General features: G+C 38.5%; 1 non-coding gene across 1 annotated transcript; it reads right to left on the reverse strand.

Moving 5' to 3' along the window:
• Positions 1 to 75,098: 75,098 nt before the first annotated feature.
• Positions 75,099 to 75,205, reverse strand: LOC132491457 (U6 spliceosomal RNA). The gene has a single exon (XR_009532678.1). It is a non-coding gene; the product is annotated as a U6 spliceosomal RNA (small nuclear RNA).
• Between the last annotated feature and the right edge of the window lie 68,974 nt (positions 75,206 to 144,179).

Raw genomic sequence — 144,179 nt, forward strand, 5'->3', positions numbered from 1 at the left:
CGTCTCTACAAATGACCCAATTTTGTTCCTTTTTAAGGCTGAGTAATATTCCATTGTATATATGTACAATATATTCTTTATCCATTCATCTGTCGATGGGCATTTAGGTTGCTTCCATGACCTGACTATTGTAAATAGTGCTGCAATGAACATTGGGGTGCATGTGTCTTTTTGAATTATGGTTTTCTCTGGGTATATGCCCAGTAGTGGGATTGCTGGGTCATATGGTAATTCCATTTTTAGTTTTTAGTTTTTTAAGGAACCTCCATACTGTTCTCCATAGTGGTGGTATCAATTTACATTCCTACCAACAGTGCAAGAGGGTTCCCTTTTCTCCACACCCTCTCCAGCATTTGTTGTTTGTATCTTTTCTGATGATGCCCATTCTAACTGATGTGAGGTGACACCTCATTGTAGTTTTGATTTGCATTTATCTAATAATTAGTGATGTTGAGTAGCTTTTCATGTGATTCTTGACCATCTGTATATCTTCTTTGGAGAAATGTCTATTTAGGTGTTCTGCCCATTTTTTGATTGGGTTGTTTGTTTTTTAAAAATTGAGATACATGAGCTGTTTATATATTTTGGAGATTGATCCCTTGTCCGTTGATTCCCTTGCAAATGTTTTCTCCCATTCTGAGGGTTGTCTTTTTGTCTTGTTTGTAGTTTCGTTTGCTTTGCAAAAGCTTCTAAGTTTCATTAGGTCCTGTTTGTTTATTTTTTATTTTATTTTATTTTTATTTTTTTGCGGTATGCGGGCCTCTCACTGTTGTGGCCTCCCCCGTTGCGGAGCACAGGCTCCGGACACGCAGCCTCCGGACACGCAGGCTCAGCGGCCATGGCTCACGGGCCCAGCTGCTCCACGGCATATGGGATCCTCCCAGACCGGGGCACGAACCCGTATCCCCTGCATCGGCAGGCGGACTCTCAACCACTTGCGCCACCAGGGAGGCCCTATTTTTGTTTTTATTTCCATTTCTCTAAGAGGTGGATCAAAAAAGGTCTTGCTGTGATTTATGTCAAAGAATGTTCTTCCTATATTTTCCTCTAAGAGTTTTATAGTGTCCAGTCTTACATTTAGGTCTCTAATCCATTTTGAATTTATTTTTGTGTATGGTGTTAGGGAGGGTTTTAATTTCATTCTTTTACATGTAGCTGTCTAGTTTTCCTGGCACCATGTATTGAAGAGACTGTTTTTTCTCCATTGTATGTCCTTGCCTCCTTTGTCATAGATTAGTTGACCTTAGGTGCATGGGCTTATCTCTGGGCTTTCTATCCTGTTCCATTGATCTATATTTCTGTTTTTGTGCCAGTACCATATTGTCTTGATTACTGTAGCTTTGTAGTATAGTCTGAAGTCAGGGAGTCTGATTCTTTCAGTTCTGTTTTTTTCCCTCAAGACTGCTTTGGCTGTTCAGTATCATTTGTGTCTCCATACAAAGTTTAAGATTTTTTGTTCCAGTTCTGTAAAAAATGCCATTGGTAATTTGATAGGGATTGCATTGAATCTGTAAATTGCTTTGTGTAGTATAGTCATTTTCACAATATTGATTCTTTCAATCTAAGAACATGGTATATCTCTCCATCTGTTGGTACCATCTTTAATTTCTTTCATCAGTGTCTTATATTTCTCTGCATACAGCTCTTTTGTCTCCTTGGTAGGTTTATTCCTAGGTATTTTATTCTTTTTTTTTTTGCAAAGGTAAATGGAAGTGTTTCCTTAATTTCTCTTTCAAATTTTTCATCATTAGTGTAAAGGAATGCAAGAGACTTCTATGGATTAATTTTGTATCCTTCAACTCTACCAAATTCATTAATGAGTTCTAGTAGTTTTCTGGTGGCACCTTTAGGTTAATGTGTACCATTTTTCTAGGTTCCATGTATATGCGTTAATCCTGAATCTTTAGGATTCTCTATGTATAAGATCGTGTCATCTGCAAACAGTGACAGTGTTACTTTTTCTTTTCCAATTTGTATTCCTTTTATTACTTTTCTTTCTCTGATTGCCGAGGCTAGGACTTCCAAAACTATGTTGAATAACAGTGGTGACAGTGGACGTCCCTGTCTTGTTCCTGATCACAGAGGAAATGCTTTCAGTTTTCCACCATTGAGAATGATGTGTGCTGTGGGTTTGTCATATATGGCCTTTATTATGTTGAGGTAGGTTTCCTCTATGCCCTCTTTCTGGGGAGTTATTATCATAAATGGGTGTTGAATTTTGTCAAAAGCTTTTTCTGCATCTATTGAGATGATCATATGCTTTTTACTCTTCAATTTGTTAATATGGTGTATCACATTGATTGATTTTCATATACCGAAGAATCCTTGCAAACCTGGGATAAATCCCACTTGATCATGGTGTATGATCCTTTCTATGTGTTATTGGATTCTGTTTACTAGTATTTTCTTGAGGATTTTTGCATCTATAGTCATCAGAGATATTGGTCTATAATTTTCTTTTTTTTGTATTATCTTTGTCTGGTTTTGGTATCAGGGTGATGGTGGCCTCATAGAATGAGTTTGGGAGTGTTCCTTCCTCTGCAATTTTTTGGAAGAGTTTGAGATGGATAGGTGTTAGCTCTTCTCTAAATGTTTGATAGAATTCACCAGTGAAGCCATCTGGTCCTGGACTTTTTTTGCTGGAAGATTTTCAATCACAGTTTCAATTTCATTACTTGTGATTGGTCTGTTCATATTTTCTATTTCTTCCTGGTTCAGTCTTGGAAGGTCATACCTTTCTAAGAATTTGTTCATTTCTTCCAGGTTGTCCATTTTATTGGCATAGAGTTGCCTGTAGTAGTGTCTTAGGATGCTTTGTATTTCTGTGGTGTCTGTTGCAACTTCGCCTTTTTCATTTCTAATTTTATTGATTTGAATCCTCTCCCTCTTTTTCTTGATGAATCTGGCTAGTGGTTTATCAATTTTGTTTATCTTCTCAAAGAACCAGCTTTTAGTTTTATTGATCTTTGTTATTTTTTTCTTTGTTTCTATTTCATTTATTTCTGCTCTGATCTTTATGATTTCTTTCCTTCTACCTACTTTGGGTATTGTTTGTTCTTCTCTACTTCCTTTAGGTGTAAGGTTGATTGTTTATTAGAGATTTTTCTTGTTTCTTAAGGTAGGCTTGTATTACTATAAACTTCCCTCTTAGAACTGCTCTTGCTGCATCCCATAGGTTTTGGATCATTGTGTTTTCATTGTAATTTGTCTTTGGGTATTTTTTGATTTCCCCTTTGTTTTCTTCTGTGATCTCTTGGTTATTTAGTAATGTATTGTTTAGACTTCATATGTTTGTGTTTTTTTTTTTTTTGTGGTACACGGGCCTCTCACTGTTGTGGCCTCTCCCCGTTGCGGAGCACAGGCTCCAGACGCGCAGGCCCAGGGGCCATGGCTCACGGGCCCAGCTGCTCTGCGGCATGTGGGATCCTCCTGGACCGGGGCACGAACCCGTGTCCCCTGCATCGGCAGGCAGACTCTCAATCACTGCGCCACCAGGGAAGCCCTGTTTGTGTTTTTTACATTTTTTTCCCTGTAATTGATTTCTAATCTCATAGTGCTGTGGTCAGAAAAGTTCTTTGATATGATTTCAATTTTCTTAAATTTACTGAGGTGTGATTTGTGACCCTAGATGTGATCTATCCTGGAGAATGTTCAGTGTGCACTTGAGAAGAAAGTTTAATCTGCTGTTTTTGGATGGAATGTCCTATAAATATCAATTAAATCTCGCTGATCTATTGTGTCATTAAAATCCTTTGTTTCCTTATTAATTTTCTGTTTGGATGATCTGTCCATTGGTGTAAATGAGGTGTTAAAGTCCCCCACTATTTTTGTGTTACTGTTGATTTCCTTTTTTATAACTGTTAGCAGTTGCCTTATGTGTTGAGGTGCTCTTATGTTGGTTGCAAATATATTTATAATTGTTATATCTTCTTCTTGGATTGATTCCTTGATCATTATGTAGTGTCTTTCCTTGTCTCTTGTAACATTCTTTATTTTAAAGTCTACTTTATCTGATATGAGTATTGCTACTCCAGCTTTCTTTTGATTTCCATTTGCATGGAATATCTTTTTCCATCCCCTCACTTTCAGTCTGTATGTGTCCCTAGGTCTGAAGTGGGTCTCTTGTAGGCAGCATATATATGGGTCTTGTTTTTGTACCCATTCAGTGATCCTGTGTTGTTTGGTTGAAGCATTTAATCCATTCATGTTTAAGGTAATTATTGATATGTATGTTCCTATTACCATTTTCTTAATTGTTATTCATTTGTTTTTGTAGGTCCTTTTCATCTCTTGTGTTTCCCACTTAGAGAAGTTCCTTTAGCGTTTGTTGTATTGCTGGTTTTGTGGTGCTGAATTCTCTTAGCTTTTGCTTGTCTGTAAAGGCTTTTATTTTTCCGTCGAATCTGCATGAGATCCTTACCAGGTAGAGTAATCTTTGTTGTAGGTTTTTCCCTTTCATCACTTGAAATATATCATGGCACTCCCTTCTGGCTTGTAGAGTTTCTGTTGAGAAATCAGCGTTAACCTTATGGGAGCTCTGCTGTATGTTATTTGTCATTTTTCCCTTATTGCTTTCAATAATTTTTCTTTGTCTTTAATTTTTGTCCATTTGATTACTATGTGTCTCGGTGTGTTTCTCCTTGGGTTTATCCTGCCTGGGACTCTCTGCACTTCCTTGATTTTGGTGGCTATTTCCTTTCCCATGTTAGGGAAGTTTTTGACTATAATCTCTTCAAATGTTTTCTCAGGTCCTTTCTCTCTCTCTTCTCCTTCTTGGACCCGTATAATGCAAATGTTGCTGCATTTTATTTGTCCCATAGGTCTCTTAGGCTGTTTTCATTTCTTTCCATTCTTTTTTTTTTTATTCTGTTCCTCATCAGTGAATTCCACCATTCTGTCTTCCAGGTCACTTATCCGTTCTTCTGCCTCAGTTATTCTGCTATTGATGCTTTCTAGCTTATTTTCGATTTCAGTTATTATATTGTTCATCTCTTTTTGTTTGTTCTTTAATTCTTCTAGGTTTTTGTCCTTTAATTCTTCTAGGTCTTTGTTAAACATCTCTTGCATCTTCTCAATCTTTGCCTCCATTCTTTATTTGAGGTCCTGGATCATCTTCACTATCATTATTCTAAGTTCTTTTTCTAGAAGGTTGCCCATCTCCACTTCATTTAGTTGTTTTTCTGAAGTTTTATCTTGTTCCTTCATCTGGTACATAGCTCTCTGACCTTTCACCTGTCTCTCTCTGTAAATATGGTTTTTGTTCCACAGGCTGCATGATTGTAGTTATTCTTGATTCTGCTGTCTGCCCTCTAGTGGATGAAGCTCTCTAAGAGGCTTGTGCAAGTTTCCTGATGGGAGGAACTGGTGGTGGGTAGAGCTGGCTGTTGCTCTGGTGGGCAAAGCTCAGTAAAACTTTAATCTGCTTGTCTGCTGATGGGTGGGGCTTGGTTCCCTCCCTGTTGGTTGTTTGACCTGAGGTGACCCAACACTGGAGCCTACCCACTAATGGAGGACTCTGGTAGGGCTCACACCAAGGAGTACTTCCCTGATCTTCTGCTGCCAGTGTCCTTGTCCTCATGGTGAGCCACAGGTACCCCCTGCCTCTCCAGTAAACCCTTCAACACTAGCAAGTAGGTCTGGTTCAGTCTCCTATGGTGTCACTGCTCCTTCCCCTGGGTCCTGATGTGCATACTACTTTGTGTGCATGCTCCAATAGTGGATTTTCTGTTTCCCCCAGTCTGTTGAAGTCCTGCTATTGATCTGATTTTGAATCCTAAGGTAGAAGTCGAGTGGTGACCCTAGACACGATCATGGCATAGTCATGGAGAGAGGAAGGAGTCTCCACTTCCCAAACCTATTAGCAATTGCTGCATGTTCTTCACTCGCTACGCTAAGGAGCAACCTTCCACTGCAAGGGATGGTGGGACATCCATGTTAGTCGGGAAGCATCTGGGAGAAATCCAGCATGAACACCCACAATTTCTGGCCATGCGAGCCTCTCCTCTAGTCGGACCCACAGGTTGCTGAACTGCTGGATCCGCTGCTTCCACTGCAGCTGCCTCTGCTTCTTCCAGAACTTTCATCGTGCCTTGCCTGGCAGGTCAGCATTTCGGGGTAGAGACACGTGGAGCAGTGATAGTGAGGGCCCTGCAGACCCAGCTTCTGGTACCAGAGTTGTTCTATATTGTTTTTCCCCCAATCCTTCTCTTTTTTTCTGTACCTCTTATGTGTTCATTCAGTAAACACTTACTGAGTGCTTTATTAGGGGATGATCCCCGTGTTAGGTATTGCAGATGTAAAGATGAAGAGACACAGTCCCTGGCTTTAACAAACTTCTAGAAGAGTCAGTTGGAACTGGAGAGGGGAGGCTCTTAGCCAATAGTCAGTAGATGAGAAAACCTTTTATTTGAGGTTTATATTAGGCAGTGTTTTGCCATCAGCCAGGCTCTGGAAGAGAAGGACCTTTCTTATGATTCCTTATTATATAATGGGGGTGGGGGAAGTTCCTTAACCATATTGAGCTTTAGATTTCTCATCTATTACATCAATAATTATCGTGGATTTATAAATTAGAGCCACCGTTATCTGAATAAACCTCTTGCTCTCTTCCATCTTTCTCAGTGTATCTAAAAATTTTGAAAACAACATAGATGGAGAATAAAGTAATGAATTCAACAAGGACAGAACTCTTGTCTCCTAGGGGCAGTGTTCATTCTTTGCCAAAATGCTCCAAGGACACTATTGGATAGTTCAATATTTTATGTAGTGTTATATTTGGATATGCTTATGTAGAAAAATGGCAGAACCTAAATCTTTGACACATCAAAGTGCTACAGAACCAGGTGTGGTCCTCAATGACACCTATTAGTATACACTTGGGCTCCAGAATTCTATCAGCGCATTTAACAGAACAATTTTGTGAGCAGACCACAGAATCTGCACTTCTTACTTGAGTCATATTACATGGAACCTCTCATGCCCTGGAGGAAAAATAGCCTTCATTGAATCAAACATCAAACGGAGGCTCTTAGTGGCTAATCCCATGGTTCTTCAGTGGTTACTTATCAAATCCATAGTCAGTGAATAATTTAAAACAGACTTCTTCATGCATTATTCAATAAAACCAAACCTGTAATACAGTGTGTGGATACCACATTTCCTGAAGGGAATTTGTTGTCTTTGATTATTTGTACATTTCCTTCCCCCAGATTCCCAAATATTCAGTTACAAGATTATCCACTGATCTGAATGACAGCTTTATTAATGTGCCAGTCCAATTGTATTGACATTGTTGTTTTCTGTGTTCACATATCTTCCAGATACCTCACATGATGGGCAGTTCATGAACATTCCTGTTGAATTTACAATGGTGTCCCAACTGGACCTGACACATGAGTGATTCTGATTATACCTCTCTATATTTAGGCAAAACTCTTGCTTCACTTTCCCTCTTAGGAAAGAGAATTTTAGTTGACGAATCTTCCAGCTTCAGTATTTTTAGTGGAGTACTTCTGAAATGGAAATTTTGATATCCAAAATACTTTTGGAAATAATGGCTAGGCAGTGAAGTATTTATCCTACTGATTGGATAGCATTCTGTAATATTGTAGGCTGACAAATTTACATTATTGTGCTTAAAGGTGGCTCTTTCTGGAAGCCAGTCCCAGGTTTGGGTGAGAGCTCCCCAATCCAATTGGGCAAATGTTCATGAAAGTTTGTTCTCTGCTTTACTCTTTTTGCCTTGACTTCTGTTGGAGCAAATCATTAAGTCATTTCTAATTCTATCTGTTGTTGGCCAAAAGGTAAGTACTTCACCTGGAGGGGCATCTCCAAGTCAAGCTCACACTCTCTCCTGTGTAAACAACAAACAAACAAAAAACAAACAAAAAGAGCTTTAGGTACCTAGGTCATTTCCAAACATGTTAATTTTGTTTCCTGAAAAAGTATACTGAAGAGGAAGGAAGAGTAGCTATATTAGTTTCTGGCTTCTAGAACAAATGACCACAAACTGGGTGTCTTAAAAGAGAAGAGATTTTTTCTCTCACAATTCTGGAGGCTAGAAGTTTGAAGTCAGGGTGTGAGCAGGGCCACATTCCCTCTAAAATTTCTAGTGAGGAATTCCCTGGTGGTTCAGTGGTTAAGACTCCATGCTTCCACTTCAGTGGTCACGGGTTTGATCCCTGGTCGGGGAAAAAAGATCCCACATGCTGTGTGGCACGGCCAAAAAACCCAAAGGAAACAAACAAACAAACAAACAAACAAAAGCAACCAAAAAAGGCTCTAGTGAAGATTCCTTCCTTGCCTGTTCCAGCTTCTGGCGGTTTCAGGCATTCCTTGACTTGTGGCTGCATTACCTCCAAACTCTGCCTCTGTCTTCACATGACCAGTTCCTCCTTCTTCCTGTATCTTCTCTTCTTTTTTGTGTGTATCTTACAAGGTCATTGAATTTTGGGCTCACTTGGATAATTCAGGATGATCTCATTTGAGGATCCTCTTAATTACGTCTACAGAGACCTTTTTCTTTTTTAACATCTTTATTGGAGTATAATTGCTTTACAATGTGGTGTTAGTTTCTGCTTTATATCAAAGTGAATCAGCTATACATATACATATATCCCCATATCTCCTCTCCTTTGCATCTCCCTCCCGCTCTCCCTATCCCACCCCTCTAGGTGGTCACAAAGCAATGAGCTGATATCCCTGTGCTATGCGGCTGCTTCTCACTAGCTAGCTCTTTTACAGTTGGTAATATATATAAATCCATGCCATTCTCTCACTTCGTACCAGCTTACCCTTCCCTCTTTCCATGTCCTCAAATCCATTCTGTACATCTGCGTCTTTATTCCTGTCCTGCCCCTAGGTTCTTCAGAACCATTTTTTTTTTTTTAGATTCCATATATATGTGTTAGCATACGGTATTTATTTTTCTCTTTCTAACTTACTTCACTCGGTATGACAGACTCATGTCCATCCACCTCACTACAAATAACTCAGTTTTGTTTCTTTTTATGGCTGAGTAATATTCCATGGTATATATGTGCTACATCTTCTTTATCCATTCATCTGTTGATGGACACTTAGGTTGCGTCCACATCCTGGCTATTGTAAATAGACCTGCAATGAAGATTGTGGTACATGAATCTTTTTGAATTATGGTTTTCTCAGGGTATATGCCCAGTAGTGGGATTGCTGGGTTGTATGGTAGTTCTATTTTTAGTTTTTTAAGGAATCTTCACACTGTTCTCCATAGTGGCTGTATCAATTTACATTCCCACCAACAGTGCAAGAGGGTTCCTTTTTCTCCACACCCTCTCCAACATTTATTGTTTGTAGATTTTTTGATGATGGCCATTCTGACTGGTGTGAGGTGATACCTCATAGTAGTTTTGACTTGCATTTCTCAAATGATTATTGAGGTTGAGCATTCTTTCATGTGTTTGTTGACAAACTGTGTATCTTCTTTGGAGAAATGTCTATTTAGGTCTTCTGCCTGTCTTTGGATTGAGTTTGTTTTATTGATATTGAGATGCATGAGCTGCTTATAAATTTTGGAGATTAATCCTTTGTCAGTTGCTTCATTTGCATTTATTTTCTCCCATTCTGAGGGTTGTCTTTTCATCATGTTTATGGTTTCCTTTGTTGTGCAAAAGGTTTTAAGTTTCATTATGTCCCATGTGTTTATTTTTGTTTTTATTTCCCTCTCTCTAGGAGGTGGGTTGAAAAAGATCTTGCTGTGATTTATGACATAGAGCGTTCTCCCCATGTTTTCCTCTAAGATTTTTATAGTGTTTTGCCTTACATTTAGGTCTTTAATCCATTTTGAGTTTATTTTGGTGTATGGTGTTAGGGAGTGCTCTAATTTCATTCTTTTACATGTAGCTGCCCAGTTTTCCCAGCACCACTTATTGAAGAGGCTGTCTTTTCTCCATTGTATATTCTTGCCTCCTTTATCAAAGATAAGGTGACCTATGTGCATGGGTTTATCTCTGGGCTTTCTATCCTGTTCCATTGCTCTATCTTTCTGTTTTTGTGCCAGTACCATACTGTCATGATAACTGTAGCTTTGTAGTGTAGTCTGAAGTCAGGGAGCCTGATTCCTCCAGATCTGTTTTTCTTTCTCAAGATTGCTTTGGCTATTCGGGGTCTTTTGTGTTTCCATACAAAGTCTGAAATATTTTGTTCTAATTCTGTGAAAAATGCCCTTGGTAGTTTGATAGGGATTACACTGACTCTGTAGATTGCTTTGGTAGTATAGTCATTTTCACAATGTTGATTCTTCCAATCCAAGAAAATGGTATATCTTTCCATCTGTTTGTATCATCTTCAATAGAGACATTTTTTCTAAATAAGATCACATTCACAGATTCTGGGAATTAGGATGTGAACATGTCTTTCCAGGGTCCGCTGTTCAAACCGCACTATAAGTCAAGGTTTTATTGCTAGCTATTTCACTTGGGATGTATATAAACCATTTAATAACCACCATTTGTTTCATCTTATCAGTCACATAACCTCTCAATTCACTGAAAAACCCTCTTATTTGACAGAATGAAGAAGTTTGTTTTCCTTTACAAGTACAGTTCAATATCAGTAATTTATCCTGGAGATATTTACACACACAGCTTGAAAATAGCAAAGCTACTTTTACCAACAGGTGCATATTGTTTTAGGCAGATGAGTTAATGAAATTGACCAGCCACTCCCCCAGGAGCTTTGTTAAAATTTGAGAAGCCTCGTATTTGCAATTCACTGGCAGTCACCACTAGATGGCAGTCTTGGCTCATTAGAGAGCATCAATCTTGCCTAATAGTTTCTCCAGGAAGTGATTGCACTGAGACCACCACTTCCTAAGGCAGTTTTTGCTTCCCTTTAAATACAACACAGTTAAAATACTAACATACATGTTAATAAATTTATTTTTTAAAATTAATTAATTAATTAATTTATGTTTTATTTTTGGCTTCATTGGGTCTTCATTGCAGCTAACGTGAGCTACTCCTCATTGTGGTGCACGGGCTTTTCATTACGGTGGCTTCTCTTGTCGTGGAGCACAGGCTCTAGGTGTACAGGCTCAGTAGTTATGGTGCACGGACTTAGTTGCTCCACAACATGTGGGGATCTTCCTGGGCCAGGGCTTGAACCCATATCCCCTGCATTGGCAGGCAGATTCTTAACCACTGCACCAATCAGGGAAGCCTGTGAATAAATTTATACTCCATAGAAAGAGAAATGAGACACTGAATTAAAAGAAAAATGCAAGGTGAATAGCAATCTCAGGCATTTGGAGAAATCATCTTCAAGTTTTCTTTATTTTGGGGCTAAAGCTGTAATCATAAATCCAGTTTGCTTTACACATACTCCCCGTTTTTTGGCGCCATGGTTCTCCACTTTGGCTGCACACTGGAGTCCTCTGGGGAGTTTGAAAAGTTACTGATGCCTAGGTGCTACATGAGAGATTCTGATTTGCCTGAGCTTTGGGAGCAAAGGCTGAAAAGATCCAGAGAGAGATATAAAAAGCAGCAAAGTTCATGGGGAGGCATAGGGAAATGTGTTCTGGAGTAAACATACATAGTGAGGTAGAGAAAAGATACAGTACTGAAAAGAAGAAGGCTGAGAAGGTAGAAGCCGACACAGGAGGAATAGCCATGTTACCCTAGCGACAGAGGTTCGATATCAGCTGTTGTTGAGTGGGACCATCTTGTGATTTGGAATTGACATTTCTCTTACTGTCCCAGGTGTCTATCTAATGAGTCCTCTAGACTTGAGACAACCGGTGAGACTCTGTTTCTTGCGACCACAAGAGCAGAGACACAGAAGAACTTCCACTGGGTAGGATGTGAACTCCCTGAGCTTTTCCCTATTTTGTCTCGTCCCTCGTATGTGGGTGCTCAGGGGACTTGAACAGAGTGGATCTGGCTCATCTTCCTCCTGTTGCTTAATGCTACCAGGTGACTGACTCATGGTCAGCTCAGGCACCAATAGATCCAGAACCACTAGAGCAGTGGTTCCCAGCTCTGCCCCTGCCTGCCCCAAATAGAGATTTCCTAAAAGTACTTTTGTGTTTCTTTTAAACATTAACTTTTATAAGTTTATGTCAAATAGAGCATCATAAGAGGAATCTCGTTGGAAGAGGAAACATAGATTGCTCAACTTCCCCTACTGCCCCCCACCCTTTCTGGGGAATTATATCATTTGTGTGACCACCAGTTGGGAACACAGTGCAGGAGATGAATAGTTCTCAGCCAAGGAAGGACAATGCTCCAGAGTCTCAGAAATGGAGGCTGGGTTTTTATTCATTCTTTGTCTAGAGCAAAGTAATAGGCACACTTTTCTTGGGCAAAGAGGAGAATCAGAGTATATGCCAGTCATTCTCAGCCTTGAATACATGATGAGATCCCTTAAAAAACAAAAACTGATGTCTGGTTCTAGTTACACAGATTTTGATTTAATGGGTGTGAGATGTGGCCTGGAAATCAGAATTTTAAAAAAGCCTCTGAGGTTATACTAATGTGCAGCCAAGATTGAGAACATTTGGTGTGCACACTCTTCCTAATCCACACAATGACAGCTACCATTCTCTTTTCTTCTTTTTTAAAAAAAATTAATTGACGTATAGTTGATTTACAATGCTGTGTTGGTTTCTGGCATACAACAAAGTGATTCATATATATATATATACATATTCTTTTCCATTATGGTTTGTTACAAGATATTGAATATAGTTACCTGAGCTATATAATAGGACCTTGTTGTTTATCTATTTTATATATAGTACTTTGTACCTGCTAATCCCAAACTCCTAATTTATTCCTCCCATCTCCCTTTCCCCTTTGGTAATGATAAGTTTGTTTTCTATGACTGTGAGTCTGTTACTGTTTTGTAAATATGTTCATTTGTATCATATTTTAGATTCCACATGTAAGTGATATTATATCATATTTGCCTTTGTCTGATTTATGTCACTTAATATGATAATCTCTAGTTCCATACACATAGCTGCAAATGACATTATTTCATTCTTTTTCATGGCTGAGCAGTATTCCATTGTATGTATGTACCACATCTTCTTTATCCATTCATCTGTAGATGGACATTTAGGTTGCATCTATGTCTTGGCTACTGTAAATAGTACAGGCATCATTTTCTACATCCAACCAACACTCACAGATAGGAATGCTATTTAGACAGAGGAATTTCTTTTACCTTATTTTCAAAATAGCCTTTAGAACAAAAATGCATTTAGAACATATACATATACATTATCCCTCAGATTATTTCCAGAATACACTTAGAGTTTATTTTTTCCTTCATTAATATTTCTTCCTAAAGTTAGAGGGAAGGTAGAGAAATATTTATTGATTTAATAAGTATTTATCTATCACCCACTCTGTGCCCAGCACTGTTCTAACAGCTACTCATGCTGTGTTTTTTTTACACCAGCCATGGTGTAATCTCATGCTCTGTTTTCCATGGTTAATGATAGATGGAAACCACTATACTCAGAACAGTCACACAAGGTCCAAAACAAAGAATCAGTAAAACACCTGAACTTCAGTATACCCTATGGTGGTCCACAGGGTGCTTGACAAGTGTGGGTTCACAGATTTAAGTTCTCTCTGAATAATACAAAACATTTTAAACAACAGTAAACACCCTCCCAAACCTAACCAATTAGCATTTTGATGTTCCATGGAACTGGAAGAGTGGTTTGGAAAAATGTTCTTAGCTTATTGCAGGTGTTTATCATCAAAATGGAATCACATTTCCAAGTTTTTATTTTGAAACCTGGCATTCAAAAAGATTTCAGAGATGTTTTCTGGTGTAGTTCATTGCTTCACGTTACCAAAATTCATTTCACTTCTGTAAACGTATTTTGTTATAAAGTGATTAGCCACAAAGTGTTTGTAAAATGGCCAAGCTTGTTAAGTCATCAAGAAAGCAAATACCAAGTTAAAAACTTAGTTAACTAAGTTAAATTGAACTCACAAGATATTGGGTTGGCAGTGCTATGTTGACGTTTAACCTTTATAGCATTAGGCCAATATTTCTTAATAATAATCATCATCATCATAATAAAATCCTTGTAGAGGTACTGTTGTAGTCTTCTGTGGGTAGGGTGTCAGTGAAGCCCTTGTCTATGAGTAGTTAGTTAATGATTTTAGTCTGGTCTGGGTCCAAACTCCTTTTTATACATGCTCAGGAGCTATCATCTACTAGCCCTAAGCAGAACCTTCTCTATTTTAGTTCACATTTAGTCACGTCAGGTTTACAGACCTGCCAGTCTAGAGGCTGATGCAAACATATGCAGACTTGCTGTTGCTTAAAAAGTCTCTCCAATTATTCATTTCATCTATATGTTGGCTGATTTGTGCCAAATTTTAAGTAGGAACTGACCCTTTAGTGGCAAGAAAGAATGCACTCTAGAAACAAACTCACAGACATAGAGAACAGAACTGTGGTTGCCAAGGGGGAGGGCGGGTGGGGGAGGGATGGAGTGGGAGTTTGGAGTTAGCAGATGCAAACTATTTTATATAAGATGGATAGACAACAAAGTCCTACTGTATAACACAGGGAACTATATTCAATATCCTGTGATAAACCATAATGGAAAAGAATATTAAAAATGTATATATATATATATATATATATATATATATATATATATATATATATATATATATATATAACTGAGTCACTTTGCTGTACAACAGAAATTAACACAACATTGTACATTAACTAGATTTCAATAAAAAAAGAAATAATTCATTCTAAAAGGAACTACTTACCCCTACCCCCATGCATTGTGAGCAATGTAGATTTTACTGATGCATTTGTAGAGGAAAAGGAGGAGGATTTTACACTTCAGGAAAATGTCCATAACATTTCATACATGTCCCTTCCTTGTGTCCTTTCTCTCAAGCCCCTCAAACCTCTGCCAATGGCTTGTCTTCCTGCCCTCACCTAGCTAGCACTAATCTTCCCAGCTTTACCCTGGGCATCCATATCTCTCTCTTTCATGTGAAGAGCAATTTAGTCTTAGCACCTCACAGCTAAACCCTCACTCTCACATCCTTATAGAGCAGGAGAGCAGTAAAAACAAAAGTTTCCTATCACCAGGGTTGCCAGATTCAGCAAATAATAATACTACCAATGTGGCATCGGACATGATTACACCAAAAACGTATTTTATATTTGTCTGAAATTCAAATTTACCTGGATGTTTTGTTTTACCTGGCAACCCTAACTGTAGCCTTCAGAGCTTTTCTGACCTTTCACCACTCAGTATTCTTCTGGAGTTAAAAGCTGACCAAATTAGGAGCTTGGGATTAACATACACACAGTACTATATATAAAATAGGTAACCAACAAGGACCTACTGCATAGCACAGGGAGTTCTACTCAATATTCTGTAATAACCTATATGGGAAAAGAACCTGAAGAAATGAATATATGTATATGAATAACTGAATCAATTTGCTGTATACCTGAAACTAACACAACATTGTAAATGAACTATACTCCAAGAAAATTAAAAAAAAAAAAAGGTGATGAGTGTCATAAAAATTTGCCCTGAGCTACAATTTTGCTTTTTGATAGTTCCAAGCTTAGTACACAGGAGTTACGGTTTTATATCTTTTTGGCCCCTCGTCAAACTCTGGTGAAAATCATCAATGTCCAGCCTGACCTGGCTCTTTTAAGAAATGGGAACATGCAGCAAAGAATATTCCCCTGTACATGGACTGAGACCCATCACTGCTAAGCCGCTGACACCAGTGGGACCCATCTTCCTGCTGTGCTTGACCACATCCTTCTGATTTTCGGTGTATGTTTGAATAGATCCAATGATAACAAACTGTTAAATGCAAAATTTAGTTAGATAACCCTGGGTGTCTTATCTATAGACATTCAAGATCTGGATGTTAGATATAAATTTTGAACTCATTTTTTCAGTGTTTAGAATTGGATATCTGGTAGAATGTAGAAAAAAAGTTTAAACATATCGTGGGGTTGCATCTGCATCTGGAATTATCTGTGGAATTGGAAATTGTAAGCATTAGACATGGCAACTTATTTCTCAGACTTTTGTTCAGACATTTGGCAGGGCAGCAAGAAAAAGCTTGAGTGTAAGTTTTTGTAAAACTTTCTAGCAAAAGAGGGCTTTTGGTTCAGGTCTCATTAACTGATACTCTGTAAAATTCTTATGAGGGCTTGACATAAACATATCCACAATTACTAAGTTAAATTATGTTATCAATTACTATTTTTAAGGTGTGGATATAAGAGGCACAGAAATTGGGATCTAGGCACACTCTGAATTTCTGCAAGGGTCCTATTGATTGGGTTTTGGAAGTAATGACATTTAAGTTGTTCAATTAGAAAGTCAATTTTAGTTAAAGGCAGTGGATATTTGACCAATGTGTAAAATCCCAGCAACAAGTAGATATTTAGATTCTTACCAAAATGAATCAAGAAATTGTCTTTCACAAATCAACACAAGGAATCCTTTTGTCTATATGCTGATAAGCTGTGATTAATCACAAAAGGAAATCAAAGTGTGCTTTCATAGCCATATGGCAGAACCATAACTTGGTCTCGGGGTAAAGGGCTGGCGGGCTGTTTCCCACAAGGCTGGTAGGATGGCATCATTGCCTTGGTAGATGTCATGTTTGGTCTGGCCTCTGTCTTAGAGGCTCTTAAATTGGATTTTGGCAGAACACTGAAAGCTGATCCATCTCTCATGAGCAGACTTGTTAAATAAGCTCATGAGACAGGGGAATAAAATCAGAATGTCTCTGCCTACAGCTCCAGCTGCATCTCCAGGCCTCTCCCCCATTGTTCCTTCTGCTCCAGTCATAGGAGTTTTCTTTTAGTTCTTGAATGTTCTATGCTCTTTATTTCCTATCAATTTATTTGTATGTGGTTCCCTTTTCCAAGGATGTTGATTTCTGCTATAAACACCCCCCATCTCTCTTTCTCTGTCTCTTTGTCTCTCTGTCTCTTTCTCTCTCTCTCTCTCTCTCTCTCTCACACACACACACACACACACACACACACACACACGAGCTTGGGTAACCTCTTCTCACCCTCTCAATTTTCAGGTTTAATCTTAAACTTACTTCCTTAGGGAAACCTTCATGGATACATTACCCCTGCCCCCTCACCCCTGTCCCAGGTTATGTTAGGTCCCCCTGTGCCATAACTCTTCTCATGCATGGCATTTATTGTCCTTATAATTGTTTATTCAGTGTCTACCTCTCCTGCTAAGTTGTAATGTCCACACGGGCAGACATGATCTAACACTGATGACAGCACTGTGACTACTGAATTCCTTGTGGTGCCTTTCCTCCAGAGTCCTTTATGCCCCTTGGCAGATTTGGGAACTCAGATCTCACTTCTGTGAGATGAATATGTTGGCCATCAGTGGGCATCTATCTCAATGATTCTCAAGAAAGATCAACATTTTGTTTCTTGTTCAAATGTGCTCATTGAACAATTTCTGCTCATGCCCAAGCAGAGAGAGGAAATAGCAGTTGGCATCAGGACTTAAGTTCCTGATTATCTGCCAAATTATAGACTCTGGGGGTGAATGGTATCTAACATAGGTGCCCCCTGTCTTGGGCTGGCTCAGGTCTGAGCAGCATGACACATGCCTGCTAACGTGATTGAGCATTGTTACACCATAAACCAACTGGCCATCTGATTATTTTCATTAAAATTTTTTTTTAATTTTATTTTTAATACAATTTTTAAAGGTTACACTTCATTTACATTTATTACCAAAAATTGACTGTATTCTCCGTGTTGTACAATATATCCTTGCAGCTTATTTTGTACCTAGTAGTTGATACCTCTTACTTCTCTACCCTTATATTGCCCCTCCCCCTCCCCTCTCTCCACTGGTAACCACTAGTTTGTTCTCTTTATCTGTGGGTCTGTTTCTTTTATTGTTAGAGTCAGTACTTTGTTGTATATTTTAGATTCCACATATAAGGGATATCATACAGTATCTGTCTTTCTCTGTTTGACTTATTTCACTTAGCATAATGCCCTCCAACTCCATCCATGTTGCAGCAAATGGCAAAATTTCATTCTTTTTTATGGCTGAGTAGTCTATTCATCTATTGATGGACACCTAGGTTGCTTCCATATCTTGGCAATTGAACATTGAGGTGTATGAATCTTCAAATTAGTGTTTTTGTTTTTTCAAATATATACCCAGGAGTGGAATTGCTGGGGCATATGGTAGTTCTATTTTTAGTTTTTTGAGAAGCCTCCATACTGTTTTCCAGAGTGGCTGCACCAATTTACATTCCCACCAGCAGTGTAGCAGTTTCTCCACATCCTCGACAATATTTGTTATTTGTAGACATTTTTGATGATAGCCATTCTGACAAGTATAAAGTGGTATCTCATTGTGGTTTTGATTTGCATTTCCCTGATGATTAGCGATGCTGGCCATCTGATTAGGAAGAAAAAAATTCTTAGGGGACCTTTTCAAAGACTTCCCTTTAACACCTGTATTTGTAAGTAACTTCCTTATAGCGCCTCTTCTTTCTAGGATGAGAAACCTTTGTTTTGAAAATCAAGTTAATATCAGAAGGTTTGTTTTGGTGAGGATGGAATAAGACAAAGCAGATCTCACAGACTTCATTCTGGCCTTGTGGGGAGCTAGAAGGAGCAATAGATGAAAGTAGACAAGTTCTGCCACTGATGGCCTGGTCTTGTCTGGGTCAGTTTCCTCTTCAACATGGTTTCTACAGTTCATTCTCCTTTGAAATTTTTCATTTAGTATAGTGGGAAGAGCATGTGCTGTGAAGGAGTCCAGGGTTCTTGAAATCCCAGCTCTACTGTTAATGTATATATGGCCATAGAAAAGTGACCTCAACATCTGAGCCTCAACATCTGAACCTCACTTCTGTAAAATGGGATAATGTTGGCACTCACTTAACAGTTGTTGTGAGGCTTAGATGAGATAAATAATCCATTTGAAGTCTTAAGCGTAGTTTCTTCATACGAGAAACACTCATTAAATTGTTATTCATATTTGTAAAATGGGATCAGTGGCGTCTTCTACTGGGGCTGTTATTGGGATCAGATAAGAAAGTACATGTAGATGCTAAGCTTCACGTCTGGCCATGTACCTTCCAATAAAAGTAAGTTCTCTTCTCTTCTCTTCCCACTTCCACTTCAGACAATGATATATTTTCCTGAAAACTAGAATGGGCCTCCTTCTTGCTTAAGATAGTTCCAAGAACACAAAATATTTTCTTCTTTTCAAAATTACTTTTTTTCCTTCCATCGAAACTGGTAAGTGATCATTATTGCCCAGATGTTTTAATGACCAGCCTGTAACCCATATCCTATGATTTTGCCTCATTTCTTCATCCTTTCCACTCTCGTATATTCCTTGTAGTGATTTTGGTCTTGAGTGATTCTGAGCTATTTTATTTGTGGGTCCCATCTACATTATTTAGATCTCTGAAATCCCAAAGACAGTGATGGCTATTCTGATTTTTGCCTGTCTCTTCAATCATCTAGTTAGGGGGGTGCTCCTCAATTTTTAAACACGCTACAGGGACTTCCCTGGTGGTGCAGTGGTTAAGAGTCCACCTGCCGGGCCTCCCTGGTGGCGCAAGTGGTTGAGAGTCCGCCTGCCGATGCAGGGGATACGGGTTCGTGCCCCGGTCTGGGAGGATCCCATATGCCGCGGAGCGGCTGGGCCCGTGAGCCATGGCCGCTGAGCCTGCGCGTCCGGAGCCTGCGCGTCCGGAGCCTGTGCTCCGCGACGGGGGGGGCCACAACAGTGAGAGGCCCGCATACCGCAAAAAAAAAAAAAAAAAAAAAAAAAAAAAAAAAAAAGAGTCCACCTGCCAATGTAGGGGACACCCAGTGCAGCGTTCGAGCCCTGGTCCGGGAAGATCCCACATGCTGAGGAGCAACTGATCCCGTGTGACGCAACTCCTGAGCCTGCGCTCTAGAGCCCGCAAGCCACAACTACTGAAGCCTGCATGCCTAGAGCCCGTGCTCCGCAACAAAAGAAGCCACTGCAGAGAGAAGCCCGTGCACCACAACGAAGAATAGCTCCTGCTCGCCACAACTAGAGAAAGCCCAGGCGCAGCAACGAAGAACCAACACAGCCAAAAAATAAAGAAAGAAACTAATTAAAAAAATAAACATGCTACATTTTGAAATTTCTTTGATTGCTTTAATAAAAAATGACACTGACAATTCATTTGGTTGTTAATTTGATTCCCTTTAAGCAGAATAAATTTGAATTCTGGGCCCCCTAGGGAAGTTCCAGATCAACCTCCTCCGTATGTTTCATTTATTGGAAAATGAAGATCTTTACAGTACAAAAGCTTCTTTAATTATCATGGGTCTTTTAATATAGGACTAACACTGATATTATTTACATCTGTATCTGTGACAGCAAAGATGTTACTTCCAAGTTTTTTATTTACTCAGGTATATTTGTTTTGATTGAATACTGTTTCTCCTAATCAGTTTTGGTCAATAAGTTTCATTACCAAAAGCCACTGCCAGTTTATAGTGTATTTTCCAAGAGAGGTTTTGTTTTCACTTTTTATAGAATTTGAGTTTTTATTTTCTAAAAGGAAGTTATAGGGTATTCCCTGGCAGTCCAGTGGTTAGGAGTCTGTGCTTCCACTGCAGGGGGCATGGGTTCGATCCCTGGTTAGGGATCTAAGGTCCCACATGCTGCATGGCGCGGCCAAAAAAAAAATTATAGTCATTCCTTCCCTTCTCCCACATTTGTTGTTGTGTTCATTCCTCTCTCTAAAGACTTTTAGGGTCATGACTCTGGCCTACAGGAATCCCACTAAGATTGACTGTGGTCCCATATGGATTCATTCTTTGATTCTGACACTGTGCTCCCTTCACTCAGAGCAGCTTCCTGTTGCAAATAGAAAGAAATCTGTCATCTTGGAATAGATTGTAGTCGACGGCTCTCTGAACGGCTTTCCTCTACTTCTTTGCTTATGTAAGTCTGTAGACATACTTGCTCTCCAGTAAAGTTCTGTTCTTCTCAACCACCTCATGACAATAATTTTTAAAAGATTAGATCACTGGCTTTTTCAAATTCCACCTTGGAAAGATTTTTTTCTAATATTATGCTGTTCCCCATCCAAAAATAAATGGATGCAGCATCAAGAGAAGTCTAAACAAAAGAACTATCTGCATTTTCATTTTATATGTTTTTCTTTAGGTAATTCAAGCTTCTATCAACAATTGAAAGGCTTATGAGATGTTCTTTTTTTTCAGCTTTTTTGAGTTATATTTGACAAATGAATCACAAGATATTTAAAGTATAAAATGTGATAATTTAATATATGTATACATCATGAAAAGATTGCCCCACTGAGTTAATTAACACATCTATTACCTTACATATTTCCTTTTTTTTTGGTGATAACATTTCAGTTCTATTCTCTTAGCAAATTTAAAACATACAATACAGTGCTATCAACTATAGTCACCATGTTATATATTAGATCCTCAGAACTTAGCATCTTATAATTGAAAGTTTTGTAACCTTTTACCAATCTCTCCCTATTTCTCCCATCCCTCAGTCCCTGGTAATCAGTTTTTTTTTCTTTTTCTTTTTAATTTTTGAATTTTATTTTATTTATTTATTTTATACAGCAGGTTCTTATTAGTCATCCATTTTATACACATCAGTGTATACATGTCAATCCCAATCTCCCAATTCATCACACCATCACCCCCAGCCCCCAGCTGCTTTCCCCCCTTGGTGTCCATACGTTTGTTCTCTACATCTGTGTCTCAATTTCTGCCCTGCAAACCGGTTCATCTGTACCATTTTTCTAGGTTCCACATATATGCATAATATACGATATTTGTTTTTCTCTTTCTGAGTTTTCTACTCTTTGTTTCTATGAGTTTGCCTCTTTTTTTTTTTCTGGCTGCACCACATGGCTTTGTGGGATTTTAGTTCCCCGACCAGGGATGGAACCTGGGCCCTCAGCAACTAGAGCATGGTGCCCTAACCTCTGGTTTGCCAGGAAAGTCCTTTGCTGCCCTTTCGTTAAAATAACCATTATCTTCACAGAAACATTTTGAAAAGTAATTTTAATAATATCATCAGTTTTTCTTACATCAAAGTAACGTGTATCTGGCAACAGAGAACAACAGTATTTCTGGAAAATTACAGTTATATAAAGGGATATTAGATTAATTTTATCTTTTTGTGTTTTATTTTATTATTTATTTATTGACATATAGTTGATTTACAATATTATATTAGTTGCAGATGTACAACATAGTGATTCAATATTTTTATAGATTATACTCCATTTAAAATTATTATATTTAAAATTATTATTATGATTATAATGGTTATATTTCCCTATACTGTACAATATATCCTTGTTGCTTATCTATTTTATGCATAATAGCTTGTGTGTCTTCATTCCATAACCCTATCTTCCTCTTCTCTCTTTCCCTCTCCTTACTGGTAACCACTAGTTTGTTCTCTGTATCTGTGAGTCTGTTTCTCTTTTGTTATACACATTCATTTGTTTTATTTTTGATTCCACATATAAGTGATAACATGGAGCATTTGCCTTTATCTGTCTGACTTATTTCACTAAGCATGAGTCTCCCTAGGTTCATCCATGTTTTTGCAATTGGCAGAATTTTACAGTTTAAAAAAAAGATACAGTTCCCTGTGCTATACAGTAGCTCCTTGTTGTTTATTTTACATATAGTAGTATATGCTTGTTAATTCCAAACTTCTAATTTATCCCTCTCCCCTCTTTCCCTTTTAGTAACCATAAGTTTGTTTTCTATGTCTGTGAGTCTATTTCTGTTTTGTTAATATGTTCACTTGTATTGTTTTTGCAGATGGCAGGATTTCGTTCTTTTTTTGTGGCTGGGTAGTATTTCATTGTATATATATACCACATCTTATTTATTTATTTATTCATCTGTTGATGGGCACTTAGGTTGCTTCCATATCTTAGTTATTGTAAATAATGCTGCTATGAATATTGGGGTACATGTATACTTTTGAATTAGTGCTTTTGTTTTCTTAGGATATATACCCAGCAGTGGAGTTCTGGATCATGTGGTAATTCTATTTTTAGTTTTTTGTTTATTTTTGGGGTATGCGGGCCTCTCACTGTTGTGGCCTCTCCTGTTGCGGAGCACAGGCTCCGGACGTGCAGGCTCAGCAGCCATGGCTCACGGGCCCAGCCGCTGCGTGGCATGTGGGATCTTCCCAGACTGGGGCACGAACCCGTGTCCCCTGCATCAGCAGGCGGACTCTCAACCACTGCGCCATGAGGGAAGCCCTATTTTTAGTTTTTTTGAAGAACTTTCATACTGTTTTCCATACTGACTACACAAATTTACATTCCCATCAAAAATATACAACAATTTACATGTTCTCTTTTCTCCACATCCTTGTCAACATTTCTTATTTGTAAGCTTTTTGATGATAGCCATTCTGACAGGTGTGATGTGATAATTCATTGTGGTTTTGAATTGAGTTCCTCTGATTAGTCATGTTGAGCATCTTTTCATGTACCTGTTAGCCATCTGCATGTCTTTTTGGAAAAATGTGTATACAGGTCGTCTGCCCATTTATTCATTGGGTTGTTTGTTTTTATGATATTGAGTTGTATGAGCTTTTTATATATTTGGAACCCTTATCAGTCATATCATTTGCAAATATTTTCTCCCATTCAGTAGGTTGTCTTATAGAAAAGATAGATATCAATTATATTTCACTAAAACTTTTTAAAAAAGTTTTCAAAAGTTTTCTTGTGAAGTTTTTATAAATTAAGGACATTAAACTTTTTTCTATCACTTGTATGACATTTATTACCTACGTCTTTTCAAACTATTAATTTCTCCTATTATGACATGCAAAAATTTAATTTTTCATTTAAGTATTCACATTTTCCTTTTGGATAAGGATAAGTTAATGTGGTTTAGTGAAAGCACAATGTAATGCATTTATTATATTATATTTATTAAAAATATTAAATTAAATGCATGTATATATATATATATATATAATAAGATATTGACTCATGCAATTATGGAGGCTGAGTAGTCCCATGATCTGCCATCTCAAGCTGGAGACTCAGGAAAGTTGATGGTATAATGCAAAGCCCTGAGAACCAGAGAGCCAATGGTATAGATTCCAGTCTGGTCCTGAAGGCCTGAGAACCAGAACTGCTGAGGGAAGAAAAAGATTCATGTCCTAGTTTAAGTAATCAGGAAGAGAAAGAGAATTCAAACTTCTTCTGCTTTTTGTTCTATCCAGGCCCTCAATGGATTAGATGATGCCCACCCATATTTTTTTTTGAACATAAAACAACTTTTAAATTTATTACTTTACATTTAAAAAACAAAGTATAGTATGCCATAAATAACATGAAAGGAAAATATAAAATTACAAAACACCCAAACACAAACAAAGATAGGGAAAGGAAAGTAAATTTCAAGTGGGGGAGCAGGTCGATGGTGTAGATCAGGAGCTGACAGCGATGGTGGCTGCAGAGCTGGCTCTGCCCATGGGGCTGGTGGATTTCTGAAAGAGCTCTGGGTCTCCTGCAAGAGCCTGAACAGGCTCTCCCTGTGGGAGAGGAGAGGGTGGTCATTGTGGTGGTGGTGAATTTTGACCTGGCTTTGAAGCTCCTGCAGGACCTGGTGCAGGCTCTCCCTCCTGTGGTAGTAAGTCATCATCTGGCTGTGGGTCTCCTGCAGGAGCCAGTGCCAGTTCTCCTTGCAGGGGTGATGCCCACCCATACTGGAGAAGGCCACCTGCTTGGCTCAGCTCACTAATTCAAATGTAATCTCTTCTGGAAACACCTTCATAGACACACCCAGAAAAAAATGTTTAGTGAGTTATCTAGGTCTCTCTTGGTCTAGTCAAGTTGACACATAAAATTAACCATCACAAGGTCCATTTCTTTGGCCTAAAATGCTTATAAATGTTGAGCATCAAACACAAGTATCTTGGACCAAGATATTTGGGAAATATTTTGGACACAGATATTTTCCTAATGTCATATATAAATTATGATATGCATATACCTTGATTAATAGATGCAGTTCAGTTCTCTATGTGTCAAGTAAAATAATTGAAATAAAGAAGAAAAATCACCAAAGGAATAAAGTCACTCTCAATTGAGACTACATTGTAAAGATTAAGACTATTCAATTTTGAAAAGTCAGAAGGGAGAATGATTAGGATGTGATAAACACAGATATTGATGTTTGAACACCCTTTACATTTTGAATACAGTCATTTTTGTATTGAGAATCTTAGGTAATCCTAATGGAACTGTACAGTAAAGCAGCGGTCCCCAACATTTTTGGCACCAAGGACTGGTTTCATGGAAAACAATTTTTCCATGGACCAGGGTTGGGGATGGTTTTGGGATGATTCAAGCACATTACATTTATTGTGCACTTTATTTCTATTATTATTACATTGTAATATATAATGAAATAATTATACAACTCACCATAATGCAGCATCAGTGGGAGCCCTGACCTTGTTTTCCTGCAACTAGATGGTCCCATCTGGGGGTGATGGGAGACAGTGACACCTGAAGTGTGTTGCTTATGTCTAGTCTACTCCATAAGATGCAGCTTTATTGTCACTTTCCACTCACTGATGGGGTTTTGATGTGAGTCTGCAAGCAATTGATTTATTATGGTCTCTGTGCAGTCAAACCTTTCTGCTAATGATAATCTGCATTTGCAGCCGCTCCCCAGGGCTAGCATCACCACCTCAGCTCCACCTCAAATCATCAGACATCAATTTCTCATAAGGAGTGCACAAACTAGATTCTTCACATGTGCAGTTCACAGTAGGGTTCAAGCTCCTATGAGAATCTAATGTTGCCACTGATCTGACAGGAGGCAGAGCTCAGGTGGTAATGTGAGTGATGGGGAGTGGCTGTATATACAGATGAAGTTTTGCTCACTCGCCTGCTCTTCACCTCCTGCTGTTCAGCCCTGTTCCTAACAGGGCACAGACGGGTACCATTGGGGACCCTTGCAATAAAGGATTAACTTAGCAGGTTGTCCACACCCTGTACATTCCAAAGAAAGGTTGACCTTTGCCTTGTCCTTGGATGGTAACTTCTAAGCCCTTGGAGTATCTTGCTTGATAAGAGAATCTTTGTTCCCCTGGAAGATGTATTAGCTCAACCTCTAGAGGGACTGGAGACTGAAGGTCAGCCCAGTGAGCAGTCAGACTGGACATGAAGGCTCAGGTGAGCTTCCCTGGTTGGTAATACTCTGTGCTTGTTGTCATACATTGCTGCTGGGAGAATTAAGCTGTCCACATAAATCTACTGCAAGAGGACAACTGGATGCTTATATCTAGTTTCTCCTGGAGTTTATCTTTCTCCAGTGCTGATTTTAATCGGAATCCTCTTGATATATAATAAACCATAATTGTGAGCATAACAGTTTTTTTGAATTGAGTCATTCTAATGAATCACTGAGGACCTCTGAACATAGGAATATACCTTGAAAACTCTAGCATGTCTTCATGAGTGGCCACATGTTCCATTTAAATGATGAAGGTGATCTTAGGGTTGGATAAATAGTTTGCAAGACCCTAAAGTTAAAATAAATAGAACAAGAGGCATACAAAACTGCATTCTGATCTTCAAGAAGTACCCTGAATTGATAGGAAATTCATCTTTAGGTAGAAGTCAATCAGTGGAAGGGGGCTTTAAATTATAAATTGTGAAATGCTTCTTTAATATCTGCTAAACTGGCCTTCAGTGAACATAACCCATGTTCTTTGACATAGGGCCTTGGGGAAAAAAACCCTGAAAAGTGAGAATAATAAAAGCTGTATTAGTAGAAGTTATTTAGGAACCAGAGAGTGAAAGGATCATGCTTTTGAGAAACTCTAAAGATCAATAAACATGATGATAAACCACCTGCTGTGTCAGTGAAAAGCCTTGACTGCAGGTAAGTGTAGCCTGTCGGGAGGTCTTGCTGATGGATGAGTGATGTCATCAAGCAGTGATGTCACAGTCACAGCTCAGGAGCAATATTGAAAGTGGATCAAGAGCCAGAGAAGCAGGGTCAGATAAAGGTCACCAAGAGGGGAGGATGCTGTCAAACAGCCCCAGAATAATGGTAGTGGTGGCTTAGAGGAATTCCTGAGTCCCCCAGGATTCTTCCAGGGAGTTGGGACTCAAGGGATTTGAACAACTAACTTCTTTGTTACATAGACATAGAGTACTCGACTCACTACTTACTATTTTAATGAGTAAAACCTTAGTTCACTAAATACTACTGTTATCTTTTTGAACCTGAAGGTTTGAAAGAGCTTTAAAAGTTTTCTAGTCAGTCTTCCAAAGTTACCCAAGCAGAACCCAGTGAGGATCCCAAGCTTGTCAACTAAAGTTTAGCCACGTAGTGTATTGGAAAGTTTCAGTCAAGCCCATGTGAAGAGGATGAAAAGATAAGCTATAGACTGGGAGAAGGCATTTGCAAACCGCTATCCAACAACGGCTTGTATCTTTGAGTTTTGAGAATATTAAAATTCTCAAAATTCAACTAAATCAAGTAAAAATAATCCAATTAGAAAATGGCAAAAGACATGAACATTTTAGTGAAGAAGACATACAGATAACAAATGAGCACATGAAAAGATATTCAACATTAGTAACCATCCAGAAACACAAATTAAAACCACAATGAGATACCAGTGCCTACTTATCAGAACGACAACACCAAATGCTGGTGAGGATGCAGAGAAACTGAACCATTCATATGGTGCTGGTGGGAATGGCAAATTGTATTGTGGGAATGTCAAACTTCTGAGAATTTTGGCAGTTTCTTATAAAACAAAACCTGTAATTACCATATGACTTAGAAATTACACTTTCAGGCATTTACTGCAGAGAAATGAAACCTTATATTCATATGAAAGTGCTTATAGTTTTATTTTTAATAACCTAAAACTGAAATCTGTCCACTTGTCCTTAACAGGTGAATGATTAAACAAAATGTGGTGCATCCATACCAAGGACTACTATTCAGTAACAAAAAGGAACAGACTGCTGATACCCATAACAACTTGGACAAATCTCCAGGAAATTATGCTGAGTGAAAAAAGCCAATCCCCCAAAGTTGCATACTGTATGATATCACTTACACAGGCAGACCTCAGCGATATTGTGGGTTTGGTTCCAGACCACAGCAATAAAGTGAATATCACAATAAAGTGAGTCACATGAATTTTTAGAAAGTTATGTGTACACTATAATGTAGCCTATTAAGTATGCAATAGTATTATATATAAAAATGTGCATACCTTAATTAAAAATATTGCTAAAAAATGCTAACCATCATCTGAGTCTTCAGCAAGTCATGGCAGTAATGTCAAAGACCACTGATCACAGATCACCATACCAAATATAATAATAACAAAAAAGTTTGAAATATTGTGAGAATTACCAAAATGTGATGCAGAGACACGAAGTGAGCAAATGCTGTCGGAAAAATGGTGCCGATAGACTTGCTTGACACAGGGTTGCCACAAAATTCAATTTGTAAAAAACAGTATCAGTGAAGCAAAACAAAGTGAGGCACATAAAATAAGGTATGCCTGTATAGTATTTTGAAATTAACAACATTTTAGAAATGGAAGACAGACTAGTGTTTGCCAGGGGCTGGGGATGTGAGGCGGAGGGCAGGGTAAGTGAGGTGAGTGTGGTTACATAAAGACAATATGAGAGATCCTCATGGTGTCAAAGCTGTTCAGTATCTTGAGTGTGGTTGAATATATGAGACTACAGAGGTGATAAAATGATATAGAACTACACATACACATATTCACACATGAGTACAAGTAAAACTGGGGAAGTCTGAATAAGACAGGTGGATTGTGTCAGTGTCAATAACTGGTTGTGCTATTTTACTGTAATTTTGCAAAATGTTTTCATTGAGGAAAAATGGACAAAGTGTACAAAAGATCTCTAGGTATTATTTTTTATTACTATATACATTTATAATTATCTCAATAAGAATTTCAGTTAAAAAAAGTTCATCTTTATTCCCACTGATTTGAGATTCTAACTCTTTAATGTATTACATTTCCTATGTATTTGTGCCTATTCCTAGACATTCTATTTTATTCTTCTACTAATTTGTCTTATGTCTAGACAACATGAAGATTTTGAACTTGCTGTTTCTGAAAGATGGCTGATCTATACATAGAAATTTTGAAGACTTATCACATCACTACTGGAGGAAGATTGTTTCAAAAAATGGTTCCAATCATCTGTTTCATTCTACCTGCCCTTTCCTTTTCTCATCAAGAGGTGGTGTCTCTTTCTCTTCTCTTTGTGTCAGTACCAGCCTTGTGACTTGCATTGGCCAATAGAATGGTGGAAATCATGCTGTGTGATTTCTAGTCCAAGGCCTTAAAAGGTCTTGCAGCCTCCTTTTTGCCTTGTTGGAAACAAGTCACATGTGAAAGGGATCAAGATAGACTACTGAATTATGAGGGGCCAGATGGAGACAAAGTGGTTCCAGCCTTCCATCCATTCTTGCTGAAGCCCAGACGTATGGGTGATGCCATCTTGAACTTTACAGTTCAGCCCAGTCACCAACTGAATGTCGTACTGGATGAGTCCAGGTAAGGTAAGCAGAAGAACCACTTAGTCAATCTATAAAATTATGACAATAAAGAGTATTCTTTTAAGCCAATAAGTTATGCAACAATAGATATTTTATATATGCAAATATTAAAGACATAATTAATAGGCAAAGGTGAAAAGTCTTTTTCAATTAAATTAATCTGTATTGAATACCTACTATGTGACCAGCCAGAACACAGGCAATTTAAGAACACATTAAATGAGATAATATATGTGAAGAATGTCTTTTAGGTAGTAAAGAAGTTTTCACATCTAAGGTCATTTGCACTGGCATCACTTGTAGTAGCAGGACTAGTTAAGGGAAAATAAGGATGGAAGAGGAATGGAGATGGAATAAAGGAAAAGATAGAGGCAGGGAGATGGGAGAGGTTCAGAGCAGAGAGCAAATGATGCAAAATTATTATGAAGAATGGTGAGGAGTGGGGAAAAAAAGAGAAACTAGGAGAAGAAAAGAATAAGATATGTGAGAAAATATTGAGGAGGAGGGGGGACAGCTGCAGATAAAAAACAGGGGAAAGTGCTGAGATGAGCTTGGCAAAAGAGATAAACTACATTTCTCACATCTTGCATTTGTTTTGTGGATTTCAGAAAAAGTGTGTTTTGCCTTTTGAAAATTTTATATTCAAGAAAATTATATAAAATCTAGAAATTTAGGACTCTTCTTTTGTACTATTGAAATCATTTTCAAACATTAAATTATTTTACTTATTTTTTATTGAGATATATTATATTAGTTTCAGGTGTACAACATAAGATTCAATATTTGTGTAAGTTGCAAAATGATCACCATAATAAGTCTAGTTAACATCCATCCCTGAACATTGTTACAAAATTTTTTTTTGTGATTAGAACTTTTAAGATCCACTGTTTTAGCAACTTTCAAATATAAAATACGATATTATTAACTATAGTCACTATGCTGTACATTACTTCTTTAGGACTTATTTATTTTATAACTAGAAGTTTGTACCTTCTGACCACCTTCACCCGTTTCATCCACCATCACCCCTACCTCTGGCAACCATTGATCTGTTCTCTGTATAAAATTTATTTTTTAAAATAAAGGTTCTCATGGGATTTTGGAAGCCTCGTCCACAAGTAAAGATGCTATTTAGAATTTGGAAATTTGTTTTGGAATTTTAATGGTGTTTTATAAATACAAAAGCCTCATTAACTTTGGTGAGTAAATAAATGAATTCACTGGCTAGACTTTGGAAAACCTCTTTGAAATCGAACACTGTTTGGTGACCTTTTCTTTCATCATTGGGAGGTCAAGACTGGTTTATACTCTAATAGAAAAGTCCTTCATTTGTAACCAGTCTCCTTCCCCTGCCAAATGTGTTCTTTAATTCTGTTGTGACAGTTGTTTGCCTACCCTAAGCCATCCCATCCCCTTTCCCTTGAGGTTTGATTTTGTCCTGGTGTCACCTTCTCATGAGTGCAGGATACGTGACAGTCTCTATGGACCCCAGGGAGTGAATTATGATTGGTTTAAGGCAATCATAATAAATTCATTCCCTTCACAGGTATTGATTTAGGGATGGGCGTGTGACTAAACCTAACCAATAAGACTTGATGAGAAACCAATTGGGGAGCCTCTGGAAATTTCCTCGCTAAAAGTAATTAAGACACAGGCGGAAACTCCCCTCCTCCTCTCTACATATTGCTGTGTTTAAAGCTGCCATCTGATACTGTTGCAGCCATATTTTGACTATAAAGGGTGTCACGTAACATACTGAGGCTGACAAAACTAAAATATAGAAAGAACCAGGGGCTTTCCACTGAATCAAAGAATGCTGCCTTGCCCTATCTCAAGTTTTCTTACTGTTTGAGCTACTTTAAATTGGGTATTCTATGACTTGCATCAACAACATTCTAACAGATATACCTAATGCTTACAGAAAACCAAAGAAGCACATTTTAGTGAAAAACGTTCAATAATAAATAGAATAACCACAGTCCACAGTCCTTTGCCTACTCTTTCTACACTTGTGTGAGTTTCTCCCACAATAGGGTTATACGCAGCAGCCTTGGGTATAATGGGCAATTATCCTCTGAACTGCATCTCATTCTGTCCCTACTGTGAGGTGGGCTGAGGCAGCTGAACACTGCTGTGGCAGGTAAGCCCCTGGTTCTAGCCAGAGTTGCAGGGTTAAGAATGCAAATGAATAAAAAAAATGTGGTGTATAAACACACACACACACACACAATGGAATACTACTCGGCCATAAAAAAGAATGAAATTTTGCCATTTGTAACAACATGGATGGACTTGGAGGGCATTATGCTAAGTGAAATAAGTAAGAGAAAGACAAATACTGTATGATATTACATATGTAGAATCTAAAAAATACAACAAACTAGTGGATATAACAAAAAAGAAGCAGACTCACAGATACAGAGAAAAAACTAGTGGTTACCAGTGGGGAGTGTGGGGAGGGGGAATATAAGGTTAGGGGTTTAAGAAGTACAAACTACTATGTATAGAATAAGCTATAAGGATATATGGTACAACATGGGGAATATAGCCAACATTTTAAAATAACTATAAATGGAGTATAAACTTTAAAAATCGTGAATCACTCTGTTGTACACCTGTAACTTATATAATATTGTACATGAACAATACTTCCATAAAAATAAACAAATAAAATGTCATACAATTAAAAATGCAAATGATAAGGAACACTTGGGAATTTGCTCTGATTTCTTCTTCTACAAAAATAATCTCATAACATCTAAAAGATTTGTATGACTCTCGATATTTGTAAGCAGAATCCCAGCCACAAATTGCAGCCTGGGAGTGGTTTTCTTGATCTAGAACATCAGGTTTCAGGTCATAGAAAAACAACATCAAACCAGATTCGTGAGGCCTCGGCTTTGAGGGGGACGTGGTGGAGAGGCTGGTGCAAACTCAGTACAGCATGGCAATTGGGATTTCCCAGAGATGGTCACTGTCTCTGGATACATGTCTGCAATTACTCTTGCCGTGCATGGTTGGTGACCTTAGTCTGAATTATTTACATGATCTTAATGGCACAATGTATATTTTGAAATGCAATTACTAAAGTAGTCCCTGTCTTTGCTGAAAAACAAACTCTTCTTTCTCACCCAGGGCATATTTTGGATGAACATTTTCTGTTAAAACAATCTTTTAGATTTTTGAATATTAAAAGTTTGAATCTTCTATTAATATGCCCCTCATTTCTTTATACAAGTTCAGTTCTATATCCTTATTGAACTCTGTAATTCTAGTTGCTAAAGATGCCTAGTATGTACTATGGGCTCAAACATCATTTGTTGATAATAAATGAGGGAGCTACTGAGTGAGGGAACAAGTGGGGGAGTTTGAAACAAAGCATTTATAGAACAGTTTACCTTAATTAATTATTAGCTAGCTTGCCCGCAAGCACCTGAAGTCAGGCCAAATTGCCATTGCATTATTCACCCACTTGGACTTGTATCTGGTGCGATTCCAATCTGAGACAACATGCATCAGAAAATGTTTTGCTTATCTCCTGGCACTTACTGGAACTCAAAATTAAGACAAGAGAAGAGGAGGCACTAGAACTATTTGTCCTAACTGATTGAAGTTTGGGTTTCATAATTATTGAAATGCACAAACTGCTTCAAACAAATGAAGAGAACAAGCTGAAAAACAATTTCTATCAGATCAAACCCAAACAGTTCAATTTCATGTAACCTAACCTTTGTTGTATGCTTACTAATTCCAGGCACCTTATCAGTTTCCTGGGATGTAAAATGTATAAGATCCTGTCTGTTCCACTGAAGATATTTTAACTCAGGTAGATGTAGACAAATAACTATAACATAAAGCAAAATGATCATTATAAAATGCTGAGTGAAGATAGATACAATGTCCTTGGAGCAAAGAGGAAGGTTTGGTTAATGCTGAGGAAGAATTAGGAACAGTTTCATGGATGAAAGTGGTATCTGAATTAGGTCTTGAATGATAAGGAGAATTTGGGGAAGGGGATAAAAGAACATCCCAGGATCAAGGAATTATATGAGCAAAATTTCCCAAGACATTATAATTTAGAAAGATATTAAATGAGGTCATAATTATAACTCATTCCAGATTTTTTCCTTTGACATGAAGCTGTTAAGAACAGCTTATTCTAAGGTATAAATAACCTCTACCCAGAATTGGATAAAATCTGGAATGATTTTAAAAAACTGACATAATGATTAATAATTCTTATGGTGTTAAGACACTGTAACGAGCTATCATAACCAGAGACCAGTCAGGAAGCATTTTAAACAGCTGAATTTGCCTCATTAGAATATTTTAAAGGCCAATTAAAGTATTTTCTTCAGTCGATAGAGTGCTTTCAAAGTTTACCTGTAAATCCTGTAATGTAAACAAAGATGTTCTCGACTGCAGTTGCCTTATGGTCTATCCTTTTCTGGTGTTTAGGGCTTGCTTAATAAGACATGGTTGGGACATATGTTTTATTACTGAAGTCTCTTGGATTTATCTTCTGACTAATTGGGCTTTGATTTCAGAACCACAGAGCAATGCATATTCTCCATATTGTCTTTTCTGTTACTGCAAATCCCAGAGACCACGCTGTTTGAGTGTGATGGAAATTATTTCACTTTCTCTTTTTCTTTAATTAATAGTATTTATTTATTTATTTATTTATTTATTTTTGGCTGTGTTGTGCTTTCGTTTCTGTGCGAGGGCTTTCTCTAGTTGCGGCAAGCGGGGGCCACTCTTCATCGCACAGGCTCCAGACGCTCAGGCTCAGTAGTTGTGGCTCACGGGCCTAGTTGCTCCGCAGCATGTGTGATCCCCCCAGACCAGGGCTCGAACCCGTGTCCCCTGCATTAGCAGGCAGATTCTCAACCACTGCACCACCAGGGAAGTCCCACTTTCTCTCGATTTATGGTTGGTAGAGAGTATTTGAGACTGGCATCAGGTTACAGGCTTTTTTTTTTCCTCTTTCAACATTTCCCATTGCAACAGCATGCTCTAGGGTAACAACTCTCCCCACTCCCAAAAGCTTTCCTGGGATTAGATTCCCGGAAGAATCAGTCCTGAAAGTGATGGGTGTGGAAGTGACAGACAGTTGACCTGCTGGGTCACTGTTCCCAAAATAGTGCTCTCAGAGCATTTTGTTCCAAGCCTCATTCCCCATCCTCTTCCCTTTGCCTGAAAAGAGCTAAAACTAAACAGGTGAGAAAAACAGAAGAGGAGCCTGAAGGGAAGGGAATAAGGGTGGCCATGGGATGTAGGGAAGAGGGAAAGTTCCCTCTTCCCTACATCCCAAAGGGTTTTTTCCTATCAACTGTGAGCTCAGTGGCCCACTGAGGAGTAGGAGGTGGAGGAAGGATTGTGGTGGAATGTACAAGAGTGGAAGAGCTGTCCCCAAACTCTGCCTCTTGTAGAATCCCTTGTGAGCTGGACAAGCCTTCTTCAACAACAGAAAACCTTGCTGCAGGCATGGCAAATAAAAAATCACTCATTTAGAGCAGGGGTCTCCAACGTCTGGGGGGTTGAGTGGGGGGCAAGCGACCGAAGCTTCATCTGTATTTAGAGCCACTCCCCATCACTCGCATGACCGCCTGAGCTCTGCCTCCTGTCTGATCAGTGGCCGCATTAGATTCTCATAGGAGCTTGAACCCTACTGTGAACTGTGCATGCAAGGGATCTAGGCTGCATGCTCCTTATGAGAATCTAATGCCTGATGATCTGAGATGGAGCTGAGGCTGTGATGCTAGCGCTGGGGAGCAGCTGCAAATACAGATTATCATTAGCAGAGAGGTTTGACTGCACAGAGACCGTAATAAATCAATTGCTTGCAGACTCATATCAAAGCCCTATCAGTGAGTGAAAACAAGCTCAGGGCTCCCACTGATTCTACATTATGGTGACTTGTATAATCATTTCATTACATATTACAATTTAATAATAGAAATAAATTGCACAATAAATGTAATGCACTTGAATCATCCTGAAACCATCTTCTGGCCCCCTGGGTCCATGGAAAAATTCTTTTCCATGAAACCGGTCCCTGGTGACAAAAATGTTGGGGACTACTGATTTAGAGTATACTCTAAAGATAAGTTCATTGCTCAGACAGTAGTTACTCTTGCCTTAGAAGTACTGCTCCATGGTGCCCAGCATGCTGGATGATAATTTTGATTCATCCAAATTTAGTTATTATTCAACCCATTAGCCCAAAGGCGGAGGATGTTTAGTCCAAATGTGACCCTTGTATGCAATTCAGTTAGCGAAAACCATTGCTCACAGAAGAGGTCTACTTAGAAATGATTCAGAATCAGAATCCTTTACAGCTCTGAATTTTTGTCCTTGGAACTGGGCAGCAGTAACTTGAGCAGAATAATTTTAGTATGTGAAGACTTTTTCCACATAGGACAAGAGAGACTTAATTCACGGATTTTGTGGAGAAATCTTCAGTTCACTTGGTCTCTTGTTTGAATCATTAGCGCCAAGTGAGAGAGAATGATAATTTATTTCAATGGGAAATATTTAAATTAGGAAGTGATTAAAATATATCTACAATTATTTTGTATCATCTCCAAGGGAACTCACAACCTCATTTTAATGATATGCTAGGAAATTTCCATCTGGAATAGAAAACACAATGGAGTCCAAATATGGGTGTCCTAGTGTCCACATGTGGTGCTATTTGGAGCCAAACCTCATGCTTTGTTTTACTTTGTTAAATGTTCTAGTAGATCCTGACCTTCATTTTGGGGAAGACAACCAGGAGAACTTGGATATGTTACTGAGCTAAAATGTAAGTTCAAGTATTATGTTAGCTAACTTACAGCCCAGAATAAAACTTTTGCAACTTTTCAATATTTCCTAAATATTTTCACATCACCCAGGGGGCAATGCCAGAAGCTTCAGGTCAGAGATTGGGTCTTGTTTTGGAACTTGGGGGTCCAAGATGGGCTTTAGATAACTGACCTTTGGAGGCATATCATATCTGTTAGTGGACCAGTCAGGATCCTTGCCAGTGTATAATATGCAACTGGATCTTACAGCAATGGCGCTCACTCTGTCAAGAAATTAGTGGGGGAAGGAACATGGCCACCAACTTTGATACCCATTAGATGTACCAATGTACATTGGTTGTGCTCTAGAAGAGACTTAAGACTGAGGCTGCATCTTCCCTTCCCCCCTACCCCTATGTAGGAGTGGGTGGTAGGCTGAACATGAGAAGGGTACTTCTCGTATGAAAGATGGAACAAGGGAGAGCAAGGCCCAAGTACCTCTGAGCTAGGAAGTGGGTGTAGTTGGGTGATCTTTTGCTTCCATCAATCTCCAAAACATCCCACACCCCCATCGAAGCTTGGTGCATGGGTAACAGAGTGAAACACAGGGTAAGAGAAGTGTCTGCTATTTCAGTAGGGGAATGCCACATGAGAAATGTAATCTAAGGCAAGGTCACCTCTAGCTGTGAAAGGACCCTGTCCCTTGGAGATACAATGAGAGACAGATTCTCTTCTTCCCTTTTTCCACACTTTACTGATACCCTGATTGCTTACTCCTCGTCCATAAAGGAAGCGTATGGAACAGACAAAAGACAAGCATGTTGGAGGCTGGGTGAATAAAAAGGAGGACACTGGGCAGGGCACATAAAGGAGCTGAAGGGACTGAGGGTCCCTGGGTGAGATCATCCCCAGCAGCTTGAGACAGGTGGCCATGGGGGGAAGTTTCGTGAGCCAATACCAAAGAATCCGTGTATGTCAAGGAGTAGGGAAGGATAAATTCGAGAAAGGAAAGAAGCCACTTCTGAGCCCTTGAACTGTTGCATATGTACCAGCATTTGTGCATTAGAAGATACAATTTGAATATGTAGCAATGCCTATTTTATATGCTTTACTAGGCTCTCTGTGTGGTTACAATGGATTACAATAAAGTCATTTCATGATAAATTTTACAACCCCTTTCTTTCATTGTTGAAAGCATGACAACAATTAGCACTATATTGTGGCTTTTGTCAGTTCTTTGACAACAACCTTTATTTAATCAGATAGGTTTACATGCAGACTGAAGTCCTGAGTTCTCCTTAGTTCTGGTCACTTCATGCTAATTTCACCGATTTTTCAAGAACATTGATGCTTTTTTTAATCTCATGCCTTTGTTTCAAATCATGGCTCTTTAACTTGTCATTGTTCATATTTCCAGCTTTCTCTAATTTTTCCTGAAGCTCAAGTGTGAGGAAAATAGAACTAAATGTATTGATATTTCCTTTTATTTGGAGGTTGATTCTTACCCACATCAGGCATAGTGTGACTTTTCTAGTTCTTCAGATCTGGCCATTGTCAGCGTTCCTTTTATCACCCACCCAAGAAGTTATGGTGGAAATCTTTTTGGTCAGTTTGACAGACCCCACATTCACTATAATGGGTTTTTGAATGGCAACAACAAATTCAACAATTTGCAGATATCAAGGTTTATTTGTTAGAACTTATTCAAGATAAACAGCACAATTCTTAGGACTAAGAATCTATAATAAGTCAACACAAGATTATAGTTAGCACGTTAATTATCTATTGCTGGCTAATAATATTACCACAAATTTAACAGCTTAAAACAACATGGACTTATTATTTCACAATTGCTATAGGTCAGGAATCTGGCATGGATTAGCTGGGTCTTCTAGTCCTCTGTTTACAAGGCTGCCATAAAAGTGTTCAGCTGGGGCTGCAGGCTCATCTGAGGCTTCACTGGGGAAGGATTCACTTCCAAGCTGGTGTGGTTGTTGATAGAACTCAGTTCTTTGTGACATGTTGCTGGCTGTTGGCTGAAGGTTCCCTCCAGCTCCTCGGCACATGGATCTTCCCAAGATAAGTACTTGCTTCCTCAAAGGCAACCAGCGAAAGAGGTTCCCTGCAAGACATGTTATAATCTTATGTAATGTAATCACATATATCCCACTATCTTTGTCATGTTATATTGGCAAGGCCTGGGTCCCACCCACACTCAAGGGGAAGAGATCACATTATGCATTGAATCCCAGAAGGATACTATGATTGTCAGGTGGACCATGAAAACCAGCTTAGAGTCTCTCTGCCAGTTAGCAATACTTAACAATACTTAACGAATAATACTCATGGCCGGAGTGAGAAGTAAATGTAGCAGTCATTGCACATTCACGCTTTGCCAAAGCACATGGGGGAAAAAGGTGGAATTATCATATTACCTGATCCTCAGCTACTCAGGAATGGCCCACCTGGAAGAGTGAACCTGTCCCCTCTCTTCCTTGATGGTCACAACCTACAAGAGACAGCATCTATTTGTATCTGCAAGTACTTCTAGGAAGGGCAATTTTGACTAGGGAATTTACCCTAGCAGGTAAATGCAGAGACCAATTGGCAGACTGCCAATGGGACTCATTTCTTTATCTTTTAAAGGACTTGTGTAGGGGACTTTCCTGGTAGGGCAGTGGTTAAGAGTCTGCCTGCCAATACAGGGGACACAGGTTCGTGCCCTGGTCCAGGAAGATCCCACATGTCGCGAAGTAGCTAAACCCGTGTGCCACAACTACTGAGCCTGCGCTCTAAAGCCCATGAGACACAATACTGAGTCCACGTGCCACAACTTCTGAGGCCCATGCACCTACAGCCCGTGCCCTGCAACAAGAAAAGCCACTGCAATGAGAAGCCCGTGCACTGCAACAAAAAGTAGCCCCCACTCACCGCAAGTAGAAAAAGCCCACGTGCAGCAACGAAGAACCAATGCAGCCAAAAATAAAAAATAAATAAATAGAATAAAAATTAAAAAAACAAAATAAAGGACTTGTATGTTATTTGTGCATGTCCTGATAGAAGATAGATGTGTTAGAGGTTAAAATAGGTTTCGTTGTTGCTTCTCTTTCTGTCCCTTACATTTCTTATTTATTCCAATGAGCTTTCCTGATATGATCTTCTTTTACTGCCTGTTGGGCCTCTGCACAAATATTTCCTGCTCAAGTTCTCTTTTGCTCTTAGAAGCTTCAGCCTTACTTTAGAAGTTGTCTATCTAAAGTTAACTTGCTCTAAACATTCTTTTCCACACAGTACACATGCATACACAACAACTTGCAAATATGGTGTGTCCTTCTGACATCACTCCCAGGCTTGCATCTTGGACTACGTGCTGGGTGTTTCTGCCTGGCTGTCTTGGGTTAGAGCCTTTCAGTAGCAGATTCTAAAACAAGGATTTGAGTATAAGTAGTTTATTTGGGAGATGATTCAAGGAAATCACCTCCCCACTTGCAGGGAGTGGGGAGGTGAGACAGGAAAGAAAAGAAAACTATCAAAGGGTGTGATATCAAACAGGTTACTGCTGTGTGTGGCAGCAGCTCAGTTCTGTCAGGTGACACTCTAGAACTTGCTTCCAGAGTTGTTGCCCTTGCTCTCACTCCCAGGGCAAGGGAGCTGGGATTCTTCAGTCATTGGTTGAGGACTGCCTTTGAGGTGTATTAACTCCCTCTCATTTTTGGTGTGTTCCATGTGGTCTAAATGGGCTACAATGGCCAGCGATCACCTTAGGGAGAGAGAAGTTGGTGCTTGTAGTTGAAAGCCGTTGGTTTAGAAGCCCCTGTCACATCTGCTTAACTGTTTCTCAATTTGTCCCCTGAAAAGAACGTGGTCATTCTCATCACCTCATTTCTTTCTATGTCAACATAGCTCCCCCTCTTAATACCTCTGTCTGTCAAGCGTCACTACTCCTTGGTTATTGAGGCTTGAGTTTACTGGATTATTTTCACTTTTCCAGTGAGGAAGCTGCAGCTCAGAAAGTTCAAGTGACTTGCCTAGAGATGGAAAGGGGCTGATGCAGATTTGCTTGCAGAAGCTCTGACTCTGAGAAAGTCCGTGACCTAATCTAAGGCAACAGGGGTCACACTCTTCTGTGGCATTTCTCTCTGGACTTCCTGTTTGTGAACTTCCTTTTTCCCCCAAGCTGAAATTGGTGCACTAGCTCTCTCTAATTACATAGATGGTTTAATCATTCTTCTAAATCTTTGCTGTGCTACTAATTCCAATTAGTTCTGGAACCTCAGAACAAGCACATGCCTTCTTTAGATCTTATTTTTCTCACTCAGTAAATTTTGGGGACCCTTTAAATCCTAACAATCTGAGACAGGGGACAGAGGACTTGCTTTTTATAGTGGGCTAGATACAAAGGAAATAGTCAGCCTTACTTATTTTTCAGATAGACTGTGGTTTGTACAACCTTCATAGGTCAAGCAGAAAATATTGTAAACCTTTCCAAATATTCAAGGGCATGTCCTTTGTCTTCTTGTGCAAAGACTTAAAAGTGTGACAGGAATAGCTACTCATGTGATTAACCAAGGCCATAGCAGTAAAGGCTTGTGAAACGTAATGTACTAGAGATAGCATCTCCATGAGAGAAGCTGCATTCCTTTCTTCTTGCGTGAGTTCCCAAAGGTTGTCAGCAAGCTGAGGGCAACATCTTTACTTAAGACAAGCTAAGATATTCAATTTTACCCCAGAGCAAGTATCAAATGATCTGGGAGTGTAAGGAATACACAATGTAGAGATTTTATTTCTAATGAGTAGACACTGGAAACACATTTGGAAGTCTATCATGATGTTTCTTTTCCTACCTCAGTCTAGTGGTGTCATTGGGTTGAAATCTCTGTGGTTTGGTTTCAAACTCTTTTCATTCCCATCTTCATCTCTTTCCAATTTGCCACCCCATTTTATGGTCTACATCTCTCCTTCCAAGTTCTTGCTCCTTTTTATCTTCTTGATTCCTCATCTTTTTTTTTTTAATTGAAGTATAGTTGATTTTCAATGTGTTATTTTCAGGTGTACAGCAAAGTGATTCAGTTATATATATATTCGTTTTCATATTCTTCTCCATTATAGGTTTACAAGATATTGAATATTGCTCCCTGTGCTATTCAATAGGTCCTTGTTGTTTATCTACTTTACATATAGCAGTTTGTTTCCTCATCTTTTATTCAATCTGTTGCAAACCGCCACTGACCCTTACCTCCACTTGGTTTTTTTTTTTTTTGGTCACACCATGTGGCTTGTGGGATCTTAGTTCCCCGACCAGGGATTGAACCCATGTCCTCAGCAGTGAAAGCACAGAGTCCTAACCACTGGACTGCCAGGGAATTCCTTACCTCCATTTAGTCTTATAAAACATGTACATGAGGCAACTGAGGGGGACAGAATGGAGAGAGGCTGGTAAGACTCTCCAAGCCTGGCTATATGGTTTTCCTTCAAGGCTTTCTATGCTCCTCCCAAGTATCAAATAATAAATTGAAGGAAATCTTTGTAGAGCAGATGGGGAAGAACAGTCACCAAGGAAGTAAAGGACTCGGTTAGAGTTATATGACATAGGCAACCAAAAGAACAAGCTTCAGATCACCTCATTCTTACTGTAATCTTTGATACATGAGATGACTCTTCCTTCTAGAGGAGGGGTTGTAAACTTCAACCCCTGAGCCAAATCCTGCTCACCACCTGTTTTTGTAATTAAAGTTTTATCAGTCTACAGATAGGCCCACTTATTTATGTGTTACCTACTCCTGCTTTCATGTGTTATCACGTGTTATCATAGTAAGCTCAGCTGTTGCAGCAGAGATCCTATGAGCTGTGGAGCCTAAAATATGTACTCTCTGGTCCTTTATAGAAAAGGTTTGCTGATGCCAGAAGGTTATAAAACCTTGCATATCATGGGGTGGATATTTTTCATAATTGGCTCCAGAATATGGTATAAAGCTTAATTAAGGCTTCAGTCTACATCTCTTGCCTTCAAGAAAGAAAAAGAAAAAAAAAAAAAAAGCAGGTCAAGATGGCGGAGTAGAAGGACGTGCTCTCACTCCCTCTTGTGAGAACATTGGAATTACAACTAACTGCTGAACAGTCATAAATAGGAAGATACTGGAACTCACCAAAAAATATACCCCACATCCAAAGACAAAGGAGAAGCCACAATGAGATGGTAGGAGGGGCACAATCACAATAAAATCAAATCCCATAACTGCTGGGTGGGTGACTCACAAACTGGAGAACACTTATACCACGGAAATCCACCCACTGGAGTGAAGGTTCTGAGCCCCATATCAGGCTTCCCAACCTGGGGGTCTGGCAACAGGAGAAGGAATTCCTAGAGAATCAGACTTTGAAGGCTAGCGGGATTTGATTGCAGGACTTTGACAGGACTGGGGGAAACAGAGACTCCACTCTTGGAGGGCAGACACAAGGTAGTGTGCGCATTGGGGCCCAGGGGAAGGAGCAGTGACCCCAAGGAAGACTGAACCAGACCTACCTGCTAGTGTTGGAGGGTCTCCTGCAAAGGTGGGGGTGGCTGTGTCACACCGTGAGGACAAGGACACTGGCAGCAGAAGTTCTGGGAAGTACTCCTTGGCGTGAGCCCTACCAGAGTCCGCCATTAGCCCCAACAAAGAGCCAGGGTAGGCTTCAGTGTTGGGTCGCCTCAGGTCAAACAACCAACAGGGAAGGACCCCAGCCCCACCCATTGGCAGTCAAGCAGATTAAAGTTTTACTGAGCTCTGCCCACCAGAGCAACAGCCAGCTCTACCCACCACCAGTCCCTCCCTTCAGGAAACTTGCACAAGTCTTAGATAGCCTCATCCACTAGAGGGCAGACAGCAGAAGCAAGAAGAACTACAATCCTGCAGCCTGTGGAACAAAAACCACATTCACAGAAAGATAGACAAGATGAAAAAGCAGGGGGCTATGTACCAGATGAAGGAACAAGATAAAACCACAAAAAACAACTAAACGAAGTGGAGATAGGCAACCTTCCAGAAAAAAACCTACAAGCTTTAAAAGACACAATAGACCAGCTAGATTTAACTGATATTTATAGGACATTCCATCCAAAAACAGTAGATTACACTTTTTTCTCAAGTGTGCACAGAACATTATTCAGGATAGATCACATCTTGGGTCACAAATCAAGCCTCAGTAAATTTAAGAAAATTGACATCATATCAAGCATCTTTTCTGACTACAATGCTATGAGATTAGAAATCAATTACAGGAAAAAAAACTTAAAAAATACAAACACATGGAGGCTAAACAATACGGTACTAAATAACCAAGAGATCACTGAAGAAATCAAAGATAAAATAAAAAAATACCTAGAGACAAATGATAATGAAAACACAACAATGCAAAACTTATGGGATGCAGCAAAAGCAGTTCTCAGAGGGAAGTTTATAGCAATACAAGCCTACCTCAAGAAACAAGAAAAATCTCAAATAAACAATCTAACCTTACACCTAAAGAAACTAGAGAAAGAAGAACAAACAAAACACAAAGTTAGCAGAAGGAAAGAAATCATAAAGATCAGGGCAGAAGTAAATGAAATAGAAACAAAGAAAAAATAGCAAAGAGCAATAAAACTATAAGCTGGTTCTTTGAGAAGATAAACAAAATTAATAAACCATTAGCCAGACTCATCAAGAAAAATAGGCAGAGGACTCAATAAAATTAGAAATGAAAAAGAAGAAGTTACAAAAGACACCACAGAAATACAAAGCATTCAAGAGACCACTAAAAGCAACTCTATGCCAATAAAATGGACACCTGGAAGAAATGGACGAATTCTTAGAAAGGTATAACCTTCCAAGATTGAAGCAGAAGAAATAGAAAATATGAACAGAACAATCACAAGTAATGAAATTGAAACTGTGATTAAAAATCTTCCAACAAACAGAAGTCCAGGACCAGATGGCTTCATGGGTGAATTCTATCAAACATTTAGAGAAGAGCTAACACCCATCCTTCTCAAACTCTTCCAAAAATTGCAGAGGAAGGAACACTCTCAAACTCATTATATGAGGCCACCATCACCCTGATACCAAAACCAGAAAGAGGTACTACAAAAAAAAAAAGAAAATTACAGACAAATATCACTGATGACTATAGATACAAAAATGCTTAACAAAATACTAGCAAATAGAATCAAAAAACACATCAAAGGGCTTCCCCGGTGGCGCAGTGGTTGAGAGTCCGCCTGCCGATGCAGGGGACACGGGTTCGTGCCCCGATCCCAGAAGATCCCACATGCCGCAGAGCGGCTGGGCCTGCGAGCCATGGCCGCGGAGCCTGTGTGTCCGGAGCCTGTGCTCCGCAACGGGAGAGGCCACAGCAGTGAGAGGCCCGCGTACAGCAAAAAAAAAAAAAAAAAAAAAAAAAAAAAACATCAAAAGGATCATACAGCATGATCATGTGGGTTTTACCCCAGGGAAGCAAGAATTCTTCAATACATGCAAATCAATCAATGTGACACACCATATTAACAAATTGAAGAATAAAAAGCGTATGATCATCTCAATAGACGCAGAGAAAGCTTTTGACAAAATTCAACACTCATTTAAGATAAAAACTCTCCAGAAAGTGGGCATAGAGGGAACTTACCTCAACATAATAAAGGCCATATATTACCAGCTCACAGCAAACATCATTCCCAATGGTGAAAAACTGAAAGCATATCATCTAAGATCAGGAAAAAGACAAGGATGTCCACTCTCACCACTATTATTCAACATAGTTTTGGAAGTCCTAGTCATGACAATCAGAGAAGAAAAAGAAATAAAAGCAATCCAAATTGGAAAAGAAAAAGTAAAACTGTCAGTGTTTGCAGATAACATGATACTATACATAGAGAATCCTAAAGATGTCACCAGAAAACTACTAGACCTAATCAATGAATTTGGTAAAGTTGCAGGATACACTATTAATGCACAGAAATCTCTTGCATTCCTTTATACTAATGATGAAAAATCTGAAAGAGAAATTAAGGAAACACTCCCATTTACCACTGCAACAAAAAGAAAAAAATACCTATGAATAAGCCTACCAAGGAGACAAAAGACCTGTCTGCAGAAAACTATAAGACACTGATGAAAGAAATTAAAGATGATACCAACAGATGGAGAGATATACTATGTTCTTGGATTGGAAGAATCAATATTGTGAAAATGACTATACTACCCAAAGCAATCTGGAGATTCAATGCAATCCCTATCAAATTACCAATGACATTTTTTAGAGAACTAGAACAAAAAATCTTAAAATTTGTATGGAGACACAAAAGACCCCAAATAGCCAAAGCAATCTTGAGGGAAAAAAGCAGAGTTGAAGGAATCAGACTACCTGACTTCAGACTATACTACAAAGCTACAGTAATCAAGACAGTATGGTACTAGCACAAAAACAGAAATATAGATCAATGGAACAGGATAGAAAGCCCAGAGATAAACCCACGCACCTGTGGTCAACTGATCTATGACAAAGGATGCAAGTATATACAATGGAGAAAAGACAGTCTCTTCAATAATTGGTGCTTGGAAAACTGGATAGCTACATGTAAAAGAATGAAATTGGAACACTCCCTAACACCTTACACAAAAATAAACTCAAAATGGATTAGAGACCTAAATGTAAGACGGAACACTATAAAACTATTGGAGGAAAACATAAGAAGAACACTCTTTGACATAAATCACAGCAAGATTTTTCTTGATCTGCATCCTAGAGAGAAGGAGATAAAGACAAAAATAAACAAATTGGACCTAATGAAACTTAAAAGCTTTTGCACAGCAAATGAAACCATAAACAAGACAAAAAGACAACCCTCAGAATGGGAGAAGGTATTTGCAGATGAATCAATGGACCAAGGATTAATCTCCAAAATATATAAACAGCTTATGCAGCTCAATATTAAAAAAAAAACATCCAATCCAAAAATGGGCAGAAGGTCTAAAGAGACATTTCTCCAAAGAAGACATACAGATGGTCAAGAAGCACAAGAAAAGCTGCTCAACATCACTAATTATTAGAGAAATGCTAATCAAAACTACAATGAGGTATCACCTCACACCAGTTAGAATAGGCATCATCAGAAAATTTACAAACAACAAATGCTGGAGAGGGTGTGGAGAAAAGGGAACCCTCTTGCACTGTTGGTGGGAATGTAAATTGATAGAACCACTATGGAGAACAGTATGGAGTTTCTTTAAAAAACTAAAAATAGAGCTACCATATGACCCAGCAATCCCACTACTGGGCATATACCCAGCAAAAACCATAATTCAAAAAGACACATGCACCCCAATGTTCACTGCAGCAGTATTTACAACAGCCAAGTCACAGAATCAATCTAAATTCTGACAGATGATTGGATAAAGAAGATGTGGTACATATATATAATGGAATAATACTCAGCCATAAAAAGGAACAAAATTGGGTCATTTGTAGAGACGTGGATGGATCTAGAGATTGTCATACAGAATGAAGTATGTCAGAAAGAGAAAAACAAATATCGTATGTTATGCATGTATGTGGAATGTAGAAAAATGGTACAGATTAACTGGTTTGCAGGGAAGAAATTGAGACACAGATGTAGAGAACAAACGTATGGACACCAAGGGGGGAAAGCGGCATGGTGTCAGAGTGGTGGTGTGATGAATTGGGAGACTGGGATTGACATGTATACTCTGATGTGTATAAAATGTATGACTAATACGAACCTGCTGTATAAAAAACAATAAACAAACAAACTAACAAACTAAAACCTCAGAAGCCTGAAGATGGCAGCTGCAGAGTGCAGGATCCATCTAAGCACAGGGCCACATGAAAATGCACAGGTTTTGTCCAGGGAGCTGGCCTTGATCCTGGGACTTTGGAGTGCAGAACAACATCACAGGTCACCTATTCATAGATGATGACTGTTGCAGTTTGAAAACTGGCTACACCACACTTCTCAGTTGAGTACCTGGAATAAGCATGCAGCCAACTTTGGCAGCTATTGAGAGAGGCCCCACCAGGAGTGCATGCTTCTCCAACTTGGCATGACTTGCTGCACTGTGAACTTTTCTGGATCTAAAGAGCACGTCTGGATCCACAAGCCACTTGGCTCTAGCCTCCGCCCAGCTCTCCCCAGTACATGCGGATTATTTTTAGGTGACTTGTGGTGGAGAGGTTTGGCTTGTAATTTTCATGCCTAAGCTTTGGGTTTCACAGGAAATGTTTGAAAGAATTTAATATTGATACAATGCAACACACACATATTAACAAGGGCATATTGGTTTTGTTCTTGTTGCCTAACCATTAAGAAATTCTATTCTTAGTCTTTTTCTCTTCTCCCTGCTCCTTATCAATTCAATCTTCTCCACCTTCACAATTCTCTCTTTTGCCAGTTTCTGAATGTCTCACTGACACACGAATTTCCTTTCCCTCATCTACTGCCAACCCCACTGGTTCTCTATGATGAATGAATTCTTGTTGTTGCCAACTTCCTTTCAGTATTTTCCAAACTCTTTTCTTTTTGCTCTGATCAGATTCTCCTCTGAATTTTTAGACCCGGAATCTAAGTACTGACTTTCTCCATTTGTTCCTCTGAACTGATAACACAATGCAACTCATATTTAATCATCACTCCTGCCTTCCATGTCCCTGTCATTTCCTTCATTTTCTAGTCCTTCTCTTCAATCTTCCATCTTCACTGGATGGCTAAAATATCAAGAAGTAAGTGACCGGCCAGTCTGAATGCCCTAGTTCATTCATCTTTTGTCTTCGTTGTACTTACCTTCCCAACTTCTTAGAAACTTACTTAGTTTATACGTCCAACACTCCCATACTGTTGAGAGCAAAAGAATCCACTAGACTCTCCTGCCTTAAGTTAAAAAAACACTGAGCACAGGGTATATGCAAGATTTACCTGCATTGGAAGGCGCAATGAGGAAGAGATTGGAAGTTAAAACACATAGTGCTTTAATCACCAGGTGGTGCTAATGGCAAAGGTCAGCTTCGTTATGGTGTTAGGTGGGCCAAGGGTGGGCAGGTGCCCAGCTCATAGGAAATGCATGATTGAACAATACATCTGTTGCTCGGAATAATTAGGTAAAACACTATGGGCATCGGTAATGAATCAAATGCCAAATTTGCCTTGTGTCCTCTTGAGTTACGGACAATATTCCTGTAAACTGTGCCAATGATCAGAATTTACTTGATTTCTTTTTCTTTTTTCTTTTTTAATATCTTAATTGGAGTATAATTGCTTTACAATGGTGTCTTAGTTTCTGCTTTATAACAAAGTGAAGCAGCTATACATATACATAAAATCCCCATATCTCCTCTCTCTTGTGTCTCCCTCCCACCCTCTCTATCCGACCCCTCTAGGTGGTCACAAAGCACCTAGCTGATCTCCCTGTGCTATGCAGCTGCTTCCCACTAGTATCGATTTTACATTTGGTAGTGTATATATGTCCATGCCACTCTCTCACTTAGTCCCAGCTTACCCTTCCCCCTCCCCATGTCCTCAAGTCCACTCTCTACATCTGTGTCTTTATTCTTGTCCTGCCCCTATGTTCTTCATAACCATTCTTTTTTTCCTTTTAGATTCCATATATATGTGTTAGCATACAGTATTTGTTTTTCTCTTTATGATTTACTTCACTCTGTATGACAGACTCTAGGTCCATCCACCTCACTACAAATAACTCAATTTTGTTTCTTTTTATAGCTGAGTAATATTCCATTGGATATATGTGCCACATCTTTTTCATCCATTCATCTGTCAGTGGACACTTAGGTTGCTTCCATGTCTTGGCTATTGTAAATAGAGCTGCAATGAACATTTTGGTACATGACTCTTTTGGGATTATGGTTTTCTCAGGGTATATGCCCAGTAGTGGGATTGCTGGGTCATATGGTAGTTCTTGTTTTAGATTTTTAAGGAACTTCCATACTGTTCTCCATACTGGCTGTATCAATTTACATTCCAACTAACAGGGCAAAGGGTTCCCTTTTCTCCACACCCTCTCCAGCATTTATTGTTTCTAGATTTTTAGTGATAGCCATTCTGACCCATGTGAGGTGATACCTCACTGTAGTTTTGATTTGCATTTCTCTCATGATTAGTGATGTTGAACATCCTTTCATGTTTGTTGGCAATCTGTGTATCTTCTTTGGAGAAATGTCTATTTAGGTCTTCTGCCCATTTTTGGATTGGGTTTTTTGTGTTTCTGATATTGAACTGCATGAGCTGCTTGTAAATTTTGGAATTTAATCCTTTGTCAGTTGCTTCATTTGCAAATATTTCCCCCCATTCTGAAGTTTGTCTTTTCATCTTGTTTATGTTTTCTTTTGCTGTACAAAAGCTTTTAAGTTTCATTATGTCCCATTTGTGTATTTTTGCTTTTATTTCCATTTTTCTAGGAGGTGAGTTAAAAAGGATCTTGCTGTGATTTATGTCGTAGTGTGTTTGGCCTGTTTTTCTCTAAGCATTTTATAGTGTCTGGCCTTACATTTAGGTCTTTAATCCATTTTGAGTTTATTTTTGTGTATGGTGTTAGGTAGTGTTCTAATTTCATTCTTTTAGCTGTACAGTTTTCCCAGCACCACTTATTGAAGAGGTTGTCTTTTCTCCATCGTATATTCTTGCCTCCTTTATCAAAAATTAAGTGACCATAAGTGCGTGGGTTTATCTCTGGGTTTTCTATACTGTTCCACTGATTTATATTTCTGTTTTTGTGCCAGTACCATACTGTCTTGATTACTGTAGCTTTGTAGTATAGTCTGAAGTCAGGGAGCCTGCTTCCTCAAGCCCCATTTTTCTTTCTCAAAATTGCTTTGGCTATTCGGGGTCTTTTGTGTTTCCATAGAAAATGTGAATTTTTTTGTTCTAATTCTGTGAAAAATGCCACTGACAGTTTGATAGGGATTGCACTGAATCTGTAGATTGCTTTGGGTAGTATAGTCATTTTCACAATGTTGATTCTTGCAGTCCAAAAATATGGTATATCTCTCCATCTGTTAGTATCATCTTTAATTTCTTTCATCAGTGTCCTATAGTTTTCTGAATCAGGTCTTTTGTCTCCTTATGTAAGTTTATTCCTACCTATTTTATTATTTTTGTTGCAGTGGTAAATGGGAGTGTTTCCTTAATTTCTCTTTCAGGTTTTTAAGCATTAGTGTATAGATGTGTAAGAGATTTCTGTGCATTAATTTTGTATTGTGCTACTTTACCAAATTCATTGATTAGCTCTAGTAGTTTTCTATTCGCCTCTTTAGGATTCTCTATGTATAGGATCATGTCATCTGCAAACAGTGACAGTTTTACTTCTTTTCCAATTTGGATTGCTTTTATTTCTTTTTCTTCTCTGATTGCTGTGGCTAAAACTTTCAAAACTATGTTGAATAATAGTGGACATAAGAGTGGACATCTTTGTCTTGCTCTTGATCTTAGAGGAAATGGTTTCAGTTTTTCACCACTGAGGATGATGCTGACTGTGGGTTTGTCATATATGGTCTTTATTATGTTGAGGTACGTTCCCTCTATGCCTACTTTCTGGAGGGTTTTTTTCATAAATGGGTGTGGTATTTTGTCAATAGCTTTTTCTGCATCTATTGAGATGATCATATGGCTTTTCTCCTTCAGTTTTTTAGTATGGTGTATCACATTGATTTATTAGCATATATTGCAGAATCCTTGCATTCTTGGGATATTCCTACTTGATTATGGTGTATGATCCTTTTTTTTTTTTTTTTTTTTGTGGTACATGAGCCTCTCACTGTTGTGGCCTCTCCCATTGTGGAGCACAGGCTCCAGACACGTAGGCTCAGTGGCCATGGCTCACGGGCATAGCTGCTCCATGGCATGTGGGATCTTCCTGGACCGGGGCATGAACCTGTGTCCCCTGCATTGGCAGGCGGACTCTCAACCACTGCATCACCAGGGAAGCCCTATGATCCTTTTAATGTGCTGTTGGATTCTGTTTGCTAGTATTTTGTTGAGGATTTTTGCATCTATGTTCATCAGTGCTATTGGCCTGTAGTTTTCTTTCTTTGTGATATTTTTCTCTGGTTTTGGTATCAGGGTGATGGTGGCCTCGTAGATTGAGTTTGGTAGTGTTCCTACCTCTGCTATATTTTGGAAGGGTTTGAGAAAGATAGGTGTTAGCTCGTCTCTAAATGTTTGATAGAATTTGCCTGTGAAGCCATCTGGTCCTTGACTTTTGTTTGTTGGAAGATTTTACATCACAGTCTCAATTTCAGTGCTTGTGATTGGTCTTTCCATATTTTCTATTTCTTCCTGGTTCAGTCTCGGAAATTTGTGCTTTTCTAAGAATTGTCCATTTCTTCCAGTTCGAACGTTTTATTGGCATATAGTTGCTTGTAGTTATTTCTCATCATGTATTTCTGCAGTGTCAGTTGTTACTTCTCCTTTTTCATCTCTTATGCTATTGATTTGAGTCTTCTCCTCTTTTTTTCTTGATGAGTCTAGGTAGTGGTTAATCAATTTTGTTTATCTTCTAAAAGAACCACCTTTTAATTTTTATTGATTTTTTAGTGTTTATTGATTTTTTATTGTTTCTTCCATCTCTTTTACATTTATTTCTGGTGTGATCTTTATGACATCTTTCCTTCTGCTAACTTTGGTTTTTTTTGTTCTTCCTGCTCTAATTGCTTTAGTTGTAAGGTTAGGTTGTTTATTTGAGATGTTTCTTGTTTCTTGAGGTAAGATTGTATCGCTATAAACTTCCCTCTTAGAACTGCCTTTGCTTCATCCCATAGGTTTTGGGTCATCGTGTTTTCATTGTCATTTATTTCTAGGTATTTTTTGATTTCCTCTTTGATTTCTTCAGTGACTTCTCGGTTATTTAGTAGTGTGTTGTTTAGCCTCCATACGTTTGTATTTTTTTACAGTTTTTTTTCCTGTAATTGTTATCTAGTCACAGTGTTGTCATTGGAAAAGATACTTGATACGATTTTAATTTTCTTAAATTTACCAAGGCTTGATTTGTGACCCAAGATATGATCTATCCTGGAGAATATTCCATGAATACTTGAGAAGAATGTGTATCCTGTTTGTTTTGCATGGAATGCCCTATATATAACAATTAAGTCCATCTTGTTTAATGTATCATTTAAAGCTTGTGTTTCCTTATTTATTTTCATTTTGGATGATCTCTCCAATGGTGAAATTGGGGTGTCAAAGTCTCCTGCTGTGATTGTCTATTTCCCCTTTTATGGCTATTAGTATTTGCTTTATATATTGAGGTGCTCCTATATATTGGGTGCATAAATATTTACAATTTTTATATCTTGTTTTTAGATTGACCCCTTGATCATTATGTAGTGTCCTTCTTTGTCTCTTATAATAGTCATTATTTTAAAGTCTATTTTGTCTGATATGAGAATTGCTACTCCAGCTTTCTTTTGATTTCCATTTGCATGAAATATTTTTTTCCATCGCCTCACTTTTAATGTGTATGTGTCCCTAGGTCTGAAGTGGGTCTCTTGTAGACAATATATATATGGGTATTATTTTTGTATCCATTCAGCCAGTCTATGTCTTTTGTTTGGAGCATTTAATCCATTTACATTTAAGGTAGTTGTCGATATGTAAGTTCCTATTACCATTTTCTTAATTGTTTTGGGTTTGTTATTGTAGGTCTTTTCTTTCTCTTGTGCTTCCTGCCTAGAGAAGTTCCTTTAGCATTTGTTGTAAAGCTGGTTTGGTGGTGCTGAATTCTCTTAGCTTTTGCTTGTCTGTAAACTTTTGTTTTATCCATCAAATCTGAATGAGATCCTTGTTGGGTAGAGTAATCTTGGTTGTAGGTTTTTTCCTTTCATCACTTAAATATGTCCTGCCACTCCATTCTGACTTGCAGAGTTTCTGCTGAAAGATCAGCTCTTAACCTTATGGGGATTCCCTTGTATGTTATTTGCTCTTTTTCCCTTGCTGCTTTTAATTTTTTTCTTGGTATTTATTTTTTGATAGTTTGACTAGTATATATCTTGGCGTGTTTCTCCTTGGATTTATCCTGTATGGGACTTTCTGTACTTCCTCGACTTGATTGACAATTTCCTTTCCCATATTAGGGAATTTTTCAATGATAATCTCTTCAAATATTTTCTCAGTCTCTTTCTTTTTCTCTTCTTCTTCTGTGACCCCTAGAATTCGAATGTTGGTGCATTTAATGTTGTCCCAGAGGTCTCTGAGACTGTCCTCAATTCCTTTCATTCTTTTTTCTTTATTCGGCTATACAGTATTTATTTCCAGTATTTTATCTTCCATGTCACTTATCCGTTCTGCCTCAGTTATTCTGCTATTGATTCCTTGTACAGAATTTTAAATTTCATTTATTGTGTTGTTCATCAGTGCTTGTTTGTTCTTTAGTTCTTCTGTGTCCTTTTAAAACTTTTCTTATATTTTCTCCATTCTATTTCCAAGATTTTGGGTCATCTTTAATATCATTACTGTGAATTCTTTTTCAGGTATGCTGCCTATTTCCTGTTCATTTGTTTGGTCTGCTGGGTCTTTACCTTGCTCCTTCATCTGCTGTATATTTCTCTGTCTTCTCTTTTTGTTTAACTTACTATGTCTGTGGTCTCCTTTTTGCAGCCTTCAGGTTCGTAGTTCCCATTGTTTTTTGTGTCTGCCCCCAGTGGCTAATGTTGGTTCAGTTGGTTGTGTTAGGCTTCCTGGTGGAGGGGGTTGGTGCCTCTGTTCTGGTGGATGAGGCTGGATCTTGTCTCTCTGATGGGCAGGACTGCATCTGGTGGTGTGTTTTGGGGTGTCTGTGACCTTATTATGATTCTAGGCAGCCTCTCTGCTAATGGATGGGGTTGTATCCCTGTCTTGCTATTTGCTTGGCATAGAGTGTCCAGCACTGTCACTTGCTGGTCGTTGAGTGGAGCTTGGTCTTAGCACTGAGATGGAGATCTCTGGGAGAGCTTTCACCATTTGATATTACATGGAGCCACGAGGTCTCTGGTGGACTAATGTCCTGAACTCGGCACTCCCACCTCAGAGGCACAGGCCTGACCCCTGGCCAGGGTACCAAAACCCTGTCAGCCACACGGCTCAGAAGAAATGGGAGAAAAAAAGAAAGAAAGAAATAAAATAATATAAAATAAAATAAAGTTATTAAAATAAAAAAATTAGTAAAAATAAAATATTAAAAAATAATACAAAAGAAAGAAGAGAGCAACCAAACCAAAAAGCATATCCACCAATTATAACAAGTGCTAAAAAAGTATACTAAAAAAAAAAAAAAACCCCAAATGGAGAAACAGAACCCTAAGATAAATGGTAAAAACAAAGCTATACAGAAAAAATCACACAAAGTCCACCACCTCAAATTTGGGATGATTCGTTGTCTATTCCAGTATTCTAGAGATGCAGGGTACATCAAGTTGATTGTGGAGATTTAATCCACTGCTCCTGAGGCTACTGGGGGAAATTTCCCTTTTTTTTCTTTGTTTGCATAGCTCCTGGGGTTCAGCTTTGGATTTGGCCTTGCCTCTGCTTGTAGGTCACCTGAGGGCTCTGTTCTTCACTCAGACAGGATGGGGTTAACGTCACAGCTGATGAGGGGAGAGGGAGGGGTACGGAATGCCATGCGAGCCTGATGCAGTAGAAGCCAGCATGACCTTGCAATAGCTGGAGGTGCACCGTGTGTTCTCCTGGGGAAGTTGTTCCTGGATCACGGGACCCTGGCAGTTGTGGGCTGCATAGCTTCCCAGGAGGGCTGGTGTGGATAGTGACCTGCGCTTGCACACAGGCTTCTTGGTGGCTGCAGCAGCAGCCTTAGTGTCTCATGCCCATCTCTGGTGTCTGCGCTGATAGCTGCGGCTTGCACCCATCTCTGGAACTCGTTAAGGTGATGCTCTGAATCCCTCTTCTCGTGCACCCCCAAACAGTGGTCTCTTGTCTCTTAGGTAGTTCCAGACTTTTTCCTGGACTCCCTCCCAGTTAGCTGCGATGCACTAGCCCCCTTCAGGCTGTGTTCACGCAGCCAACCCCAGTCCTCTCCCAGCCCCTGCCTGCACCAGTAGGTGAGCAGACAAGCCACTCGGGCTGGTGAGTGCTGGTTGGCACCAATCCTCTCTGCAGGAATCTCTCTGCTTTGCCCTCTGCACCCCTGTTTCTGTGCTCTCCTCCGTGGCTCCAAAGCTTCCTCCCACCTCCCGTCTCAGCCAGTGAAGGATCTTCCTAGTGTGTGGAAACTTTTCCTCCTTCACAGCTCCCTCCCAGAGGGCAGGTTCTGTCCCTATTCTTTTGTCTCTGTTTTTTTTTTTTTTTTCCTTTTGCCCTACACAGATACGTGGGGAGTTTCTTGCCTTTTGGGAAGCCTGAGGTCTTCTGCCAGCGTTCAGTAGGTGTTCTGTAGGAGTTGTTCCACATGTAGATGTATTTCTGATGTATTTGTGGTGAGAAAGATGATCTCCACATCTTACTCCTCCGCCATCTTGAAGATCTTGACCTGTTGTGGCCTACTTAATTTCAGTTGCTACAATTCAGGCCTTAGAAATGTAAGAATTGGGCTTACACATTTATTTTAATATTTAGTTCAATGATCTTTTTTTGCTAGAACGTATCATTTGTTTTCTTTCTATCACTTTCTTTCTTAGTCATCTTAATCCATTAATAGATGGACCAATCATTTCTTCATAAAGAAATTTAAGCAGCACCATTTCTTTACAAAGAAAGGTCATTGCTCTGGGAAGAACATTGCTCTTATTTCAGTCTTACTAGCTAATTTCCAGCCATGATTTTCATCATCTCATATGTGTATAGACACAGGGTACTGAGTCACTGCTTGTGGATTGCTATGTAATTGCCCTTCATAGTGACATATATCTGGTGTTGTCAAAACTTGGCAATCCACTCTATTCATAAACCCTGGGTGGTTCTCTATCATTTTACAGGTAAAAATAAAGGTAATTCCTAGGCAACTCTCTCAAATCTCTGACCACCCAAGATATTTTACCTCTTGGGTTTACTCCCCTGAACTCCATGGTAGAAACATGGTTGGAACCATGAGTCACAGCTTTTTGGTAAATCTCTTAGGGGTGTGAGATACCTAAACTAAAATCCAGGACCAAGAGGATTTGGGTTGCTGAAAAAGAAAGAATGACTGTGAGACAAAGTGCTTAGAATGAGATGTACATACATTTTCATTTGTGTGTACCTGTAAATGATACCCAGAGGACAGCTCTTTAACTTGTCCCCATGTTAGGGTTAAGCCTTGTTTACCTCCAGTATAAATCATCACTCTTATGGTTTTGGCCATTTTGTAGAAATTATATTTTCCCTCTTGTTTAGAGACGGCTCCACTGTAGTACGTTTCCTTGATTGCAGAGATTGTGGGAGCTATGATTCTGGTGCCATTAGCCTTCTCATTTCTGGAAAACTTATCCCCTGTGATAAGGAAGAAACTTGAAGATTTCACATGAATTTTTCTAATGCCCTGTGCTTTCTATATTTGCATACTCATGCTGTGCTTTCCCCAGCTCTGCCTGGGTAACTCTCCCTACTCTTAAAAGACCAGATCAAAATGCCTCTGTTCTCAAGAAGCCTTTGCCAACCCTCACCAGCAAAATTAATCCCCTCCTTGACTCTTCTAGCTCTTGCTTTATGCCTCTTCTAAAGCATGGATCATGGTTTCATAGCCCAAGAGCAGCTCATTCCCAGGAAAGGTCTCAACTTTTGTTGCATTGCAGGCAAATTCAAAGTGAGGATAATTACGTTTGACCTTGTGTTCCCCATGGAGCCCGACAAAGTGCCTTGCACGTAATAGGTTCTCAATAACTATTTGTTGAATTAAATTAGATTACATTTTATAAATGTTTGTAAATGAGAGAGCATTGCCTTACATGGCTTATAAAAAGAATCTGTTGGGATAAAAATAGTCAAGTAAGAACTTAAGTTGAAGGGTTACATGTTACACAATGAGGTTGTGTCATTTTGGATTTTTGGAAAACCTCTCAGAATTTATGCTTACTAAAGATCCTGCAGCTTTAGCATTTTGCCCACAGGCTAAAAGGCAATCAGAATGGATATTGATAAAATGGAATATTTTTATCCATGCTAATCAGCCTGGCTCTGGCCAAATTTTTGGCCTTCAGTATGTGCTGCTGAGTAATGTCAGGCACTCACAAGTACACACACTGACATTTACAAGGCATGAGATGGGCTCAGCCAAGTTCAGAAACAAAACACCTCCCCTTTTGATTGGTTCACCAGAACTTCCTCAGATACATTTAGTCTTTGCTACTAGAGGAACTGACAGGCTGCTGGTACCAAGTGAATTTCCATTCATTTCTTCACTCCAGGAAATAACATTTGCATGTGAGGGTAAGGTACTCTGTGAGTTTTGGATTCATGAGGTTACACGTCCAACTATGTGAAGGGGACCTTGGGCTGCTCTGGCATTCACACTAAGAGAAGATGCACGTAGGATTTGAGTTGTTTTAGAACCTCTGATGTGGGATTCATAGAAATGAAAGTGAACAGGACTGCACTCCAAACACGTCCTGGATGATCTTAGAAAACGCCAGATAAAAATCCAAGAGGCCTACTTTCTTCTTTCAGAAAAAAATATTATACTAAAAAAAAAAAAAAAAAAAAAGAAAGCGCTACTTTATTTTCGTGCTCCATAAGAATATTAGAATATATTTAGTAACGTGTAATTCCACTGCCGTTTTTAGATGGATCCCAACAGGCAGGATCATAGCTCCCCGACCAGGGATTGAACTGCACCCCTTGCAGTGGAAGCACTGTGTCTTAACCACTGTACCTCCAGGGAAGTCCTGAGGCTCTGTCTTTAGATGGGGTAGATGCACTCAGGATCATGGAAGCACGTGTCTCTAATTGAAACACTTCCTTTTTTTTATAATATAAGAAAACATGTATCTATATTGCAAGAATAATAATTTTCTAGACTTGCTTCTGGAAGAATCTTCAATATCATGATGATGATGATGGTGATGATGATTTTTATTGACTATTTAGATTACTTTTGTTTTTTTATTATTATAATAATGCTATTAAGAGCATCTTTATATGTAAATCTTAGTCTACATTTCCTATAATTTCCTTTATATAGATTCTCTCTCTCTCTTTTTTTTTTTTCTGAAACTTCAAGATTATTACAGGGCATTTCTATGCCCAAGTTATGATTGGAACCCAGTCTCACAACTAAGTTAAAAATGTCTTCTAAGGACTTTATGACATCAGAGACAAGGCACAGCCTGGGGAGGGGTTATTTACTGAAAAATAAGCTGTTTATTTGGTCCTTTTAATGGTCATGAGGATCAGAGGATTCATTTCTGGTTGTTGAGATGACCCAGGTAACCAGACTGGTGATGCTACTTTCAGTTATTTCAAATTCTATTTGTTTCAGCTCTGTTAAGAATGAACTTTTTTGCTTAGCCTATTTACTGACAAATGGGAGCTGAGAAAATGTAGATTAGAAACTGGTTTCAGGAGTTAAATGCAACAATTTAATTTTAGAGATTAAAATAATTTGAGTGGGAACCAGTCATTTTCCAAATAGGATATCAGAAACTGTTCTTAGACTTAAAGAATTTTATGTTCTGCTCTATTTATTACTTTCCTATATCCTTTCTGTGAACTAAAGTTTTTAAACAAAACGTTTGCTCATGGTGGTCATAAACAGAACAGAGGTGTTAAAAATTGGCTTTTTAATTTTTTCTGTTTAAATCTTGAGTGTAATATCTCTCCGCCCTTAACTGATGGCTGGTTTTAGTCACATGATTTCAAAAGGAAAAGGAAAAGAAACATATTTTTAGTCTACTCCTTCTAGAATAATCTATGGTGGAGTTTTTAATTAGTGCATGGTACCTATAATAATCTTCCTCTTTCAATCATGCTAAGCTCAATGAAGTCCCTTTGAGCAGCAGATAATTTTACAAGCATCGTCCAAAATAAGGGCTCGTTATTTTCAATAACATTTAAAAATTCGTAGGTCTGCTAGGAAGCCAACAGCCCTTAGAAGTGTTAGGTGAAGAATGTCTCAGGATTTCCCTGTGTCAAGATAGTGAATCAATGTATCTTAAGACTCTTTGAAGTCTCCAAACATGGCGAGTTTGGAAGAGCTGGCTGAAAAGTGGTGTAACTAAGAACTAAGGGTTGGCTCTATTTTGGTTGTCAAGAAGTCTTTTGTTTTTTTATAAGAGAAACTGAACAAGGTTCTAGTCTTAGCCCTGATACCAGTGAGCAGTAATGACCTGGAAAGTTATGTAACTTCTCTGAGACTTTGTTTTCTAATCTGTAGAATGGGTTTGGCCTAGTAGACATCAATGGTTATTTCCACAGTTATTAAATTAATCTACTAAATTGTCATATACTGTACTGTGATGTTCTATACAACAGTGGTACACAAAGTGAGAACCTTACAGCTAGAAATGAAAAAAATATTAAGGGAACCTAATTTCATACTTACTTAGAAGATTTTTCTTTTTTTTCCAAAGCTCATTCTATGATAAGATTTCCATGTGCTTTTCTTTTTCTTAATTTAACCTAATATATGCCTGAATCCCTTCATATATTAATGTATTTATTCACTGAGTTATAAATACTATAAGTTCATACACTGTCTGTTTCAGAAATATTTACTTGGCCATTAGTCCTTCTACATTCAAGGTGAGAGTAGATTATCTACTTCTTAACAAAGCAATGGTCCATTCGACCAAGTTAGTTAAAATAGCAGTGATAAAATGACTGACATTGATTATTTCTATTTCTCAACTAGTTATTTTGGTGTATAAACATACAGTTTGCTATTTTGTTAGAAATTATGCCAATTTTTGGAAGAAAACATCAATGTTATGAAGCCATAAAAACACCTTTGATGCTCTTGTAAAAGATGCACAATCTCTTTCTGGATATACTCTTTCTAATTTCTTGGTAGACGGACCAGTTAAATTGGCTGAGAGCCGTATCCTCTTAGCCATTCTCTGTTTTAATCATCTCACTTCTGAAAATGCCATCCTCTTGGTACTATGAACAGAGACCCTGTTATAACAGTAAGATTGCCTCTTAGAGGGGCACACTCTGAAGGTCAAGTTCAAGGTTGCCAAATGCTTAACAATATTGGTATTCACACCTCTTGACTGGAATCTTAAACTTAAAAAAATACTAATTTGTTTAGAGCAGTTTTAGGTTCATGACAAAATTGGTAGGAAAAAAAGAGAGAGGTTTCTCATATACCCTCTGCCCCTACATATCCATAGCCTCATCTGTTATCAACATTCTCCACCAGAGTGGTATGTTTGTTATCACTGATGAGTCTATGTTGGGAGGTCATAATTATCCAAAGTCCATAGTTTATCTTAGGGTTCACACTTGGTTTTGTGCAGCCAATGGGTTTGGACAAATGTATAATGTCATATATTCATCTTTATCATTTCATCTAGAGTATTTTTACTGCCCTAGAAATCATCTGTGATCCACCTATTCATCTCCCCCCATCTCAAGCTTCCAACACCTGGCAACCACTGATCCTTTTAGTGTCTTCATAGTTTTGCTTTTTCCAGGAAGTCATATCATTGGAAACACATAGTACATAGCATTTTCCGATTGGCTTCTTTCACTTAATAATAGGCATTTAAATTTATCCATACCATTTCATGACTTAATGGCTCATTTCTTTTTAGTGCTGAATAATATCCCATTGTCTGGCTGTACCACAGTTTATTTATCATTCACCTACTGAAGGACATCTTAGTTGCTTCCAAGTTTTGGCAATTATGAATAAAGCTGCTAGAAATATTCATTATCATGTTTTTGTGTGGACATACATCTTTACCTCCTTTGTATAAATACCAAGGAGCATGACTGCTGGATTGTGCAGTAAGAGTATGTTTAGTTTTGTGAGGAACTGCTGGATTGTGCAGTAAGAGTATGTTTAGTTTTGTAAGAAACCACAAAACTGTCTTCCATATTTTACATTCCCATCAGCAATGCATGAGAGTTCCTGTTGCTTCACATCCTTGTCAGCACTTGAAGTTGTCAGTCTTTCAGATTTTGGCCATTCTAGACTTTTAAACTTTATAAAAGGTGACATGCCATTAGAAATTCTGTGTGAAATTTTGGCTGCATTTCCTTTATTCCAAGAAACAGGTTTGTGCTCTCAAGATTCTTAAAATGGACTCTGGAGGCAGGCAGCTCTGAACTTGAGAAAGTTATTTCAACTTTCTTTGCCTCAGTTTCTTCTTCTGGAAAATGGGACAATAACCTTATAAGTTATTGTGAGAATAAATGTGTGGAACAGTGTTTGGTACATATAAAACACTACATAAGTATCTACTGTTATGATTATAAAGATATTGATCATTACTTTTACTTTGAGAAACAAATCATGTTCTTGTTTCTGATGGTGGCATAGGGTTTCAAGGAGGTAGATAGTTCAACCTCTTGGCCAATGCCTGAATCTCCAACAATAGGAATATTAGAAAGTAGAGCCAACTTGGATAGATGAATACAGCCCACTACTGGGTGCACAAATTAACACTGCAACAGGACTCTAAAGTACCAGGTCTTCAAAAGTCTTAAAAAATTAGATGACCAAGTGTATGGTGTTTATTTCACAACAAGGTTTATCAAAAATCTAAATCAGGTTGCTCAAATATAGATGATTTGGTAGATTTGGTAACATGAATAATTCACTTGCCTCCAAGTATTTGGAGAAAACAAACCAGAAAGTGGAAATTCTATGAAAGTTCTATGGAACAGGGCAGGAATATCCCCACCCCACTCTGACAGTCTCCCTCTGACAGTGGAGAGAGGGACCAAGTTTTATTTATTTATTTAAATTGGAATATAGTTGATTTACAATGTTGTGTTAGTTTCTGGTGTACAGCAAATTGATTCAATTATATACGTATATTCTTTTTCAAATTCTTTGCCATTATAGGTTATTACAAGGTGTTGAATACAGTTTCCTGTGCTATAAAGTAGGAATTTGTTGTTTATCTATTTTACATATAGTAGTGTGTATCTGTTAATCCCAAGCTGCTAATTTACCCCTCCCCCTCCCCTTCCATTTGGTAACCATAAGTTTGTTTTCTATGTCTCTGAGTCTGTTTCTGTTTTGTAAATAAGTTCATTGTAGCATTTTTAAAAATTCCACATATAAGTGATATCATATGATATTTGAGGGACCAAGTTTTAAGTGGAGCTTAGTTTCATATAATTGATAATCTGCATGTTTTCTCAGAGGATGGAATATGTCTTTCCATTTTGTATTTCTAATTCCCTATGTTCAGAATCTTTTTGATTCCCTGGAATTTTCTTTAGGAAAGCCAGATATCCCAGCAACAATTCTCAAACCTCACAGAAACCTCTAAAAATAACTTGAGGAAAATAATTGAGCCCAATAGGTCAAATACTTGATGGAAACTCACATACAGAACAACGGCAAAGTCAAGTGAAGAAGAACTAATTAAAAGTGTCTATGTGGGAGGGACCTTCAATATGGTAGAGGAGTAAGATGTGGAGATCACCTTCCTCCCCACAAATACATCAGAAATACATCTACATGTGGAACAACTCCTATAGAACACCTACTGAATGCTGGCAGAAGACCTCAGACTTCCCAAAAGGCAAGAAACTCCCCACATGCCTGGGTAGGGCAAAAGGAAAAAGAAAAAAAAAACAGAGACAAAAGAATAGGGATGGAATCTGCCCCTCTGGGAGGGAGCTGTGAAGGAGAAAAAGTTTCCACACACTAGGAAGCCCCTTCACTGGCTGAGATGGGGGGTGGGGGGAAGCTTTGGAACCATGGAGGAGAATGCAAAAACAGGGGTGCAAAGGGCGAAGCAGAGAGATTCCCACAGAGAGGATCAGTGCCAATCAGCACTCACCAGCCCAAGAGGCTTGTCTGCTCACCCATCGGGACAGGTGGGGTCTGGGAGAGGACTGGGGTTGGCTGTGTGAACACAGCCTGAAGGGGGCTAGTGCATCACAGCTAGCTGAGAAAGAGTCCAGGAAAAAGTCTGGAACTGCCTAAGAGACAAGAGACCACTGTTTCAGGGTGCACGAGGAGAGAGGATTCAGAGCACAGCCTAAACCAGCTCCAGAGATGGGCACGAGGCGCGGCTATCAGCGTGGACACCAGAGATGAGCATGAAATGCTAAGGTTGCTGCTGCTGCCATCAAGAAGCCTGTGTGCAAACACAGGGCACCATCCACACCTCCCCTCCTGGGAGCCTATGCAGCCTGCCACTGCCAGGGTCCCATGATCCAGGGAAAACTTCCCTGGGAAAACACACTGCACACCTCAGGCTGTTGCAACATCATGTTCGTCTCTGCTTCCACAGGCCCGCCCCACATTCTGTACCCCTCTCTCCCCCCAGCCTGAGTGAGCCTGAGCCCCTTAATCAGTTGCTACTTTAACCCTGTCCTGTCTGAGCAGAGAACAGATGTCCTTAAGCGACTTACATGCAGAGGTGGGGCCAAATTCAAAGCTGAACCCCCGGAGCTGTGCAAACAAAGAGAAAGGGAAATCTCTCCCAGCAGCCTCAGGAGCAGTGGATTAAATAGCCACAGTCAACTTGATGTACCCTGCATCTGTGGAATACCTGAAAAGACAACAAATTATTCCAAAATTGAGGTGGTGGACTTTGGGAGCAACTATAGACTTGAGGTTTGCTTTCTACATCTAACTTGTTTCTGGTTTTATGTTTGTCTTAGTTTAGTATTTAGAGCTTATTATCATTAGTAGGTTTGTTTATTAATTTGGTTGCTCTCTTCCTTTTTTTAACATATATATATATATATATATATATATATATATATATATATATATATATTTCCTTCTTCTGTTTTTGTGAATGTGTATCTGTATGCTTCTTTGTGTGAGTTTGTCTGTATAGCTTTGCTTTTACCATGCATCTTAGGGGTCTGTCTGTCCTTTTATTTTTTTACTATATTTTTTAGTGCTTGTTATCATGGGTGGATTTGGTTTTTGGGTTGGTTGCTCTCTTCTTTCTTTCTTTCTTTCTCTTTTTTATTACTTTCTAATTTTTTATTTTTAATAATATTTTTTATTTTAATAACTTTATTTATTATATATATATTTCTTTATTTCTTTCTTTTTTCTCCCTTTTCTTCTGAGCCATGTGGCTGACATGGTCTTGGTGCTCTGTCCAGGTGTCAGGCCTGAGTCTCTGATATGGGAGAACTGAGTTCAGGACATTGGTCCACCACAGACCTCCTGGCTCCACGTAATATCAAATGGTGAAAGCTTTCCCAGAGATTCCCATCTCAATGCCAAGACCAAGCTCCACTCAATGACCAGCAAGTTACAGTGCTGGAAACACTATGCCAAACAACTAGCAAGACAGGAATACAACCCCACCCATTAGCAGAGAGGCTTCCTAACATCATAAGGTCACAGAAACCCCAAAACACACAACTGGACACTGTCCTGCACATCAGAAAGACAGGATCCAGTCTCATCCACCAAAACACAGGCACCAGTCCCTTCCACCACCAAGAAGCCTACACAATCCAGTGAACCAGCCTTACCTACTGGGGACAGACAACAAAAACAATGGGAACTACGAACCTGCAGCCTGCAAAAAGAAGACTCCAAACACAGTAAATTAAAAAAATGAGAAGACAGAGAAATACACAGCAGATGAAGGAGCAAGGTAAAGACCCACCAGACCAAACAAATGAAGAGGAAATAGGCAGTCTACCTGAAAAAGCATTCACAGTAATGATATTAAAGATGATCCAAAATCTTGGAAATAGAATGGAGAAAATACAAGAAACTTTTAAGAGGACCTTGAAGCACTAAAGAGCAAAGAAACAATGATGAACAACAAAATAAATGACTTAAAAATTCTGTAGAAGGAATCAAGAGCAGAATAACTGAGGTAGAAGAACGGATAAGTGACCTGGGAGATAAAGTAGTGGAAATAACTATGACAGTGCAGAATAAAGAAAAAATAATAAGAAGAATTGAGGACAGTCTCAAAGACCTCTGGGACAACATTAAATGCACCAACATTCAAAATATAGGGGTTCCAAAAGAAGAGAAAAAGAAAGGGACTGAGAAAATATTTGAAGAGATTATAGTTGAAAACTTCCCTAATATGGGAAAGGAAATAGTCAATCAAGTCCAGGAAGCGTAAAGAATCCCATACAGGATAAATGCAAAGAGAAACACGCCGAGACACATATTAATCAAGCTGACAAAAATAAATATATAGAAAAAAATATTAAAAGCAGCAAGGCAAAAGCAACAAATAATATACAAGGGAATCCCCATAAGGTTAAGAGCTGATCTTTCAGCAGAAACTCTGAAAGCCAGAAGGGAGTGGCAGGACATATTTAAAGTGATGAAAGGGAAAAAAAAAAACTACAACCAACATTACTCTACCCAGCAAGGATCTCATTCAAATTTGACAGAGAAATCAAAACCTTTACAGACAAGCAAAAGCTAAGAGAATTCAGCACCACCAAACAGCTTTACAACAAATGCTAAAGGAAATTCTGTAGTCAGGAAGCACAAGAGAAGTAAAAGACCTACAATAACAAACCCAAAACAATTAAGAAAATGGTAGTAGGAACATACATATCTACAACTACCTTAAACGTAAATGGATTAAATGCTCCAATGAAAAAAACATAGACTGGCTGAATGGATACAAATACAAGACCCATATATATGCTCTCTAAAAGAGACCCACTTCAGACCTAGGGACACATACGGACTAAAAATGAGGGGATGGAAAAAGATATTCCATACAAATGGAAATCAAAAGAAAGCTGGAGTAGCAATTCTCATATCAGACAAAATAGACTTTAAAATAACGACTATTACAAGAGACAAAGAAGGACACTACATAATGATCAAGGGATCAATCCAAGAGGAAGTTATAACAATTGTAAATATTTATGCACCCAACATAGTAGCAGCTCAATACATAAGGCAAATGCTAACAGCCATAAATGAGGAAATCGACAGTAACACAATCATAGTAGGGGACTTTAACAACACATTTTCACCAATGGACAGATCATCTAAAATGAAAATAAATAAGGAAACACAAGCTTTAAATGATACATTAAACAAGATGGACTTAATTGATATTTATAGGACATTCCATCCAGAAACAACAGAATACACATTCTTCTCAAGTGCTCATGGAACATTCTCCAGGATAGATCATATCTTGGGTCACAAATCAAGCCTTGGTAAATTTAAGAAAATTGAAATTATATCAAGTACCTTTTCTGACCACAACGCTATGAGACTAGATATCAATTACAGGAAAAGATCTGTAAGAAATACAAACACATGGAGGCTAAACAACACACTACTTAATAACCAAGAGGTCACTGAAGAAATCAAAGAGGAAATAAAAAAATACCTAGAAATAAATGACAATGAAAACACGACGACCCAAAATCTAAGGGATGAAGCAAAAGCAGTTCTAAGAGGGACGTTTATAGCAATACAATCTTACATTAAGAAACAAGAACCATCTCAAATAAACAACTAACCTTACACTTAAAGAAATTAGAGAAAGAAGAACAAACCCCCACCCCCAAAGTTAGCAGAAGGAAAGAAATCATAAAGATCAGATGAGAAATAAATGAAAAAGAAATGAAGGAAACAATAGCAAAGATCAATAAAACTAAAAGATGGTTCTTTGAGAAGATAAAGCAAATTGATAAACCATTAGCCAGACTCATCAAGAAAAAAAGGGAGAAGACTCAAATCAATAGAATTAGAAATGAAAAAGAAGTGACAACTGACACTGCAGAAATACAAAGGATCACGAGAAATTACTACAAGCAACTATATGCCAATAAAATGAACAACCTGGAAGAAATGGACAAATTCTTAGAAAAGCACAACATTCTGAGACTGAACCAGGAAGAAACAGAAAATATAAACAGGCCAAGCAAAAGCACTGAAATTGAAACTGTGATTAAAAATCTTCCAACAAACAAAAGCCCAGGACCAGATGGCTTCACAGGTGAATCCTATCAAACATTTAGAGAAGAGCTAACACTTATCCTTCTTAAACTGTTCCAAAATATTGCAGAAGGAGGAACACTTCCAAACTCATTCTAAGATGTCACCATCACCCTGATACTAAAACCAGAGAAAGATGTCCTTAAAGAATAAAACTACAGACCAATATCACTGATGAATATAGATGCAGAAATCTTCAACAAAATACTAGCACACAGAATCCAACAACAAATTCAAAGGAGAAGACAACATTATCAAGTGGGGTTTATCCCAGGAATGCAAGGATTCTTCATTATATTCAAATCAATCAATGTGATACACTGTGATAAGAAATTGAAGGAGAAAAACCATATGATCATCTCAATAGGTGCAGAAAAAGCTTTCAACAAAATTCAACACGAATTTATGATAAAAACCATCCAGATAGTAGGCTTAGAGGTAACTTACTTCAACATAATGAAGGCTATATATGACAAACCCACAGCTAACTTCGTTATCAATGGTGAAAAACTGAAAACTTTTCCTCTAAGATCAGGAACAAGACAAGGTTGACCATTCTCACCACTATTATTCAACATAGGTTTGGAAGTTTTAGCCGCAGCAATCAGAGAAGAAAATGAAATAAAAGCAATCCAAATCAGAAAAGAAGAAGTAAAAGTGTCCCTGTTTGTAAATGACATAGTCCTATCCATAGAGTATCCTAAAGATGCTACCAGAAAACCACTAGAGCTAATCAATTAATCTGGTAAAGTAGCAGGATACAAAATTAATACACAGAAATCTCTTGCATTCCTTTATACTAATGACAAAAATCTGAAAGAGAAATTAAGGAAACAATCCCATTTACAATTGAAACAAAAAGAATAAAATACCTAGGAATAAACCTAACTTTGGAGACAAAAGACCTTTATGCAGAAAACTGTAAGACACTGATGAAAGAAATTAAGGATGATACCAACAGATGGAGAGATATACCATGTTCTTGGATAGGAAGAATCAACATTGTGAAAATGACTATACTACCCAAAGCAATCTACAGAGTCAATGCAATCCTTATCAAACTACCAATGACATTTTTCACAGAACTAGAGCAAAAAATTTCACAATTTGTATAGAAACACAAAAGACCCTGAATAGCCAAAGCAATCTTGAGAAAGAAAAATGGGGCTTGAGGAAACAGGCTCCCTGACTTCAGTCTATACTACAAAGCTACAGTAATCAAGACAGTATGGTACTGGCACAAAAACAGAAATATAGATCAGTGGAACAGTATAGAAAGCCCAGAGAAAAACCCACACACATATGGTCACCTTATTTTTGATAAAGGAGGCAAGAATATACAGTGGAGAAAAGACAGCCTCTTCAATAAGTGGTGCTGGAAAAACTGGACATCTACATGTAAAAGAATGAAATTAGAGCACTCCCTAACACCATACACAAAATAAACTCAAAATGGATTAAAGACCTAATTGTAAGGCCAGATACTATCAAACTCTTAGAGAAAAACATAGGCAGAACATTCTATGACATAAATCACAGTAAGATCCTTTTAGACCCACCTCCTAGGGAAATGGAAATAAAAACAAAAATAAACAAATGGGACCTAATGAAACTTAAAAGCTTTTGCACAGCAAAGGAAACCATAAAAAAGATATAAAGTCAACCCTCAGAATAGGAGGAAATATTTGCAAATGAAGCAACTGACAAAGGATTAATCTCCAGCATTTACAAGCAGCTTATGAAGGGCAATATCAAAAACACAGACAACCCAATCCAAGAATGGGCAGAAGACCTAAACAGACATTTCTACAAAGAAGATATACCGATTGCCAACAAACACATGGAAGGATGCTCAACATCACTAATCATTTGGGAAATGCAAGTCAAAATTACAATGAGGTATCACCTCACATGGGTCAGAATGGCCATTATCAAAGAATCTACAAACAATAAATGCCTGAGAGGGTGTGGAGAAAAGGGAACCCTCCTGCACTGTTGGTGGGAATGTAAATTGATACAGCCACTATGGAGAACAGTATGGAGGTTCCTTAAAAAACTAAAGATAGAATTACCTTATGACCCAGCAATCCCACTACTGGGCATATACCCTGAGAAAACCATAATTCAAAAAGAGTCATGTACCACAATGTTCATTGCAGCTCTATTTACAGTAGCCAGGACATGGAAGCAACCTAAGTGTCCATCGACAGATGAATGGATAAAGAAGATATGGCATATATATACAATGGAATATTACTCAGCTATAAAAAGAAATGAAATTGAGTTGTTTGTAGTGAGGTGGATGGACCTAAAGTCTGTCATACAGAGTGAAGTATGTCAGAAAGAGAAAAACAAACACCATATGCTAACACATATATATGAAATCCAAAAAAAAAAAAAAAGGTTCTGAACAACCTTACGGGCAGGACAGGTTAAAGACGCAGAGGTAGAGAATGGACTTGAAGACACGGGGAGGGGAAAGTGTAAGCTGGGACGAAGTGAAAGAGTGACATGGACATATATACACTATCAAATGTAAAATCGATAGCTAGTGGGAAGCAGCTGCATAGCACAGGGAGAGCAGCTCAGTGCTTTGTGACCACCTAGAGGGGTAGATAGGGAGGGTGGGAGGGAGACGCAAGAGGGCAGAGATATGGGGCTATATGTATACATGTAGCTGATTCACTTTGTTATACAGCAGAAACTAACACAACATTGTAAAGAAATTATACTCCAGTAAAGATGTTAAAAAATAGTGTCTATCAGTCCACAAGTGGATGCTACTTCTGTTGTCTAGAGGGATTTTCTCTCTAACGTTTTCAGAATTACGTAACTTAAAAATTCATTTTAAACCAGTAATGTGGTAGCAGTATTGTGGCTGCAGAATGTAACTTCACTTATGGACATTTCCTTTGAAGGTTAAATACAGTTGTGTGTGTGTGTGTGTGTGTTTACACAGGATCACCCAAAGTAAGCTAATGTGTAGTTTTATCATTACTCATGGGCTTGTAAGGTCTTAAACCCATTCCGTACAAACTGCAATACATCCCACATGGACTCAGAGAAGCTGTGCACAGGGGTCTGGTTAGCACTTTTACAGGTGAGCACAGTGGGGCTCAGCATGGTTTAGTAGCTTGACCACAGTCACATGATCAGAAAGACGGAATGGGCTTCCCCACCTCGGTCTTGCAACATAGCACTGGGTTTACTGCCCTTCCTCATAAAGTCTTCCTCCCTAGGCCAAAGCAATTCCCTATATCCAGGCATTATTTTCAATTTGTCTCTTCCCCCTTCACTTCCATATTGAAAGCATCAGCTACATCTGTAGACTCCATGGCCACAACATACGTGACAGATCCTTCTAGAAGTGTCCGTCCTCATTACTAGCTGAAGGCATCTTCACATCCTGATGCACTCTTTTAAGTGATTTTTGACTGGGTATCCTGCTTCCTTCTATTCTCTGATCCTTTAAACCTTTCTCCACAGGCAGACTGAGTATTCTCTTCTCCTTCACACCTTTCTCCACAGACAGCCAGGTGATTTTTATAGTAGTCTTGAAGCCTTCCAAAAGCTTGTCTTCTCACTTACTATAAAATCCCCATGTGTGGAATATTGCAGACCCTCCATGGGTCAGCCATGCTTGGCTTTCAGACCTCTGTCCTCCACCCTTTCCCTCCCTTTCTTCACTCCTGACAGTGGGGCTTCTTTGTGCTTTTCAAGCAAGTTGAGATGCTTCCCTCCCTCAGGGTTTTTGTACCAGCTCTTACATCTTTCTGGAATGCTCTCTCTAATTCCATAGAATTTCATATAGTTAGATTAAATTTTTAGATTGGCTCTAGCTTAATATTACCTCTTTCCGACCGCCCAATATAAAACAGCTTCTCAGACACTTTCTATCACATCACTCTACTGTGATTCTCAACATAGCTATCTATTTTATCAGCTCTCCTTATCACACATACATTCCTTTATTTTAAATGCCTATTTTCTGTTGATCTTCTTCCTATCTGCATGTATGGTAGTGAGCAAGGCTTTGCTTATCTTATCCACCTCTGCTTTCTCAGTGCCTAGCAATATTTGTGAATGAACACAGGGGTGATGCTAGGTCTAATTTTTCCTGTTTCATGCATCATGCTTTTTCGTTATCATCCAGCTTACTGAAATGACAGGCGTTCACCCCGTGGCGAGGAATGTGGACTCTGAAGGCAGATACACACGGCTCAAATCCAAGCTTGACTAGTCACTAGCAGGGGAACTTTAGACAAGTGAGTTTCTCAGAATCTCAGTGTCTTCCTCTGTAAAACAGAGAGAGCTAATAATAGTATCCACCTCATGGAGTTGTTGAGACAGACGTGTAAACATGGCAACAATGATAAAGTACAGAGAACCCTGCCAGCCACATAGTAAACACCTTATGGGTCAGCTGTTCTTACTGTAGGATGTGTATATATAATCCAGGTCATATAGTTTTGTTATATATAAAAAACAGGATGTTTATATGCTTTTGTTACTTATATATATCTACATTATAGATGTAATGTTAGCTATTTTTCTTATTCTATTATTTGATAGAGTAGCAAATAGAAAGTGTTACAAGATTTGTGAAATACCATAAAATAGATGCCAGCCAGCCACTCTTTTCTTAGCTGGCTCTGCTACAAGATTCAGATAGGTTCCTCCTGGAAGCCAGCCTTCCTTTCTTCTTTCCTTCCTCCCTCCCTCCTCACCCTCCCTCTGTCTCTCTATTTCAAATAGCTTTTATTTATTTATTGTAAGAACACTCAACATGAGGTCTACCCTCTTAACATTTATTGAAGTGCACAGCACAGCACTGTTAACTATAGGCACGAAGTTGTACCACAGATGCTAGAACTTAAAACTCTGTGTAACAGTTTTGATGAAGTAAACATCTCCGGTAGAACGTGCAGTTACGGCAAACTTCCTGAAGGTGACAGCAGAGGTCTAAGGTTTGGAAAAAGCTCCAGGGTCCTTGCAGACACCCTGTATGATTTGAAGGGGTGAGAAAAGTTATCCCATGGGTCTGCTTTCCTATCTTAAAATTCCCTTTCATTATTATTGCTGGGAAGGGGTGTGTCATGGTATTTCGGGAAGCTTCTCTAATGCAAATGATATCTGGGAAGCGGGAACTTTCTATTATTCATCAAAACCTCAGGCAACATAGGAGCACTGGTGCATTAATAGGATGCAAGGCAGTGGAACTGGGGGTGGACGTGAGATAGTGGCGGGTAGCAGGAAGAAAAAGGCTTGCGTTTGGGCGCGTCCCAGAACGCCTTGATCTGCAGGGAGGGGCACAGCCAGGAAAAGCCAGAGCTGAACCCTCTCTAAATCACGGGGCCAAGCAGTTCCCTCTTGGCCGGGTCTAAGGTTTGAACACCTAGAAAAACGTCATTTATAAAGTTTAAATAACATGTAGATTCCACAGTGTTTATGTGTACATATCAGGTTCTCTGTATTTATTAGAGATCAGAGGAATAATAAAATGGATAAAAGGAGACCAGGAATATTGTCAAGGGTTCAGATAGTGACTCTTTTGTGTGTGTGTGTGTGTGTGGTACGCGGGCCTCTCACTGTTGTTGTCTCTCCCGTTGTGGAGCACAGGCTCCGGACACGCAGGCTCAGCGGCCATGGCTCACGGGCCCAGCCGCTCCGCGGCATGTGGGATCTTCCCGGGCCGGAGCACGAACCCGTTTCCCCTGAATCGGCAGGCGGACTCTCAACCACTGCGTCACCTGGGAAGCCCAGATAGTGACTCTTTGCAATTAAATGTGAAGTACTTAGTATGCACCACTAGAGAGCGGTATTACCCCACAAAATGTTGACACCAAAGGGTTCCATCTTGTAAACCAAGTGGACCGCCTACTACCACGCGTGTTCCCCGTTTGTAGCAGTGATTGGAATTATGCCTATAAGGAGCAATTATTCTTTATTTGCGCTTTTTGCCATAAATGAAAAATACATCTTTTTTTTTGGTTGTTGTTGCTAATAGTGGCTGCTTTAGGTAGACTTCAGTCATTGTCTGGGATTATTAGATGGGGGCCTAATTGTTGTATTGTCTGTGACTCTATGCATTTTATGATTCAAAATTATCAGTGAAAAAAAAAAACAAAACAACTAAGCAACATGTGAACTGATGTCTAAAACCCTCACGGCCAGAATATATCAACTGCTGCAAAATTGCAAGACAAAATAACATAAAGCTGTTCAGTTCATAATTTATTCTTTTTGATTTGCAGTCTATGCCTTTTCCTAATAGCATAAAACAAAATGGTTACAAAATATCATTCATATGGTTTACACATTTTATGACCACTTGTGTATAAAACAGCCCTCTGTAAGTGCATTTAGTGGTTGAAGAGTTTGCCAAGGTGATTATCAAATAAGATAATGTATGCAAACTATCTAGCTCAAGTTGTACACATAGCAGGGATCATAAAAAGTGGAGGCTGCTGCTCCATTTATTAAGAGAAACAATAGATTAGGGAATAGGTACAACAGTCCTTTACTACGGTGGTACAGGAGCAGCCAAACAGTGAAATATCAGGCTGATGCTTTAGCGGAAACCACTATATCAGGGCAGGAAAAACAACAAAACATGCTATCTTCAAGAGACACTGCAGACCACAGTGCTCAGCAATGAACTGCTAACACCTCTTGAGAAGAGCAAATCTATATTTTTCTATTTTGCTCGATTTGGATTAAATCTCCAGGGAAAACTTAAAAGAATACTTCTGGGGGCAGTTTTTGCTGGGATCTGCTGAGTGTCTGGTTTCTTGGACAGCTTCAGAGCAATAGAATATTTGGTAGCCATAGTGACATTGCAGCTTCAAGACACTATTGGACTGTATAGGGCATAACAGGCAAAGATGAGTGGACTTAATGGCTGGAATCATCCAATTTTCACCGTCTTCTCTTGCTTTAGACTTCTTCCTCCTCCTAGTAGGTATAGATGGGGGCAGTTCCTTAAGTAAGGTCTCTTGTTTGGACCAATTTAGACTCTAGCCATTCTTCAAGCTTCTTCCTCCCTCCCTCCCTCCCTGCCTCCCTCTCTTCTCTCCTTCCTTCCTTCACCTCCCTCTCTCCCTTCCTTTTTTCTTTCTGGGCATCCTAATGCCTTGTTTCTTATTGTATTCTCTTCATTTTAGATCCAAACATTAGAAGCAAAGACTTTATTTAACCTATTTCCTGTTATGGAATGAATTGTATCCCCTCTTTCCATATATATGTTGAAGTCCTCACCCCCAGTAGCTCAGAATGTAACTGTATTTGGAGACAGGTCTTTAAAGAGTTATTTAAGGTTAAATGAGGTCATCAAGGTGGCCCTAATCTAATGACTGATGTCCTTATAAAAAGACATTGGGACACAGACACACAGAGGGAAGACCCTGTGAAGACACGGAGAAGACGGCCATCTATAAGCCAAGGAGAGAGGCCTCAGAAAAAAACCAAACCTGCTGACATCTTGATCTTGGACTTCCAGCCTCCAGAACTGTGGGACAACAATCTTCTGTGGTTTAAGTGGCCCAGTCTGTGGTACTTTGTTACAGCCGCCCTAGCAAATGAATATATCCCCTTAGAATATACATAAATAATGGAACACTTCAGGAATGTGTCCCTCATCCCTGCTCAGGAGCCGTGCTGATCTTCTCCATATCAGTCTAATTTTAGTATATGTGCTTCTGAAGATAGTATTCCCTGTAGATTCCTTAACCCCCAAATTTACCAAAGGTTTTTTTTTTTTTTTTTTAAACTGGGCTTGGCTGGAGTTAGGATCTCACCCCTGCTGTGGCCACATCCCACCCGTTGCTGCCCAATTAGCAGTTTCATGAGTGTGAGCCGGCACCGAATCACAGTATTTCTGAGCAGTTTCAGGGCCCCTCTACTAGGTACAGCACGTTGATTCACTTTCAAATTTAACACCACCACATGTGCAAAAGCATCATCAAGAAACGGAACAAACTTAAAAATGGTATGTGTGGGTGGGAAGGAATCGGGACCGTGACTAAAGGGAAAATATTGGTCAAAAACTTTCTCTTACTGTTGTGTTGGCAAAATGTTTCTCCCTCAATAGAATGACCACATGTCTATAGAGCTCATTAAAATTCCCCTGTTTGGGTGAAAATACTGAAATAAAATACTGCAGATGGCAGCATGACATTACACATGATGATTTTGGAGCAAAGCCACTGCATCATTGTCCCACTTTCCTTTTTTTTTTTTTTTTTCTAGTGGGTAAGTTACTGGAACATTTTAAAAAATGATTATTTATGGTGAAAATTTGGATAGGCAATTATGCCTGTTTTTCAAGTTCACTTCCATGGCCTGTACGACAAAGTACCAATCAGCAACATCCCCTTGAAAAGACTCTAGGCAAATACATTGTTATTCTAGCTACCCACCAGGAGAATCCCAAGTTTAGATTTCAACCTATTTTGAAATTCAACTTCAGAGATGTGCCCAACCTTCTTTGAAGTTCCTAAAGATAAGTTTACCAAATGTTAACAAAGAAATAATTGTTCTCAGAACTTATGGCAACAAAGTGATGAGACTGAGAGCTGCCTTTTAGACTGATGCACACATGGTACTCTGTAAGGGACATACAGACACAGTTCAATGTTCCCCCCGTTCTTTTTTTTTTTTTTTTTTTGTGGTAGGCGGGCTTCCCACTGTTGTGGCCCCTCCCGCTGCGGAGCACAGGAGGCTCCGGATGCGCAGGCCCAGCGGCCATGGCTCATGGGTCAAGCTGCTCTGCGGCATGTGAGATCCTCCCGGAATGGGGCACGAACCCGCGTCGCCTGCATAGGCAGGCGGACTCCCAACCACTGCGCCACCAGGGAAGCCCCCCCACATTCATTTTTAACCAGAAAAAATAATTGCTTTGGGAACTCCAATAATGACTGTTTTCAGAAAAATCTCTAAACACCAGGTCAGCAATTTTTTTCTCTTCACGTTCAGGCAGTAAATATTTTCAGGTTTTGGGCCACATGACCTCTATCATAACTCTGCCTTATACCCGAAAGCAGCCATGGACAATATGTACACCAACTGGTGTGGCCGTGTTCTAATAAAACTTTATTTATAAAAGCAGGTGAACAGATTTGGCTGTACATAGTTTGCCAATGTCTGCTCTAAACCTGGGCTTGCTAACTCTCTGTGGAAGACTCCCTGTATTAAGTTTGAATTCATCTATGGACATTTTGCCCTCCCTCATCTTTTTTTTTTGTTTGTTTCCCACACTTACATGCTGCTACAATTCATATATATTTCAAGCATGACCTTGTGTCATTTTTTCTGAGCTAAAATGTTGAACTTGAGACACGTTTAATCATAGTGGTGGCCTGGGCTTATTTCATTTTTTCTTATTTCTTCCCATGGGGTCCATCTGGCTTGGATTCAACCTTAGGAATAAGGGTTTGGATTTGTGTCTGTGCTTGTTTCGAAACTGGCCCAGTAAGTGTAAAGGTAATGGAGCAAATGCTCTTCAGGTATCTTGGAGGTAAAGCATGTGTCTAGTAAGCAAACAACCAGCTTAGGGAGTTATTTACATTGGTAATTATATTAGAGGTCACATAAACATGCATTTATGAACAGTGCCCTGTATGTAATAAAACGCACTAAGCAATTTTCAAAAAGGTGATGTGTTTACTAATATGTTTATCAACAGTCAGGTTCCATAGGAGGCTAAATCCAAATACAGTTCACTCAAGGCCAATGTCTAATTTCTGGTTGAAGATGGTCCAGGTGTTGATAATGATGATGAGTTTGTGGAAATCAGCAAACATGATATCCTCAAGTCTACCTTAAGGCAGACCTGAACCCTGGTTGGCCCCAGACTGTCTTCCTTCTTGAAGGGATTCCCTTGAAGGGAATTGAGCCGCTAGGCTGTTTCCCACCTGCCCAGACTGGAGCAGACCCCAGAAGAGTAAAGCAAATCATTTCCAGGAACTTCTTCTGTGGAAGGTATATATGGAAGGATGCTTTTGATAGCTTCTGGCCTCACTTTAATTCTAAGGTCATAAGAACATTCTAGAAGTGATGACCTTGGGCATGAAACTGAAGCTAGTTAAGGATATCTCTTCTGTCACATAAAATCCACACATACTACACTTGATATACATTGTATGGATTAATTTATGAATAAACTCCATCATACATATGTGGACTATGATACCCATGGACTGAAAAGTGGACAGAAATCTGTGGTTGGCCTTCAAATCTTGACCTGGAGTCATTTGAATTCCTGCTTTGTGTCAGCTCTCATAGGAAAGTAAAGACATTCCAGAGGCTTACCTGTACAATAAAGGACTTTGTCTGTTTTTATCTTTCTTGCCAGTTTGGAAATCTTATTGCGTGGGCTGAGTTGCAGAAATAGACAAAACTACGTAGACAAACCTGCTTCATGGAACAGCCTTGGAAAGTGTGGTTACTAAGATATAGATAGGCTTTATGTAAGGGGAATTTCTATTATAAATATACTCAAAGGACCAGAGAAATGAATTCACATGAAAAACATACATAGGGTGCTTGGAAAGTGTACTTTCTATGGATAGGTTGTGTAAAATCATATCAAGGGAATTCTCCAGGAGAAGACTCAAGAATTTGTTCAAGGCATTGGTATCAAAAATTCTGCTAACTTGTTTTAATTATTGGCTGAAACTTGATGGAAAGAGAAAAAAAGTCCTTCAAATGATACAAAATGGACCTTTTTTCCTCATGTTCCACAGAAGTTTTTTGGAAACATTTTCCATTTCCACCCTTATTTGGCAAACTTTGAATATGTATATTCAGTGCATACCTAAATGTCTTTCCTAGATTCTGGAACTGTGCTGTCCAATAATGGTAGCCACTAGTCAGGTTACTCTTAGGCACTTAAAATGTGGCCACTGCAACTAAGGAACTGAATTGCTAATTCTATTGAATTCTAGTTACTTTTATGGAATTTCACATGCGGCTCTTGGCCACCTTATTGGGACATCACAGGTATAGAACATTTCCATCATTGCAGAAAGTTCTATTTAGACTGTGCCCAGTTCTAGAGTGTGAAAGGTCAATATTTTGCTCATAGAGTTGTTTTTAATATTGAAGACTTTGTTTTCTACCAACTGACAAAGTTTAGAAAAGAGTGCTGTGGAAAAGACAACTTAACTCCCATTTTATCCAAACCTTCTTAACGTTTGCTCAAACTGCTTTCCCCCCACTATTCTGAGTAATTCTGTTTGTTCTTGTCTGTAGCATTTTATATTTAGTTCTTTCTAATGTAGTTAAATACAAATATACAAATATCAGGAAACACTTCTTTAATTAGCTGTGCTTGAAATGTCCTCACGAATCCTTCCTGCAATAACTGAGTGACCCATTCCATATTCTCAGTGGGAAAAACAAAAAAGAGAAAGACCTGTTTTCTTCATTCATGCCAAACAGGAAAATGCTGTGGTTTGGCAATAGAAAATTAAGAGAGGGGAAGCTTTTTAGGTCTTCAAAATATAGTAACAAAACATGTCTGTCAACTTATTTTGCTCTTCTTCCTAATTTCTCAAGAGAGTATCTGTGAATACCTAATTTAGCTTTTTTTGAGTTCTCACTTTAAGACACATTAGCTTCAGGAAAAAAAGACCTTTACTTATTTTTTAATCATGGTTTACAACCTAGTGTGGGTATATTTCAGGACGTAGCTGATGTTCTCAAAAAGGTCGTATACCATCAAAATGGTCATTTTCTGATAATGCTATCGAGAAAAACTAATGGAAAGAAAGATGTATTAAAATTACTAGAGCCCAAGATTTTTGAGGGCACCAATCCTGTCTGTTTTGTCCCCGTGGTAAACCCAAGTGCCCCCAAGTGCTTGTGCTATATGGGGCTTCTATGCCATTTCTTTTTCTTTCTTTCTTTCTTTTTTTTTTTTTTTGTGGTACGTGGGCCTCTCACTGTTGTGGCCTCTCCCGTTGTGGAGCACAGGCTCTGGACGCGCAGGCTCAGTGGCCATGGCTCACGGGCCCAACCACTCCGCGACATGTGGGATCTTCCCTCACCAGGGCACGAACTCGTGTCCCCTGCATAGGCAGGTGGACTCTCAACCACTGCGCCACCAGGGAAGCCCTGCCATTTATTTTCTTAATAACTTTTTTTACATCTTTATTGAATTATAATTGCTTTACAATGTTGTATTAGTTTCTGCTGTACAACAAAGTGAATCAGCTATATGTACACCTATACTCCCTCCCTCTTGAGCCATTTAAATGTGAGAGTCAGTTTGTATATTATTACGGGATAAGAAATGCTACTACTGCAGAATGTTGAGGATCAGGGTCATCTTGGAATGATTTTCTTAGGTCCTAGACCCTCCTGTTTTGGGGATCAGGCAGCAAGTTGGGATAAGTAGCCCCAAGAGTAAGGGCCCAGGCTCCTGGCCTCTCCATGTAACTGTTTCCTGTGTCACAGAAAGGTGTCTCAAACACAGACCCAAGTGTCAGAGATGGACAGATTTAACTGTCTCAACTGGCATTTACACTTTAAAGAGATATTCAACTTACTGTCTTTTTTCCTTCCAGATTTACTGAGCTGTTATTAACATACAGCACTGTATCAGTTTCAGATGTACATGATTTGACATAATGATTTGGCTTACATATATCATAAAGTGATGACCACAGGCAGTTTAGTGAACATCCATCAACTCATACAGATACAAAATTAAAGAAATGGAGCAATTTTTTTTCCTTGTGGTGAAAACTCTCAGGATTTACTCTCTTAAGAACTTTCATATATGACATGGAAACGTACTCACTTTCTTTTTTTTTTTCATAGTTTCAACTTTTATTTTATTTTTAACATCTTTATTGGAGTATAATTGCTTTACAATGGTGTGTTAGTTTCTGCTGTACAACAAAGTGAATCAGCTATACGTATACATATATCCCCGTATCCCCTCCCTCTTGCGTCTCCCTCCCACCCTGCCTATCCCACCCCTCTAGGTGGACACAAGGTGCTCATCTTTCTGACTGATGTGAAATAGGAAGACAGAGAGAGGGAAGTCCTCCCTAGGCCCATATCAACAAACAGTTTCCCATTCCTTTCCTATATTGTCTCATCCTTACATTGTCAGAAAAATACATCAGCAACATTGCACCCTACTAAAAGTTTGCCAACACCTTTTCCACATAATAGCTATCAACATACTTAATAGACTTCAGCTGTCTTTTTGGGTGATCTGGCAATAAACCTAACAAAAAAAAAGTCAGATTTTTAAAAAGAAATTCTACTTTATTGCTTAAATGTGGAAATAATACAGACCACCAGCTAAGCTAATAGATTTTTGAGAACGAAAGTTGAACACACACATAAAGGGAAGGTGACAAAATGGATTAATGCATAAAAAGGGGCCCAGATCTGCTGGCAAATCATTGCTATTCTGAACTCTCCACCCTCAACAATGATCTGAAGAAGCTAAAAAACAATCTGTAAAACCTCTAATAATGTTATCTCCAAGTAAATAAAAACACAGTTCAATTCACTTTTCCACGTCTCTCTCCAGCTGCTCTTGACTGCATTTCTCCCTGAAAATGACTCTTTAATTTGAGCACCCCTCTTAGTCTTCTTGGATGCTGGGTATACATTACTGGCTAGAGTCCAATCAGCAATGGAAACTTCTGAGCATTTTGGTAGACCTGGATTGAGGAATTATGCATAGCTTGGTAAATTTAGCCATTGAGATGAGTTGTTAGAGCCGTAAAGTGGTGTATATAGAAAAAGACAATTCTCAACAGCTGTTGAACGTCCTTAAAACAAATATACGTTCCCTACAAGCTTTTATTTCTAAAGTTGGTGCACATTTCCAAGGTGGCCCAGGAATCACACAGCAGCTCATATTTTTTTTTTTCTTAACATTCTCCGAACTAATTAAGCTCTGAAAAACCATTTAAACACAAGTAGGCCCAGATTTCAACACTTCCAAAAATTAAAAAAAATAAAAAAGAGGCTGATATTGAAATCTTGTTTTCCCTGGCCCTGCCCCCAAAGCCTCAAAAACATTTAGAAATAAATAGAGGACTGAGGACAGAAAATCTTTTTTCCCTCCTAAAAATCTTTTTGTATTAGCTTTGTATTAGTTGGGACTCTTGTCTCTTTCTACTTCTGAGTTTATGGGTAGCCTGTTCAAAACATCCTTAACTCCTCAATTTTGCACATGGAAGGGAGATGAGGATTCTGAGGACTTATTATAAAGATAATATTTGAAACTCTGTGAATCTTGAAATATCAGTAAGGGAAAGGAAATCTATCTGCCGGTTTTGACTTTCTCATCTGGACTGGTTGTGGCTTTTATTTCCTTTGCACCTGCCTCTCTCATTCTTTTCTTTGGGAACAAATGCAGTCAGCAGGATTTCTAGAAAGGATATTAGTGTACTCAGGTTTCCAGTTTGGGAACAGCAAGTTCCCCCTCTTGGTGCCCCTTGAAGTGAGGTGTGAAAGCATCCTGGTGTTTTATTGCACTGATGAGAGATCAGGAGGCAAAGATAGATTAGGCTTTGTGGAATGGAGTAGCCAGAAAATAAAGGTGGCTGATCTACTTCTAGGGACAGTGTGGGTCTGATATTTACTGCCTGCCCATCCATATTCTCATGCTTGGAAGTAGAAATAGGCTTGCTCTCTAGGTCACCTCGTTGCAGCAAGAACAATTGAGGTGTTGCTGCTAGACTCTGTAAGCAAGACTCATGCATGCTGTCTGGGACAGATCGCAAGAGATGGTCTCAACCCTTTACCCCTCCTTGTGTCTATGCCTCCTTGCAATATGACTTTGCAGTTCCTTCCATCAAAAGGTAGCATCTATTTCCCCACTGTCTGCATTTGGGCTGACCTGCTTTGGTTTTTAGAATCTGGTAGATGTGCTGATGAGCCCGTGGAGCCTAGACCTCTACCACGGGCAGAATTCCGTGACCTGCAGCGACCCTCACCCTTGTGTAATCCTCTTGCCTTGACTGCTTTCAGCACCTGTGACAATGATGAGCCATCGGTCTTATGATTGATTATAAGAGGGATTTTGCAGATAAAATTAACTTCTTAAATCAGTTATCCTGAAGAGGGAGATTATCCAGGTGTTCTTGATCTAATCAAGTAGCCCTTAAAATCTGGGTCTAGGGCTTCCCTGGTGGTGCAGTGGTTTAGAGTCCGCCTGCCGATGCAGGGGACACGGGTTCGTGCCCCGGTCCAGGAGGATCCCACATGCCGCGGAGTGACTGGGCCCGTGAGCCATGGCCGCTGAGCCTGCGCGTCCGAAGCCTGTGCTCTGCAATGGGAGAGGCCACAACAGTGAGAGGCCCGCATACTGCAAAAAAAAAAATAAATAAATCTGGGTCTAGAGATCAGAGACAGGGGAAGTCAGAAATCTGAGGCATGAGGAGGATTTGAAGTGTCCTCGCTGGCTGGAGTGAGCCTTGTGGTAAGGAGTGTGGGTAGCCTCTACTTGCTGAGAGTGAACTCTGGCTGATGGCTAGCAAGGACACGGAGACCCCAGACCTACAACTGCAAGGAACTGAGTTTTGCCGACACTAACAATGAGATTGGAAGCAGACATTTCCACCCAACCACCCCCACTCCCACCCCCAGAGTTTCCAGACAAGAACTCAGTCTGGTTAGTTTTCAGCCTTGTGATGCCCAGAGCAAACAGTCACGTTGTGCTGAACTCCTGATTCACAGAACCATGAGCTAATAAACAATTGTGTTAAGGTGCTAAGTTCATGGTAATTGTTACATAGCAATAGAAAGATAAGATAGTCTCAAAAGACCTGTGCACTTCTAGTATCTTCTGGAAACTTTCCAAGGTCATGAGACAATGCCTGGACTAGCCTACTGGAGACTGAGAGGCCCCCTGGAGCAGAGCTGAAGAACCTCTGCTGACAGCTGGCCAACTTCTAGAAGCAGAGCCATGTAAAAAACCCATATTTGACCCCAGGTGTCTGAGGCAGCTCAGCCCATTGTAAAAACATTCAGCTTATCCTAGTCTAGGTCGCTGTCCTGCAGACTCATGTGTGCTGTGGTCTGAACATCTATGTCCCCACCCAGATTCACATGTTAAGTCCTAACACCCAGTGTGATGGCATTAGGAGGTGGGGTCTTTGGGAGGTGATTAGGGCATGAGGGAAGAACCCTCAGGAATGGATTAGTGCTCTTATAAAAGGGGATCCAGAGAGATCCTTTGGTCCTTCTGTCATATGATGCAATTTATGAATCAGGAAGCAGGTCCCCACCAGATACCAAATCTGCCAACACTGTGGTCTTGGGCTTCCCAGCATCCCAAACTATGAGAAATAAGTTTTTACTGTTTCTAAGCCACCCAGTCTGTGGAATTTTGTCAGAGCAGCCTGAATGGATTAAGACAATGAACTATATAAAGGATTGTTATTTGGGCCATTCTGTTTTGGGATGGTGTGTTACACAGCTGTGTCTAATTGATACATTGGCTACCCTCATGAGCAGGCACTATACTTTTGATGTCTGCACTTAAAACTAACATGTATATTATTACATTAGAAAGGATGGAAGCTGCTGTGCTGAAGATATGCAGCTTTTCTCTGCCTGGTGATGAGACCTCATTTCAATGAGCCATTCATATGTCATTCTACCTTAGAGCAGATGAGAACGGTGGTATGGTTTGATCAGGATTACTGCACAGGCTATGCCAAAATTCCTCATTGTCTCTCTAATTCATGGTAGATACATGATCAATTTATAAACATTCGTTATGATCAGGAGCTCAAGGTACATTATTTTAACAACTCAACTTTTTGCAATTGTAAATATGATTGCAAATTGTAAATATGTGAAAAAAAGCAAATTGTCTTGCTGAATTTCTGATTATTGTCAAAGACAGACAGGCTACTACAAAAATGTAAAAATATAAAAGAAATGTAAAAGATGAAGATGAAAAGATTTCAATGGTGCACTAATATTGGAGTTTAAATTTGTATGGACATTTAACAATAAATGCAGTGTCTCTGTGTGTGAGTCAGAATTGTCCTCAATAAACTCAAGCACGCTGTTTTGAAAACTTGGGAGTCTTCTTCAAAAGGACACAAGCCTATTTTGTGTTCCCTAGATAAACAGGTAGGTCTGTGAAACAAAGATATGGGTTGCTCAATTTCATTTTGAGCTCCTGATATAGGTATCTTGGTTTCAGAAATTGCCATTTCTGTAGTATTTCAGTAATAGAAAGACTGCTACAGCATCTAATGCTACTATCTCCATCAAGGAGATATGGCCATGGCTTACCTCAACCCCCAAATTAACCAAGAAATGAGAGAACAGGCATCTGTGGATGGAGGTTGCTGTAAGACTAGTGTGAAGGAGGAAATAGGTCAGCAATAGGGCTGCCATTGCTGGGAGATTGGGTGGGGAGAGTGCTGTGACACGGGAAGAATAAACAGTGGCTTAGGAACAACAACAAGCAGTCTATTAAAAGGTTGAACAGGGAAAAATGTCTGTGTGTGAGAAAACCGGGGGTAGGGAAGTGGGTAGGGAACTTAATTCAAAACATTAGTGACTCATAGAGAAAGGAGAACAAAATGTAAGGTGACAATAGAGGATATGTGTTCAAGTTAAGTTCAACGGCAGAGATGCTGTGACTGCATCACTGATTTCACTCGTACGGGGACTTGCAGGGGTGCCTCAGGGAAGGCTATCTACTGGATGCTTCATGTGCTTGATGGGATATTCAGATGGAGGCTGTTGTGGAGGCTTAGATGAGAAACAGAGTTAATGTTACCTAAGAGGAATTCTGCTACATCCAGGTAAATGAAGACTGTGGAATTTGTATAAACATTGTTGCTGTACATTTGTACCATTTGTGTCAGTCAAGGGGGAGGTAATGAGCAGGGGGGCAAGCCAACCCCTAGGAAAGCCTCCATCTTGCATAGACCCTATTCTAGAAGAATCTGGGTATTGCCAAGAAGCAACATTCGTTCTTGAGGGAGAGATAGGTTTCTGGGGGACACCTGGAAGAGGGGGATAATGACTAGGACTTAGTTAAAGTTTAGGTTTTGCTTGTGCAGATGGAATCTTTCTCTCTGGAGTGTGGAGAATCTCAGAGGATTTGGGTGTATAGGAAGGCTGTTGAGAGTCATCCATTCCACTGGTCTCTCTAGGAAACATTATTCACACAAGCTCCATTATCTTGACTTGTGGACCCCCGTCTAGTCCCTTTCCGCACCCCAAACCTCATGCCTACAACCTTCTTTTGTTCTGGGCAAGGGAAAAGAAGCTTATTGAACTGGGTCTCAGAGAGATGCACAGGTATGTCCATGACTCAGAGTCTTCTGCCTCTTGAATCCCCTTCACACGTATAGCCCCTCCTCAGAGACCCCAGGTGACCTGAGACATCCCTTTACAATAGCACTCATTGCATTGTTTTTGGTAATCCACTTGTTTTCTCCCCACACTGGACTGTGTTCCTGGCACACAAATTCACTGTTTTATTTATCTCCTACCCTCATCACACATCACAGTGCCTGACACACAATGAGCACTCAAATATCCATTGAAAAAAAGAGACTAAGTATGGAATTACACATGTGACCATAATTTGGTTAACATTTTTCTTTTTGTCCATTTCCTTAGGATGTGAAATCTTGAACACACAAAGGTCTACATGGATTATATTTCTGTGCAGCATGTAAGGCTAGAAATAGCTGTTGTACAGACCTGGTACTTCAAAGGCAGCAGGAAGTGAAGTGTCGCCATCTTTGATCTATAGCCTATATCAAAGAACAAAAGGGCAGGGGAGACTGGGTAGCTGATGAAAGCAATTATCTTGTTTCAAGTTCAAAGCAGAGCTTTTGTGACATGTTATCAGGAGTGACACATCCCACCCATGAACTCTGGACAAACCTTTGGATGTCACCATCTTTGTCTGGGCTGCAAGCTATAGGTGAGTCTCGGGCTGGAAGCACCAGCTGCATGGTCCTGAGGTGTTCTGCAGCCTTCCCTGGCAGGAGCTGTTGACAGCAGTGACTGCTTGCTTCTAAGCCAGGTGCATATTTTATTTTCTGGCAGAGCTATTGTTTCATCACTGTCACAAAACTTCAGATTTAGGGGACATTTCAGGACATGGAAAGAACAATCAAGTTTCATTCCTGAAAACTTTTCACTGACAAGTATATCTTCTTCAAATAGTTGGTTCCAATCAGATTTTGAATATGGGGAGGTATGTATACTTATAGTACGGAGTAAGGCACTTTTTCAGGGGTTGGGTATTTATAGATTCTGGCTCCATCATGTCCTATCTACATGACCTTGGGTTACTCAGTCTCTCTAAGATTCAGTTTCTTTATATGTAACATGGACATCATATATAAACAGGTTATTGTGAGTGTTGGGAGCTGCTTATTCCTTCCTCCTGATGTGTCTTGCCATTTGGAGTGACCTCCTCCTTCCCCTTCCTCCCCTCTCCACGATTAGCCCAAGGCTTATAGCCTCTTTCCACTACTACATACTCATTCAGAATTTATTGACCCAACGGGTAGGTGTGAAAGAACATGTGTAGTATACCCCTTCCTCTATCATTTCTCCTGGGGGCAAGCTGCTTATAGGAAGTGGATGTTTTTTTTCTGCTGGGATGGTGGAGAGAGCCCTACCGCTCACCCACAGTGCTGTCTGATGTGTCTGTCAATGTGGGCTGCTTCTGAGAATGTTCCCTACGATCTCTGTCTCATGGTACTCATGCCCTTTTTTAATCTCTCCCCCTTGAGTGTGTGCTGAACCCAGTGACGTGCTTCTAACAAACAAAATATGGCAAAAATGACGGGATATCACTTCTGAGATGAGGTTACAAAAAGATTGTGACTTCTGTCTTGCTGGCCCTCTCTTTCTTTCTCTGGTGGAGCCCTTGCTCTGGAGGGAAGCAAGCTGCTATGTTATAAGTAGTCCTGTGGAGAGGATCATAGAGCAAGGGACTAATGTCTGTGGCCAGTAGCCAGTAAGGAACTGAGGCCCTCAGTCGAACAGCCTGTGAGGAACTAACTCCTGCCAGAATCCAGGGAGCCTGGAAGCCAATCTTTTTCCCAGGTGAGCCTTTAGATGACCACAGTCCTGGCCAACACCTTGATTGTAGCCTTGTGAGAGACACTGAGTCTGATGACCCAGCTGTGCTGCACAGATTCCTGATCCACACAAACTGTGAGATAATAAATGTTTGATGCTTAAAGCAGCTAAATTTTGGGGTTATTTGTTACACAGCAATCAGTAACTGATACAGCTGGGCAGGTCTGTCTAATTCTTGTGTTCAGTTTTAGGAAGCCCTTTGTCCCTCAGATGTAAGTGTATTCTCCAGCTTAGCCTATATTGGTCATAAACATGATAGTTTGCTCCCCATCTGCATTTTTCTTTTTGCCTTATTTCCCACATATTTATTAATTAGAAACCTGAACAAAGGAGAGGTGGGTTATTTATTACCTGTAAAAACCTCAACATTAAGGCTCTCCAGAGATGTCACTTGCCTTCAAGAACTGCTGTAGGGTTTGCTGCAAGTGAAGTAGGAGGAGTCCAGCTTTGCCTGAGACAGCATATTCCCAATGCTATCAATAACAATGCATGCACTCTTTCTAGGAACTGCTCCTGGAATTGACAGAGGCTTATGTACTTTGAAGTCCCTTCATTTCCAAACCCAATTCACAAACTTTGCACGGCCTCTGTCTTGGCCTTGTCATTTGCTCCCATCAAAAACATCCCCACTTGAAGCCTAAATCCTAGGAGCAGATATCTCAAGTTCATGGGAAGCCCGTGTAGACAGGATGTGGAGGCTTAAGCAGCTGCTTAACTTTGAGGTCACTTCAGGAGAAGGACTGGCTTTTCCCCGCCTGGTCATTGTGGCCCATGTTACCTAGGGGAGAAGCAGAGGGAGAAACTGAACTTATCATCGAATAAAGAGTTTCCAGAAAGTGTTAACAATGACACAAACATTTGGCATTTGGCTCCCTTGGCTTTTTCTCACTTGTTCTTTTTCAGTTCAGTGAATTTAAATGAGTGCACACTTAATTCCAAGGCTTTGGCCACTCCTGGACATTTTTTAAACATGCTCTAGGACAGAACACTGTGTGAATAGCCTCTCCCTAAGAGTCCCAGCTCCCTGGAAGGCAGGGAGTGGGCACCTTTTGGCCCCCTCTGGAGGAGAAGAGGGAGACATACGTGACCTGGCAGCTTGAGAAGGTTAAAATGTGCTGTTTCGATTTCTTCCCTTGTGTCCTATTTCAGATTCTATTATTTTTTTAAAAGTATTTAAAAACAGAAAAACAGCATTTGGATTTTATAAAATACAACAGATCAATTCCTACTTGTGGTTTTTCCCTGGAGCCTGGCATGAAGAACAGTCTTAACAGATATTTTTCAAAAATCATTAGGCTCTCTAAAATTCATGCCCATGACATTTGGATTGGATCCATTTTTTAAATCTAATACTTTTCTACCCCCAGTGGTCTCTGGCCTTTCATCCTGCTCTTTACATCATGACTTTAGGAAAAAACAAGTATTTTCCCAATGAAAATATATGAGTTCTTTCATGTTCATTGATTTCTGGGCAAACAGGACTGCTTGAGTAGGAAAGAGAAGCATAGCTGATAAATTCTCTGCCCTTTAGGGAGGCTCCATGATTTTTAATAACCCCTAATTTCTGCTCCCCACCTCTTTCAATTTCCTTTGTACCTACTCTGATGATAAACTTACTTTCATATCTGCATTAGATTACCTAGGGTTATCAAAAGTCATAAGTGATAATTATTTAAGAAGGATTTTATTTTAGTTATTTAAAAAATTTAAAAAATACAATTTTTAAAGGTTACTTTCTATTTACAGTTATTACAAAATACTGCTATATTCCCCATGTTGTACAATACATCCTTAAGCCTATCTTACACCCAATAGTTTGTACCTCTTACTTCTCCACCCTTATACTGCTTGCACCTCCCCATCCCCCCCCCGAACTGGTAACCACTTTTGTTCTCTATATGTGTGATTCTTTTTTTGGTTATATTCACTCATTTGTTATATTTTTTAGATTCTACATATAAATGATATCATACAGTATATGTCTTTGTCAGATTTATTTCACTTCGCATAATGCCCTCCAAGTCCATCCATGTGGCTGCAAATCAGAAAATTTCATTCTTTTTTATGGTTGAGTAGTATTTCATTTTATCTATCATCTGTCTGTCTATCTATTTATCTATCTATCTACCACAGCTTCTTTATCCATTAATATGTTGATGGACACTTAGGTTGCTTCCATACCTTGGCAATTGTAAATAAACTGCTGTGAACATTGGGGTGTGTGTATCTTTTCGAGTTAGTGTTTTTTTTTTTTTTTCAGATATATACCCAGGAGTGGAATTGCTGGGTCATACGGTAGTTCTTTCTTCTTTTTTTTTTGAGAAACCTCCATACTCTTTTCCACAGTCGCTGCACCAATTTACATTCCCATTAACAGTGTACAGGGGTTTCCCAAAAGGATTTTATTTTAGAAGTCATTATATGATTTTAATGTACAGTTAATATGCGATATGCCTACATAGTTAATTTGTAAAATACCTGTCATTTCACTAGGAGACTGTATTTGTTTCCTATTGCTACTGGAGCAAATTACCACAAACTTAGTGTTTAAAACAATATACATTAAAAAAATTTAATTCATTTTTGGCTGCATTGGGTCTTCGTTGTTGTGCACGGGCTTCCTCTAGTTGCGGAGAGCGGGGGCTACTCTTTATTGTGGTGTATGGGCTTCTCATTGTGGTGGCTTCTTTTGTTACAGAGCACGGGCTTTAGAGTGCAAGCTCAGTAGCTGTGGCACACGGGCTCAGTAGTGGTGGCTCATGGGCTCTAGAGTGCAGGCTTAGTAGCTGTGACGCACGGGCTTAGTTGCTCTGCAGCATGTGGGATCTTCCCGCACCAGGGCTCGAACCCCTGTCCCCTGAATTGACAGGCAGATTCTTAACCACTGCGCCACCAGGGAAGCCCAACAATATACATTTTTAATCTTACAGTTCTGGAGGTCAGAAGTCTGAAACTGGTTTCACTGGGCTAAAACTAAGGTGTCAGCAGGGCTGGCTTCTCCTAAAGACTCTAGGGGGGAATCTGTTTTCTTACCTTTCCCAGTTTCTAGAGGCTGCGTGCATTCCCTGGATTGTGGCTCCACATCACTCCAGTCTCTGCTTCCTTCATCATACCTCCTTTGACTCTGACCCTTTCACTCTTTGCCTCCTTCTTTCACTTTTAAGGACCTTTAGTGAGTACACTGGGTCTACTCAGATAATCCAAGAAAATGTCCCCATCTCAAGGTCCTTGACTTGATCACATCTGCGAAGTCTCTTTTGTCCTGTAAAGTTAACATATTCAAAGGACATCTTTCTGTGAAAAAGGGCCAATATTCTCTTTACCATAGGAATTTTCAGAATACTTACTTCTGTGCCATGATAGAAAAGGGTCCCATACTGTCTCTATCTCTTTGTATCAAGGCCAGGATGAGACAAAAGACTACAGTCTTTATCATTATTATTGTTATTGTTTAGAAAAGATACAAATTTTATTGCTGTTCTTTTTTGAATTCCCAGGTAAAACTATGGTAATTCAACACTAACAGACCTTTTGCCCTACTATGGAAGGAATCACCCTAAATTCAATAAATAAACCATTCGGTAAAGAAATCATTAGTTTAGGAACCAATTGGCTCAGACTGTGTGAAACTACACATGTATTGTTATAATTAAATCGTAGCATACTGTTTCAGATTATTATATATATGCATACACGTTACACATAAAATAAAGGCACATTTAACATTCACACAAATCAAAACCAATAACTGGAAAGTTTACACAAAGACTAGTCCTGCCAGGCTGTTTTATTGAATTTATCTACCTATGGATTTTATTTGATTCCCTGACATAGGGCAAGTGGAATAAAATCCGGACCACTGGTCCAAATTTCATCAGCCGTAATGAATGATACAGGTCATTAAAGATGGCCATTTCATTGCGATCCCCTGATCCAGAAATCTCCATTGATTCCTTGCTGCCCCCTTTAACTTTTCCTGTATTGTCTCCACCTTGTCTGTTACATGAACATCACCAAAGCTGTTCTTTACACTTTTCCTTGACATCCTTAGTGATTTCCAACATCCCTGTCTTTTATTATCTTATATTGCCCTCTGCTAGAAGATGCTCCCTTTTCTTCTCCATTAATCTTAAATCACCAACAAATCTACCCACAAATCAAATTATTCTGACTTGGTGATTCCTATAGCACCCAGGATGCACCTTATTCACTTGTAATTTTGAGCAAGCTATTTTTATTTGTGGCAAGGCGCAACATTGAAATGTTAACAAATGTATTTTTTTTCCTTTTCTGGTAACTACTTGCCCCCTCCTTTTGAGGCAGCTGCCAGGGCGTTAAAGTTTTATTAACTTGTCCAAAGGGTGCAACAGCCAAACCAAAGAGTTAGTTCTCAGTTTTGGGGTTTCAAAAACTTGGCCCTTTGGGGCTTCCCTGGTGGCGCAGTGGTTGGGAGTCCACCTGCCGATTCAGGGGACACGGGTTCGTGCCCCGGTCCGGGAAGATCCCACATGCCGCAGAGCAGTTGAGCCCGTGAGCCATGGCCGCTGAGCCTGCGCGTCTGAAGCCTGTGCTCCGCAATGGGAGAGGCCGCAACAGTGAGAGGCCTGCGTACCGCAAAAAAAAAAAAAAAAAAAAGCTTGACCTTTGAATTTCACACAGCAAGGTTCAGAAGGACTTGGGGGTCAGAAAGTCTATTCCAAAACCAGTGAACTGTAAATTGGGGTGTGTGTGTGTGTGTGTGTGTGTGTGTGTGTACCCTGGGGGTTCACAGACTTCCAGATCTTCTAATTCCCTAGGTCCTCTTCTCAAACTTATCTGTCTATAGACACACTTACCATCTGCAGGGTTTCTTGTTTACTTTTTCCACTTGTTCTTTTCCCACTTCCCCTCTTATTCACTCCTATTCTTGCTATGATGGAAAAACTCCAGAGAGCCAAAGCAAGGGACCCTGTGAAATACTGATGTTGAGAAAGCAAAGTGCTCTGATGACTGGCAAACACATCCTTTTCAACTCTGATGGCTTCTAATTCTTTACCCTAAACAAAATTGATCTAAAATTATCATGAGACTTACTCAAGATTATTCCAAATAATCTTTGATGATAGACTACTATGTTATGTTTAGAATGTGACTCCAGAAAAGTTCAAAGAACTGAAGGCTGTTGCTATAACAAAATCTATTTCATTCCCAGCTACTTATTATTTTTTGAAAAGTTCTTTCAGTGCTATTTATTAAGATGAGGAATAACACTAAAGCTGACCTTTGTCTCATTCTAGTAATAAACTAATATTCCTTTATGAAGAGATTAACTAATTAGGAAAAACAAACCAATCCTCTCCATTTTATTAAGACATGAATTTCTGCTAACATTTGAATTATTCTGTTTATTTATCAACATTAAAATATATTTGTATTGTTTTGCTTAATTGTGTACTAAATGAGAAGTGTTATGAGAACTCTTCAGAAGAAAAATTAAAAAAAAAAACGTTTGAAATGTATGGTCATAGGAAATTTTTAAAAATGTCAATTTATATCCTTTTTTTGAGGGAATTATGATAAGCGTATTTAGCAAAATTCTTTCAATTATAATGTTATAGTATTAGGATAAAGTTCTATGGGGAAAATGGAATGGAAATAGACTTCAAGGAACATTATAAAACAAGATACACGTACATTTATATTTTTAAACGGACAGTGGTGAGTATCAAATTCCTTTGGAATTTAGATTCAGTTGGAAACATTTAAAAGAGTGGAGTAACAGTTTTATTTTGGACTTTCAATATTTACATTTCACTGAAAGTCACATCTAGCAACCACTTAAACTTTTGATAAAAAACATATAAATAACTTAAAAATATGTTGTAACTAGTGGGTATAACGTCTTGAAATTATTTTAGGAACTAGATGAGCAAAAATGTTGAAGACCAGATCATAAGAGTCATTCATAATGATTTAAAAGCAATAATTCACATGAGATTAACAACCTATAGGTTGTGGGTAACAGAGAATGCTGATTTGAAGAGTGACAGTGCCTGGACTTGCCTCTGACAGTAGGTGGGAACTGGGGTCAGGAGATGATAGAGCTTGCAGTGTCTAACCTGAGAATTGGCAGAATCTAAGTCGTCACTCTAGTCTGCAATTCCTGGGTAGCCAGTGATGGGTGGATAAGAGCAGGAGAGTAGAGATGGCTGCGTGGGAGAAACACCTAGTATTTATGAAGTTCCATTCATATGGTTCTTCCTAGTGTCCCTCTGGGTCTGGAGCCCAGTTACCCCACAGCACTTACCCATCTCATTAATGTACACTGTTTAGCTCACTTCCCTTCCCTAGCTCATTTTCCACACTGCCTGACTTGTGCTTCCAGAGACCACCCCCCAAAAAAACTACCTGCACCCAAGCTCTGTTACAGGATCTGTGCCCAAACCAAGATATGTGCCATAAGTTATTTTCTTAAATGGAATAAAATTAATTTCAAATCAACTTAGCATGCATTTATTGGGTGCCTGCTAGATTGTCTCTAGGGATATCCTAGAACTATTAATTAATTAGTTAATCAGAATGGAATTGTCAGTAGTATCAGCCGATTGATTCTCTGTACTGTGTGTACATAAAGATATTTGGGAAAAACTGACCTTGAAGAGATTAATCTTAAAAAGAGACGAAATGTGTAGTGAGAAGCTGCTCTGTCAAAAGCCGGAAACCAAATGCAGAGACATAATAAAAGTTGAATATTTAGTGCACTTCTTTTGGAATAACCATAATTTTTCATTAAACATTTTTTCCTTATGAAATTTGCTGCTGTTCCCTCATGGCAACGAGGAACCATAAAAGAACCCAAGTGTAGTGTCTGGTTTTAAAACAACGGCTAAGCTTTATTTATAAGGGCAAATGAGAGTCATGTTCTATTATGGAGTTAATAGGAAATAAGCAAGATTTCCCTCTTAACTTCCATTATGGCTCATACGAATGCTAGTAATGCAATTATGTAAATGTCTGGCTGAGGTTTGGAGCGCTGCCTTTATTATTTAGCTGTAAAGTTATAAAATGTCTAATTTACATTTTTTTTTTTTTTGCAGCCGTGGTCTAAAGCCTATAAACAGGGCTTTATTTTTCAGAGAAGTTTCTTAAAACAGAGGCTTCTGGCAGTGAGAATATATAGTCTTACCCTGCATTTGGCCTTGAGCTTTGAGCAGGGAGATATGTTTATAACTCCAGTTGGAGAAAACCAAAATTAAAGAGAAAAAATAAGCATGTTAATAACTTTATAAGTTATTAATGAGTAGAGCCAGAGGGCTTGGAGGGGGACCTGAATTTCGAAACTCTCTTGGATAGTTTTTCTACATGTGTGATCTTGAGCAGAAAACATGGAAGCCTCTTGTGACACTTAGAATCATCACTGAGACATTAGTGTCAGTTGGTTTGCTTTTTGATGCTCGAAATTACTAAGTTCTTCCTTCACTAAAACACTGCAGTGTTTTAATAAGGAACAGACGTGGGTCAGGAAAACAAAAAGACACAGCATGGAAGACAGGGCTGGCTGCTTATATATCCATAGACTGTCTAAGCTGGAGAGAAGCTTTAGTATCATCTACTGTTTAAAAAAATCACTTTTTGGCTCTTACTAGGCACAGTTCTAGACAGTTACAAAGATGACCTCATTCTATTGTTTTATCTGTCCTATGAAGTGAGCATGATTATCTCCATCTTTTAAAAAAATTTTTATTTTATATTGCTGTATAGTTGATTAACAATGTAGTGTTAGTTTCAGGTGTACAGCAAAGTGATTCAGTTATGCATATACATGTATCTATTCTTTTTCAAATTCTTTTCCCATTTAGGTTATTACAGAATATTGAGCAGAGTTCCCTGTGTTATATAGTAGGTCCTTGTTGATTATTTATTTTAAATACAACAGTGTGTACATGTCAATCCCAAACACCCAATCTATCCGTCTCCCCACCCTTCCCCCCTAGTAACCATAGTTCCTTCTCTAAGTCTGTGAGTCTGTTTCCATTTTGTAAATAAGTTCATTTATATCATTCTTTTTTTTTGATTCCACATGTAAGCTGTATTATATGATATTTGTCTTTCTCTGACTTACTTCCCTTAATATGATAATCCCCAGGTCCATCCAAGTTGCTGCAAATGGCATTATTTCATTCTTTTTAATGACTGAGTAATATTCCATTGCATATATGTACCACGTCTTCTTTATTCATTCATCTGTTGATGGACATGTAGGTAGCTTCCATGTCTTGGCTACTGTAAACAGTGCTGCAATGAACATTGGGGTGCATGTATACTTTTGAGCCATGTTTTTCTCTGGATATACACCCAGGAGTGGGATTGCTGGACCACATGGTAGCTCTATTTTTAGTTTTCTAAGGAACCTCCATACTGTTCTCCATAGTGGCTGTATCAATTTACATTCCCACCAACAGTACAGGAGGGTTCCCTGATTTTTTGATGATGGCCATTCTGATTGGTGTGAGTTGATATCTCATTGTAGTTTTGATTTGCATTTCTCTAATAATTAGTGACGTTGAACATCTTTTCATGTGCATCTTGGCCATCTGTATGTGTTCTTTGGAGAAATGTCTATTTAGGTCTTCTGGTCATTCTTGGATTGGGTTGTTTGTTTTTAAGATATTGAGCTGCATGAGCTGTTTGTGAACTTTGGAGACTAATCCTTTGATTATCTCCATCTTATAGACTGCGAGAGGTAATGTGGCCAAGGTCTTAAACTAGAAATCAAAGAGCAAAGATTTATTGTTTTTTAGTAGCTTTTGCTTAACTTTTGTTAGATAATTGTATTAATTGTTATATAACTGTAGGGTGAATTTTTATTTCATTTCATGGTGGCAAGAACACAACATGAGACCCAGCTTCTTAAGTTTTTAAGTGTATAATACATTATTGTATATCACTATAGGCATAATGTTGTTCAGCAGATCTCTGATTCCTCTTCCTTATCTGAAACTTTATGCCCATTGATTAGGAACTTCCCATTTCCCTCTCCTCCTTGCCCCTAACAACCACTATTCCTTCCACTCTTTGATGCTATGAATTTGACTATTTTAGGTATCTCGTATAGATGGAATCATGCAGCATTTGTTTTTCTGTGACTGGCTTCTGTCACTTAATGTCCTCAAGGTTCATTCATGTTTTTGCATTATTGCAGAATGTGCTTTTTAAAGGCTGAATTACTATAGCATGTATTGATATATACCACATTTTCTTTATCCATTCATCTTTGATGGACACTTGGGTTGTTTCCACATCTTGGCTGTTATGAATAGTGCTGCGATGAACATAGGAGTGCTAATATGTTTTTTGAGATCCTGATTTCAATTCTTTTGGATAAATACCCACAACTGGGATTGTTGAATTGTATGGTGGTTTTATTTTTCATTTTTGAGGAATCTTCATACTGTTTTCCATAGTGACTGCACCATTTTTTTTGCATTCCCACCAACAGTGCTCAAGTGTTTCAATTTCTCCACATCCTTGCCAACATTTGTTGTCTTCTTTTTTTTTTTTTTTTTTGATAATAGACAGCCTCACTGGTGGGAGGTGACATCTTATTGTGGTTTTGATTTGCATTTCCCTGATGATAGTCATATTGAGCATTTTTCATATACTTGTTGGCCACTTGTATGTCTTCTTTGGAGAAATGTCTATTCAAGTCCTTGACCCCTTTTTTATCCAGGTTATTAGTCTTTTTTTTAAAAAAAAACTAATTGAGTTATTGTTGTCTGATTTTTAACCACTATATATATGTCTTCTTTTTCTTCTACACTCTCTTTTTTGATATGAAGCCTTTGGAAACTCTGTGATGTTCCAAGATCCCCGGGGTTATAAGTGACAGAGAAGGACTTAGAATGTAGTCTTTGACTCCCAGGCAAGTGGCTTGGTGCTGTACCACCTACCACCACCCCAGGCTTCCCTGTATGACAGAGGAGATGGCTGAGATGCAAGTGTGTAGCAACATGTAGACCAATTGTTGCCAGAATTTAAAAATAAAATCTCCAAGAATTGTAGCAGGTTTTGGAGATGCAGATGTCTGGAGTATAAAAGGGAGTCGAGTCTTCTTCACTACCTCTCACGGACGCCTTCCTTCCTAGAAATAACCAGGACAGAAACGATTTTAATGTCCTTTGGCTGATAAATGGAAACTCACCCAAAGACTTTTCAGATGACTTTCAAAAAAACAAACAAGAAATTTTATACAGGAAGCCTTGGTAGTTTTGTTTTACAAATGCCCATTTCATTCATTTAGCAATTTTCTGCCTTTTCCATCAGACTCCTATTCCTGTTGACTTAGCTTTTCATTTACCTGGAAAAGCTTAGTTCATCTAAAATTGTGGGACTTCACAGTATACTACTTTTTAAAAGTTTTTGTTAAATATTATCCTTAAACTTCACTTCTTTAAAAATTTTATTTAGTATTCTCTTTTATTATTATTATTTGCTCTTCTTTTTTAGCTGTTTCTTCTTACTTTTTCTTGAGTCCAGTTTTACTTTATTATTATCGTTTAAAATTTTTTATTGGAGTATAGTTGATTTATAATGTTGTGCTAGTTACAGGTGTACAGCAAAGTGAGTCAGTTATACATACACATATATCCACTCGTTTTTAGATTCTTTTCCCATATAGGCCATTACAGAGTACTGAGTAGAGTTCCCTCTGCTATACAGTAAGTCCTTATTAGTTATCTGTTTTATAAATAGTAGTGTATATATGTCAATCCCAATCTCCCAGTTTATCCCTCCACCCCTCACCCCCTGGTAACCATAAGTTTGTTTTGTACATCTGTGACTCTGTTTTGTAAATAAGTTCATTTGTACCTTTTTTTTTAGATTCCACATATAAGTGATATCATATGATATTTGTCTTTGTCTGACTTACTTCACTCAGTATGACAATCTCTAGGTCCATCCATGTTGCTGCAAATGACATTATTTCATTCTTTCTTATGGCTGAGTATTATTCCATTGTATATATGTACCACATCTTTATTCCTCTGTTGATGGACATTTATGTTGCTTCCATGTCCTGGCTATTGCAAATAGTGCTGCAATGAACATTGGGGTGCATGTTTATTTATTTATTTATTTATTTACTTACTTATTTATTTATTTTTGCATGCTTATTTTTGAACTATGTTTTTCTCTGGGTATATGCCCAGGAGTGTGACTGTTGGGTCATATGGTAGTTCTATTTTTAGTTTTTTAAGGAACCTCCATACTGTTCTCCATACTGGCTGTACCAATTTACATTCCTACCGACAGTGTAGGAGGGTTCCCTTTCCTCCACACCCTCTCCAGCATTTACTGTTTGTAGATTTTTTTGATGATGACCATTCTGACCAGTGTGAGGTGATACCTCATTGTAGTTTTGATTTGCATTTCTTTAATAATTAGTGATGTTGAGCATTTTTTCATGTGCTTTTTGGCCATCTGTATATCTTCTTTGCAGAAGTGTCTATTAAGGTCTTCTGCCCATTTTTTGATTGGGTTGTTTGTTTCTTGATGTTGAGCTTCATGAGCTGTTTGTATATTTTGGAGATGAATCCCTTGTTGGTTGCTTCATCTGCAAATATTTTCTCCTATTCTGAGGGTTGTCTTTTTGTTTTGTTTATCGTTTCCTATGTTGTGCAAAAGCTTTTAAGTGCTTCTTCTTACTTTTTGACCTCTGCTTCTACACTAGTTCTAGACTGAAGATGAACCATTACCCTAAAACTCATGATGATTCATCATTTTCCCCTTGCAAAATATTAACTTTTGGAACTTAATGACTTTCTTTTCATCTGTTTATATCTTCAGAGAATGCCACTGAAGGCATAAACCATTTTTTTCTTTCTACCAATAAGTAATTTTTATTTCAAGGTTTTGATGATCATGTCAAATAGACATTTATTTGTGTGTGCGTGTGTGTGTGTGTGTGTGTGTGTGTGTGTGTATGTAATGGTTAAGAATGTGATTGCTGATTACCTGAGTCAAATCTGGCTCAAATCTGGTGCTACCTAGGGCAAGTCACCCAATCTTTCTTTGCCACAATCTTCTAACCTGAAAAAGGAGGAAAGACAGTAGTATATATTCCAGGGAGTTCCTGTGAAGGTTAATTAAGTTGTACTCGGGACAGTGTTTGGCTCAGAATAAGTAGGAGATAAGTGTTAACTACTATGTAGTAGTATAAATTCTCACCACATGGCTATTGGTTCTAGATCAGCACTGTGTGATGCAAGCATAATGTGGGTCATATATGCAATTGATTGATTGACTGATTGCTGGGCAGGGTCACAGGCCCATAATTCAGGCTTTATTTGCATAACTGAATCTCTGCATCTTCTACCTTTTGGTAAGTGAGCTATTATTTTTGGCAGAGGGATCTTCAATAGGAGTCTTGGATAAGATTGATCATTTTTTAACCATCAGGCAGTCTAAGGAACTATTTTAAAAGGGATAATTGAATATCTTCATTTATACATTATTAAGACACCTAAATTTTTGGTGTTTTTGGTGTTTACAGTGTACAACTTTACTGCTATATTTTAGTATTTTAGTATTTTTTTCATGATATTAGGTATTAAGTGACATAATTCTTTCTCTACTAATGAACTGATTTATCCATTTTGCAGACTCTAAATTGAGATCTTGTGAAAAGGAAATAAATAATGTGGGAACACAGAGAAAAATATATTGAAAATCAATGGAAGTATTGTTAACTGCAGTATCATAAAATATAAAAAGGTTCTAGTAACCACATTTAAAAAAGGTAAAACATAAACTGGTGAAATCATTTTAATAGCACATTTTATTTAACCCACCATATAAAAATGTTCCAATATGTAATCAATATAAAAATTATTACAAGATATTTTACTTTTTACAAAAAATCAACTGTGTTTTTGAAATCAGGGCATATGTTACATTGCCAGTACCTCTTCATTTGGACCAGACAGTCTTATGCTCAGTGACCACATTTGGCTGGTGGATCCTGCACTGGGCAGTGCAGGTCTAGATTGTCAAACACTAAGATGAAAATTCTGATACAATGCCTCATTTGCCATAGATATTTTATGTAGCATAGTGTCCAGACTAGTAATACTATTAATCTAGGAATAAGGTTGGGCTCAAGAAGTGTTGAGAAGAACTCAAAGTTTGTCTCCAGAGTTCCAGCTCCCAAGTTCAGGGCCTTCCTCCCATCTGGCACAACACTCCCTGCCCCAGGCAGGATCTCATGGGGAAGCCCACCCAAACCTACACTCCAGGGCTTTAGGTTTTTTTTTTTTTTTTGCCCACGCTGTGTGGCATGCGTCATGTGGGATGTGGGATCTTAGTTCCCTGACCAGGGATCAAACCCGTGTCCCCTGCATTGGGAGTGCAGAGTCTTATCTGCTGCACCACCAGGGAAGTCCCAGGGCTTTAGGTTTTGACATTACTGTCCATTCTGTGTCCTAATCCTCAAGGACTTGAATGTGATGAAGCTATAGTTGATTCTTGTTATTTATGGTAGTTATGTTTTATAAAGTCTCTGTGAACACTGGATTAACAAATACTAAAGTGTTGCTCCTGGGGACGTACAGGGTTAAGTTCTTGAGCCACTGGTCACCATATTTTCATCAATCATCCAATGTATAACCTTTTAAAATGTATTTCTGTTTAAATATACCTTATTTAGCATATACTGTTGATTATTGAACATTGAACTCATGGCCAACAGCACAATTACTCATGCTTAAATGAAATTTATTCAATACACATACTACACAGTACTTCAGCACTAAGCTTGGGGAGCCATTCTATATATTTATTGATTGACTGATTTCAGTTTTATTGAGATATAATTGACCTACAGCACTGTATAAAATTTAAGGTATACAGCATAATGATTTGACTTATATATATCATGAAATGATGACCACAGTAAACTTAGTGAACATCCACCATCTCATATAGATACAAATTAAATGAATAGAAAAAAAATTTTTTCCTTGTGATGAGAGTTCTTAGGATTTATTCTCTTGACTTTCATTTATAACATACGGCAGTGTTAATTATATTTATCATGTAGTACATTACATCCCTATACTTATTTATCTTATAACTGGAAGTTTGTACCTTTTGATCAACTTCATCCAATATTCCTAATCCCCCACCCCCCCTTCCCTGCCTCTGGTAACTATAAATCTGTTCTCTTTTTCTATGAGTTGTTTGTTTGTTATTTGAATTATAATTGACTTAAAACATTATGTTAGTTCCTCATGCACAACATAGTGATTTGAAGTTTCAAAATGATCACCATGGTAAGCCTAGTTACCATACAAAGATATTACATTATTATTGACTATACTGTATAGTCAATGTACTGCCTATGCTGTACATTTCATTTTAAACAGGGAAATCACCAACTAAAAGCACAAAAATACAAAAGCATGGCAGTAACTAGACTGCAAAAGGACACTTGTTTTATAGTATGAGATCTTAAACAAGAAGGCAGAGTATTGTCTTGATTGTCTTGATTGACCTCAGCTGGGAATGTATATGTGGGGAAACAAATTTTTTGCTGCTCTGTGCATATCCATGAATGGCCACAAAAGTTCCATGAATATTGATTTTGACGTTACAAATAAATTTTAGTGCATAGGCAAATTTGGGAATAATTGAGATTGGCTATATTCCTTTTTTTGACAGCTTCTGCATTTTCAGAGATGTTTCTAGTGGATGTGGGTGGGCAGTTGGGAAGATATGGTGTTCCTTCAAACTTCATTACATGGATGAGGGCTCATACATGGTGAACTGCCCACTCCCAGGGAGTGGAGCAGCTGCTAAGTGAGAGTACCCTGGGGCTTGATTGGGCAGAGTCAGCTACAAGCAAATAGAGCCAGAGAATGAGCAGAGTTGCACCTTGGGAAAAGGTAAAAGCACAGAAACCCCAAATCTAGTGATCTTCAAGTGCAAAGCAAGGGCAGGGGTGGGAGATAAATTCAACTGATGAGGAGGCCATAAGAGAAAGTGAGATGAAAATGTCAAGACTCTTGGGTGAGTAGAGATGGGGTGTCTAGAGTTGCCTTTTTTGGGGAACCAGTTATGTGGGGCATAAGTAAATTTCTCTGGGATAAAGGCAAAGGGCTTTGAGTGAGCACAGTACCCGGCTCACACCTAAGCTTACTGTACATAGTCAGTGACAGATTATGCAAGAAGTGTTGGTATTTCCATCTACTCTTTTGTATCATCATTAATCAAGTTGACCTGAATTTCTTAATTTACTGGGCCCTCACTCTTTGTAGCTTCAAACCACCTTTTGTTAGAAACAAACAAAGTATATGTATATATTGTAAGTGATCCTAATTTCATCAAGAAAACAGCAGCACATTTAAAATATATAGTGAATCTGTTATTATACAAGTTTATCCATTATACGGAACTCTCTTTTGGGTAAGTCTTCTCAAATAATTTATTTTCTTTTTTTAAAATAAAGATTGTGTTTAGCCTCTTGTGTATTACTCAGTCCCATGTCACAGTAGATATTCTTTAACCATGTTTGTTCTTTCAACTAGGAATATTATCTGGTTTCATTGTTTCCAAACGGGAACTGATTTTTCCTAATCTTTATTCTACATAAAATTCAGCCTCATCACATCACCTCTTCCTGTCCTTATTCCAAAACACTCTCCACACCCTACCTGTCCAGGAAAATATATTTTGAACAAAATTGACAAGGCTTAGTGGGTGTATTTTCCTACTTTATTGCAGCTTTGTAAAAATTAGGAGATCACATAAGCAAAGAATAGGAAAAATATATCTGGAATGATATAATATGGTATAGTGGGGAAGCCAAATAACCAAGTTGGAAAAGGATGCTAGGAAATTAATCAATAAACTAGAATCTGGATAAGATAAAGCTTAGGAAACTTAACCATCAAGTAAAAACATTTTTGTTGAAGAGGTGTCAGGAGAATGATATAATAGAAAATTTCGAGAAATAGAAAAACGATCCAATAACTCAATACTAACACAACTCCATAAATGTTACCTACTATCCTTTTTTTAAAAATTGAAGTATAGTTGATTTACAATGTTGTGTTAGTTTCAGGTATACAGCAAAGTGATCCAGTTATTCTTTTTCAGATTCTTTTCCCTTATAGGTTATTAAAAAATAATGAGTGTAGTTCCATGTGCTATATAGTAGATCCTTGTTGGTTATTTATTGGTAGTAGTAGTAGTTGGTAGTAGTATCTGTTAATCCTAAACTTCTAATTTATCCCTCCCACCCCCTTTCCCCTTAGGTAACCATAAGTTTGTTTTCTATGTCGTGGGCCTATTTCTGTTTTGTATATAAGTTCATTTGTATCATTCTTTTTAGATTCCACATAGAAGTTATATCATATTATAGTTACCTACTATTCTGTCTTGCAGTATAGGGTGGTGGCTAGGAGTGTCAACTCAAGTCAGACAGCCTTGAGAATAAATTTCAGGTTCATCATTACTGACTGAAAAAGTTATTTAAGAGTCTCTCAGCTTTAGTTTTCTTAGCTGTATATGGGCATAAAGAGATAAAGCATCTAAAATGATTAACAAGATACCTGGGGCAAATTAACTTATTAAAATAATTTTTAAACACATATTTCTTAAGCCTCTGCTATGTACCTTCTTCATAGACCTTATGGTCAAGAGAGGGAGGCAGACAATCAAATAAGCACACAGGTAGGTAATGGCAGATGGAAAAGGAAAAATACAGAATGTTAGGAGAGCAACTGACAGAGAGATCTGGCCTGATCTGGGGGGCCAGGGAAGGTTTCCTGAGAAAGTGATGTTGGACTGAGAAATAGAGGACAATTGGGGATTAAATAAGGAAAGAAGGAGGGTCATGTAGGATGTATATGTCAACAATAATTTAAAGTTTATTTCAGATCTAATTCAGGTTAATCTGATTTTAATGTAGCATCACATGGCAACTTTCTTAGTTCATTCTTGAGATTACTGTTGTACTTATCTATGTTTTATAGATCTGTGTAATCTCTGGCCCTAGTGGGTAATCTGGGTTTGGATCACAAAGCAGGGAAAAAATGAATATATAGATCCTTTTTGACCCACCTGCTAGAGAAATGGAAATAAAAACAAAAATAAACAAATGGGACCTAATGAAACTTAAAAGTTTTTGAACAGCATAGGAAACCATAAACAAGATGAAAAGACAACCCTCAGAATGGGAGAAAATATTTCCAAAAGAAGCAACTGACAAAGGATTAATCTCCAAAATTTACAAGCAGCACATACAGCTCAATATCAAAAAAACAAACAACCCAATCCAAAAATGGGCAGAAGACCTAAATAGACATTTCTCCAAAGAAGATACACAGATTGCCAACAAGCACATGAAAGAATGCTCAACATCACTAATCATTAGAGAAATGCAAATCAAAACTACAATGAGGTATCACCTCACACCAGTCAGAATGGCCATCATCAAAAAATCTACAAACAATAAATGCTGGAGAGGGTGTGGAGAAAAAGAACCCTCTTTCACTGTTGGTAGGAATGTAAATTGATATAGCCAGTATGGAGAACAGTATGGAGGTTCCTTAAAAAACTACAAATAGAACTACCATATGACCCAGCAATCCCACTCCTAGGCATATACCCTGAGAAAACCATAATTCAAAAAGAGTCATGTACCACAATGTTCATTTCAGCTCTATTTACAATAGCCAGGAGATGGAAGCAACCTAAGTGTCCATCATCGGATGAATGGATAAAGAAGATGTGGCACATATATACAATGGAATATTACTCCGCCATAAAAATAAACAAAATTGTGTTATTTGTCGTGAGGTGGATGGACCTAGAGTCTGTCATACAGAGTGAAGTAAGTCAGAAAGAGAAAAAAAAATACCGTATGCTAGCACATATATATGGAATCTGAAAAAAAAAAACAGTTCTGATGAACCTAGGGGCAGGACAGGAATAAAGTTGCAGATGTAGAGAATGGACTTGAGGGCACAGGGAGGGGGAAGCATACGTTGGGACGAAGTGAGAGAATGGCTTTGACATATATACACTACCAAATGTAAAACAGATAGCTAGTGGGAAGCTGCCGCATAGCACAAGGAGATCAGCTCGGTGCTTTGTGACCACCTAGAAGGGTGAGATAGGGAGAGTGAGAGGGAGACTCAAGAGGGAGGTGATATGGAGATATATGTATACATATAGCTGATTCTCTTTGTTATGCAGCAGAAACTAACACAACAATGTAATCAATTATACTCTAATAAAGATGTTTAAAAAATAGAACTTTAGAAATAGTTAAAGCAGGAGATCACTGTGATTTTAGACTAGCAAGACAACTGCTGCCATTATTTATAATATTTGGATGATACATTCTTATTGTAAATGCAACCTTAGGTGGTTTGAAGGGGTAGTCTGCAGGAAATGAACTGTCAACAAGAATACACTACCTTGATATGGGCCATGATTAGGTCCCATAGTGGCTTGACAATGACACATATGATCTCCAACTAGACCAGCTGTACAGGCAAAGCCCTCGAGGTATTGGGGGATTAAGGGTTTTTCTGGGGAATTGAAAGTTGGCCAGTGTGGCTAGATGGCATTGAAAGAGATGAGACTGAATAGGTGGGCAGAGGCCACATCAAGCTGGACCTTTATCCTCAGGGCAGTGGGAAACGAATGAAGGACTGTAACCTGAGAAGGGAGACATGATGGGCTGTGAGAATAGAGTGAAAGAGGGGCAAGGGTGAATGTTTGCTTTCTGTCCTTACAGTGAAATCTGATTGATGGTGGCTGAACCGAATGGTGACATGTACAATTGAGAGAAATGGAGAGATATGGGAGGTGAAATTGACAGGACTTTGATGGGCTTGGTGTGGCCACTGAGGAAGAGGGAGATGTTAAGGATGAGTTCTGGTCTTCCAACTGGAAACTGCCTATGTGGTGGTGCCATTAATTGCAGTGGGCAATACCAGAAAAGTATCAGCTTTATAGAGTAGCATGCTATTTACATGCAGACATATTTCACAAATCTGAAACCATAATGTACATTTTGCCTAACAACTTACTTTTATTCATGAAAGAACATCAAGATTCATATGCATGTATCTATGCAAACACACATACACAAAAATATTAGCTTTGCCACAATTGGTCTATACTAGCCTAAACCTCCATTTAGCTGTATTATAAACTTAAGAAATGTGAAAAATTTACACTATTTATACTACTTCTGAAAATCTGTCTTGTATGTTTTGCTCTTAGTTTTCCAAATAACTGCAATGTATTAATCCCCTGGTCAAACAGTTATTTTTTTCCCCAGACAGAGAAATTTATGTTTTGAGGATTTAGCATCATATTCAAGATTCTGAACCACTTACCTGCCTCATGTACATTATTTTCGCTCTCACCCTGGGTGTATAGTATTTTTTTATTTGTTTGTTTTTATTCTGTTGGTCCTTCTGCTTCGAATGTCCTCTAAACACTTCTGCCCCAGCTGAACTCATATTCATCCTTCAAGCCCTCTTTGAAACATTACCTTCCCTCTGAAGCTTTTCTGGATCCCTGTCATATTGTTTCTAACCTGCCTCGTTCTGGTGTGAGCTTATCTCATAGACAGACTTGCATTAAAGTGAAGTCGTTCCTATCAGTCTTCTCCTTTAGGTCAATAGTTTCTAACACTTTTTTGATGATACTTTCTGATTTAAGTTGGGCTCTCCCAGAAGCAGATCCTGAGATGAGGATCTGAGTGCAAGTCATCTATTTCGGGAGGGAATGGAGTGGGGAATGGAGACAGGGAAGGGAAGAAAGCTGGTATGAGGTGGGTTACTGAACAAGTAACCCCTGCAGGCACCCAGGGCTCCTTCTCTCTGGGACCTCTGAGAAGCTGTGTAGAGAAGGAGTCCCCAACCCCCGGGTCGTGGACCAGTACCTGTCCATGGCCTGTTAGGAACCGGGCCGCACAGCAGGAGGTGAGCTGCTCCCCATCACCCACATTACCGCCTGAACCATGCCCCCCGCCCCCCTCTGCCCCCAACTAGTTAGTAGAAAAACTGCCTTCCACGAAACTTGTCCCTGGTGCCAAAAAGTCGGGGACCGCTGGCGCAGAACAGGTCTCAGGGCTATTGCACCTGAAGGCAAGGATGCTGGAGAGATTTTCCTCTAATGTCAGTTAGTCAGTGGTTGGTTGAAGACAGCTCCAAGGGACCTTGACTCCCCAGTGCTTCTGCTCTGGCCTGCTCTGCTTCTGGGCCAAATACACTCCAGCAGCCAGAGGACCCCTCATACAGCAGTTGCAGATATTTGCAGTTGGTGAATAGGGAAAAGTGAGTGCTGAAGGCACTGATGATATCTGTAATGCCCTCTGTATATACATGGAATATTTTCTTACTTCTAAATCATATGCAACAGTGAAAGCTTCTCCCTTCTCCTCTGAAACAATTAAGAGGACATGTATCTGAGAAGGAAAAGAGGCTATTACAGAGGGAAGAGTGGTAAGGACCTGTTTTTTCTTTCTTTTTTTAAATTAAATGTACCTAGAGTTTTTAACGAATATATTTGAATATGAACATATTAAAAATTAGGGTTTAGAGTTTATAGTGGCTGTAGAAGAGAAGTGAAAAATAACAAGGCTCTGGAGTCTGAGTGTTTTTAGTGTGAAAGTGTCACCAGCACAAGGAAGGGGTTATAAAATCTTATCATGAAATATGGGAAGCATTAACCACATAGATTAAAAAAGGTTAAAAAAGGAGAATTTTCTCATGAACAATGTAACATAAAGCCTGTTTAATGAAGAACTTGGAATTTGGATAAGGCTTTTGTCTAGGAATGTGTTATCTGAAAGTCTTAAAAAATAGCAAATGTATTTTATGTGAAGCATACACATGGAAGCAAGCTTATTTGGTTTTTTCCCAGTAGAAAAAAAGAGAAAACTGGTTCTTTTCATTCCATTTTCCATATGTTTGTAGCACTCACTATCCTCTGATTCTTTTCCATTGTGTTCTCTCTTCACTCCTACTGTTATTCCTCCTCCCTGGTACTGACTGCTTTTTAAGGTGATGTGATTTCTGGATTTGTAGAGTATATTAATTTTTCAGGAAACAAATCAGTATGGAATTGTACAGTGTCCAAATTATTGAGGTGGTCAAAAAGTTCCTTCGGGTTTTTCGTAAGATGTTATGGGAAAACCTGAATGAAATTTTAGGCCAAACCAGTATAAAGTATTTAGGTGATTTGTGGTCCCTACACATATGGAGAAAACATATATAGATTCTCTTGTTTGTTTGCACGGTTCTTATCACAAATAACATTTTAAAAGCAAAGGGAGGTGAAAGTCTTGGTGGACTTGTGTTACTTTATATTACTTTCAAGAACAAAATCAGACCACTCATTGGCTGGTTTTTCTGTTGCCAAATCATATTCCCAGCAGAATGCCAATCCAGACCAGCAGTTTAATTCATTATTATGCAAAGTCCAAGTGAGTGAAATTTTAACCTCTGTTTCTAACCACTACCTGTTTGTTTTATCTATAATTAACGTAGTGAAAGGCATCTGATGACAGATTCTTCCTGTGCTCAAGTTACCTAACTTATGAGGCTCTCCAAAGAGTTTAATTTAACCACTTTATACTGAAAAGTGTCATGTGGTAGATCAGGAATATTAACCAAGAATTCTAGGTGTTTTAACAAGGAATCCCAAAGGGCATTATTGGATGAGCCCACAGGGAGAATATTTGTAAAATGTGGTTGGTTATGTCTGAGGCATATTGTGGTCAAAAGAACACAGTACCAAAACCAAAATTAGCTCCAAAGTAACTAAAATCCCTTACATCTCTGGAAACCAATGCTTTTTAAAATTCCTTTTCCCACCCTTCTCCCATCCATGATGCATCGGCCTTTATTTTTCAAATGCCCTTCACCTGGGAAAACTCCTCCCCTAGCCCCAGACACTCCAATTTCCCATGCTCTTCTCCCATGCCACTCACCTGATTCTGTCTAAAAAAAGCCCTAAAGAATCAGTTTAGCAAAAGTGAGAGCTCCTTAGAGGGCTGAAAAGAGGAAAACAGACTAGGTAAAGCTAGAACCCTTTTTATAGGGCAGTCAGAGTTGCTCACAATATTCCAGGTGTATGAGCCAATTTTGTATGAGGAACGACAGATTTCTATGATTTACTTTTAGCATTATCCCCCCGCCCCCTTTTGAAAAATTATGGCCATTTTTTCCCCACTGTACAGTGCAGCATGCAGAATCTTAGTTCCCCGACCAGGGATCAAACCTGCACCCCCCTGCACTGGAAGCACGGGTTCTTAACCACTGGACCACCAGGGAAGTCCCAGCATCTTTTTTGATAATTCCAGAATTATTTTTGTTGTTATAGCTTCTCAAAGGACTAATAGCTTTATTTTTTTATGGGCTATATCAAGTTTATTCTGTAACTCTTCTTTGTTTTGTAAATTTTCCTTTACAGATTTATTGAGATATAATTGATATACAAAAACTTCACATCTTTAATGTATACAATTTGATGAGTCAGACATATGCATATACCCATGAAATCATCACCAAAATAAAGGTAACAAGCATACCCATCACCTCCAAAAGTTTCTTTGTGTCCATATGCTTTTTGGGAGCGGTAATATAGGAAGAAATCTTTATTTACATGGAGTGATTCTCCTTCACCCTGTCCTGAGTTATTTTTTTTTATTTTTTTATTTTTTTATTTTTTATTTTTTTGTGGTATGCGGGCCTCTCACTGCTGCGGCCTCCCCCGTTGCGGAGCACAGGCTCCAGACGCGCAGGCTCAGCGGCCATGGCCCACAGGCCCAGCCGCCCCGCGGCATATGGGATCCTCCCAGACCGGGGCACGAACCCGTATCCCCTGCATCGGCAGGCGGACTCCCAACCACTTGCGCCACCAGGGAGGCCCCTGAGTTATTTTGACTTAAGGAAGAGTCACAAAATGAAAGCTTGAGTTTGCTTATCAAACCACTGCAACTAGCAGACTATAGAAGTGGGATTTAAAGGGTGGTCTGGGACTCCAGGGGTTCCCGAGAGAAATTCAGAGGGTCTGGAAGGTCAAAACTATTTCTAATACTAAGACATTATTTACCTTTTTTTGGTTTACATTCTCTCATGAGTGCACAGAGTATGCAAAGTTCATTGCAACTAACCTTTGAAAAATACACTTGCTGAGTTTTGGTGTAGTATCAAAGAAGAAAATCCACAATTATCTGAAAACGTTACTAAAATATTCCTCCCATGTCTAATTACATCTCTGTGTGAGGCTGAATTTTCTTTGCATATTTTAACCAAAACAACAAATTGCAGCAAATTGAATGCAGCAGCAGATATGAATATAGTTGCTTTCTGTTAAGCCATGCATTAAAGAGATTTGCAAAAATGTAAAATTATGTTACTCTTCTCAATATATTTTTTTGAAAACTATAGTTATTTTTCATAAAAATATCATGTATGTTAACATTTAATGGGTTTATTATTATTTTTAAATGAATAAATATATATTAAAAATTCTCAACTTTAATTTCTAATATAAGAAATATCAATTAACATAACCCATATAAACAAAAACCCCTTGAGATCCTCAGTGATTTTTGAGAGTGTAAAGGGATGTTGAGGCCAAAAAGTTTGAGAAGTGTTGGACTTTGGAGAATCCAGATATCATTCTACATTCTTTGTGCACATGATTTACTACTTCTTCCAAGGGTTGTGTTATATTTCCTTCACTCACTGGGGTATTTATATTTATTTTAGAGCATAGAGTAATTTCCTAGAGGCTTAGAGTTCCAAGGTAGAATAGGGTACATATAACAGCAAGAAAATACAGTAGTAATAGTATGGTAAAAAGAGTAATGTCAATTTTAACATTTGTGGTTCAGGATAAGTATCTAAAAATTCAGTATTTAGCCTCCAAATAATAATTTTATAATCTGGGCTAATTATCCTTAAAATACAAGCCTTTCTTTTTGTGTGGTGGTAATGGCCATAAAGAGGAAAAAATAGTGTGAAGTCTGGGAAAGTCATCTAATTCTTAAAAAGTTTAGAAAATTCTGAACTTTCAAAGATGAATGCGATGAGACCTCAAAATTTTAGAGAAAATTTAACAATGTAAGAAAGAAAATTTATGAAAGTAGCTAAATTTTCCTGCTTCCAGGATGAGTAAAATTGACACGCGTGGAGACATCTGATGGCCAAATTGTACGTGTATTTTGCTGAAAGCCTTGCTTTCCATTTCAAGCTTTGTAAGATTTGCTGGCACAATAACCACTCTACACTCAGTTAAACAAGAATTTAGAGAGAGTTTATTGAATTAACAAAGATTACAGAATACTGTAATAATTTAGAAAAGAATAGTATAACTAACTGAGAAAGAATAGTAAAGACAGAGGTTTATACATCACTGAATTGGGGAAGCACCTACATCCAGATCCAAGCAGCGCTGGGAGGTCCCTTGAACAGCAATCTGGAGTCCCAGTTGGGAAGGTCCTGGGCTGTGCGTCCACCCCATGGATGAGACTTCAGTTTGACATTCGAAGGAGCCCGGGTTTTAGCACCAGGCTGCAGGCTGATAACAATCAGCCTACTTGCAAGTTTGCATCTCTGGTTGTTGTCATAAATGCCTTGGCTTTAACTCTTAAGTTTTGGAATGTTCTTGATCTCCGGGGGCTGGCCAGACCCTCAAGGTGAAAGAAGTCCCATGATTAACTCTCTATCTTATCTAGCATCTTATCTAGTGGTGTCCACACGTTTGTCCTCTACATCTGTCTCTATTTCTGCCTTGCAAACCGGTTCCTCTGTACAATTTTGCTAGATTCCACATACATGGGTTAATACACAATATTTGTTTTTCTCTTTCTGACGTACTTCACTCTGTATGACAGTCTCTAGGTCCATCCACGTCTCTACAAATGACCCAATTTCATTCCTTTTTATGGCTAATATTCTATTGTATATATGCGTGCTGGCACCATCCCTTGCTGGTCTGGGTGTAGCTCAGCAGTTTGGCATGCAGCCAGCTTTAGCGTCATTGTCTGGTCAGAGAGAGGCTTGGTGCCGCCTCTGAAGCCTGAACAAGACTACGTTACTAGCTTCCCCAACAATATGTACCTCTCTTCAGTCTATGGGTGAGGTAAGACACGAACAGCACGTGATTGAAAACTAGCAAGGACCAGCAATTTCTCAGAAATACAACCAGTTCCTGCAGAGTCTTTAGATGTTTTTCAAGTGGAAACCAAACATTGTATAACAGGTTAAATGTTATTGTGGTTGCAACTGCCTGCTTTTGAATGCTCAAAGGTATACACCAAGGAACTCTTCTATGTGAAAATAGATGACATTTAGAGACAGATTTGAGATTTCCTATGAAAAGTTAGATTTACTGCAAAGTAAAACAATTAACCTATGACTTTGCCTGTAGGGAATGGAGCACTGATAGCTGGTGTGATAAGCAGAATAACAGCCTCCCAAACATATCTATATCCTAATCTCCAGAAAGAACCTGTGAATATGTTACCTTACAGGGCACAAAATAACAATATCAACGACAACAAAGCAAAAAAACTTTGCAGATGTGATATTAAGGATTTTCAGATGGGGAATTTATCTTGGATTATCCAAGTGAGCCTAAGCTAATGTTTGCAAAAAAATTAATTAATTTTAATTAATAGATTTAAAATTATAATTAATTAATTAATTAGGGCTATTTCTGTTTTATATTTTTATTTTCACTTTTATTATTTTTTTATTGGGGTATAGTTGTTTTACAGTGTTGTGTTAGTTTCTATTGTACAGCGAAGTGGAGTTCCCTGTGCTATATGGCGGGTTCTCATTAGTTACCTACTTTATATATATTAGTGTATATATATCAGTCTCAATCCCCCAATTCATCCCAACCCCCTTCCCCACCCCGCTTGGTGTCCATACGTTTATTCTCTACATCTGTGTCTCTATTTCTGCCTTGCAAACTGGTTCATCTGTACCATTTTTCTAGATTCCACATATATGGGTTAATATACAATATTTGTTTTTCTCTTTCTGACTTCACTCTGTATGATAGTCTCTAGGTCCATCCACATCTCTACAAATGACCCAATTTTTTCCTTTACATGGCTGAGTAATATATATATATACCACATCTTCTTTATCCATTTGCCTGATGATGGACATTTAGATTGCTTCCATGACCAAGCTACTGTAAGAAGTGCTGCAATGAGCATTGGGGTGCACATGTCTTTTTGAATTATGGTTTTCTCTGGGTATATGCCCAGTAGTGGAATTGCTGGGTCATGTGGTAATTCTATTTTTAGTTTTTTAAGGCACTTCCATAGTGTTCTCCATAGTGGTTGTATCAATTTACATTCCCACCAACAGTGCAAGAAGGTTCCTTTTTCTCCACACCCTCTCCAGCATTTATTGTATGTAGATTTATTGAGGATGGCCATTCTGACTGGTGTGAGATGATATCTTACTGTAGTTTTGATTTGCATTTCTCTAATAATTAGTGATGTTGAGCATCTTTTCATGTGTTTGTTGGCCATCTGTATGTCTTCTTTGGAGAAATGTCTATTTAGGTATTTGGCCCATATGTGATTAGGTTGTTTGTGTTTTTGGTATTGAGCTGCATGAGCTGTTTATATATTTTGGAGATTAATCTTTTGTCTGTTGATTTTTCTGCAAATATTTTCTCCCATTCTGAGGGCTGTCTTGTTTATGGCTTCCTTTGCTGTGCAAAAGCTTTTAAGTTTCATTAGGTCCTATTTTTAAATTTTTATTTCCATTACTCTAGGGGGTGGGTCAAAAAAGATCTCACTGTCATTTATGTCAAAGAGTGTTCTTCTTATGTTTTCCTCTAAGAGTTTTATAGTGTGGTCTTACATTTAGGTCTTTAATCCATTTTGAGTTTATGTTTGTGTATGGTGTGAGGGAGTGTTCTAATTTCATTCTTTTACATGTAGCTGTCCAGTTTTCTCAGCACCACTTATTGAAGAGACTGTCTTTTCTCCATTGTGTATCCTTGCCTCCTTTGTCATAGATTAATTGACCATAGGAGCATGGGTTTATCTCTGGGCTTTCTATCGCGTTCCATTGATCTATATTTCTGTTTTTGTGCCAATACAATATTGTCTTGATTAATGTAGCTTTGTAGTATAGTCTGAAGTCAGGGATTCTGATTCCTCCAGCTCCATTTATTTTTTTCCCCTCAAGATTGCTTTGGCCATTCAGGGTCTTTTGTGTCTCCATACAAATTTTAAGATACTTTGTTCTAGTTTTGTGCAATATGCCACTGGTAATTTGATAGGGATTGCATTGAATGTGTAGGCTGCTTTGGGTAGTATAGTCATTTTGACATTAATGATTCTTCCTAACCAAGAACATGGTATATCTCTCCATCTGTCTGTGTCATCTTTGATTCTTTCATCAGTGTCTTATAATTTTCTGAGTAAGGTCTTTTACTTCCTTAGGTAGGTTTATTCCTAGATATTTTATTCTTTTTGTTGCAATGGTGAATGGGATTGTTTCCTTGATTTCTCTTTCTTATCTTTTATTGTTAGTGTATAGGAATGCAAGAGATTTCTGTGCATTAATATTGTATCCTGCAACTTTTCCAGATTCATTGATTAGCTCTAGTAGTTGTCTGGTGGCATCTTTAGGATTCTCTATGCATAGTATCATGTCATCTGCAAACAGTGATAGTTTTACTTCTTCTTTTCCAATTTGGATTCCTTTTATTTCTTTTCCTTCTCTGATTGTTGTGGCTAGGACTTCCAAAACTATGTTGAATAAGAGTGGCGAGAGTGAATATCCTTGTCTCGTTCCTGATCTTAGAGGAAATTCTTTCAGTTTTTTACCACTGTGAATGATATTTGCTGTGGGTTTGTCTTACATGGCCTTTATAATGTTGAGGTAGGTTCTCTATATGCCCACTTTCTGGAGAGTTTTTTTTTTATAATCATAAATAAGTGTTGCATTTTGTGAAAAGCTTTTTCTGCATCTATTGAGATGATCATATGGTTTTATTCTTCAGTTTGTTAATATGGTATATCACATAGATTTGCATATATTAAATAATATATTTTTTATTGAAGTATAGTTGACTTACAATGTTAATTTCAGATACAACATAGTTATTCAAAACTTTTATGGATAATACTCCATTTAAAATTATTATAAAATATTGGCTATATTCCCTGTGTTGTATAATATATCCTTGTAGCTTATTTATTTTATACATAGTAGTTTGTACCTCTTAATCCCTTCCTCCTATTGGGCCCCTTCCACCTTCCCAGTACCCACTGGTAACCACTAGTTTGTTCTCTATATCTGCAAGTCTGTTTCAGTTTTGTTATATTCATTCACTTATTTTATTTTTTTGATTCCACATATAAGTGATAATGTACAATATTTGTCTTTCTCTGACTTATTCCACTAAGCATAGCATAATACCCTCCAGGTCTAGATAGATAGATAGATATGGTATATATATATATATATATATATATATATATATATATATATATACCACATTTCTTTATCCATTTATCTGTTGATGGACACTTGGTCGCTTCCATATCTTGGCAATTGTAAATAATGCTGCTGTGAACATTGTTTTGCATGTATCTTTTCAAAGTAGTGTTTTTATTTTCTTCAGATATATACCCAGGAACTGGATCATATGGTAGTTCTATGTTTAGATTTTTGAGGAACTTCCATACTGTTTTCCATAGTGGCTGCATTCACACAGGTTTTTAAAAGCAGAGAATCTTTCCTGTCTCTGGTCAAAGCAAGGGAAATGTGGCTACAGCAGAATGGTTAGAGATGCAATATTGCTGGGTTTGAAGATGGAGGAAAGACCCATGAGTGATGGAATACATGTGGCCTCTAGGAGCTGGAAAAGGTGAGGAATGAATTTATCTCTAGAGCCTCCAGAAAGAAATGCAGGCCTGCAGACACCTTGATTTTGTCCCTGATTGGACTTCTAATGTAAGAAATGTTAGATAATACTTTGTGTTGCCTTAAACCTAACTTTATGGTATTTTTTTACAGTGGAAAATGAACATAGCAAGATTGAAATTGATAACCTAACCCCCAGCTCTTTATTTTCTCTTCAGGTACACTATTGTGTGGGCTAATAATATTCCATCTAAATCCGCTGTCCAAATAATAAAATAGGAAGTCAACGAGGCACATGTTGCCTTTCTATTTCTTTCATGAAGTCCTCTTTGAAACCAATTTTTAAGTCTATATCAGAGTGAGTAAAGAAGAAAATCAGTCTTATGGGAAAATCATTCTAAATTTGTGCCTTTCTTTTGGTGGAAAAAGGGAAGAGAATTAATGAGGAGTCTTAAAAATTACTTATATCAACTAAATAATTTATTGTGGTTATTTAAGATCAAGAGATATATAAATATTAGTTTACAAAAAATAAAGTTACCATATGATCCAGCAATCCCACTCTTGGGCGTATATCTAGGAAAGACAAAAACTCTAATTGTAAAAGATACGTGCACCCCAATATTCTTTGCAGCATTATTCACAATAGCCAAGACATGGAAGCAACCTAAATGTCCATCAGAAAATGAATGGATAAAGAAGATGTGGCATATATGCAATGGAATATTACTTAGCCATAAAAAAGAATGAAATAATACCATCTGCAGTGACATGGAAGGACCTGGATATTATCATAGTAAGTGAAGTCAGACAAAGAAAGACAATATTATATGATATCACTTATATGTGGAACCTAAAAAAAGAGATATAAATGAACTTATTTACAAAACAGAAATAGACTCACAGACATAGAAACCAAGCTTATGGTTACCAACAGGGAAGGGAGGGGAAGGGATAAATTAGGAGTTTGGGATTAACATATACACATTTTTATATATAAAATAGATAAACAACACGGTCCTACTGTATAGCACATGGAACTATATTCAATATCTTATAATAACCTATAATGGAAAAGAATCTGAGAAAGAATATATATATATATATTCTTATATGTATATGTGCGTGTGTGTGTATATATATATATATATATATGAATAACTTTGGATACACTTGAAACTAACACAACATTGTAAATCAACTATCCTTCAATTTAAAAAAATTACAGAGGAGAATGGATCCAAAGAAATGTTAAAAATTATTTGCTAATTTTAAAGCTTTGGCCCCATAGTAGGACAGTGGTAGAGGAAAGGTCAAGGTGGGACACGAAAAAAGAAAAGAAACAGCAATTTATAAGCTGCTTGGAGAGAGAAGAGCTGTTTCTTTTTCTTTACCCTTAGGGCCAAAGATGCCTAAGAGAAGACCAGAACATACAAATGGTAGCAGCAGTGAACAGGGAATAAGGCAATGAATCTGGATATAAAATTAGAAGTACCAAAGAAGTTTGAAGCCAGCCATGAAATTTGCCAAGATTTGAAAACATCAGTGCTTACTGCCTTTACATGTTCCACCTGGTATGGGGACCAGGATAATATTTACATTTAGCATTTTTATTTTGAAACTTTGTATACTTTGTCACTGATTTTTATTTAAAGCCATTTATTTTAAATGATTGGCACTCATTACTTAAGAGTAATTTTTGGTGCCCCTTAGGGCCAAGAGTTTTCCTAGGAGATAACAGCTGGAAGTGGGGGGAAAATAAGGCTTACCTGAAAGAATTTGATTTTTTTTTCGGTACGCGGGCCTCTCACCGTTGTGTCCTCTCCCGTTGTGGAGCACAGGCTCCGGACACGCAGGCTCAGCGGCCATGGCTCACGGGCCTAGCCGCTCCGCGGCATGTGGGATCTTCCCGGACCGGGGCACAAACCCGTGTCCCCTGCATCAGCAAGCGGACTCTCAACCACTACACCACCAGGGAAGCCCAAGAATTCGATTTTTTAGACAACTTTTCCCCACTGTGTCCATTCAACGTCTACTTGCATTTCATAACTGTAGTGGAAAGGGAATAATTCTTTGCCAAAACCTCCTAGAACATGCTGAACATCATGGTAAAAGGAATATAACATGTAGTAAAATTGCTAAGCAAGGAGTTTAGACTACATCCCTAATCAATTGTGTTATCCAGATGGTGTCCCAGATGCAATATACATTTCCAATATAAATTTTGCAAGGAAAGCAAAAACTTTAAGAAGCTGCATATTGTATTTGAAGTCTCAGGGCACTTAGAAATTGCCTCATGAGTATAAGGAGGTTTAATTGCAAGAGGGATCAATTTGGAGGGCTGACAAAGAACCAGAATGGGAAGAAAAAGAATTTCTATGTGGTCTGAATTATACTCCCCAACTAGGTTTAGCTTATAGAAAGTTAGCATTTTAACCTAGCCCTGTCTTCCTTCTACTGTTCTAGGAAGATTCCATTAACTTAGTTAATTTCCAAGACACGAGAAGCTTCCATGAGTTCAGTCCTCCAGCTGACATTTGTATGTGGAGGGTTCTTTTTCTTCTGTCTCTTAAAGTCCCAAATATTACTTTGGACAGTATTTTTGCTATAAGGTGACATTGGCAGACACTGTTTCATAGATTCATGATATCAATTACCATTAACCCTGACCAAATAAGCCACTGACCCATGAACATGGGGTAAAATACCGGTGTCCTGACCTAGGAGAATAATGTCTGAAATACCAAGAGAAGGTTGAAAAAAATGTAACACCCCATTAAATATAATGTTATTACACTGTGATTTTCTTTAAATGTAACTAGCTCTAAATCAGAGTATACAATAAATTTTACACAGGGTGAATGTACTTCTATTAAAAACCATGTTTGTTCTGTGCAGGAGGATGCTGACTAAAATGCAGAGGGTGGGGAACGTTAAGAAGTGCACTGTAGTGGAAATTGCCACAGGAAAGAGCTGTCTTTATCTTGGACCCTTGGATAGAGCAATAAAACAGAAGTCAGGAGGCTTGGATGTCAGCTTTTCGTCATTCCTAGCTGAAAGATGAATAAGGTACTTAATTCCTCACTGGGCTTCTTCCTCTGTAATGTGGTGTCAGTAACACCGACACAGGATTATTGTAGACTATATTAGAAACAGGAAGAAAGACATCCAATATAATACCTGACACACTGGTGCTTAATGAGGTGGGCTTTCCTCTTCCTTTAGCCTTAATCTAGAAAACAAGGATAATAATGCTTATTTTATACCTTACCCTAAGCACTCCCTCTGTTCAGCCAGAGATTCTTCAGAAAAATTCCCCCCATTCCCAACTTTTCTTTTTTTCTTTTTGTGAGAAAGCTAAATATAATCAACACTTCAAATACGGTTGATCATAATGAGGATAGTTGTCTTAACAGTGAGAGTTGAGAGAACAAAGTCAGGGGCAAAGGAGGAATAGGTCAGGAAAAGCTACGTCCTGGAGGTGACACTGGTCCTCCAGTGGGAGGAGATGGAAAAGGGCTGCAGACACCCTAGGGACAACCTTCTCCTCCATGACGTTTTCCTCAGGCTCGAACACTTTAGTGGCCAGGAGCTGGTGGCACTACTTCTTTCTCACTTTAAGGATCAATGACTGGTTAATTTAGCATTTAGATGTTTTGGGGAAAAGAAAATTGGTATTAACCTATTAAATACAGTTAAATAACATGGAGAACATGCTTAGTATTTTAGGGATGCAGCAGGAAGATTCTATGAAATTAATTTGAGCGAGGATCCCTGGCACATGAACCAAGTGTTTACAGTTCCTGTTTCACCAAGCATGACAAGCCCTATCTGACCTATCTGTTCCTGCATAGTGTGAGCAGTCTCAGACTTGAAAAGAGGACAGACGTGTTTGTGCTTGCAAACTTTTTCCTTCAATACATTTAACGAAAAACTTACATACCTGCCTTTGGCTCTCCATCCTTTTACCGATGATATATTTTTGGCAGACAAATTTCTCTGAAATTTGATAAGACCTGAAACAGGACTAAAGTTCAGTGTATGCAATTTTATTTTTACCTTTCTCAAATCTCAAAATGTTAATGGTACTTAAACATGCATTCTTTTCTTATTTTTGTTTGGTACATATAAATCCTTCTAAAAAATACTCAAACTCAGCAGGCTGATCCACTTAGCTGTAAATTCTGGCCAATTTATTACCTTTAGAATCTTCCTTGGACAAATATTTGTATTTCATATTTTTCCTAAAGGTGGTTGTAGGGTCATCTACAGCCATCATAATCGTTTTTTGTTTCACTGTGTTTCAGGATTCTCTGTGGTAAACGTCCATTGACTTTGACTTCCTAAGTTTCTTTCAGCTTTGAGAAATGAGTTTTAAAAGAACATTTCCAGCACTAGAGTAAGAGTACTCCTTGTGAGTGTGTGTACTTTCTTGAATTCAATTTATCTGAGATCTGCTGATTCACTCTTCCATTTAGATTGCAAATGCTTCATAGCACAATTACATCACTGATCCTGATAGAGCTGGGTGTTTGTTTTCACTTTCCACTCCCCATAACTCAGGTTATTATGGTGATGATATATCATCTGCCTTTAGTTACCTGCTTATTCAGTGAGAGGACTAGTGTATATTCTACCACATAGAGATAAAAATGTTCTGTATAAATAATAAGAAGAATGGTTCCCTGGAGTCAAAGAGAGAGGGGAGGCATGAATCCTAAATATTAAAGGTATAATGAATTTGTTTCACTTTCAAATTATCCATTCACTTTAGTTCCTTTTTCCCCCTGATCAAAAAGTAGCATTTTGGTCAGTTTAAACCAAGTTATAAAGCAGTAACGAACAAACCTAAAATCTCAGAGGCTTACAATAACAAAGAGGTATTCCTCAGTTGTTTAACATATTGGATGTGGCTTGGTTATAGCTCTGTCCCGTGTCTTCATTCTGAAGGAGCAGAGAGCATAGATCAATGGTAGAACCACACAATGGCTTTGAAAGGATTTGTTCAGAAGTGAACCATGTTACTTACACTCACATTTCATTGGCCATTGCAAGTCACATGGCTAAGCCTGATGTCCATGGAATGAGTAGTGTAATCCTCCCCCAAGGAGAAGACCAATAGGAAGGGAGCCAGTAGGAAGGAACTGGATGAAGAGCAGCAAGTAATTTTTTTTTTTTTTTTTTTGCAGTACGCGGGCCTCTCACTGTTGTGGCCTCTCCCATTGCAGAGCACAGGCTCCGGATGCTCAGGCTCAGCGGCCATGGCTCATGGGCCTAGCCACTCCACGGCATGTGGGATCTTCCCGGACCAGGGCACGAACCTGTGTCCCCTGCATCGGCAGGCAGACTCTCAACCACTGTGCCACCAGGGAAGCCCATCAGCAAGTATTTTGAAAAAGTAGTTCAATGTACTCTCTAATGCTTGTTAATATCTCCTTATATATATACACGTATAACATTTACAAACAGTGTGGGTGTAAAGTAATGAGCACGATTTTCCTTAAAACAATTTTATCTAAATTTTTAGTCTCTGAGTAACAGATGTCTTTTTGACAATTTTTTCAACTTCTCCAACATTATTCAAAGGTCTGTGAACATTATTTGTAGTTTCAGTCCTTTGAGGGTGGTTTGAAATTTGGAAATGCCTAGCACTCATTTCTAGTCAATCTGTGTAATTTACTTTAAAGTACTTACTGCCTTTGTGACATTTGGTATGTGTCTGTTAGTCAAGTTTAAAAGTTCTTTTCAAGCTTTAACTTCTCAAGAGTATAGGATGTATCATATGCTATTTTATTAAATAGTTCATTTTAAGTAAAATTTTAGATTTTCTTCTATTGTTTATAAAGTTATACTGAAGGCCATTTCAAAAAATGAATTCCAACAATAATTTGAGCAATGGTTGTATGGATTAAAATATGTGCCTAATATTAGGTGGTGAACACTTCAGAGGTAAAAAAACTCACTTGGATCCTTACTTTTTGGTTGACTTTATAAATAATACAGCAAAACCATGAGACAGTGAGTTTTGGCTAGGGCCTCTCATTCTCCACCCAAGGGGTGGGGTTTGGTTGGGGTAAGTATTTAAGATTCAGTGCCTTAAAAAATAATTGGTCTGTTTATGACACATCTAATAAAATAAAAATATTTTTGTTCAAATAGTTACTAGAAGATAAAGTGGAAAAAATTGGTTTTCATTAACTTTGCAATAATTCAATCTTAGCTTTTGTGAGCTTGCAATTTTTGGATCCTACTTACAGCTTTTGGTTCATTTCCTGTATTAGTTACAACATTTTATAATAATTTCTCATTTGTTTTTATCTTCTTTTTTTCTTTTTTTTACAAGAATTTTAAGTTCCTTGAGGAGATGAAACCAAGTCTTCATATTCCTGGCACACACCTTACAATACTAGTAATTATAATTACAATACCAATAAGACTAACATTTATGAATTATTTATAATGTGCTCAGCATAATTTTGAGCAATTTCTCATTTAAACTTATTTAAAGCCATGAGGCAGTCAATTTATATTATTTCCAGTTTATAAATGAGAAAACTGAGTCAAAGAGAGGTGAAGAAACCTGTTCTAACAGCACAGCTAGTAAGCATTTAAGTTCAGCTGGTTCCAGAGCCCATGCTGCCACTAAAACTACATATGCTGCTGAATATATGTTTGTTAGTTCATTATTCATTCAATTAGAAAAAATTTTAAGCACAAGCAGTATCTTGAGCAAAGGAAAGATAAGATAAAAGATTGTGGTATTGGCCTTCATATCTGACTCGGACCAGCTAATTAGGAAAGAAAGATGAATGAAGTTTTCCAATGTTGAATCTTGAGCAAGAAAGAATTACTCAGAGAACCGGGAAGAGATAGATATCCCAGCAGAGAGAAGACAATATTAAAAAATTAGAGAAGGGAGATTAAACATTTGAGAAATGTGAGTACAACTACATTCTAGAGTGTGTCACGTAAAGTGGCACGAGGACAAGAAAGCTAAGCAGAGGCCAGAGGATGGCTGGTTTGAACCATGCTAAGGATTTAAGACTTTAACCAGAAGTGGTGGAGGGAGGCTCTGGAGAATTTTAAGAAGAACTTATAATGTGGATGACTTCTTTTTTTTAAACCCCACATTTGTTTATTTATTTTTGGCTGTGTTGGGTCTTCGTTTCTGTACGAGGATTTTCTCTAGTTGTGGCAAGCGGGAGCCACTCTTCATCGCGGTGCACGGGCCTCTCACTATCGTGGCCTCTCTTGTTGCGGAGCACAGGCTCCAGATGCGCAGGCTCAGTAGTTGTGGCTCACGGGCCTAGTTGCTCCACGGCATGTGGGCTCTTTCCAGACCAGGGCTCAAACCCGTGTCCCCTGCATTGGCAGGCAGATTCTCAACCACTGTGCCACCAGGGAAGCCTGGATGACTTATTAGTGCCATCTTAAATGATCTCCTGTACCTTTCATTGTTGTTTTCTGATAGTACTTAGAATATTCAAGGATGACGTGTATGCTAGTTAAACAATATGGTGGCACAGAGACCTAAGACATCCCTGCAAGTTAGGTCAAAGCAAATTTTGGAGGTTGGACAGTCTACAACTCAAGGCAAAGATGTACATTAACCATCAAAAGAATGGAAAGAAAACAGAAAATGAACCAGAGCATGTACCTGGTATAAATGTTCAACAGGCTTGAGGAATGAATTACTCAAGAAATTGTTGACCAGGCTGATGGCTAAAAAAGTGCATCTTTTGTTGAAAAATCTACCTATGGAAATATACTTGTAACTGCATCATAATAGCTGAGAAGTTGTATTTTTGGTAACAATTCAATGTTTTGTTCATACCATCCACTACCTCTAGGTTTGTAAGTGAATCTTTAAATGGGCACATTTTCTGAAAATATTTTGAGAAACATTTCACTTTTGATTGTGTAGATGAAGAAGTGAAAAGTCCATGTTGAATTCTACTTGAGACAAACACTGATTAAAAGAGACAAAATTAGAGCTTTTCTTCATTCTTTCTAACAGTGTATGAAAAGTGATTGATACATGTGCATCCGAGATGGATGAGATTGCAAACATGTGGCAGCCATGCTCAAGGCAAATTCCATTATGTAAACCAACTGGACTGCTGAAGGCTCACTGTGCTTTACATGATAAATAAGGCATGCTTTTCTGCACGTTCTGCTAAGACAAAATGATGTGATTTCCAAAAGATAAAAATGCATTTACACTCGGCAGGCTTTGGCATGCCTGGGTATCATTTTGACATTACTTCTGTGCAGAGGAAATTTAGAAGGAGAATCAGAGATTTGGGTTAAGAAACAGACATAAAATCTACAAAATTCCTCATTTCTTAGGGGGCTTATCGATACCTGATATTTGGCAGAAAGTTTTAGCCTCGAGTTGGGTTGGCTTAAAAATGAATCCTTGTTAGGTTAAAAATGTTACAAATCATATTAGCCAAGTCCTTATTGCTATTATGACATTAACTTTAGTAATTTGCCATGCTTGCTAAAATTTGGGGAGCTGTTGTCACACTTTCACATTGAAGACCCCTCACAAATGCCACCTTCTTTGTAGACTTTGTAGATTCCTTCCAGCTTCTCATTTGTATAGATCTCTATAAAAACTACACATTTATTGAATGAATTATTTACTGCTCACAGTAAATATGATATGCATATCTTTTCATTTTTAATGGAGATATAATTCACTACCATAAAATCAGTGTACATTTCAATGTTTTTTAGTGTTTGCGCAAAGTTGTGCAATCATCACCACTATATAATTCCAGAATATCTTCATCATCCCACAAAGAAACCCAGTACCCATGAGCACTCACTCCCCAGCCCTCTTTCTCCCCAGCCCCTGGCAATCACCAGTCTATGTTCTACATCTATGGATTTGCCTATTCTGGACATTTCACATACATAGAAGCATGTAAAATGTGGCCTTTTGTGACTACCTTCTTTCACTTAGAATAATGTTTTCAAAGTTCATTAGGTTGTAACGTGTATCAGTATTTCATTGTTTTTATTGTAGAATAACATTCCATGGTATGGATATACCCATTTTATTTATTCATTCATCAGTCGATGGATATTTAGGTGGTTTGCACCTTTTGACTATTATGCATTGTGCTGCATAATATGAATGCTATAAACATTCATGTACAAGTTCTTTTGTGGAACATGTGATATATTTAAATATATTACATTATAATGAAATATTTACTTTTAATATTTATTTATTTTATACATTTACATATATTTTTTATTAAAATTAAAACATTATTCACATTTAAAACTTTATTAAAGAATTAATTCAACATTAAAATATTTAAAATACATAAAAACATACTATTAACATTTTGGTTTATCTTTTAGACTTCTCTGTTTACTTTTAGATGCCTTTGTTTAAAAAAGCCAATTTAGTAACAAAATATGCATACTGTTTGATATTTTACTATTTTTACTTTACTTTCCCTATAGTAAAGTATTATGGTATATATATTTCTAGGATATAATTTTCAATAATTATATATATATATATTATTTTAAATATTAGGTTATCTTTCTGTACATTATAACTGCAATTTTTTTTCTTTTTTTTAAAATTAATTAATTAATTTTTAATTTTTGGCTGTGTTGGGTCTTTGTTTCTGTGTGAGAGCTTTCTCTAGTTGTGATGAGCGGGAGACCACTATTCATTGCTGTGCACGGGCCTCTCACTATCGTGGCCTCTCTTGCTGCGGAGCACAGGTTCCAGAAACGCAGGCTCAGTAGTTGTGGCTTATGGGCCCAGTTGCTCCACGGCATGTGGGATCTTCCCAGACCAGGGCTCGAACCCGTGTCCCCTGCATTGGCAGGCAGATTCTCAACCACTGCACCACCAGGGAAGCCCCTATAACTGCAATTCTTGAGGGCAGTTACTTTGCTTTATTCTTCATCCCTTTTTCTCCTTCCACTAGTAGCTAGCAAGTATCATCTAGAGTAGTAGTCTCTCAAATATTTGTGGAAATTAGTTTAAAATATATATGGAGTTATAGAATTTCAGGTTTGAAAAGAGTCTTAGGGGTCATCTGGTACCATGAATAATATGGATGATATGCTTTTTGAGTTAAAAGTGGATTTAACTAGTGACTATAATTTTGACTTTTTAATTTGCATATTTAACCTCTGTACTGTGTTCTTTGATTAAACCATTTGGGAAGATTGAAAGAAGAGTAATAGGAAATTTGCTCCTATGTCAGATCATGAGTAATGTTTAACAACATCCTGGATTCCTGTATGATAAAATTTGAAACTTGGAGACAGTTGATGAATGATTTTTTTTTTTTTGCAAATTTAAAACTACATTGGTAAAAATAAATATTATTTTTTAAAGGTATGAAATGTTCAACAAAGTCATTAAAAAATCTCAGCCACCTCCAGTGTTGTCTTGTCAGATATTCACAGGTTGTTTCATAAAAGCAAAATGTATTTGTTTTGCATGTGGGGTTCAAACTTCATATTCTAACATCACTTTTGACACTTTATCTATTGTTGAATCACAGTAACATCACTAACTGTATATTGCCAAGTTGAACTGGTTACAATATTTAAAAAATATCATTAATCCCAGCACCTAGATTGTGGTATTGAAATCCTACTTCTCACTTTAGGAATCTAGGGCTTCTTGGAGGAATAGCTGATTCCAGGTTCTGAGGCAGGATATGCACAAAATTAGCCAACTTGTGCCAAATTCAAGGAAGCCATCAGGGACCACCAGGAGCCAACTTGAAGAGGCCACCTCACTAGTAAAGGATGAGACAATCTGAGCTTTAATAAAGGTTTGAATTGCCATAGAGTGAACCTCATCAAAATATTTCAATCCTTAAATTCATAATTAAAAAACATAATTGGTCATTTTTGGAAGATAATAGAGAATCAATTCATTGTCTTGAAAACTCATTTCAAAAAGGGAAGGATCAAGCATTTGTTGTTTTTCCCACATGAAGTGTTCCATTTGATAACAAATAGTAGATGAGAAGCATCTCTTTATAAAGTGTATTCCAGTGAATAAACAAAAAGAACTGATAGAATTATCACCAGTTAGCAACACACATGAAGTACAGATCTAAGCATTGAGTTGCTGTCACAAGAGAGAAAGCCAGACATGACAGACCTTCTGATGAAAGAATTCATCACCACCTATAGTCTTGCCAAATGGCTCGAATATGAGTTTGATCAGGGCTTTGGAACCCACTGCTGATTTGCAGGAAGTAGAGAGGGCAGAGAAGCTTGGTGAACTGCACTGTGAATACGTAATCAACATAATTCAGACTGAGGGAAACTCTGCAGGTTAAAGTATCTGTGTTCTTCACAGATAAACTGAAAGGAGAAGAAAAGGATGAAGAGGGACACTGTGGATTTGAAGTGACTTAGCAGATATGTTTGCTTTTAAAAAAATTTGCTAAGACTAAACTATAGAAAATATTTAGAACTTATCACATTCATGATAAGACTCTAAAATGCAAGGAAGCAATTACTGTAATGGCAAGAGAGATGTGGCTGTGTTCGGGATGGGCCACATGGAGGGGCTTTTAGATGGCTGGCAAAGCTCTATTTCTTAACTCAGGTGAGGGTTTCAAGAATTGTATTAGTTTCCAATTGTTGCCATAGCAAATTACCAAAAAAAAAAAATTAGTAGCTTAAAACAACAAAACTTATTATCTAACAGTTCTGTAGGTCAGAAGCCCAGGTGAACTTGACTGGATTCTCTGCTATGGGTCACAAAGCTGAAATCAAGTTCTTAGTCAGTCGGGCTCTTATCTGGGGTCTCCAAGCTGATTCACACTTTTGGAAGAATTCAGTTCCTTGTGGCTGCAGGACTGAGGATCCTGTTTCTTTTCTGGCCATCAATCATGGGACCCTCTCAACTTCTCAAGGCTACCCCCTTTCCTTATTCCATTGTCCTTCCATCTTCAAACAGCAAGAGTGGGCTGCATTCTTTTCATACTTTGAATCACTCTGATTTCTCCTTCCCCTGCAACTCTTCCACTTTCCTCTTCTGTTTTTAAGGGCTCATATGATTACATTGGTCTCACCTTGATAATCCAGGATAAGCCCTCTATTTTAAGGTCAGCTGATGAGGACATTTAATTCAATCTCCAAAGTCACAGCAGTACCTAGATTGGTATTTGACTGAATAACTAGGGGACCAGAATCCTGGAAGGATGTCTTTAGAATTCTGCCTGCACAGGTGTTTTTACCTTATACATTTGTTTTGTGTAGTTTTTTTGTATTTGTCTTTTATTTTACAAATATAAAGGCTAATGAGTCATTGAGACAGGCAAACTGGAGCCTTCTTGTGATATTAGAAAGATACTTACCAAAAATGTTTACCTTTCTTTAGAGAAAAATCAAAAAAATATTATTTTTTTCTTAGCAGAAATAATTTGGACTTTCACTTTGTCTAAGAATAGTAAAACATGTAGGTATGAAAAAGTAAATTCTGGAATTTGCTGCTTTTATTAATGTAAGTAACTCTAAAACATTTGCAGTAGAAGATCATGCCTTAATAAAACATGATTTGGAGTAATTAAGGGTGGTTTTTTTTTTTTTTTTTTTTTTTTTTTTTTTGCTGTACGCGGGCCTCTCACTGCTGTGGCCTCTCCCGTTGCGGAGCACAGGCTCCGGACACACAGGCTCCACGGCCATGGCTCGCGGGCCCAGCCGCTCCGCGGCATGTGGGATCTTCCGGGATCGGGGCACGAACCCGTGTCCCCTGCATCGGCAGGCGGACTCTCAACCACTGCGCCACCAGGGAAGCCCTAAGGGTGGTTTTAAAGGTGCATTCTTTATAGTGGGTTATGGATTCTTAGGATATGACTGCTTGAATCCATTTTGGCAAGAGCTTTTATAACAGCTGATATTCTGGTTTTCTTGCCATTTTATAATTACCTTTTGGTATAGTTACCATTACATTTTTTGCTAACTTAATTGATATATCAAAGTTGATCTACACTAAAGGTGGACAAACTTTGTTTTTTTTTAAAGGACAGATAGTAACTACTTTCATTTTTGTAGGCTATATCACCTCCATATTCAATTCTGTCACTGTAGCCCAAAAGAACATAGATGATACCTAAATTAATGGGCATAGCTGGATTTGGCCCATGAGCCATAGTTGGCAGAGCCCTGGTGTGTGTGTGTGTGTTCAGTATTTTGCTGGTGAGATTATTTTCACTGTATTCATTTGTATGAGTATATCAGACAAAAAAACAAAATAGAGGCAGCCACAAAAACCTATATTTTCCTTTAATTGTAGCATAAAGATTTCAGTCTTAGAACAAGTTTTACGAGTATGTGTAATGCACATATCTGGATTCTTCTCTGAGATTTGATAATAAAGCTAAGTGTGTATATATATATATATATATATATATATATATATATACACACTTAGCTTTATTATCAAATAATAAAAAAATATATAAATATAAAGAAATATATATTTATATAAATATATATACTTTTTTTTTTTTTTTTTTTGCGGTACGTGGGCCTCTCATTGCTGTGGCCTCTCCTGTTATGGAGCACAGGCTCTGGACATGCAGGGTCAGCAGCCATGGTTCACGGGCCCAGCCACTCCATGGCATGTGGGATCCTCCCAGACCGGGACATGAACCTGCGTCCCCTGCACTGGCAGGCGGACTTTCAACCACTGCACCACCAGGGAAGACCAAGCTAAGTATATTTGTATCAACCTTCTTATTCATTAATCCATTTAACAAATATTTATTGAGCATATGCTATGTGCCAGGCAGTATTCTAGCTGCTGGAGATAAGCAGTTAACCAAAGTCCCTACCATCAGCATTCTAGTTGGTCTGATGTTGATAATGTCAAGAGTCCAGGATATAATAAGCTAATAGTTTCTCTCTGACTTGCAATGGAGCAGTATATGAATACAAATGTTAACACACTTTTATTGTTAGATATAAATATTGTTTGCAGGACTTCTCTGGTGATGCAGTGGTTAAGAATCTGCCTGCCAATGCAAGGGACACGGGTTTGAGCCCTGATCTGTGAAGATCCCATGTGCCATGGAGCAACTAAGCCCATGTGGCACAACTACTGAGCCCATGTGGCACAACTACTGAAGCTCGCATGCCTAGAGCCCATGCTCCACAATAAGCCACCACAATGTGAAGCCTGCACACTGAAATGAAGAGTAGCCCCCACTCTCTGCAACTAGAGAAAACCCGTGCACAACAACGAAGAGCCAACACAGCCAAAAATTAAAAAAATAAATAGATAAATAAATACATTTATAAAAAATTAAAAAATATATTGTTTGCCTATGCTCTCCTATAAATTGACTATTCAATAAATGTTGAAAAATATCTGTGCACCCTAATGTTCATTGCAGCACTATTTACAGTAGTCAAGACATGGAAGCAACCTAAATATCCATCAACAGATGAATGGATAAAGAAGATGAGAGATACACACAAACACACACACACACACGTGCACACAATGGAATATTACTCAGTCATAAAAAAGAATGAAATAATGCCATTTGCAGCAACATGAATGGACCTAGAGATTTCATGCTAAGTGAAGTAAGCCAAACAGAGAAAGAAAAATATCTCATGATATCGCTGATATGTGGAATCTAAAAAAAAAAGGTACGAATGAACTTATATAAAAAGCAGAAAAAGACCTACAGACATAGAAAACAAATTTATGGTTACCCAAAGGGAAAGGGGGGAAGGGATAAATTAGGAGCTTAGGATTAACATAAACACACTACTATATATATAAGCTAGATAGCCAACAAGGATGTACTGTATAGCACAGGGAATTATACTCAATATTTTGTAATAATCTATAAGGGAAAATAATCTGAAAAAGAATATATATATTCAGTTATATATAACTGAATCACTGCTGTACATCTGAAATTAACAACATTGTAGATCAATGATACTTCAATTAAAAAAAAGAAAAAGAAGAAAAAAATCTGAGACTCTATGTTATATGTTCACTGTACTTTGTTTCAGATTTATACTGGAGCATGCTAGGATTCAAAATTATTTTGCAAAATTTTACTGTGTAACACTCACTGAAGTCCTAGGCAATGTACCATCACACTTTGTTGTCTTCAAGATGTATTGTATAAATTTGAGAGATGCTGCTTTCATTGGACATACTGCTGTGATTGAAACCAACCCTAGTTGAAGAATCAGCTGGTGATAATTGGACATGTGGACAGTTTAACTTGAGAGTCATCAATTTATCATAGCCATCAATAACTTTTATTTTTAGCTGGTGATGTATATCCATTTTTGGTTTTAGAGGAATTTATTCTTCTTACCTGGGGAAAAGAAAAAGTTAACTAAGAAGACCCCAAGGCTTTTAATAACTCTATAATGAAAATAAAAAGTCAAACTTTAACTAGAACTTGCAAGTGCCAAAGTGTTGGGCATTCACTATCTCTTGCATAACTGACAGTTATGCTGTGGTGAGACCCTCTCTATCCTTAAGACTTTCCTGGAATCTGAGTGAATTACATGTGTTCTGCAGTCATGTCCTTCCTAACGTACTCTTACATGAGTTAACGTGCATAGGTCTAAATTTAAAAAAATGTTGAGCTACGACTTATCTCCTCAATCACATTTACAATATATTTATATATCATTTACAGATATGGTTAGAGAAACTTTATTCTAAGATCTGGATAAAAACAAGTTATTCTGGTAGCACTAGTTTCTACTCTGTTTAATTTTGGTGGATGTGTACATGCTTGTGGACACATAGTATTTTCTTTTCTTTCTTTCTTAAAAAATATATTACAAATAGCTAAACTACATGAAAATATGAATCACAAGTTTGTAGAATTCCTGGAGCTCCTCCATAAAACCCTAAGGTCCTGTAAGACAAATCTGAGATATTCGATCTATCAATTCCTTTATTTTTCTGTATAAGAAATAGAAGCCCAAAGAGATGGTGCATCCAATGTGGCAGCTCTGAAATCAGACCCAGGGGGCCTACCCCTTGGTGCAGTGCGTTCTCTATTGCTATGGCATGAATTTGCATTAATAGACATTACAATCTCTGTAATTTACTTTAAAGTAGTTACCATTCTTGACATTTGGTATGTGCCAGTTTGTTAACCTTTAACTTTAGCCCTGTGGTCAGGTACACTGCTAGAAGGATATCCATGGTGACAGGTGGTGTTATATGAGAGTGGACCCACTCTGGAAGCAGCTTCTACACACTCTTTTTTTCTATATCCTTTTAAAAAAACAATCTGTAAATGATTTTAAAAATTTTATTGGAGTATAGTTGATTTACAATGTTGTGTTGGATTCTGGTGGACAGCAAAGTGAATCAGTTAAGCATATACAATTATCCACTCTTTTTAAGATTCTTTTCCCATATAGGCCATTATAGAGTATTGAGTAGTAGAACTATACAGTAGGTCCTTATTAGTTATCTATTTTATATATAGTAGTGTGTATACATCAATCGCAATCTCCCAGTTTATCCCACCCGTCTTACCCTCCGGTTCGTTCTATATCCTTTTGATTAACTGTGGATGCTTTATGAATTAGCACATTGATTCCAAATTTAGGTTACATTGCTGAATCTTGTGTTTGTTCATTAGCATGATGTTTGTCAGAAATAGACTTTAACTCTCACGGATGAAATCAAACATATTTTTAACATATGGATTGGCTTCCACTCTTTTGAACAGGGTATAAGCCTCCATAGACGTCTGCACTAGTCTTTTTGGGGTGACAATCATGTCTGATTCCTTAATGGGTTCTCAGTCCAGACACTGGTTTAGGAGGACTTCTGACTATATGGTGCCCTCTGGGCATAGATTCCTGCCTCTAAAATCTTGCTGAGTCTGCTTCAGGTGAACTTTTCATAGCATGACCACTAAAAGGGCTTTATCCAGTGTGTAGAACAAGTTGTATAAACTCTTTTACACTTTCTGTTGCTAAGTATTTATTAATAGATGTCTGTCTGTATGATGGAATTTGGACTGAGATTTGTTTTCATTAAAATCACATAATCAGGGGACTTCCCTGGTGGTCCAGTGGTTAACACTCTGCACTTCCACTGCAGGGGGCAAGGGTTCGATCCCTGATTGGGGAACTAAGATCCCGCATGCTGAGCAGTGTGTCCCCCACAAAAAAATTTAAAAATCGCAAAGCCAGGTGTGGGAGAATAGTATACTCTTGCTGTCTCAGCCTTCTTTAGTATCCAAGAATCTAAGAGTGCAGGACCAAACTAGCTTAGGTATGTTTGTGACTAGAGGTGACACCTAATTTTGAGAGTCAGTGGGTTCTTAAGTCTTCTGCTCCCTTAGTATATTTTTTCCTTCTTCCCTTTACTACAGTGCTTTGCTAAATTTACAAGAAAGTGGGAGTTGCCTCTCTGGCTCTTTGTGACTTCCTGGGAGGTGATTGATTTTGTTGTCCTTCAACTTCCTTCCCTTGCTGGTACTATTGCTTTTGGGACACAAAGGCCATGACCAGTCAAGTTCCCAGCACCATTCCTTGTAGAATTGAGTCAGATCCACAGGTAGTTTGTCATCGGGGTGGGGAGGGAAGTTGACCTGGGGACTTAGAGCTCTGGTGAGTTAGTGGTCCACTGGAGATTCCAAGTGCTATGGGCTGAATTGTGTTCTCACAAAATTCATATGTTGAAGTCCTATCAGTACCTCAGAATGTGACTGTTTTGGACATAGAGTTTTTAAAGGGGTAACTGAGTTAAAATTAGGTCTGTAGGGTGGGCCATGGTCCAATATGACTGATATTCTTACAAGAAGAGGAGATTAGGACACAGACAGTTATAGAAAGAAGACTTTAGAAAGACACCAGGAGAAAGCAAACATTACAAGTCAAGGAGAGAGGCCTCAGAAGAAACCAACCCTGCTGACATCTTGATCTTGGACTTTCAGCCTCCAGAATGGTGAGACAATAAATTTCTTTGGATGAAGCCATGGAGTCTGTGGTACTTTGTTAAGGCAACCCTAGAAAACTAATGCAACAGGTAAGTTTGTTCCCGATTCTACCTGCCTGACTCCTCTCCTTGATCTGTTGCTGCTGCTTCGGACATGACTCTGAAAGCTCACACACTGGAATTGGCGTTAAGACTTGTAACATTCCATTTTGTGTTAGAGTGAGTCCCAGAAGGCAGTGTAGTGTCCAGCCGAGCCTGCAGGAGGAGCTGGCTTTGGAAAATAAGGCACCTCAGACTCGCAAATGAGAAACTTCCAGCTGCAGCTCCAGGCCCTGCAAGGAATTGCTAACAGAGATGTAACATTCTGTATTATTTTTATTCTCCTCTCTGCAGGTGAGGAAAATTCTCTCTGGCTCCAAGTTAAAAACACATGTTCCAATACCACAGAACTAAGATAAGTTTTCAACTTTCTGTTGTCATCCCCAAGGATGAACTTATGTCCAAGGTTTGTGCCTTTCCTAGCTCCGAACTAGATTATCTATCCCTGAAAATCAACCCTATTAGTTGGAAAGCAAGCCATAAAGAAACCCCCAATTGATACTGAGATTGGGAGGAGAAAGTTATATATACCTACTTCCTTTAAAATGCATCATCAATCGTTATAATATATATTTTTTCTTTTTTCTTTTTGGCTGTGCAGCACGGCATGTGGAATCTTAATACCCCGACCAGGGATCACACCCAATCCCCTGCAGTGGAAGCATGGAGTCTTAACCACTGTACCACCAGGGAAGTTCCAATCCTTATAATCGTAAAGTCATGTCCAGAGCGAGATTGGGAATGTATTACGTCTGTTTCTATTTTGTAGTATTTCTGTTCAGCTTGCTCTCTGTCCTTTGTCAGTGATGGATACCTTACCCCCACCACTGACAATTTTGTTGGCAGTTACTTTGGATATCCAAGACACTTAAAAACAGCTAAATAAAACATAGGTTTTCTGAAAGATGGACCCTGGGGTGGGATGAATCAGACTATGGTCTTCCTGACATAATTTGTACATCTGCCAATTTGGGACCTATCAATTTTCTGTCTGGAACATCACATTTAAAGAAATATATTGGTTATGGCAGTAAAAGTTTACTATTTAACTTCTGTGAACCTTACCTATAAAACTAGAGTAACCACCTGTTCTATCCTCTTACACGTGGTAGACATGGAGGAACAGCCAATAGTTTTGAAACACTTGATAAACAGGTTAAAATCACACATAGAGTGTAAGCTTCCTATAATTTATCAATGCAGTCTAGCTCCCAGGGCCCTATGTTGTCAGTGAATCATTCAGAGTTACTGGGTCTCGTAAAGAATTCTCAAGTGCTGAAATCTGGTGATAAAAAAGACTAAAAAATTGCAAGTGGGTAAACAAGGAGCTACATGGTAGATGAACTTCTTGTTTATCTCTAGAGGGGCCAGAAATCTTGCTCAGGGAATCATTCTGTTCTCCTACCTGAATGAGTTAGGCTCCTGTGAATCCTACATATTTGAGGTCACTGGTCAGACGTATCCTTCAAGTTATCTGAGTGGGTAAGGCTAATGAATGGTTTCTCTTCAAGTCTTGAAAGACATTAGCAATCATGATGCAAGAGACACTTTAACATTTTCATATTTTTTTCCCGCTTATCTAGTTTCTTTAAGTGATATAAATGGTTTGTATCTGAGCTAAGCGTTTGAGTTAGGGCTGGTGCTGAGGGTACCAATGTATCTTAAATTCATTTCTAGAGTGAGAAAGTGGAGTTAAATCCACTTACAAGAACAAGAGAGAAATAGTGTCAGACAAATTTCTGATTGGAGAAAATAGTAATGAGGGATCTGACTTAAATGGTAAAACACTTAGATGATCTTTATTTTTTCTTTTCTTTCTTTTCTTCCCTTTTCTTTTTCTTTCTTCTTCTTTTTCCCCTCCTCCTCCTCCTCCTTCTTCTTTGCCTTTGGTGTGTGGAAGGAGGAATAAAAATGCCAGGGTCAACTAGTTATAAAGGAGATATATTTGTTTGTTCAGTTAAATCAGGAAATGTGAGATTAAGGGAACAGCTGAGATTTAGTACACATCTGTGAGAGAAGCTTTGGGGTTTTAATTTCTTTAATTAAAACAAACAGGGAGAAATGGAAAGAGAGGGCAGGAGCCAAGGAGAGAAAAAATAAAACAGGACATCCTGGTGCCTTGAACCACCTGGGTGCCCTGGACAGCCTGGGAATGTGGCACCTTACGCCACTCATCTTTAAATATTTGTCCTATATTTATTTTAGAGGAGGGGCTGCATACTGCTTGGGGGACAACAGAGGAGGAGGGCTACCTCATGGCAGAGCCCACTCTCTTCTCTATTGGTAGGGGATTTAGCTCTGGCTCCAAACTTCCTTGTCCTCTTCTACCAAATGAGAGCCCTGCACTGCCTGGGGGACAGTTGAATAAGCACTGAGAACTAAAATATCACCTGCCATGTCAATAAACAAAGGATGTTGCAGCCATCAAGCCATCACATTACAGCCACCTGGATGGTGAGCCCTGAGAGAGCTCAGGATAGAGATAAATGGGCTGTCCACTGCCAAGTCCATCTGGCAGTCAGCCACTGCAGCCATCCCCAACGGTGCACCCGAAGGGGACTCAGAATGAGAAAACACAGGATACTGGCCTCAGATAGCTGAGGTGCATATCAAAAGAATGATTTCAGTGAGCCCAGACTCTTGCACCTTCCCAAACACAGAAAAGTGTTAAATTCCTTAACTTGAGAGATATACGATATTCTTTTTATTTAAGAAGATGTTGGGGGTAGGAGTTTATTAATTAATTAATTTATTTTTGCTGTGTTGGGTCTTCATTTCTGTGTGAGGGATTTCTCTAGTTGTGGCAAACAGGGACCACTCTTCATCATGGCACGCGGGCCTCTCATTATCGCGGCCTCTCTTGTTGCGGAGCACAGGCTCCAGACGCGCAGGCTCAGTAGTTGTGGCTCACGGGCTTAGTTGCTCCGCGGCATGTGGGATCCTCCCAGACCAGGGCTTGAACCCATGTCCCCTGCATTGGCAGGCAGATTCTCAACCACTGCGCCACCAGGGAAGCCCTACGATATTCTTTTATTAACAGTAATCTTTTGACTACCTGGTTTTGTTGCAATAACTCTCATATATCTTGCTCCCTTCCTCTTTGGAGCAGCTTCTCAAAGTTATTTGAGACTCTGTCTCCTGGGCTTGAAGTCCTAAGAATGTCTGCCAAATAAAACATAACTCTCAACTTTTAGGCTGTGCATTTTTTTTCAGTTGACAACACCTATGTCTAATTCTAGGACTCACCTAGAGCCTTCTTGGTCACAAATAATACAGTTCATCTAAACATATGTAGTCCTCTCCTTGGAAAATGCTGTTTTTTCCATCTTCTGAAATTTCTAGTGGAGATTTAGTGCCTCAGTGATTTATAGCATCTCCTATAGATTGTTACATGGGGCACTTGTCAATCTGAGTGAGGATGAAGGTGGGAGAAAGCCAGAGGAAGAGACTTTGTGGAGGACAGGACTCGAGGAAAGGAAGTTCCAAATGATTTAAAATTTGTTTTAAAGAGTGAAAGAGAACTAGAAAATGTTTAAAATGTAATAGTAATAAGAATGGTAATAATTTGAGCTTCTGCTTCCATCTTGGGAGTTTGCTTTGCAAGAGGGACTACTCTAATGTCTGTGCTCTGCTCTTTGAAAAACAATGTACACCTTGAAAAATGGATATGAATCATTTTTTTAAAGATTCAACATATAAGCAATATCATATGATATAGATGAACTTATATACACAATACAGAAATAGACCCAGAGACATAGAAAACAAATTTATTGTTACCAAAGAGGAAAGGAGGGGGGATATACTGGGAGTTTGGAATTAACATACACACACTACTGTATGTAAAATAGATAATGAACAAGCACCTACTGTATAGCATAGGGAACTATACTCAATATGTTGTAACAACCTATAAGGGAAAAAATCTGAAAAAGAATATGTATATGTAAATATATATAAAAATATAAATATAAATTAAATATATATATATATATATATAACTGAATCATTTTGCTCTATACCTGAAACTAACACAACATTGTAAATCAACTATACTTCAATTACAATAAAGAAAAATGGATATGATTGCTCATATGATTGATGGACCTAGAGTTTTTATGGTCCACTATAGAATGAATAAGTCACCGACTTGAGTAATTTTCTGATTTCCAGTGAAATGATAGAAAAACCATCTATTGGCTTAAAGATTTTGCAAATTAAACTATAAGTATTAGTACTAAGACCAAATTTATGTGTGACATTAAAACCAACATCTTCAGAGAGTGGAAATGATTCAGAGGATCATGTTTATGCTTGTGGAAGCAGCTGCCAAATGTAATTAAAGAAGCCAAGGGTCCTAGTGACTAAGGGTATAAATGAGATTTATGAAATGATGATGTCCCTGACACCGCTGTGCCAAACTTAGCCTTTTGGGAAATAGCATTAAGCACTCTGAGTCTTCTAAGGACATTGTAAACAGTAGGTAATTCACCTTCTTCCCCCCACTGCCAGTCCTCTAGGTCAGGGGTCCCCAACATCGGGGCAGTGGCAGTGGACCAGTATTGGTCGGCGTCCTGTTAGGAATTGGGCTGCACAGCAGGAGGTGAACAGCAGGTGAGCAAGTGAAGCTTCATCTTCCGCTCCCCATTGCTCCCCACCGCTCCCCATTGCTCCCCATTGCTCACATTACTGCCTGAACCGCCCCCCCCCACATCCATGGAAAAATTGTCTTCCACGAAACCAGTCCCTTGTGCCAAAAAGGTTGGGGACGGCTGATTTAGGTGGTATTTATCACCACAGCATTTCAGATTGGGAAATATCTTCATCTAATCTCATAAATTGTTGATTTCGTGTAGAATGAATACAGAGTTAGTCTTTGTTTACCTCCAGGGCTGGGCACCTACAGGAGACTCTTCCTCTTCCAGTTACCAGAGGAAGAGTTTGCCTGCAAAGGGAGGAAAAGTGCTATAATTAACCTGCTGCCTTCCACTCATAATTAGGGCTCACATTTTGCCTTGAGATTTTTTTTTTTTTTTTAATTTTTAATTTTTTTTTATTTTACAAATTTAATCAGTTATACATATACATATGTTCCCATATCCCCTCCCTTTTGCGTCTCCCTCCCACCCTCCCTATCCCACCCCTCCAGGCGGTCACAAAGAACCGAGCTGATCTCCCTGTGCTATGCGGCTGCTTCCCACTAGCTATCTATCTTACGTTTGGTAGTGTATATATGTCCATGCCGCTCTTTCACTTTGTCACAGCTTACCCTTCCCCCTCCCCATATCCTCAAGTCCATGCTCTAGTAGGTCTGTGTCTTTATTCCTGTCTTACCCCTATGTTCTTGATGACATTTTTTTCTTAAATTCCATATATATGTGTCAGCATACAGTATTTGTCTTTCTCTTTCTGACTTACTTCACTCTGTATGACAGACTCTAGGTCCATCCACCTCATTACAAATAGCTCAATTTCATTTCTTTTTATGGCTGAGTAATATTCCATTGTATATATGTGCCACATCTTCTTTATCCATTCATCCGATGATGGACACTTAGGTTGTTTCCATCTCCAGGCTATTGTAAATAGGGCTGCTATGAACATTTTGGTACATGTCTCTTTTTGAATTATGGTTTTCTCAGGGTATATGCCCAGTAGTGGGATTGCTGGGTCATATGGTAGTTCTATTTGTAGTTTTTTAAGGAACCTCCATACCGTTCTCCATAGTGGCTGTACCAATTCACATTCCCACCAGCAGTGCAAGAGTGTTCCCTTTTTTCCACACCCTCTCCAGCATTTATTGTTTCTAGATTTTTTGATGATGGCCATTCTGACTGGTGTGAGATGATATCTCATTGTAGTTTTGATTTGCATTTCTCTAATGAGTAAAGATGTTGAGCATCCTTTCATGTGTTTGTTGGCTGTCTGTATATCTTTTGTGGAGAAATGTCTATTTAGGTCTTCAGCCCATTTTTGGATTGGGTTGTTTGTTTTTTTGCTATTGAGCTGCATGAGCTGCTTATAAATTTTGGAGATTAATCCTTTGTCAGTTGCTTCATTTGCAAATATTTTCTCCCATTCTGAGGGTTGTCTTTTCGTCTTGTTTATGGTTTCCTTTGCTGTGCAAAAGCTTTGAAGTTTCATTAGGTCCCATGTGTTTATTTTTGTCTTTATTTCCATTTCTCTAGGAGGTGGGTCAAAAAGGATCTTGCTGTGATTTATGTCATAGAGTGTTCTGCCTATGTTTTCCTCTAGGAGTTTGATAGTGTCTGGCCTTACATTTAGGTCTTTGATCCATTTTGAGCTAATTTTTGTGTATGGTGTTAGGGAGTGATCTAATCTCATACTTTTACATGTCCCTGTCCAGTTTTCCCAGCACCACTTATTGAAGAGACTGTCCTTTCTCCACTGTACATTCCTGCCTCCTTTATCAAAGATAAGGTAACCATATGTCCGTGGGTTTATCTCTGGGCTTTCTATCCTGTTCCATTGATCTATCTTTCTGTTTTTGTGCCAGTACCATACTGTCTTGATTACTGTAGCTTTGTAGTATAGTCTGAAGTCAGGGAGCCTGATTCCTCCAGCTCCGTTTTTCGTTCTCAAGATTGCTTTGGCTATTCGGGGTCTTTTGTGTTTCCATAGAAATTGTGAAATTTTTTGTTCTAGTTCTGTGAAAAATGCCATTGGTAGTTTGATAGGTATTGCATTGAATCTGTAGATTGCTTTGGGTAGTATAGTCATTTTCACAATGTTGATTCTTCCAATCCAAGAACATGGTACATCTCTCCATCTATTTGTATCATCTTTAATTTCTTTCATCAGTGTCTTATAATTTTCTGCATACAGGTCTTTTGTCTCCTTAGGTAGGTTTATTTCTAGGTATTTTATTCTTTTTGTTGCAATGGTAAATGGGAGTGTTTCCTTGATTTCACTTTCAGATTTTTCATCATTAGTATATAGGAATGCCAGAGATTTCTGTGCATTAATTTTGTATCCTGCTACTTTACCAAATTCATTGATTAGCTCTAGTAGTTTTCTGGTAGCATCTTTAGGATTCTCTATGTATAGTATCATGTCATCTGCAAACAGTGACAGCTTTACTTCTTCTTTTCCCATTTGGATTCCTTTTATTTCCTTTTCTTCTCTGATTGCTGTGGCTAAAACTTCCAAAACTATGTTGAATAAGAGTGGTGAGAGTGGGCAACCTTGTCTTGTTCCCGATCTTAGTGGAAATGGTTTCAGTTTTTCACCATTGAGGACGATGCTGGCTGTGGGTTTGTCATATATGGCCTTTATTATGTTGAGGAAAGTTCCCTCTATGCCTACTTTCTGCAGGGTTTTTATCATAAATGGGTGTTGAATTTTTTCAAAAGCTTTCTCTGCATCTATTGAGATGATCATATGGTTTTTCTCCTTCAGTTTGTTAATATGGTGTATCACATTGATTGATTTGCGTATATTGAAGAATCCTTGCATTCCTGGAATAAACCCCACTTGATCATGGTGTATGATCCTTTTAATGTGCTGTTGGATTCTGTTTGCTAGTATTTTGTTGAGGATTTTTGCATCTATGTTCATCAGTGATGTTGGCCTGTAGTTTTCTTTCTTTGTGACATCCTTGTCTGGTTTTGGTATCAAGGTGATGGTGGCCTCGTAGAATGAGTTTGGGAGTGTTCCTCCCTCTGCTCTATTTTGGAAGAGTTTGAGAAGGATAGGTGTTATCTCTTCTCTAAATGCTTGATAGAATTCGCCTGTGAAGCCATCTGGTCCTGGGCTTTTGTTTGTTGGAAGATTTTTAATCACAGTTTCAATTTCAGTGCTTGTGATTGGTCTGTTCATATTTTCTATTTCTTCCTGATTCAGTCTTGGCAGGTTGTGCATTTCTAAGAATTTGTCCATTTCTTCCAGGTTGTCCATTTTATTGGCATAGAGTTGCTTATAGTAATCTCTCATGATCTTTTGTATTTCTGCAGTGTCAGTTGTTACTTCTCCTTTTTCATTTCTAATTCTATTGATTTGAGTCTTCTCCCTTTTTTTCTTGATGAGTCTGGCTAATGGTTTATCAATTTTGTTTATCTTCTCAAAGAACCAGCTTTTAGTTTTATTGATCTTTGCTATCGTTTCCTTCATTTCTTTTTCATTTATTTCTGATCTGATTTTTATGATTTCTTTCCTTCTGCTAACTTTGGGATGTTTTTGTTCTTCTTTCTCTAATTGCTTTAGGTGCAAGGTTAGGTTGTTTATTCGAGATATTTCCTGTTTCTTAAGGTGGGATTGTATTGCCATAAACTTCCCTCTTAGAACTGCTTTTGCTGCATCCCATAGGTTTTGGGTCGTCGTGTCTCCATTGTCATTTGTTTCTAGGTATTTTTTAATTTCCTCTTTGATTTCTTCAGTGATCACTTCGTTATTAAGTAGTGTATTGTTTAGCCTCCATGTGTTTGTATGTTTTACAGCTCTTTTCCTGTAATTGATATCTAGTCTCATAGCATTGTGGTCGGAAAAGATACTTGATACAATTTCAATTTTCTTAAATTTACCAAGGCTTGATTTGTGACCCAAGATATGATCTATCCTGGAGAATGTTCCATGAGCACTTGAGAAAAATGTGTATTCTGTTGTTTTTGGATGGAATGTCCTATAAATATCAATTAAGTCCATCTTGTTTAATGTATCATTTAAAGCTTGTGTTTCCTTATTTATTTTCATTTTGGAGGACCTGTCCATTGGTGAAAGTGGGGTGTTAAAGTCCCCTACTATGATTGTGTTACTGTCGATTTCTCCTTTTATGGCTGTTAATATTTCCCTTATGTATTGAGGTGCTCCTATGTTTGGTGCATAAATATTTACAATTGTTATATCTTCTTGGATTGATCCCTTGATCATTATGTAGTGTCCTTCTTTGTCTCTTCTAGTAGTCTTTATTTTAAAGTCTATTTTGTCTGATATGAGAATTGCTACTCCAGCTTTCTTTTGGTTTCCATTTGCATGGAATATCTTTTTCCATCCCCTTACTTTCAGTCTATATGTGTCTCTAGGTCTGAAGTGGGTCTCTTGTAGACAGCATATATATGGGTCTTCTTTTTGTATCCATTCCGCCAGTCTGTGTCTTTTGGTGGGAGCATTTAGTCCATTTACATTTAAGGTAATTATTGATATGTATGTTCCTATTCCCATTTTCTTAATTGTTTGGTGTTCGTTATTGTAGTTCTTTTCCTTCTGTTGTGTTTCTTGCCTAGAGAAGTTCCTTTAGCATTTGTTGTAAAGCTGGTTTGGTGGTGCTGAACTCTCTCAGCTTTTGCTTGTCTGTAAAGGTTTTAATTTCTCCATCAAATCTGAATGAGAACTTTGCTGGGTAGAGTAATCTTGGTTGCAGGTTTTTCTCCTTCATTACTTTAAGTATGTCCTGCCACTCCCTTCTGGCTTGTAGAGTTTCTGCTGAGAGATCAGCTGTTATCCTGATGGGGATTCCCTTGTGTGTTATTTGTTGTTTTTGCCTTGCTGCTTTTAATATGATTTCTTTGTGTTTAATTTTTGACAGTTTGATTAATATGTGTCTTGGTGTATTTCTCCTTGGATTTATTCTGTATGGGACTCTCTGTGCCTC

This window comes from Mesoplodon densirostris, chromosome 5 (genome assembly GCF_025265405.1).
Source record: "Mesoplodon densirostris isolate mMesDen1 chromosome 5, mMesDen1 primary haplotype, whole genome shotgun sequence".
Taxonomy (NCBI): Eukaryota; Metazoa; Chordata; class Mammalia; order Artiodactyla; family Ziphiidae; genus Mesoplodon; species Mesoplodon densirostris.